We start from the raw sequence: 143,872 nt of genomic DNA, 5'->3' as shown, positions 1-143,872 counted from the left end.
TAAAAAGGCAAACTCTATGCTGAGAGGATAATTAGGAAGGAGTTGATGATAATAAAACTTGCAAAGGATTGTCATGCCCTTATATATATCAAAGCAATTAGTGGGCAGCACTTAGTACTGTGTCAGTTCTGTTAGCGCATCTCAAAAAAAAAGGATGATTGAGGAGATAGAAAAAGTGCAAGAGAAGAGAACCTTGAGGATGATTGAGAGACTGGAGCCTGCCTTTCCCTATGAGGAGAGGCTGCAGCGTTTGGGATTCTTTAGTTTGGAGGAGGAGGCTGAGGGGATATGAGAGTTGAAGTCTACTGGAATTATGCATGGGAATTTAGAAAATGTTGACAGAGAGAAATTTTTCTCTGTTTCTCACAATACTAGAACCAGGGGGCATTCATTGAAAATGCTGGGGGGAAGAATTAGGACTAATCAAAGGAAACACTTCTTCATAGCGTGTGATTGGTCAATTGTTGGAATAATACTGCCACAGGAGGTGGTGAGTGGCCACTAACCTGGATAGCTTTAAAAGGGGCTTGGACAGATTTATGGAGGAGAAGTGGAGTTGCCTGGCTACCAATCTTGATCCTCCTTGATCTGAGATTGCAAAATGCCTTAACAGACCAGGATTGATCCGGGGTAGAAGCACAGCAGAAGGCCATTGCGTTCACATCCTACATGTGAGCTCCCAAAGGCACCTGGTGGGCCACTGCGAGTAGCAGAGAGCTGGACTAGATGGACTTTGGTCTGATCCAGCTGGCTTTTTCTTATGTTCTTATGTTCTTAACTGCGCCTCTGCTGCGGCACCGTTGGCCCACACCCTGCCCCGGAACACTCTGGAATGCCCCCGAATTGCCCTGACCACGTCCCCATCAAGGTGCATGCCCAGGACATTGCCCTCCCCCCGCATCCCATTGGCGCTACGCCACTGTGGTGGAGTCTTCTTCTTGATTTTAAACAGAAGCTGGATGGCCACCTGTCAGGGTGCTTCGATTGTGTATTTTTGCATGACAGAGGGCAGGACTGGATGACCCTTGTGGTCTCTTCCAACTCTATAATTCTATTATTCTATTCTAAGCCAACACTCTTTATGATTAAGATATGAGGCTTGCAAAAAATAATTACAGTTAGGGTTATGCAGCTAACCAAACACTTATTATCCCTTCTCAGTGTCCATGTATTCTCCCACTGAACAGATCATTGGTGCAACTCGATTTTAGGGGAAAGTCTCATGAACAGTTAGTGGAAGGAGATGAAGTTTGAACGCTAAGACACATTGGACAGCCCACCACAGAGATCTGGGGACAGTACAGATGCCTGAAAAAGTCAGATGATAACAAGAGAATTGTTAACTTTTCCAAGTGCCAGAAATTCTCTTCTAGAAGTAGAATACCCTCCACTGCAGGCCACTGTTCTCTGTTTATCTCACTAAACTCTGTGGGATTGAACTCTGATTAAAAAGCCATAGCCCTGGACTGACACTCCCCCCCCCCCCCCGCCAAGTATTTCCCTCCAAGGTATGTTTTTTTAAAAAAAAATATTGATAATACATTACATTCTCTCAGTTGCTACATAGTTTTATTCAGGATTCCATGTTTTATGAATCATGAGAACACTACAAAGGTCTGGGTGGGATTACTTCATTATCTGAGGGGGTGGGGGGTAGGGAAAAAGAAAAAGGAAACCTGTTGCAGTATGTATCAGTTTCCTTGCCTAAGAATATCTTGTAGATGTTACCAGCTGCAACTACAACTGCTGGAGACACCACAGACGATCATCTTCTTATGGACTATTCAGCTGCTCCTCTGAAGGCATCATCGAATCATTTAGCTCAGTGTAACATTACCCACTTCCTAGGCTGAAAGTGCTTGTATTAAAAATTTCCATTGCTACTGCTATTGCTGTTATCAGGGTGAAACTAGACTGGAGGGAAATTATGAATCTGCCTCTGAAAATGGCAACTCCATGTTAAGTTTCCCTTATCATGTCATTCATGATGTGATATCATGTTTCTCCACCCCACTATTGGTCATTATTGGTGTTAGAAGAGAAGAGAGTTTGGATTTATATCCCCCCTTTCTCTCCTGCAGGAGACTCAAAGGTTACAATCTCCTTGCCCTTCCCCCCTCACGACAAACACCCTGTGAGGTAGGTGGGGCTGAGAGAGCTCCGAGGAGCTGTAACTAGCCCAAGGTCACCCAGCTGGCGTGTGTGGGAGTGTACAGGCTAATCTGAATTCCCCAGATAAGCCTCCACAGCTCAGGCGGCAGAGCTGGGAATCAAACCCGGTTCCTCCAGATTAGATACACGAGCTCTTAACCTCCTACCTTACTGCTGCTCCTGCTGTTAGCCAATAATGTGAAATAGGCAAGGAAACACTTTGTATAATGACATCACAACCTTCATTTTCATGTGTGTGTTACAATATCTGGTCTAGCCTTCACACCAGTATTTTGTGATGCCTTTTTAAAAGCAAACATTTTAATATTTTCAATTTTTTATTTATTTCCTGTTCCTTCAAAGAGCTCAGGGCAGTATCTTCCATTTTTTTCTTTTTCTGAACGAATATGAGAATTAGCATTAATTTTTATGTGCTGCCTTTGTCAAAACCATTATTTTGTGTATTATTGAATATGGTACTTTAATACAAGAGCATTTATGCCAAAAATGTATTTTTACTTTTTCAAACTTTCAAACGAATGGGGAGAGCAGGGCTCGATAGGCTCTAGGACCCACGTGGAACATTCTACAACAAAGAAGGTCCAGCATGCCTTGTTCTGTGGTGGAGGAATATACAGTCTACTGTCATCTTCACATGGAACACAGTATAAAATGTCTTGATTACACATGTCACTAAGTCAGTTCACTATCGTTATACTGTCATATTGCTATTATCATATTGGTTTTTTTTTACTGCATCTCCCATTTAGGGTCTCTGTTCGAAATATTTTGGGTATCTCTTTTTGTGCCATTGGGCATAAAAGGTTAGAAGTTTACAGGAAAGGAATGAGAGGGATTTAAATATATCCTTACGACAAACAGCTTTAAAGACATAACAAATTTATTGTGGCATAAGCTTTCATAATCCAGAGCTGGGCTCATTAGTCTTCAAGGTGCCAGAAGTCTCTGTTGATTTGGCGACAGCAGCCTCACACGTCTCTCCCTCAAGAATGTATCCTTATGATTTCTTGTCTACAGCCTCTGCGCTTCCTCTTGCCTTTCCCTATCCAGCTTTGTTCCATTTGCTTGATTTATTTGATTTATTGTGGGATGACTGAGGAATCTCCTAGCACAGCTTTGAAGTCAGCAGTGATTTCAGGTCCAGTGGCATGCATGAACTTTCCTTGCATAAGCCACAGCAAGTCTTGCTCCCCTTCAAGCAAGGGGCCCTGCCACAGTTTCTATGAAGAATCCTGTGACAACCTCAGCGAATATGAGTCAGACAGAAAAGCACTGCTCATTTTCACCTAAGTTGTTCCTTCTGTTCTCAGCAACTGCTGAATTCAAGGCCTATCCACATCTAGACATACAAGCAGAACATCTTCTGGTGCTCTCACATTACACACAATTGATCAACAAATAATTTTACATCCATCTTTGTTTGTTAGGCCTGTGTGAGCTGCAACCTGCTCTACTACATGTCTAGCTGGAAATAAGTCCTACTAAGTTCAGTGGGTCTTGCTTCAAGGTACATGGATATTCTTGCTTGTGAGTGTACCCCCCCCCCACCAGCTGGAGAGGCGGCTCCCCCTCAGCCGGAGAGGTGGCCTCTCGGTCAGCCCCCTCCACTGACCTTCATGTCCAGCATCACCCTGGAGGGCTGCAGGGACACGCCCACACTGCCCTCCGACCTCGAAGGGTAGCGTAGGCGGGTCCCTGCAGCCCTCCAGAGCGACGCTGGACATGAAGGTCAGTGGAGGTGACAGGGAAATCGGCGTCTTCCCAGCGGTGTGGTTCATACCATGCTGACGGGAAGACGCCACTTTGCAACAACCTCGCTCAATGGGTGAGGTTTAAAGCAGTGCCTTCACGCTGCTCCTGGGCAGCCAGGATGGCTCGCAGAAGCCTCCTGTGCAAACAGCAGTCCAGGGATGGCGTTTTTGCTGTCCCTGGGCCGCTGTATTTCGCCTGTGCGGAAAGGGCCAAAGGTGACAAGCCATAACATTTCAGCTGATACACCAGTGTTCACCAATTCCAGAATCATTTTTGTATTATTTGACATTTTTGACATTTTCTTATATAATACTTACCACCTCACATGATTAGACTGCCCCACCCCGGAACACCCCAACCATGTCCCTGCCGAGGTGCACGCCCCTGGCGTCATGCCCCCTTATCCCGTTGGTGCTATGCCACTGCCCTAAGTAATAAATTCTCACTCAGAAATGTTAAACTAAATGTCCCCATTTTATTATGTGCCTTTTCAAAAGGCAACAGACAGATGGCAGCAGTGGTGGCAAGAAAGTCTAATCATGTATGAAAACAGTCATATTTATGCAAACACACCCCTCCAATTTCATTTAGACACAACTGAACAGCTTGGGTCTCTGTTCATGACTGTCAACCAGAACATGAGCTGAACCAGCACAGCTATACAAAGTCATGGTTTAACTAAGCTAATCATTAGTACATTTATCTAAATGCAGGCCACTTTGATAACTGTGGTGGATTCCACACAGGGCAAATATAACGGGTGTAGGGCACAATACAAACTATTGGGGCAGGGGTTCGTACAGGCCCCACCCCCAAAATGAGTCTGCCCTGTTCTAATTCCCTCAACCCGGGATTTTTGAAAATTGCTCAAGCAGCAATTCTTTTGCAAAATCCCTGATTGCATGAACGGTCAGGCAGGTGACGCTTTATTTCCCTCTCTTCCACCCGTCCACTGAAAGTTCCACACCGCCCACTGTCAGGGAGAATCCACTTGACTGCCATTCTGCGCAGGTCACCCAGCGGGTTGTGAGAAAATTCTTTGAGGGATTCTCTGAGGGTCCCCCATGCATGTTTTCTTCCTGTGGCAGCGAGAGTATGACTGATCTACAACAAAAGTTTATTATTGCCCTGCCATTGCAGGGAGGTCCCTTTTTCTTTTTATTCTCTGTGTTGCACATGCACAGCTATGCAGGTGAAGCTGATCAGATTGTGGGATAATCGGCATGGCTGCGGGGCTTCATTTCTGTATCCCTATGCAGTTATGCATGTATTGCAGGAAATTTATAAAAAGAGAGAGAAGCATCTCTATGCAAAGATGTGAAAGCAACCCGGATTGTTTCCATGGGCTCCAATTGCTGCCTGCATGACATGAAAGTGAATGGGAAAAGGGAAAATAGATTCCTTTACAACTGCAACCTGTTATACATTTGCTGTGAGGAATCCTTGTATAACTAGTTAGGGGATATCAAATGAGGATCTGGAGTTGGTTCAGTAACCATTTCCCTATGTCTAGGCCTTAACACAAAGCAAAATATATTTCAACCCCCTCCCTCCCCCCACCCCCCCACACAGAGGCATATAAAAGGAGTGGGTGTTAATTGATATAGCTCGACTGACTTGAGTGGCATTCTCTACAGATAAACACACAACCAAGGATTTTGTCCGTAGGACGATGTGGAGCAATAATGCCAGCTGACCCTGTCTTAGCCTTGCACCCCACAGCCCTTCTGCTGCATAAAGCCAGTACTTTAGATCATTTTCAAACAAGTATCAAATATACTTATGTGTCAGTTTCTGAGCCAAGAGAGGTTAATCAGTGGCTTTTCTTAATCGCTTAAACACAGGCCAGCTGTGTGCCTACAAAAGCAGCTCCTACATTACTTCACAGAAATCTGTATGGAAACTTTTGGCTCCTTCAGGAACAGATGTCAAAATGAGCCTATTTTATTTATTTATGGTGCTACCCTTCTCAGCTTTTCTTCTCTCATGGCTCTCCCCATTGTGCCTCATTATTGTTTCCTGATGGATCCACTTTGGAACATCTAGTGGGCACCATTTTGGTCTCCTCTCCACAAAGAATCTTCAAAGACAGCTACCTGACCAATATCTAAATATACGAATGATGCTGATGATTATAGTGATAATGTGGGGGGTGAGGTGGAGACTAGGGCAAAGATAAAAAAAAGAACACTTCAAGAATTGCTTTCCATTTGAAAGGAAATTAGTTAGACATTAGTCTGAGCACAAAGGCCTGCCCGGCCTTATATAAGCTCTGGCTGGCCTCCCCTGGTGACGTTGCCCTGCCTGAATGGGGCTGAGAAGGCCTCCATCTGCCCTTACTAGGGCCTCCTCCTGCCCTTCCTGGGCAGCAACTGCAGCTGTGGTGATTCACCGCTGCTCTTTTAGGCCCAGCTTGGATGCTCAGTGACTTTCACATTATCAGGACTGCCAAAGGGATAGCAACCCTATTGGGCTCATGTAAACAATTAAGCTCCTATCATTTGCCACTTTAGCTGTCTGCTAGTATTATTCCTTGATCTGACTTTTCCATTATTATTTTTCCACTGTTACATATCACCTCTTGCCCTAGATCTGTCTGTTGGGTTGTGCTGCTAATCACATTTTAAAATGTGGATTCAACTTTTTCTGTGTTGGATTTTATTTTGTTTTGTTTATAATGATCTTTATTATTGTTGAAGCCTTCTAGAGAGATTTTGGTGGGATAAGGGACATAAATAAACGTTTTGTAGAAATAAACACATCCTATGTCTCCGGCTCCAGATGGCTGGGCTACCAGTTATGGTACAACATCCACCTGCCTACATGTGTCAAACAGTGTGATGGTCACAATGGAGCCAGCAAGGCAGACAGAAGTCTGTTTCTTTGCAGCTGGCTGGGGGACTCCTTGTATATGCTTGTTTTGAGGGGAAATATTGCTGCAAGGACTATGTGTCTGGGTGCCTGGCTGCTGCCTTAGCTTCTATATCTGTAAATTAGAGGCTTTCAGGGGGAAAACACACCATAAATCCTAGATATTCTTTCCTTTCAAAGAAACTGACCCTACTTCAACAGTAACCGCCTCCGGCACTTCCTACTTCTTGCAAGTAATGGGAAGTGAATATTTCTTTTTTTTATTTTTTAACCCAATAATTGAATGATGCCAAACTGCAGTCATCTAAAGGGCAAATGTCTAGAGGGGAGGCGGTGTTCTGTGAAAGCTGAGCAGCCCAAGGGCACTTAGCAAAAATTATTTATGGTCTGTTTGAGCTCTTCAGAATCAGGTAATCTACAGGCCATCAGGTCATACAACTGAAAACAGAAGCCAAAAGAAAGATAACTCGGCTTTTGAACCAACTAATGTCCCATGATTGTATAGAAGTGTGACTATCGGTTAGATCCGCCATAAGGTGTCTGGAATCTACCAGGACAGTGCAAAATAAGCCCCCAAAGTAGACATTTCATTGATCATTTTCATGACAAATATTGCTGGAGAATGTAAGCGGGGAAACCCCAAGGAAAGACTTCATACAGAGCAAGAAGGATCAGGATACCTGTTCACAAACAAAGCTGGCAAAGGCAACACCTGAAAAACGAAGAGCAAAGAATCTGATACTGATTATCTTGATGACCTGCTTTCAGCTTGCTCAAATACCATTTTACGCCAGGTGCAGAACCGAGGAGTAGAATCACCACAGCCTCTCTAACTGAAACTCAAGAAGAAAGGGAAGACGTGGCAGGAATGAACAGGAGAAGAGCCTGCTATACTCTGTCCTACTGAAAGATCTCAGGAGATTTGTGACTTGATCACCCATTTTGTTCTAAAATGCTCTGCATGGGTCCTAGTGCCTTGGGGACAGAATTAGGAAAACACTAGGATCCAAGCAGAGCATTCTAGAACAAAGATGGTACAGGAAATGGCAGATCAATTCACAAAGCTCCTGAGATCTTTTCAGTAGGACAGTATAGCTGGCTAGCAGCTGCTGAATAAGGTCCCACTGACTTTGCATCTTCTGATCACAGGTACTTAAGGATTTCAGTTTACTTCACAGAACTGCATCTCATGTTTGGTTGTTGCTGACTTGTTTTTTGTTTGTTGGTTTTTCTGTAATACTACTGAGCATCATTGTAAGTATGTGATAACTTTAAGAATGGCATCAGCTATGGGGAGAGATCAGTAACACTTACTGATTGGTTCCCCACCTGGGGACATGACAATTTATACCCCACTAAAACATTCCCTTCTTACTGGACACAGTGTGTAACAGACTTCCCGATGTGATACACCTCTAAAGATGCCAGCCACAGATGCAGGTGAAATGTTAGGAACAGAATCCACCAGACCATGGCCACACAGCCCGGAAAATCCACCACAAGCAGTTTTCTCTGGTTTGTTTCTGTAGCCTGACCTCTTCTTGTGGAAGTGGAACTCTCCTACAGTTTGAAGTGGTACAGTCTATCTCACCCCCTCAGAATTGTAACAGTTCATTATCACCTTGTTCCTGCTGCATATGTAGAACAAGTCTGAGATACCCTTTTGTAGAAAAAAGCTCTGAAAATAAAAAGGATGTGTGGGGTGGGGGGTGGGGGGTGGGGGAGAGAGATTGAAGGTTACTAAAAAAAACTGCAGAAAGGTATTGCTGATGTTGCTAAAACACTGTCTTGAATTAACAGACTGTGACCTGCTACAGATACCACTGACTTCAATACCTTACAGATGGATGTACCAATGGAATCCACCAGCAGCTGCTGGGATCCCCGCTATTCCAAGACTTTAGAGGCTTAAGACATTTGTCTCTGTGGTAGATGCATTCACATCAAAGCTATGCAACCCTAGGAGACAGAGCAAGAGAGAGAATCCTTTCATGAAGCAGGAAAAGTTAGCGATGAGTGCAAAGGAACAGAGGGGGGAGGAACGGTCGGAGAACAAAGCCAGCTAAACAAATGTGAGGCAGTTTTTGAAACAGTTCTGCCAAGCCAAGGAGAAGGCTTGTGCTTGAGACAAGTAAAGAAAACAACCCATTTCAGCAGAGTTAGTGGCACAAGATGGAGAGGTTGTTGTTTTTAAAACACCCCCAAAAGAGCTATGCTAAAAAGAAACAAATATGTAAACAGAAAAAGGAAACAACTGCTATGGTAAAAGAAAGGGAGACCAGAAAAAGAAAATTCAGGACACGTTTAAAGAAAAACCACCTACAGACTTCTGGAAGTTTGGAATATACTCTATAATTATGTACTCATCGACCAATTTAACAACAATCTGAGGAGCATTTTATTTTAAGCTTTGTTTCTTGGTGCAAATTGCTAAAGTTGATGTTGCAAAGTTGAGTATATTTCTGTCTTTGGGACTGAAATATTCTTGGCTGCCTTTTGTTCGGATGGAAATTTTAGGAGTACAAAAACAAGTTCAGTGGCTTCTGATGTCAACAAACCAGGCCTACCATTTGATCATCTTTTGGTGCTTAATCCATACCACAGAGTGCTTGCCATTACTTGCTCATGCTGAGGTTTAGTATTGTTTAGATGTTGATGTTCATTTAAACTGAAATGACTCGCTGCTATTTGCTGGTGTTTATTGGAGCACGCTCAGCAGTCAACAAATAAGTGATACAAACAGAAGAATCAGGGCCAAACTAGACATTATGAGGACGGCTGCTGCTCTATATCTCTTTGTTCTCTCGTAACATTTAATACAAACAGCGTGTGACAAGATGAGGTCACTGCCCTGTGTCTCGCCTGCCCCAGCCTCCCATCTCTGGCTGCTCCACGTCTCTTCTAATGTCTAGTTTGGCACTAAGAGCACTGGGTAAACATCTGCAAATAAACCTGTGAGGGAGCTCTATTTGCCAGAGACTCCCCACTGTAAATGTTGATGTATGCCACAGAAGATGAGCACATGCATGCCTTGCTCGTTATGGCACTCCACAGTCATCAGTCTCCAAACAGCCTCAGCAATTAAAGCTGTTCAGGGGTCACACTGACTAAAAACATGTGCTCAGTCCAGTATAGAGCTTGTCGTGAGAAAGGCCTTGTAGTAGTAGTAGTAGTAGTAGTAGTAGTAGTAGTAGTAGTAGTAGTAGTAGTAGTAATAGTAGTAGTAGTAGTAAAAATTTATTGTCTTGGCCATAGGCATTCACAATCTCTTCATTCACAGTATCATAAAATGAAAATATACACAAAAGCACCCCAAAGCACTTAGCTAAAATGGACTAAATTAACTCTATATAAATATCCCCATCGAATAATACAACATCATTACACCATACTTAGCCTGATTCTTCTTGCAGCATGAGCAAAAAGTGCTACTTGATTGGTAATATATGGATCACCATCAGATAATAGACAGATCAATTTCCCAGTTTTATCGCTGTCCCCCGCAATTGGAAGAATTCCTTTAATATATTTGGATCTTATGTTATCATAGAGGGGACACTCCAGAACATAGTGCAGAATGTCCTCATCTGCATCACTACCACAGATACATCTGTAGTTAGGTACTGGTAAATTACTACATCGTACACTATACACTGCCGTTGGTATGGCCTGGAATCTCAAGTTGGTAAATGCCATTCTAAAAATATAAGTTGGCAAATTCTTTAAGTATGGTGATCTAATATGGTCCTTCTTAAAAAAATTAAAGAAGGGGGCAACTTTGGATTGATTGGTTCGATCTCCTTGTAGGAGCCTGTTTCTGTACCTTGGGAACAAGGAAGCTACTCAAGTAGGGTAGCTAACTCCACATGGGGAAAAGTTCTGGAGATTTTGGGGGTGGAGTCTGGAGAGGCTGAGGTTTATGGATGGGAGAAAGCTTGATGGAGTATAACATCAAAGCTGCAGCTGTCTCCAAGGAAACGGATCTCTGCAGTCTCAAGATCAGTTGCAATTCTGGGAAATCTCCAAGCCCTATCTGGAGGTTGGCAACCCTAGACCTAGTGCTCTAGCATCTTGCACACTCTTCTTCTGCCACTCCCCCAACTTCTCTTGTAGGGGGTCACCCCCACCAGCAACCCAATCTTAAAAGGTTTTGGCTCAGTCAAAGGTTTGTGTTCAGGCTCTTTTGGTTACTTAAAGATCATAGGACCTCTGTTGGATATTGCCCGCCTTTTCTGCTCTTGGTAAGCAGGCGCCCAATGGAGTCTTTCTTTCTTTCTTTCTTTCTTTCTTTCTTTCTTTCTTTCTTTCTTTCTTTCTTTCTTTCTTTATTTATTTATTTATTTATTTATTTATTTATTATTCTACTTTTGTACTGCCCTCCCCCGAGGGGCTCAGGGCGGTTTACAACAGTGATAAAACAATAAATATTAAAACAATTTAAAAGCAGCATCCAGTTTCTGTATCAATTAAAATAAAGATGGCGTCCCGCTATTAAAACTCCTAGAAAGGGAACAGCGGGTTGTAGCTGTTTCCGGGCACCCCTATCAGCGGCTGGGCTCTCCAAAAGCCCGGCGGAATAACTCAGTCTTACAGGCCCTGCGGAATTCATTAAGGTCCCGCAGGGCCCGGACAGTTGGTGGGAGAGCATTCCACCAGGCAGGGGCCAGGGCCGTAAATGCCCTGGCCCTAGTGGAGGCCAGCCGCATCATAGAGGGGGCGGGGATCGCAAGCAGATTGGCCTCTGCCGAATGCAGAGACCGACGTGGGACATATGGGGCCAGACGGTCTCTTAGGTACGAAGGTCCCAGACCGCGTAGGGCCTTAAAGGTTAACACCAACACCTTGAAGACAATCTGGAACTCAACTGGGAGCCAGTGCAAGCGATGCAACACGAGCATGATGTGATCTCTAAAGGCACCTCCCGTGAGCAGACGTGCCGCTGCATGCTGGACCAGTTTCAATTTCCGGATCAGCCGCAAGGGAAGGCCCGCGTAGAGCGAGTTGCAATAGTCCAGCCTGGAGGTGACTGTTGCATGGATTACAGTGGCCAGGTCCGTCTGGGAGAGGAAGGGGGCCAGCCGCCGGGCCTGTCGAAGATGGAAGAAGGCAACCCGGGTTACATGGGCCACCTGGGTCTCCATTGAAAGAGATGAATCCAGGTGGACCCCCAGGCTGCGGATGGAGGGGGTCGGTGCCAATGAGACTCCCTCCCACACCGGCGGCTGGAAATCCCCCACTCCCCCCCCACGGCCTAGCCAGAGAATCTCCGTCTTCGTTGGATTCAGCTTTAACTTGCTCTGCTTCAACCAACCAGCTACCGCCTCCAAACAATGCTGTAGAGCTGCAGGGGCGGTGACCACTCCCCCCTCCATCGACAGAATGAGCTGGGTGTCATCAGCATATTGGTGGCACACCAGCCCAAAGCTCCGTACCAGCTGAGCAAGGGGTCGCATGTAGATATTAAACAACAGCGGGGACAGCAGCGCTCCCTGAGGCACCCCACAATGAAGTGGGCACCGCCGGGAGGCCCAGTCCCCACACCACACTTGCTGACCCTGGTCCCGGAGGAACGAGGCAATCCATTGAAGGACAGTGCCCCGCACTCCGGAAGCGGTCAGGCGGTAGGTCAAAAGGTCATGGTTGACCACATCAAACGCTGCGGTAAGATCCAATAATACCAGCAGCGCCGATCCGCCTCGGTCAAGCTGCATACGGAGCGTATCTGTGACCGCGACGAGAACCGTCTCTGTCCCATGCCCAGCACGGAAGCCGGACTGGAAGGGATCGAAGGCCGATGCGTCCTCCAGAAAACCTTGAAGCTGCTCCAACACCACTCTCTCAATTACCTTCCCCAGAAACGAAAGATTCGAAACGGGGCGGTAATTGGCCGGATCACTAGGATCTAACAGCGGTCTTTTTAAGAGTGGGTGGACCACTGCCTCCTTCAACCCACTCGGAAAAACTCCTTGCTCAAGGGAGCTGTTGATGATATTCAACAGGTGGGGTCGTAACTCCTCTTGGCATGTTTTAATAAGCCAAGAGGGGCACGGATCCAGAGGACAGGTAGTAGGTCTAACAGCAGCCAGGATTCTGTCAACAGTGGCTTCAGAGAGCAGGGAAAACTGGGCCAAGCAAGGGCCAGAAGACGGCAAGGGAGCCTCCAGTTCGCCAATTGTCTCTAAGGTGGCAGGGAGGTCCTGGCGGAGTGACGCGACTTTATCTGCAAAATAGCTCATAAAAGCCTCACAGCTAATAGCAGATATTGAGGTGAGAGACCGAATAATGCGAAACAGTTGTGCTGGGCGAGAGCTAGCAGATGCGAGAGAGGAGGAGAAGAATGCTCTCTTCGCCTCCTTCATCGCCATCTCATAGGCCTTCATAAACGTCCTATAAGATGTTCGCGCGGCCTCGTCACGAGACTTCCTCCACACTCGCTCTAGCCGTCTAAGCTCCCGTTTCAAACAGCGTAGCTCCTCGGTATACCATGGAGCTAGCCGAGAATGGGGTCGTAGAGGGCGTCGGGGAGCAACAGCCTCGATGGCATTGGAAAGGCGGGTATTCCAATCCACCACCAGTCCATCAAGGGTGCCGGTGGGTTCAGGATCCCGCAGAGCAGTCAGGAATCCGGCAGGATCCATAAGTCTCCACGGGCGAGCATAAATCCGCTCGTCTCCTAGACGGGGGTATTGTGGCATGTGCATCCGAACCTTCAGGGCATGGTGGTCAGACCATGGCACTCTATCATTGGAGGATATGACCACGTCAACACCTGACCCGAAGATCAGGTCCAGTGTGTGACCAGCTTCATGAGTGGGGCCAGAATTTACCAGGGAGAGACCCAGCGTTGCCATGGATGACACCAGGTCCGCGGCCACCGTACATGAGGTGGTGTCGACATGGACGTTGAAGTCCCCCAAAACAATAAGCTTGGGGAACCGCAGCGCCCAGTCTGCCACCACCTCCAGCAGCCGCGGCAGGCTATCCCCTGGGGCGCTAGGCGTCCGGTACACCAGGAGGATAGCCAATCTCTCCAAAGCCAACCACTCCAAGCCAACACACTCCATGCCAGTGATCTCCGGGACAGGGATCGCCCTAAAAGGGATGGAATCACGGATTAACATTGCCACGCCACCCCCCCGGCCCCGTGTTCGTGATCGGTGGAGACACGCGAAACCTGGTGGTGCGACCTCGCCCAAGGCGACGGTCTCACCCTCTCGCACCCAGGTTTCGGTGATACAAGCCAGGTCCATCTGCTGAACTCTGAGAAAATCTCGGAGAACTGAGGTCTTATTATTTATGGACCTGGCATTGATCAACACCAAGGATGAAGCAGGGTACTTCTGAACCCAACCACCTTCGTCCCGCGGGATAGGTCGGAGGTCAGAAGGTGTGCAAGCATAGCCATATCTCACCCACCTCCTCTCATGCGGCCTCTGCCTACCGTCATATAAGCCCCGTCCCATCAAAACTGGGATCCCCAACCCCAAAAGGGGTGCCCCCCATTCCCGCCGTTCCCTCTAAAACAACCCCGGCGAAAACTCTCCACTTTGGGTGGACTCGGCTCGCCACTAACTAACCTTCACCTAATCACTAATTCTTACAACAAGCAGGCCTCAATTTTACAGTCTACCCATTAACTAATCCTAGCTATACTGCTAATACCCTCCCATTAGATCTATCTAATTATTAAATCATTAGATCTATTAAAATTATTAAATTATTTAAATATGTGCATATGTATATACATACATATGCATACACCACAACAGGCGGGAAAGAGTAGCAAACTCCACAGTGCGATACAATACAGACCCCCAAAATGTCCAGTAATGTTTTTGTTATGCTCTAGAATATTATTAAAAAGTCTGGCTCTCAAAGGAGACAGATGCATCCAGACGCCCCCTAATGGCCTTAGACTGTCACTCAGCTGGAGTTCATCGAGAGCATCTGTGCTCAAAGATTCTTCAGCCAATGATGGTGTGTGCAGTTGCATAGGCTTCTTCTGCCGTTCAAAAAGCCCAAGCAGTTCAGTGTCCGTTCATATTGCCAGAAGGTCCCAATCAGGGCTATCCGGTCTGGGCAGCTCCGGCCTGGACGACTCCGTCCCAACCTCCACCGCCGCCGCGGGGTCGATTTCCCAGAGGCCGCCTACCGCATTGCTCGCCGCCGCCTCCGCTAGATGTAATTTGGCCGATTCCTCCCCAACACAGAACTCCTGGTCTGGTTCTCCACGCCACCTCAGCTCTTCAACTAAAAATGCCCAGGTCCGTGTCTGCGCCCAGTACAGGGAGATTTCTGCCACCAAGCTCCCTAAGGGGGTTTCTGCCACCAACCCCCTACTGTGAGTCTTACTAGTAAGGAGACTGGGCGCAGCCGTTGATGTCCAGGAGGGCCGTTGAAGCAGAGGCGCCGGCGTCGGCTGGGAGAGAGGCCGGGGCCGCAGCAGGCAAGAGGCAGGAGGCCCGAAGGAGGGCCGCCGAAGCAGAAGCGCCAGCGTCAGCTGGAGGAGAGGCGCCGGCGTCGGCCAGGAGAGAGGCCGGGGCCGCAGCAGGCGAGGTTCTCCACGCCACCTCAGCTCTTCAACTAAAAATGCCCAGGTCCGTGTCTGCGCCCAGTACAGGGAGATTTCTGCCACCAAGCTCCCTAAGGGGGTTTCTGCCACCAACCCCCTACTGAGAGTCTTACTAGTAAGGAGACTGGGCGCAGCCGTTGATGTCCAGGAGGGCCGTTGAAGTAGAGGCGCCGGCGTCGGCTGGAAGAGAGGTGCCGGCGTCGGCCGGGAGAGAGGCCGGGGCCGCAGCAAGCGAGAGGCAGGAGGCTCGAAGGAGGGCCGCCGAAGCAGAAGCGCCGGCGCCAGCCGGGAAAGAGGCCGGGGCCGCAGCAGGCAAGAGGCAGGAGGCTCGAAGGAGGGCCGCCGAATGTGGGTTGCAGAGATCTTTTTGGCAGATTTTAAAATGAAAAGAGATTTAATTGAGTTTGGTGGGCTGCAGTATGTTTAATTTACATGCAAGATTGTAGCATGAAGTCATATTTTTCCCCTGGCCCATCATGGTGTCTGGTTTGAATTTTATTATTATTATCTCCCTTAATGGGTCATGCAAGCTGCTATTCTGAACAACACTTTTTATATTGTGGAGCTTATGGACCCAAGAAGGCACCAGCTCAAAAGGGCTTGGGAACCATTGGTTTAAAAGGTTACCTTAAATTCTACATTTGGTGAAAAGTTTACCCTCTGCACTACCCGTTTCTTCCAAGTGCGAAAGGGAAATTGTCAAATGTAATTTCCCTATTAAATCTCTTCCCAACAAATCATACCCCATCTGTGGCACAAATAGGAAGTCATGCCACATTTCAAGTATTCCCTCACTTTTTACTTTTAATGGTTCCACAATGGGCTCCCCTTAAACTCCCTGTACCCATATTGTGTTTTTTGTACATGAAATTCCCTGGGGCAATTCTACTAATGTACTTCTCCCTGTTCCTGTATCGACCAATGAGGTGATATTGTTGAATCCTGGGGGGAACAGATAGACCAGTATTTGAAGAATATACCTCCCAAAATAGAATTAAGAGTTAGTTTAGACTTCCCCTGTTCAGAGCAAAACATGAAATTAGGATTTTAAAATCCATTATTATTGTGACACCTCCTGAGGTAATGGAATTTTAGAATCAAATTAGAAGTGACTGTTGTGGGTTTTCTGGGCTATATGGCTGTGGTCTGGTAGTTTTTGCTCCCAATGTTCCACCCACAAAAATTACCACATCACAGCCACACAGCCTAGAAAATCCACTACAGCCAGCTGATTCCGGCCATGAAAGCCTTCAACAGTACAAATTAAAAGTGCTAGAATAATTATTAGTGCTATAATAATTGAGCTAAAAGGCATCGTTGCAGCAGCTATTCAGAGATGCATTCTACATGTCTCAAGGGTTGTTTGAGAGCTACATGATGGCAATATTATCTCCAGCTTTCCTTCTTTCGGTCAGTGTTTAGACAGATCATCTACGTGTTTATTCATGACTTCATAAATACTGTTATCTTTTGTAATTGTGGCATTGTTAGATTTTTATTGGAAAGTTTTATGATCATTGGTTTGGTGTCTTTCCCGCATAGACCATCCACAATCTTATGAAAAAGTTAGGGTATATTTTACTTCAAAAATGAAGTAAAGAAGATAGGAACAATGGGCCACTTTTATGCCATTCCACTCTGTTCTGAGTTCCTATTGCTTATCTCTCTTTCTTAGGAGGAAAGGATTTTATCTCATTTCCTATCTCCTCCTTAAAGTAGCTTGATACATTGAATAATACTACCATTCAAAGGCTGAATGGGCCAGCCTAAGAATAAATTTCATGTATTAGCTGCTACTGCAAGGGCTTGCAGATGCTTTCTGGCTTTTCTCAACATCATCTTCCCTATTTTTAAAGGCTTTTTGTAAGCTCATGAAGGCATAGTGTTGTGACAATTATATGCAAGTTTCAAGTTTCTTCTATAGGGTTTTTTTCCCCACTCTGGACAAAACTGTGATTATCCTTTTTTAAAAAGCTATTAACAGCATTTGATTCATGTACTGCTGGTTAAAATGAATACCTGTTTTTGAATCAACTTCTTTAAAATAACTTACCAATAGTGTAAAAATAGCATACAATGTCATTAAAATGGCACAAAAAAGATGTGAAAATCGGAAATTTGCAAAATGAAACAGGTAAGTCCTCCATAAAAATGGAAACATACACAAAAATACATAGTTATATATGGTTGATTCCCCACAGGAGAAATATCCCGGGATACGCACGGTAGGCATCCTGGTTCAAGGAGGGACTCCCCATGGCTCCCAGGCCAAATTCAGCTCTGTCCTGGCCCGGTCCTGCGATATCCTCCTCATCCTGGGATTTTCAAAAATGGCCAGGAAGGTGGTACTTTTATGACGGTCCTGGGATGAGCCCTGTATCATGGGGAATCATCCTGTGTTATTTTTCCCACCTTGAGTCTCTGTTCAAGCTGTCAGCCAATCACAACACAGTGGCCTGGGGATGCTCAGAACAAGTGACTCAGGACAGGCAGGAATGCACCTTTTTTTAATATGTTCCTCTTGACTACGAAGATACAACTATGCAACTCAATACGCCTCCTTGCGCTCTATGCTTTGTAATGACGTAGCTACGTGGCCATTATGGGGGGTGGGGAGGTGGAATGCTCATTCACGCTCCTGCCCTGAAGCAACAACCAATCATGACCTAGAAACAAAAGAACCGCCGAGCTGATCCTGGACTCGTGGAAAAGAGGTGGACATCTCAATCCCGGTTTCAACTCAAGACCTCTGTGCAGACACGACTGAGGTGGGGAGGGACAGACAGGGATCAAAAGGTACTGGTATTTTATGGTCCTAGTAGTTCAATCCTCATGGGGAATTGACCTATGTTTAACCAAAAGACTGAATACTTTGTACATCCTCTGGAAATTGTTACTGATCATAAGGGTAAAGAACAGCAGGAAATTACCCAAAATGATTATTGCAAGACTGATGAAGCTAACCTCTTGAGATAGATTACAGTGTAACTGACTGAATCATCAGAAGAACTCCATAGGTGTGGGGACCCCCTGGAGCTTATCATGACTCACGTAATTTCCCCAAGCGGAAGAATGCAAACCTCTCCTACCCTGAAACTTATTCATTTCAGTGAGCCCAACGACAGTAATTAACTAACCATATTTCAGGATAAGCTTTCTGACACACGTTCATTTCGTACAGGTATTCAATTGTGAGGGATCATTTACTTTTGCAGTGATTTTGTTATTTTAAGGTAGCCATTACTTTACTGATTACCAAACACTGATCAGAGCATATTCTGCCTTCAACTTTTCACTCTCTGCAGCCTGTTGTTCCATATTTGAGGAAAAGGAGTCTTATATGGTTACAGCCAGGTTGGTGTAGTGGTTAAGAGTGGTGGACTCTAATTTGGAGAATGGGGTTTGATTCCCCACTCCTTCACATGAGGGGCAAACTGTAACCAGGAGGATGAGGTTTGTTTCCCCATTGCTCAATATGAAGTCTGCTAGATGATGACCTTGGGCAAGTCACAGTTCTCTTAGAACTCTCTCAGGCTTACCTATCTAATAGGTGCCTTTTGTGGAGAAGGGAAAGAAAGGAGTTTATAAACTGCTTTGAGACTCCTTACCAGAGGTGTAGCATTAAGGGGATGGTGGGGTGCGCTGCGTACCTGGTGCATGCCGGTGGGGGTGGAAAATTGCCCCGCCCCCTTCTCCCCTTGCCTCGCTTCACCATGCCTGCCCCCATCCCACCAGCCTGGCACATTTTCAGCCAGCAGAAAGCTGTTTTCAGCCAGCAGAAAAAGGTAAGGGGGGCGGGGAAGCGGGGTTGTGGGGGGGCGATGATGCCAGGGCACCATTTTGCCCTGAGAGCCATTTTCTCCCCCTACGCCCCTGCTCCTTACAGTTGAGAAAAGCAGGGTAAAAACTGCAAGCTCTTCTTCTACAAACTGACAATAGCTTGTTTCAAATGATTTGCAAGCATACTGACAACACCAGTAACAACAAAGCACAACAAATAGAAAGCAAATTAGCCGTGTTTTTGGAATAATGCACAAAGGGGGCAAGAATTCACACATATTCCTGAAGGGGAGGTGCTCAAGCTACAGAGGCAAGGAAAGCTCACACATCTTTCTTTATGGCGAGGAACATGAGTTCCTTCTTTGTATAATAAACCAAAAGTATTTTAAAAAGCACAAATCAGATTTCCTTTTTCAGCCCTTCTAATGTGTGAAATCACCTTGAAAATATCTTCGCTAAGGGCATGCCAACATACACATACCCAAGGAATTTCACTAGTCTGTTCAAAATGATTTTGGCTTTGATCTAAATTCCTATATTATTTCTAAGGCTGAGTCAAAATAGGACCCCAGCTTTGCAGTCTCATTTGCAGGCTGTTAATTTGCATCATTGATGTTTGGGAGGGTCTGCATAACTGGGTGAAGTTTACCCACTTCCTGTACAATGCTGGGACACTTGCTTCCCACCCGCACTGTTCTGCAGCCTGCCAGTACAAGGGAAGTTAAGAGGAAATCCCAACTGTGTTACCTCACCAACCACACAATGGGAAGTACTCCCTGGCAACCTGTGCAACACAGCACCAGAAACTAGGCAAGTATACCTTGTGTTGCCTATGCACCCTTGCAACTTAATCACTTCATAGTGTCTCAAGTTTCTCCATACTGGACAAAATGGTGTGAAGAAGTATAGAGGTGGATCCAAATAAAGATATACAGGGGTGGCTTCAAAGGTTAAAATAAATACACGATAACTCCCCCATTTTGCCTCAAATGTTTTTGGTGATCACTCAGCCCAGCCCTACAGTCACCACCAATCTAGGATCAACTTGGCACGTCTTAATAAAATGTCTTTTGGCTTTCTCAAAATTTATATTTTGCGTGAGAAAGAACTGAGAGATTTTCTGTGAATGTAGTAGAAACCGTGCTAGGAACGTGATTATGCAATATCAAGGGTTTTCACAGCCTCGTTTTAAAATTCCATGCATGGCTTTTGAATTTTATGTGGCATCACCGTAACTGAAAAGAGAGGACAGGAAAATACTGTATGTTAATGAGTACCAGCTGTTTGCATGAAAAAGACAATGGAATGGAGCTCTCCCAACTGGGCGTTTTCACAGATGTGCAACTGAGCAAGAGGCACACCCGCATCTCCTCAGCACAATGTTGATTACCACCACAGTCATTTGATTTCCCTGCTTGTTAGAGAATAACCAATACATATCTTCTGTAATAATACCAGTGGATAGGAGGGCTGATTTCACAAATTCAAGCAGGGAATGCTGGCATTTTAGGAAAGGCTGCTGGCCCACCTAGATCAGAACTGTCTTCTCAGACTGTTAGAGTTTCCTCATAGCTCTTCACCATCCCTGCTTTCCACTCTCCTTTTTACTCAAGATTCCATTGCTTCAGGCACGATCTGTATCTATGCAAGCCTGTGGTCACCTTGCCACAGAGTAGATGGGACACATAAAAAACCTCTTCTTCTATTTTTGCATATATTCCTGCACAGTTGCAAAAGTGAATTTGTGTATTCTGAGTATTTGTTTGTCAAAGCAGGTAAACAATCTTTGCAAGGGTAAGATTTTAGTCATTTCACTTGTTAACTGAAATAAGCATCTGTAACCTAGCATGGAGGGGATTGTTCCACATTCATTAAAGGCATGTATTCTCCCCTTTTAACAACTGTACATACCTCTAATCTGGAGAACTGAGTTTGCTTCACCACTCCTCCACATGAAGCCTGCTGGGTGACCTTGGGCTAATCACAGTTCTCTCAAAATTCTCTGAGCTGCACCTCGGTGCCGGTTGTGGGGAAGGGAAGGTGATTGTAAGCCGCTTTGAGATTCCTTTTGGTACAAAACCAACTTTTCTTCTTTTTCTTCTTCAAATATCCAGCACTTTGTTGGCTCACCTATAGAAACATCACAGTAATAGTCTGGACACAGTGAAGAAGCAATGCTGGACAAGTGATATAAGAAAAGGCTGCTTATTATGTATGCTTTGTGGGGCCAGGAAAGAGTTCCTACACTGGTTCATAGGCTTAAGACCCCAGAGAGAGATATCTTTATGATAACAGATCTCCCTTTCTGAGGCTCTTTGCCGCAAAGCTTCTGTGATTCTCTAGCCAAGGAATTTCTTGGACAAGCATCGTAATGAGTTTCTTGATTTATAAGAGGTATTTATAGTTCTCCTTTCTGCTGTTAAAAGTTGCATTACCTCCAGCGTGTGAAACTCTGATCCCTAACTCCCTAAAACTTCCCTAATCATGATAATGACGGCCTTTCCTTTTATGAATCTTCTGTTCGTTTTAATTTAGCAATTTTTGGAGCGTATGCACAGATGCTTCTGCTCCAGCATGGAAAATATTTTACAAGATGAGAAAGATGAAAAGTCTGCTGACAGCTGGGATGTTGTATATAAATGTTGTGAGTTGTTCTAGGGGTGAGATGGAAAAGCTTCAAAAATCTTTGCTCTAAATCACTTTAAATCTGTTGTTTCCTCCTTTAATTGGCTGAGGGTTTAGTATGAGATGGCCTGTTTGAGTCCCACACAAGTTGTTCCATGGAAGTGATCAGACAAGGAGCTCACTGCTATGGTGGTGATGTGGGGGATCTCTTCCCTTTGCTCTCCTCCATTCTCCTCTTCTTGGTATTCCCTTTACGGGACATGGATAAGATCAAATTGTGAAAGAAATACGTTTTGTTGTTACGATTCATGTGCTGCAATAAGTAAACCTCAGTAGATGAGAACTTACATATGTCACTCAGAGAAGCATCAATTTTTCCATCACAGCGGGACTCTAAAGAGCACCCCTAAACAGCTCATTTTCCTGACTGGCCAACATTTCTGGGGCCTGGCCAAAATGTCCTCTTGATTGGTTGTCACATTTGGAGGACACAGATTTCCCCCATCCCACAAAATTTAACAGATTTGTTTTTACTGTTCATTATGTCTGTAACAGTCGAAACCAACAATTGATATAAGATTGCTGTGGTTAATTAAAAACCTCTGTACTGATTTTTTTTTAGCCCGAGTGAGGTGTAACATTTAACTACTCCTTTCCCACTGTGCAGGGCATTTAGACAGAGGTGCCTTTAGTGCCACCCTTATTTAATTTGTATCTCTGATTTGCCAGCTTTTTAAAATTGATCCTTCTTTTCATTCATTTAAATTACTGGATATATCAGTTCTTCTTTTACTTTATGCAGATAACTCAGTTTTACTTTTCTAAACTTGGGTTGGTCTTCTTTGGACTCTTAAAAGGTTCCATACTTATTGCTTGCATGAGGAATTACCTATATTTTTAACTAAAATTAAAAGTTTGATCATTCTTTGACAAAAATAAGACATGGATAATGGATGGGTGGAAGATTTCTCAGGTTTCCTCATTTAGGTGGGGTGATTTATTTCATTTTCCCTTTTCTTGGAGATGTCACAAGCAAGTGGTTACTCAGAAGGTTACTGCTACTGTGAAGGCACTTTTGCAGGGTTTTTTTTTTAAATGGGGTGCATTATATTTCAGCAGCTATAAGCATTTTTAATTCAATTGTGGTTTCACAACTTTTGTACAGTATCACTATAGGGATTTCTGCTGTAGACAATTCTATAAATACATTGCCACCCTCATTCGTTCAGGCAATTGGAAGGCTCTCCAGGTGCAGTTCATCATTGTTCTTTCATTTTGAGTTTGGTCCTAGACAATAGAAAGTTGTGCTGGAGTATTTGCCTTTAATTTCTGGTTTCATCTTTTTTTTAAAATGCCTCTGAGGAGGGCTTGGTAAATTTAAAGCGTTCTCACAAATAGACACCTTCAGCAGAAATAAGGTGTCCTGAGGTCGTCTTGGGGAAAAAGCTGTGCGGAATGCTTTCTCAAGATGGCTTTTTTAAGGTCCTCAGGATGTCTCATTTGTGCTGTACAAAATGGACCATGGTTACTTACTCTGAGGATGCAAGTTCAGTTTAGTCATCGTATCTAATCTGCAATTAAACGACATTATGTGCAAGTGAATTCCACAAGTTAGTTACTCTCTGAGCACAGCACTTCAGTGTGGTTCCTCTACCACCACTACACAGGCCAGATCTAAGTAGATTCTAGGTTTCTTCCTCTGCTAACCATTTTAACCAGTGGAATAACCCCGGCAACTTAGGCAAGGAGACTAAAGGCAAGTCCAGGGATATCAGCCTTCATAGTGCCTTCCAAACTAAGAGACAAGCAAATTGTTAACAACATTATGGAAACAATCTATGTCTTCTAAGCAGTGTACTTATTTTATAGTGAATGACTTCCTGTCTGCCTGGCAATCTATGCTACCATCCTTCCAAATGTTTCCTTGTAAACATAAAATGCTATCTGTGAGAGAGTGTGGGGAATTAGTCCAGCAGCTGCCAATATAATTGCTGAAGCTGATGAACCAGTCATAAGAGCCAGATCATGGGATCTTATTGGCTCCTTCTGTCACCTGATCCCTATTGAGCAGGTACTATAGAACCAACTTCTGGCTATTTGTAGTATTTGACACTACAATGAAACAGAACACAGTCACCAGTCAGTCACCACCCCTAAATGATGTCATGGTGGTGTTACAGTTACAGTACCATGCCTTCTTACACATCCTTTTACTGTGCCAACTTTTCCCCTGGAATGTTTCATAGCTGCATCTCATGTCAGAATTTAATTGATGGGGCTTCTCTTAGGCCATGTCCGCATGGACAGAAGAAGAAGCTGGCCACCGGCATAATTTATGCCAATGGAGCCTCGTGTGGGCGATCCCACCGCAGGCTGCTGGGGCCTCCGGTTTGTTTTGTTTACCTGCCTTTTCTCCATGCGAAGCTCTGGATGGAGGAAGGGACATGCCCACACTGCTTCCCGACCCCTTGGGGTTGGAGGGCAGCATGGGTGTATCCCTCCCACTCTCTGGAGCTTCGCAAGGAGAAAAGGTAGGTAAACAAAACAAACCGGCAGCACCTAAACGCAGCGCCCTCACACCAGTGTGCTTCGCACGGCACCAGCAGGAAGATGCTGCTTTCCAAAAGACTCACTCATTGAGCGAGTCAAGAAAGTAGTGTTTTCCCGCCATTTGTGGGGGGAAGCACAGCAGCTGTGTGAACAGTGCTGCTGGGACATTTTTTTAACCATCCCTGAGGTGCTGTTGTTGGCCCATGTGGAAATGGCCTTAGTTTGCAGATATGGAAATTAAGCTTCAACCACTGAATTTCTGAGCTTGACATAGCTATTAAAAATGCAAGAGTTCTGCCAGCAGAAATGGCAACTGTACTCTCCTCACCTCCAGCCCTTCCAGCAGATCCAATTTTTCACTTATTATCGTTTAATGTTTGCTCAATGCTGTGCAATTTCACCAGCAGAAAAAGAACATTCCAGAGCCTCTGAGCAGGAAGGCACGTCCCTCTGTATCTCTTTCTTTCTTCATCCTGTGCTATTAATTCCTCATTGCCACAGCAGATGAATTTGTTTTTATAAATATTTGTATTGAAAGGGGAGTGGAGGTGATGAAAAAATGTAATTAATGGGTAGAGAACTCCAAAACCTTGATAAAAGAAAGAACAGGTCCAAGTTAGTTTTGCTGTTAATTTATTACAGCATAAGATTGGAAGTTCTCAGCCTTCCAGAAAGGGCAAGTGACTAATGATTCTACTAGACAATACTGTAACCTGAAATGGTGGGAGTCTGTCCCTTTTAGAGTGGGGAATTAGCGAGAGCAGACTCTTGGTTGGCAAAATGGTGGCCAAGCTTGAAATCTTTGTTGTCTATACCAAGCTCAGCGTTTTCAAGAAATCCACAGAAATGAATTCATCTACTCCCTTTGAAGGAAGGGGAAAGCGCCATGATATAGTCTGATCTCACTTGTCCTCAATAGCTAAACAGGGTCAGTATTTGGATAGGAGCCACCAGGGAGAAGTCTGCAGAGGAAGACAATTACAACTTACCTCTGCTTCTCACTTGCCTTGAAAGCCACTTGCTGGGCTTGACATAAGTTGATTGTGACTTGACAGCATTTACATACATACATATGCTGCTGCCCTTGCCTCCTATAACTATTATTCAGAGGTTTGCTGTAGGATGAGGTTTGCTGGAGGATGAGGTTTGCTGGAGGATGAAATGCATGACCCACCTATGGAAATTCAGGAAACTAAAACCCGACAAATGTTAGCAGCGGGTGAGACAGCTGAGCTGTCCCAGAGTGTCAGCTTCACCCTATAGGTGTGGAATGCTTTTCTACACAAACATTTCCCTGCACACAGAAAATGTGAAACAGAAGAGTTTCAGCCTAGCCTTCTCCCTGTTATGCTAGATTTCCACATGCAAGAAATATTTTTCCACAGGCAGCAGTTTAACTATGTGATCCTTCAACTGCATTCTAAAAAGTACTTGGAACAGGTTTAATAACATCACCTGGTATTTCTACCAACAAGAACTTTTAGTATTCTGTCAAAACTAACAGCCATAATGATGGGACTCATCATTATTCACCTAAAATGATAATAACTTGCCAACAAGATAGATTAGAACTGGGATAATCAACTAACCTTGAAAAATGCCTGGTTTGGTTTAGTATCTTTAATAGCAGTTGGATGTGCAGCAATAATTAGGTGAATCTGATCACTGCATGATAAACCTCTGCAATTGCTAATATCTGCACCCCTGTTAAAGGTAGAGTTGCAACGATGACTTGAAAAACTGGCAACCCCACTTAGACTAAATTGTACACACTAACTGTTGACAATCACTTATCTGACAATAGACAAAAGCTTCTTTGAAAACAAAGGAGCAGGGCTTTCATGGGATAGCAGTGTGAGTGGCGTGATCTGTTCATAATGTCTTCATTCCTCCTCCTGGCAGGGCTTACCTCCTCTGACACTTTCTCATGGCCATTGAGATCCTACTGAAGTAACGTTGACATAAGAGCAGAGAATCACTGTGACACCAGCCTTCAAGGACGCCAGAGGACAAAGATGCCATTTGTTCAGCTTCACACATTGTAGCTCTTTATTCCCGAGCTCCATGGTGGCCTGTAAAAACCGCTAGTAATTGCACAGCCAGAGCATGAACGATGTGGGGAATGAAAGCAACTTTTGTTTTCTTGTGTTGGTAAACTGATGGTATGGATGGCAATTTGTTGGCTCAGAGACCAAAATGATCTAAATTAGCTTAGAAAATCAGTGCAGCCCGCTGGCTGTTAAGGTCATGAAAAAGAAGCAAATTGGATGATATAATGTATCACCATACCCTCTCTGGCAGCTAAACCAGACAGAAGGTTTATGTCTGTATACATCTGTTTCTCAAGTGTGGGCAGAGCTGCAAATATCTAAACCTGCATATTGAGCCCCCCAGGTTGAAAGAAAAATCTGTAATTGACAAAAGAAAATGGTCAAGGTTTAGATCCTTTAAAAACAATACAGATGTCTGCACATGCATGGACAATGGACTTATCTCCTCTGTTCTGGAGACTTGGCAATGCTCTGGGCTCAGAACCATGCCAGAACCCGAGAGCTGCTCCAGGCCCAGCTGTGGGGGAAGCTTCCAGGAGCTGCCCAAGGCCTAACCACAGTGGTTCCACCATTGTTAAACCTATATGGGGTAGGTGCACCAGTGGATAACAGTGCAAACCACACTACACCAAAGGCTATAAGTACTCATGTTCTGATCAAGTCACTATGTCTGTGGGACAGGATAATTAGCGCCACCTGTTTTAAGGAAGCATGTATGATTGCAATGGTGGTTTTTAAAAAGAAAACTAAATGCAGGAGAATCTATGATGGAAATCTGCTCTGGTAATGTTTTTGGATATATAGGTTCAATTTAGTATGGGTTGGATTATCCTGGGTAATTCATATTAATCACTCTTGCAGGAAAGCTGGTTGTTATATTAAAAAGCACGTCAAGAATCTCACAAATTGGGAGAGATTATATAGCTATTTATCGGCATTTGTGTGAGTGATATCTTGTCTTCTCAAGATTTAAATTTGATTGGTTTAAATTAAAAATACTATAGCTTCTACTCCTGCGTTTCCACGAGATGTTTTGTGATTTATAGGTTATTGGGTCAATAAGAAGAAAATATGAAGTCAAAAGTTACCAGTGCTTGATTGCTCAAAAGATTTCTTTATTTATATAATTGTTGTTATCTTCTAAAAACTGAACACATGTATGAAACAAACAAACCATGAGTGCTTTATGACTGTATTATGGTCACTGACAAGGATGAAAGTCATACGATGTGGTTGATTTTTTTGTTTATAGTTGTATTAGACATAAATAGGATTAGTTCTAACAGACATGGTGACTTTATCCGTACATGAGTACTTATAGCTGTTGGTACTGTGTGGTTTGTATTGCAAACCACAGTGGTGGCAAAGCCCAAGAGGCTCTGAAGCCAGTGTGTATAGAAGTTAAGAGCAGGTGGATTCCAATCTGGAAAACCAGGATTGATTCCCCACTGCTCCACCTGAGTGGCAGATGCTTATCTGGTGAACCAGATGTGTTTCCGCACTCCTACATTCCTGCTGGGTGACCTTGGGCTAGTCACAGTTCTTTGGAATTCTCTCAGACCTACCCACCTCACAAGGGAGAGGAAGGGAAAGGAGCTTGTAAGCCACCTTGAGTCTCCTTACAGGAGAGAAAAGAGGGATCTAAATCCAAACTCCTCCTCCTCCTCCTCCTCCTCCTCCTCCTCCTCGGAGGCAAATGAGCTGCTGCCAATACCACCACCAAGGCAGCAAAATTACCCTGGGGGGGGAGTGGCAGTAAAGATTCAGGCAATTGGGTGAGCTGTCAGATGAGCTGCTGAGATGGTGATGAGGCAAACTGCCGACCAAGGCAGAGAGGCTGGGGGGCTTGGTGAGGGACTGCTAAGGTGGTGAAGCTGCTGAGGGGAGGCAGGGGAGCTGCTGCCACCGGGGCAGCAGAGACCAAGCTGCAGAGGCAGAGAAGAGGCTGAGCTAGCAGAAACCCCCACCTCATTTGCAGGTGGGCCCCTTTTGTCTTCTTGACAGGCACTCAGACACCATTTTTGCTGTTGGAAAGAATAAGATGGCGAGGGGGAAGGGCGTTTTGCAAGTTCTCACAAGAATAAGGGCCAAAATACATGACAGGTGTGACACAAATTGGGTCACAATGAGTACACGACCTGAATTGTAGTCACATGTATGATTAGGGGATCTCGACATCAGAAAGTTTCACTGCTCAGTTGGGCTCAGGAATGCTGCAACTTTGGAGGATGATCTTCAGTTTTTCTTCTTGTGCAGGGTGTGTGTGTGTGTGTGTGTGTGTGTGTGTGTGTGTGTGTGTGTGTGTGTGTGTGTGTGTGTGTGTGGACAGACATCTCTTGCTCCCTCCTCAGCAGTTGAAAAATTACATCCCCTTTGCTGAATAGCCTAAGGCAAATTGAGGTTGCATTGGTTTGCAGCTTGGATTTTATGGCCAAATGAAGATTTTTGATCTTTATCATGTCTGTATGAGCTCTAAGTAGAGCTGTTGAAGGTGAGTTTTCCCAGGTATATTCTGACACTCTAACTCTATGCTGAATATCATAGCCATACCCCCCTCACAGCAAGCCCTTTATCCTAGTAACTGCCTAACTGCCTAAATGAAAATGCTAATTGAATTTGAATTTTCCTCTACAGTCAAAATATTTGCAGAACTCAGAGGCAAATTAAAAAAAAATTCCAGAAAAAGAGTAGCGAAATCCCAGCAGGATTTTTCAGATCCACCACCATCATCACCATATGTCACTCAGAGCAAAATTTAAAACAACTTAGGTTTCTCCTCAGGTAAACCATCTGCGGATTTCTGAGGGAGGCTAAAAGAGTTTTCAGTAAGACAAGGAAAATGTCAGGGAGTGCTCCACAGAAACTTTTGTCCTATTGATTGAGTAGCCTTAGGCCGTTTCTGCACGGCAAAATTATACTGGGTTACAATTGGCATCTTACAATCCAGGTCTATTTTATCCTGGTTTCTCCCTTCACGTGGCTGCCCGTTTCTATGGAGGAATTGAGTGAAGACAGAGAGGGAATACTCTAGTTTGTTTCGCATGAGCCTGGGTCTTCTGTATTTACACCGCAAGCATATTCGTGCATCCGCAAACATCCCTGATGTTGCGCATTATAATTGGCTGTTGTTTTGGGGTGGCAGCTTGAATGAATTGCCCTGCCTTTTGAATTGCTGGCCCACAAAAAAGGTGCACTTCTGAGTAGCTGACCCACAGCGAACATGGGAAAATGAAGCCCCCCTTTTACCAGTTCTGGATAGGGCCTGGTGCAGGACTCAACATGGCAAGTGGCAGCAAAATAAAAATAAAAATGGGGCACTGCCTCACTCACTGATGTTCTCATATTTTTGTGGAAAACGAGAGACCCCCGTGATATGCCCACTAGCATTCGGCCCAAAGTGCACATCTCCTTAGCTGTGCTCTCCAAGCAACCAACACATGTACAGAAAAGAAAACAGGGACGTTTTGGAACTCCACTCCTGATTAACCCAGGTGAAATGGCACCCGGTCGATACCATGAGCAGAAAACGTGCTTGGGGGAACATTTTGGGAAGGGGAGGGCTGCAATGGTCAGCGGCTCAGCCTGGCATAATGTCAGGCATGGAGATCAGGGGGACAAGTGGTGGGGCAGGTAGGTCAGGCAGCTGGGTGGAAAAAATAAACTGGTACTACTCCAGTGGTGTTTGCACAGTAGTGGGTTCAGTGTAGGATTTTTGAAAAGAATCACCAGTTTGGCAATTTTTGAAAATTCTGGGATGAGGGAAATATCACGGGGCAAACTCGCTTGAGGACTGGGAACCGTGCAGACTTCTTGGCTGGACTAGGATATTTCTCTTGCTCAACCCGGGATATTTGGACCATGCAGAAACGGTCTTAGACAATCAAAGAATAATTTCAGACACTGGTACAAGGCTCCATATTACACATAAATGCACACACATGTTACTAAAAATTAACTGACTGAACATTTTATGCACTGGAAGCTAGTTGCTGGAATCTCAGTGAAATGCTAAGATTATGATATTGGCTTGGAATTTTTCAGGCATAAAAATGGGAAGGAAGATGAGGAATCTGAAATGCCACCACCACTTCCTTCACCTTATTTGTACTCTCCACAAAGCTATCAAGTATTTTGTTTATCTTGAAACTAACTCACCACAGTCAAAGATATCTGATCCATGCTTCACATGGCCCTCTGTGCTATGTCCACACCTCTCTGCCCTACGGCTGCTTTTTGCTCCTCACAGTACAGAACTGCTTCCTTAAGCAAATTTATTTTTGTATTAAAGCTACTGGAAACATCAACAAAGAGGGCAAATGTCAAGCTAGTTTAAACGCTCGCAGCGCCATAATATTTGACAAGACAAAAAGCAGAGTTGGAGCACCTTTCTAAATCTCACACCAAGAAGCCCCAGGGAAACTGGGGAAAAGAGAAAGGCTCAAATTTCAGGGTGTATGATAAGAAAGGTACATTCAGACTGTCTTGCCAGTTGTCTTGTATGAGGTGAAATGGAAAATGTAGACGTTGAATTGATTTCAGCTTTGCATGACTTGCAGTGTTGATTTTAGGGATCCATCCATCTATCACTGTGTGCAACGTGTGCAATGTGTTTGTTTGCCTTGATCTAACAGAAAAGTGAGATTGAGTGGCCAGGTGCAGAGATGGAATGGGAGCCTAAATATTTTCAACAGTTGTGTAAAGGGAGTCAGTCTTAGCAGGTGAAGCACCTGCTAAAATTCTTAGGCTGCAAATCTACACACACTTCCCTATTTCTACACACACACACACACACACACACACACACACACACACACACACACACACACACACACACACACCCTCTGTTTCCATTATGGGATACATTCCAGCTTCCAAGAGAGAAAATACTGCATGAAGTTAATGTGAAATTTGCCTGAGTAAGTTCATTGGGAGTAGGGGAGTTTGAGAAATCAGAAATTTAACAACACAAGCCTTTATTGAGAAATCAGAAATAGTTAAACTCCTCTGGTCATTTCTATGAAACATGCCACTCTTTTCCTTTGGTTTCTTGGTTTCATTTTAATTAGGTTTGAAATATCTTGAAAGCATGATCCAGTTCTTTTTGCCAAGGGAAAAAATAACTCATCCATAACAACAAATATTTCTCCATTGTAAAGAATAAAAAATAGCAGATGGGGTAAAAATTGGGTATTTAATTGTCTCATAGTATACAAATGGCAGTTCTATAGAATGGACTTAATCTCTTTTAACAGTCATCACCGTCCCTCAGGAAATTATGTTGACTGTAGTTCCATAACCAGGGTTGTCTAAGACAGAATTCTTGGTACTCTTATCCATTCCTAGAACTCAGTGGAGGAAACCATGGCCAAGATTAATTTATTATGTAAATATGCCCTTTCTCTGCTGGATATAACTTGAAATCTTTTCTCCACAAAGCACAACATGTAACCTTCTCTGTTCCACCTTAAAACTCTTAAAGATTTGTATCATATCCATTAACATTTTTATTCCTCTTCCCTTCCCACATAACATCCTGCCTGAAGAGTTATAATGAATCCAAAAGCTTCCTGTTGGTTGAGGCCATTCTGTGAATCTAGAATATTCCAGCTGAAATAGCCGGCCTCACAAACCATGAACCATAAATGATATCTTGCACTTCCATGTAGTGCATTGCCCTTCCCCTCCCTTTTATTTTCCTCCCCCCCCCCCTTTGATAAATGAAGACACAGAAATAGGGAATGAGTTATTTTAGGCTCAGTTTTTATTGTTTGTTCATCCTCTTGATAGGAACTGTATTTTAGAATTGGTCTAGGAAACTGTTTTAGAATCAATTTATGTAAATTGTTGATGGATTTTTTTAACCACACTTGTAAGCCACCTAAAGCCTGACTTTAGCTGGGAATTGAGCAGAGTATAAATTTAATAAAATAAAATAAATTACTTTGTGATGTTACAGCTGTCCCCAAGAAAGATTATTGCTGTTTTTGGATGTTTCTGAAATGGACCAACAAGGTTATAACTACAGCCATTAACAGGCATGTACGACAGTAATATATCTCATTTATCTTCAACAAAACGTTGTAAGTCAAATTTAACAGATGGGATGTGAGATTGAGTCTATAGCAGATGGAATGTGTATCTAGGTCTCCTGACACCAAGATCAACATCTCTATTAACTGTATTCTGTCTTCCAGTCCTATGCACCTTCATTCAAAACAATGATATGAGTTATGTATTGCATGTCGGTTTCTGTATTAAAAAGTGCGATTTACTTCCCATTTAATCCAGTAGGATTAGGTTGTAAAATCCCTTGCTCCAAAGATTTCTAATAAAAAGCCTGATTAATGGAAAATCCTACACAGGCTGCAGTCTTAGACCCAACTTCTGGAAAGTCCCATTGAGTCCTGTGTAACCTACTTTTGAGTAAAGGTTAAGACCAAGTCTCAGAATGTTCAGTTTTAGAATATATTAATTTACCAGCTCTGTAATCATAGACTGAATACTCCCAATATCTTACTTAACAATATCTTACTTACCTAACTTAAAACATTGACGTTTTCTTTCAAAAGTCCCGGTTTGCTTCTTGTGCTTTCTTTTCTTGAATAGGTTTAACATTATCCATACAAATAAAAATAGTAACTACTGTCAGGCAACAGGTCTACATTGTGCTTAATGGATTTTCAGAGGCTTCAACACAGAAAGACAGACCAGAAGGAAGGAAATGGGTCAAAGTCTAGTTTTGGTATCAGTTCCTCACAAGCGGAAATCACTGGCTTATGTCCATGACGAAAACTCAGAGATATGAGCGATAGGATAAATGACCCTCTTTTTTACTAGACCAAAGTGAAAGTCACATCAGAGGTCAAAAAGTGACCCAAAAAGGTCAGCAAAAACCAACTCCAAATAAATAAGACAAAACCGATACAGGAGAAAGGCTCTTCCAAGGGATTTTAACTGCTGGGAAATTTGGAAACTGTTAGCAAGAGGAGGGGTTTTTTCCCCCTCATGCCCAGATAATCCATTTATCAGGATTTTTTAAATTGCAGTTTATGTAGAATAAAAAAGATCCAACTTCAACAGAAAAAAAATCACAAAATGAACCTATGGTGGTAATAATTATGAAACAACAACTGATGATATCTCCTATACACTGCAGTATGGTTCACAGTTCCTTTCCCTTTATACAACATCTTCCTGAACTATTCTGTCAGGCCATTACACTCAGTTCAGTTTATGCACAATAGCTGGAATCAAAGCAGCAGTCTCGCCAGGATTAATGCAGATAATTCCCAACAGAAGCCAGCTGAGCGAGTCACGCACAGTTAGCCGGCTGCCCCTGTGGGACCCTCTCATTTTATGTAGGCAGGAACTCCAGCTATGTTGGACCAACTGTACAAACTGTGTGTGTGGCAGCTGACTCGAGCCAGTGCTGCTTGGGTTACCATTGGTTTGGCCAGTGAAACCATATTCTGTCACATAGCCCAAATTAGGATTTATAAAGCCAATACATTCTGGATTCTGTCAAGTTTCTCTGAACAAATTATGTGATGGTTCTGCCCAGGTTTCTTTCGCCCTGATTCCATCCTTTGACTTGCCAAATTCATTCTGCCCATTATAATTCTGACCACTAGCCCTCCCTCCCGCCTAGGGGAATGGTATTCTGGGGAAGGTAGATTCATGAATACTTAGTGTTAAGAAGTATTTGAAGGAAGAAACTCTCCTTAACTGACACTGTTTTCACTTTTGATAATTGCATTTGTCACTTAATGGATACATTTTTTATAATTTACTTTTCAAATATCAGGCTGTAATATCAAAATTCAACAGGTAGTATCAACTGGCTTAATTTCTAAAGTATAAAACTATAGAGAAGTCGAAAGGTAAGAACTGTAACAAATTACAGTTCTGTGAATACTTTTCCTGCTACTTTATGACTTGATATTTTCCATGTAAGAAACAAAGGTGCTATGCTACAATATAAATTCAATAAGTTTTGTGTGACTGACAGCTTTATACATAACTACTGGGGGCAATTAGTACTTGCAGGTTCATAACTGATTTCAAATATATTGAATCAACTATCAAACGTTTGGGGGTATTTAGTCAAACTCATCTAATCACTCAAGCGTCCAAGAAGAAAACAGCAATTTTAACATCCACTTTCCCACCATTTCAACAAATGTACTCTCCCTTCTTTCAGTTTATCCCACAGATCACGAATGAAAGATTGCCACCTCTCTCTCTCTACCTCAGAAACCATATTTTCTGTGAATTTTGGGAAAGCTTAACCCTTGTTTCTTATTCTTCCTTTATTTAACAATCCACAGACCCAGCAGTCTCAGACAGAAAAAACAAACTTACAAATACCTTGTTCCTCGGGTGCTGTGTGGTTTCTGGGCTGTATGGCCGTGTTCTAGCAGCATTCTCTCCTGACGTTTTGCCTGCATCTGTGGATCTCCTCTGAAGATCGCCAGCCACAGATGCAGGCGAAATGTCAGGAGAGAATGCTGCTAGAACACGGCCATACAGCCTGGAAACAGCACAGCACCCCCAGTGATTCCAGCCGTGAAAGCCTTTGACAATACCTTGTTCCTCATTACCAACAACAAGATTAAAAAAGCAAAACAGAACAAGCACTGCTGAAAACATTCTTATTGTCAAAGTGTTAAGATAAAACAGTTGTCTCAAGAGTTTCTTCTTTAATAGTTATTTTTAAAAAGCCCTTAAAACGGTCCACTCTCGTAATGCAGATTGGCTCTTGGCTTTCAGATCTCATGCTTAGCCAATAGCCAATAGCCACAATGCAGAATCAATTTGCAGAACAATGAACCACACAACTGGTACCTCAGCAGCAGTGGTGGGATCCAAAAATTGTAGTAACAGGTTCCCACGGTGGTGGGATTCAAACTGTGGCGTAGCACCACTGGGACTGGGTGGGGCACGATGGGGGCATGGCCGGGCATTCCGGGGTCGGGGCATTCCTGGGCGGGGCTGTGGCAAGGATGCAGCCACTGCGCCGGTCCTTGGGCAGGAAACGAATGCACGCAGGAACAGGCTTCCACGCACGCCGGTGCAGCTCCTGCTAGACTGCTTCAAGTTCTGCGCGCTACTGCTGAGAGGAGGGGCATAACTAAGGCAAAAATCACGTGGCAAAATCACCAATTAGTAACCCCCTCTCGGCACACACAAATAATTAGTAACCTACTCTCGGGAACCTGCGAGAACCTGCTGGATCCCACCTCTGCTCAGCAGGACTGTATTAATCCATGGCCAGGCCCTTATGCTTTCAGGTACTTTGGGCCCACTTTGGCACTTTAATCTTTCACCAGAAGACAGTCTGACCCTGGTATGGTAGGTACTAGACCACAGTACATAGCCCTGTATCCATTTTGAGGGTCTCCTGAAGAGTTTTACTCCCAATTTTACTCACTCACATGCAGTCAAGGTCACGACTAGACTTTATTGCTCATGGAGGTGTGATAAGAGAGGTAGCGGCAGACGACACAACCCTGATGCTGATACTATTGGCCTGCTGTCTCCCCACTTCAATGAGTGTGCCTCGCACCTTCCTCTCAACCACCTCACACGTTTGCTTAGTCAACACCTGCCAGAGAGGCCTAAGTCCTAGGGTGGTGGTGACAGTGCCTCAGCAAAAGAAAAAAAAGATGGGCCTGTAGTCCCTGTGGGGCCCCTACGCTTCAGCCTAGCCAGCCTTATGGATAATACAGTTTGTACCTCAGAATACCACAGCAAGTAACTGTCAGGAGCTGAAGAGTCATTGGACCTCTGGAAATCTGGAAACCTCTGGATGGAAATGCTCCATCCAGCAACGCTGGAACAACATCAAGAACAACATCATCAGAGAAGACAAGACATTGTCAATGACTGTGTAGGGACATCCCACTACACAGCCAGACCCTATCGATTTCATTTCCACAGAGACAGTGGAGGGCGAGTTAAAGTGTTCCAGAAGTCCAGTGAACTTGGTAAGACAGAAGAAAGTGGTGGAGGAAAACAGAGCCCAGCCAGCCCAGTCCTATGGGCTGCGGAATAGTCTTCTAGAGTGCACTCCAATTTACCTATTGAGTACTTGAGGAATCTCAGACCATAGCTTCCAAGACAATGCTGAGCAAAACAGTGCAACTTGCAATTGCAGCGAAGCCAGAGGTTTATATTCCTTTCTCCTGGATGGCTTCATTCTGTTATAGTCTCCAGAATTCTGGTAGCTCTTCCTTACAAGCTCTGCATTAGGCTTAGCGGTCTTAGGTGAAATGTTAGTTCATCTCATAAATGAACTCCTCAAGCATCCAAAACACATCCTCTCTGCCAATAATAATAAGCAGCAATCCATATGTCCACCCATGTGTGTTTCCCACCCTGACCTTTAGAGAACTCTACTAGAAACAGCTGCCAAACTTGACACTCCATAATGTAAGAAACTCTGAGAACCCCACTTTGGCCAGAAATCAAACAGCTGCAAATTATGAATGACAATCACCTCCCGTGCTGCTGAATCATCATCTTGACAGGATATAAATATAGAAGGAAAGTTAGAAGCAAGGGCTTACTATTGGGAACTCGGGATTCATGGAACTGCTGATTTTAAATGCTTTCCTCGGCCGTTTCCGCACGGAGGCGGAAGCGGCTGGGTCGGCGCATTTAGCGCCGACCCGACGTCGCTGGGACCGGCAGCATGGATGGTCCCAGAAAGAGCTGGGACGACGGCACACAGAGCGCCATCGCCCGGCCGACCCGGCATGTCCCCGGGCCTCCAGCACGTCGCCGAGGCCTGAGGACACGCCCCCGGCCCTGCTCGCCTGCTCCAGCGTCGCAGGGCAGGGGGGCGTGTCCCCAGGCCTCGGCGACGCGCCGGAGGCCCGGGGACAAGGTAAGTGCAGGGAGGGAGTGGGGGGGAGGCGCCTTGAAGCCGCTGCCGTTCGCACGGCAGCGGCTTCAAGCCGGCGTTCCCGGGAAAGTGCGCTTCCCAGCGCACTCCGGAAACGCCGGCTTGGCGCCGGTCGGGCGGCGCGAGGGCGGCGCGGCTGCGATGCAGCTGCGCCCCCTGTGCGAATGGCGGCCTGGGGACGGCGTTTTTGCCGTCCCCAGGCTGCCATATTCCACCCGTGCGGAAACGGCTCTCCACATCCATTTGGAAGAGGAGAAGAAAGAATGTTTCAGTTGAACTCAAATGCTGTAAAAAAGTAAAACCAATGGAAGATCAGAAATCCAAAATAAATTATTTTGGAAAAAAGTACCATCTAGTCTTGATATAAAAGGACCTGTTCCTTCTGGAGGTCCAAAAGCTCTTATGTTTGAGGAGTTTTATAACACCTGCACTTTTCTGTGATGTTTTCTACTACTGGTGTATATGGTGTATATTCATGGTTCTCTTTTTTGTAATTTCATAATCTGGTCTGAAATAATACAAATCAGAACCACCAGAATTTAAGTGAACTAGGGCCTGTTGTATAAAATTTAAATGTCAATATATATTGATTGTGCCACTTTGTCGATATTATCTGACATCATGGCATAGACCCTTCTAACTTTGGTGGACTTTGGTGACGGGTAGGATATACATTTTACAGAAATAAATAAATAAACTTCAAAGCAGAAAACAGTTGCCATCCAGCTCCTGTGAAGTTTGGAAAGTTGGTAGTTTGCCTGATTTAAAGAATCTGTGGACAGAAGAAGCATTGTGAGCAAACTAAACATTGTGGACGGGGTCAGAGAGCTGTGAGAGTTCCAGGATGCCTTAAGAAAAGATAGCTGAAGGAAAGAGACAGAATAGGCCATGGATGAAGAAAAAGTTCATACTGGATTTAACACTATTGCTGGACAGGCAAGGTAATCCAACTGCAAAAAGTGCTTTCTTCCAGCACAGTCTAGCCTGGAAGATGGGTCCCTACCCTGACTAACCTGATCTGACCACCTGATGAACACTGAGACTAGACTGCAATACACTTTACAAAGGTCTCCCCTTAAAGTCAATTCTGAGAAAATGGGGGATAGGGTTGCCACAACCAGGTTAGAAAACCTCTGGAGATTTGGGGATGGAACTTGGGGAGGGTAGAGACCTCAGTGGGGTACAATGCCATAGAGCAGTGATGGCGAACCTTTTCAAGACCAAGTGCCCAAATTGCAACCCAAAACCCACTTATTTATCGCAAAGTGCCAACATGGCAATTTAACCTGAATACTGACTAGGGTTGGTAGAGGGGGAAAAAATTCGGCCCCAGTTCGGGTTCGGGCTTAGTTCGGGTGTATGGGGTCGGATCCGTCAAATTCGGAGCCTGTCAGGCTCGGATACACCCGAACTTGCATTGTCATCCGAGATTCTCGGATGCGTTTTTATTTTTTTGGCTGTTTTGTGCGTTTTGGCCTGCAGGGGGTGCCACCCCCCCCCCCCCCCACCCCCCCCCCCCCCCACCCCCCCCCCCCCCCACCCCCCCCCCCCCCCACCCCCCCCCCCCCCCACCCCCCCCCCCCCCCACCCCCCCCACCCCCCACCCCCCCCCCCCCCCACCCCCCCCCCCCCCCACCCCCCCCCCCCCCCACCCCCCCCCCCCCCCACCCCCCCCCCCCCCCACCCCCCCCCCCCCCCACCCCCCCCCCCCCCCACCCCCCCCCCCCCCCACCCCCCCCCCCCCCCACCCCCCCCCCCCCCCACCCCCCCCCCCCCCCACCCCCCCCCCCCCCCACCCCCCCCCCCCCCCACCCCCCCCCCCCCCCACCCCCCCCCCCCCCCACCCCCCCCCCCCCCCACCCCCCCCCCCCCCCACCCCCCCCCCCCCCCACCCCCCCCCCCCCCCACCCCCCCCCCCCCCCACCCCCCCCCCCCCCCACCCCCCCCCCCCCCCACCCCCCCCCCCCCCCACCCCCCCCCCCCCCCACCCCCCCCCCCCCCCACCCCCCCCCCCCCCCACCCCCCCCCCCCCCCACCCCCCCCCCCCCCCACCCCCCCCCCCCCCCACCCCCCCCCCCCCCCACCCCCCCCCCCCCCCACCCCCCCCCCCCCCCACCCCCCCCCCCCCCCACCCCCCCCCCCCCCCACCCCCCCCCCCCCCCACCCCCCCCCCCCCCCACCCCCCCCCCCCCCCACCCCCCCCCCCCCCCACCCCCCCCCCCCCCCACCCCCCCCCCCCCCCACCCCCCCCCCCCCCCACCCCCCCCCCCCCCCACCCCCCCCCCCCCCCACCCCCCCCCCCCCCCACCCCCCCCCCCCCCCACCCCCCCCCCCCCCCACCCCCCCCCCCCCCCACCCCCCCCCCCCCCCACCCCCCCCCCCCCCCACCCCCCCCCCCCCCCACCCCCCCCCCCCCCCACCCCCCCCCCCCCCCACCCCCCCCCCCCCCCACCCCCCCCCCCCCCCACCCCCCCCCCCCCCCACCCCCCCCCCCCCCCACCCCCCCCCCCCCCCACCCCCCCCCCCCCCCACCCCCCCCCCCCCCCACCCCCCCCCCCCCCCACCCCCCCCCCCCCCCACCCCCCCCCCCCCCCACCCCCCCCCCCCCCCACCCCCCCCCCCCCCCACCCCCCCCCCCCCCCACCCCCCCCCCCCCCCACCCCCCCCCCCCCCCACCCCCCCCCCCCCCCACCCCCCCCCCCCCCCACCCCCCCCCCCCCCCACCCCCCCCCCCCCCCACCCCCCCCCCCCCCCACCCCCCCCCCCCCCCACCCCCCCCCCCCCCCACCCCCCCCCCCCCCCACCCCCCCCCCCCCCCACCCCCCCCCCCCCCCACCCCCCCCCCCCCCCACCCCCCCCCCCCCCCACCCCCCCCCCCCCCCACCCCCCCCCCCCCCCACCCCCCCCCCCCCCCACCCCCCCCCCCCCCCACCCCCCCCCCCCCCCACCCCCCCCCCCCCCCACCCCCCCCCCCCCCCACCCCCCCCCCCCCCCACCCCCCCCCCCCCCCACCCCCCCCCCCCCCCACCCCCCCCCCCCCCCACCCCCCCCCCCCCCCACCCCCCCCCCCCCCCACCCCCCCCCCCCCCCACCCCCCCCCCCCCCCACCCCCCCCCCCCCCCACCCCCCCCCCCCCCCACCCCCCCCCCCCCCCACCCCCCCCCCCCCCCACCCCCCCCCCCCCCCACCCCCCCCCCCCCCCACCCCCCCCCCCCCCCACCCCCCCCCCCCCCCACCCCCCCCCCCCCCCACCCCCCCCCCCCCCCACCCCCCCCCCCCCCCACCCCCCCCCCCCCCCACCCCCCCCCCCCCCCACCCCCCCCCCCCCCCACCCCCCCCCCCCCCCACCCCCCCCCCCCCCCACCCCCCCCCCCCCCCACCCCCCCCCCCCCCCACCCCCCCCCCCCCCCACCCCCCCCCCCCCCCACCCCCCCCCCCCCCCACCCCCCCCCCCCCCCACCCCCCCCCCCCCCCACCCCCCCCCCCCCCCACCCCCCCCCCCCCCCACCCCCCCCCCCCCCCACCCCCCCCCCCCCCCACCCCCCCCCCCCCCCACCCCCCCCCCCCCCCACCCCCCCCCCCCCCCACCCCCCCCCCCCCCCACCCCCCCCCCCCCCCACCCCCCCCCCCCCCCACCCCCCCCCCCCCCCACCCCCCCCCCCCCCCACCCCCCCCCCCCCCCACCCCCCCCCCCCCCCACCCCCCCCCCCCCCCACCCCCCCCCCCCCCCACCCCCCCCCCCCCCCACCCCCCCCCCCCCCCACCCCCCCCCCCCCCCACCCCCCCCCCCCCCCACCCCCCCCCCCCCCCACCCCCCCCCCCCCCCACCCCCCCCCCCCCCCACCCCCCCCCCCCCCCACCCCCCCCCCCCCCCACCCCCCCCCCCCCCCACCCCCCCCCCCCCCCACCCCCCCCCCCCCCCACCCCCCCCCCCCCCCACCCCCCCCCCCCCCCACCCCCCCCCCCCCCCACCCCCCCCCCCCCCCACCCCCCCCCCCCCCCACCCCCCCCCCCCCCCACCCCCCCCCCCCCCCACCCCCCCCCCCCCCCACCCCCCCCCCCCCCCACCCCCCCCCCCCCCCACCCCCCCCCCCCCCCACCCCCCCCCCCCCCCACCCCCCCCCCCCCCCACCCCCCCCCCCCCCCACCCCCCCCCCCCCCCACCCCCCCCCCCCCCCACCCCCCCCCCCCCCCACCCCCCCCCCCCCCCACCCCCCCCCCCCCCCACCCCCCCCCCCCCCCACCCCCCCCCCCCCCCACCCCCCCCCCCCCCCACCCCCCCCCCCCCCCACCCCCCCCCCCCCCCACCCCCCCCCCCCCCCACCCCCCCCCCCCCCCACCCCCCCCCCCCCCCACCCCCCCCCCCCCCCACCCCCCCCCCCCCCCACCCCCCCCCCCCCCCACCCCCCCCCCCCCCCACCCCCCCCCCCCCCCACCCCCCCCCCCCCCCACCCCCCCCCCCCCCCACCCCCCCCCCCCCCCACCCCCCCCCCCCCCCACCCCCCCCCCCCCCCACCCCCCCCCCCCCCCACCCCCCCCCCCCCCCACCCCCCCCCCCCCCCACCCCCCCCCCCCCCCACCCCCCCCCCCCCCCACCCCCCCCCCCCCCCACCCCCCCCCCCCCCCACCCCCCCCCCCCCCCACCCCCCCCCCCCCCCACCCCCCCCCCCCCCCACCCCCCCCCCCCCCCACCCCCCCCCCCCCCCACCCCCCCCCCCCCCCACCCCCCCCCCCCCCCACCCCCCCCCCCCCCCACCCCCCCCCCCCCCCACCCCCCCCCCCCCCCACCCCCCCCCCCCCCCACCCCCCCCCCCCCCCACCCCCCCCCCCCCCCACCCCCCCCCCCCCCCACCCCCCCCCCCCCCCACCCCCCCCCCCCCCCACCCCCCCCCCCCCCCACCCCCCCCCCCCCCCACCCCCCCCCCCCCCCACCCCCCCCCCCCCCCACCCCCCCCCCCCCCCACCCCCCCCCCCCCCCACCCCCCCCCCCCCCCACCCCCCCCCCCCCCCACCCCCCCCCCCCCCCACCCCCCCCCCCCCCCACCCCCCCCCCCCCCCACCCCCCCCCCCCCCCACCCCCCCCCCCCCCCACCCCCCCCCCCCCCCACCCCCCCCCCCCCCCACCCCCCCCCCCCCCCACCCCCCCCCCCCCCCACCCCCCCCCCCCCCCACCCCCCCCCCCCCCCACCCCCCCCCCCCCCCACCCCCCCCCCCCCCCACCCCCCCCCCCCCCCACCCCCCCCCCCCCCCACCCCCCCCCCCCCCCACCCCCCCCCCCCCCCACCCCCCCCCCCCCCCACCCCCCCCCCCCCCCACCCCCCCCCCCCCCCACCCCCCCCCCCCCCCACCCCCCCCCCCCCCCACCCCCCCCCCCCCCCACCCCCCCCCCCCCCCACCCCCCCCCCCCCCCACCCCCCCCCCCCCCCACCCCCCCCCCCCCCCACCCCCCCCCCCCCCCACCCCCCCCCCCCCCCACCCCCCCCCCCCCCCACCCCCCCCCCCCCCCACCCCCCCCCCCCCCCACCCCCCCCCCCCCCCACCCCCCCCCCCCCCCACCCCCCCCCCCCCCCACCCCCCCCCCCCCCCACCCCCCCCCCCCCCCACCCCCCCCCCCCCCCACCCCCCCCCCCCCCCACCCCCCCCCCCCCCCACCCCCCCCCCCCCCCACCCCCCCCCCCCCCCACCCCCCCCCCCCCCCACCCCCCCCCCCCCCCACCCCCCCCCCCCCCCACCCCCCCCCCCCCCCACCCCCCCCCCCCCCCACCCCCCCCCCCCCCCACCCCCCCCCCCCCCCACCCCCCCCCCCCCCCACCCCCCCCCCCCCCCACCCCCCCCCCCCCCCACCCCCCCCCCCCCCCACCCCCCCCCCCCCCCACCCCCCCCCCCCCCCACCCCCCCCCCCCCCCACCCCCCCCCCCCCCCACCCCCCCCCCCCCCCACCCCCCCCCCCCCCCACCCCCCCCCCCCCCCACCCCCCCCCCCCCCCACCCCCCCCCCCCCCCACCCCCCCCCCCCCCCACCCCCCCCCCCCCCCACCCCCCCCCCCCCCCACCCCCCCCCCCCCCCACCCCCCCCCCCCCCCACCCCCCCCCCCCCCCACCCCCCCCCCCCCCCACCCCCCCCCCCCCCCACCCCCCCCCCCCCCCACCCCCCCCCCCCCCCACCCCCCCCCCCCCCCACCCCCCCCCCCCCCCACCCCCCCCCCCCCCCACCCCCCCCCCCCCCCACCCCCCCCCCCCCCCACCCCCCCCCCCCCCCACCCCCCCCCCCCCCCACCCCCCCCCCCCCCCACCCCCCCCCCCCCCCACCCCCCCCCCCCCCCACCCCCCCCCCCCCCCACCCCCCCCCCCCCCCACCCCCCCCCCCCCCCACCCCCCCCCCCCCCCACCCCCCCCCCCCCCCACCCCCCCCCCCCCCCACCCCCCCCCCCCCCCACCCCCCCCCCCCCCCACCCCCCCCCCCCCCCACCCCCCCCCCCCCCCACCCCCCCCCCCCCCCACCCCCCCCCCCCCCCACCCCCCCCCCCCCCCACCCCCCCCCCCCCCCACCCCCCCCCCCCCCCACCCCCCCCCCCCCCCACCCCCCCCCCCCCCCACCCCCCCCCCCCCCCACCCCCCCCCCCCCCCACCCCCCCCCCCCCCCACCCCCCCCCCCCCCCACCCCCCCCCCCCCCCACCCCCCCCCCCCCCCACCCCCCCCCCCCCCCACCCCCCCCCCCCCCCACCCCCCCCCCCCCCCACCCCCCCCCCCCCCCACCCCCCCCCCCCCCCACCCCCCCCCCCCCCCACCCCCCCCCCCCCCCACCCCCCCCCCCCCCCACCCCCCCCCCCCCCCACCCCCCCCCCCCCCCACCCCCCCCCCCCCCCACCCCCCCCCCCCCCCACCCCCCCCCCCCCCCACCCCCCCCCCCCCCCACCCCCCCCCCCCCCCACCCCCCCCCCCCCCCACCCCCCCCCCCCCCCACCCCCCCCCCCCCCCACCCCCCCCCCCCCCCACCCCCCCCCCCCCCCACCCCCCCCCCCCCCCACCCCCCCCCCCCCCCACCCCCCCCCCCCCCCACCCCCCCCCCCCCCCACCCCCCCCCCCCCCCACCCCCCCCCCCCCCCACCCCCCCCCCCCCCCACCCCCCCCCCCCCCCACCCCCCCCCCCCCCCACCCCCCCCCCCCCCCACCCCCCCCCCCCCCCACCCCCCCCCCCCCCCACCCCCCCCCCCCCCCACCCCCCCCCCCCCCCACCCCCCCCCCCCCCCACCCCCCCCCCCCCCCACCCCCCCCCCCCCCCACCCCCCCCCCCCCCCACCCCCCCCCCCCCCCACCCCCCCCCCCCCCCACCCCCCCCCCCCCCCACCCCCCCCCCCCCCCACCCCCCCCCCCCCCCACCCCCCCCCCCCCCCACCCCCCCCCCCCCCCACCCCCCCCCCCCCCCACCCCCCCCCCCCCCCACCCCCCCCCCCCCCCACCCCCCCCCCCCCCCACCCCCCCCCCCCCCCACCCCCCCCCCCCCCCACCCCCCCCCCCCCCCACCCCCCCCCCCCCCCACCCCCCCCCCCCCCCACCCCCCCCCCCCCCCACCCCCCCCCCCCCCCACCCCCCCCCCCCCCCACCCCCCCCCCCCCCCACCCCCCCCCCCCCCCACCCCCCCCCCCCCCCACCCCCCCCCCCCCCCACCCCCCCCCCCCCCCACCCCCCCCCCCCCCCACCCCCCCCCCCCCCCACCCCCCCCCCCCCCCACCCCCCCCCCCCCCCACCCCCCCCCCCCCCCACCCCCCCCCCCCCCCACCCCCCCCCCCCCCCACCCCCCCCCCCCCCCACCCCCCCCCCCCCCCACCCCCCCCCCCCCCCACCCCCCCCCCCCCCCACCCCCCCCCCCCCCCACCCCCCCCCCCCCCCACCCCCCCCCCCCCCCACCCCCCCCCCCCCCCACCCCCCCCCCCCCCCACCCCCCCCCCCCCCCACCCCCCCCCCCCCCCACCCCCCCCCCCCCCCACCCCCCCCCCCCCCCACCCCCCCCCCCCCCCACCCCCCCCCCCCCCCACCCCCCCCCCCCCCCACCCCCCCCCCCCCCCACCCCCCCCCCCCCCCACCCCCCCCCCCCCCCACCCCCCCCCCCCCCCACCCCCCCCCCCCCCCACCCCCCCCCCCCCCCACCCCCCCCCCCCCCCACCCCCCCCCCCCCCCACCCCCCCCCCCCCCCACCCCCCCCCCCCCCCACCCCCCCCCCCCCCCACCCCCCCCCCCCCCCACCCCCCCCCCCCCCCACCCCCCCCCCCCCCCACCCCCCCCCCCCCCCACCCCCCCCCCCCCCCACCCCCCCCCCCCCCCACCCCCCCCCCCCCCCACCCCCCCCCCCCCCCACCCCCCCCCCCCCCCACCCCCCCCCCCCCCCACCCCCCCCCCCCCCCACCCCCCCCCCCCCCCACCCCCCCCCCCCCCCACCCCCCCCCCCCCCCACCCCCCCCCCCCCCCACCCCCCCCCCCCCCCACCCCCCCCCCCCCCCACCCCCCCCCCCCCCCACCCCCCCCCCCCCCCACCCCCCCCCCCCCCCACCCCCCCCCCCCCCCACCCCCCCCCCCCCCCACCCCCCCCCCCCCCCACCCCCCCCCCCCCCCACCCCCCCCCCCCCCCACCCCCCCCCCCCCCCACCCCCCCCCCCCCCCACCCCCCCCCCCCCCCACCCCCCCCCCCCCCCACCCCCCCCCCCCCCCACCCCCCCCCCCCCCCACCCCCCCCCCCCCCCACCCCCCCCCCCCCCCACCCCCCCCCCCCCCCACCCCCCCCCCCCCCCACCCCCCCCCCCCCCCACCCCCCCCCCCCCCCACCCCCCCCCCCCCCCACCCCCCCCCCCCCCCACCCCCCCCCCCCCCCACCCCCCCCCCCCCCCACCCCCCCCCCCCCCCACCCCCCCCCCCCCCCACCCCCCCCCCCCCCCACCCCCCCCCCCCCCCACCCCCCCCCCCCCCCACCCCCCCCCCCCCCCACCCCCCCCCCCCCCCACCCCCCCCCCCCCCCACCCCCCCCCCCCCCCACCCCCCCCCCCCCCCACCCCCCCCCCCCCCCACCCCCCCCCCCCCCCACCCCCCCCCCCCCCCACCCCCCCCCCCCCCCACCCCCCCCCCCCCCCACCCCCCCCCCCCCCCACCCCCCCCCCCCCCCACCCCCCCCCCCCCCCACCCCCCCCCCCCCCCACCCCCCCCCCCCCCCACCCCCCCCCCCCCCCACCCCCCCCCCCCCCCACCCCCCCCCCCCCCCACCCCCCCCCCCCCCCACCCCCCCCCCCCCCCACCCCCCCCCCCCCCCACCCCCCCCCCCCCCCACCCCCCCCCCCCCCCACCCCCCCCCCCCCCCACCCCCCCCCCCCCCCACCCCCCCCCCCCCCCACCCCCCCCCCCCCCCACCCCCCCCCCCCCCCACCCCCCCCCCCCCCCACCCCCCCCCCCCCCCACCCCCCCCCCCCCCCACCCCCCCCCCCCCCCACCCCCCCCCCCCCCCACCCCCCCCCCCCCCCACCCCCCCCCCCCCCCACCCCCCCCCCCCCCCACCCCCCCCCCCCCCCACCCCCCCCCCCCCCCACCCCCCCCCCCCCCCACCCCCCCCCCCCCCCACCCCCCCCCCCCCCCACCCCCCCCCCCCCCCACCCCCCCCCCCCCCCACCCCCCCCCCCCCCCACCCCCCCCCCCCCCCACCCCCCCCCCCCCCCACCCCCCCCCCCCCCCACCCCCCCCCCCCCCCACCCCCCCCCCCCCCCACCCCCCCCCCCCCCCACCCCCCCCCCCCCCCACCCCCCCCCCCCCCCACCCCCCCCCCCCCCCACCCCCCCCCCCCCCCACCCCCCCCCCCCCCCACCCCCCCCCCCCCCCACCCCCCCCCCCCCCCACCCCCCCCCCCCCCCACCCCCCCCCCCCCCCACCCCCCCCCCCCCCCACCCCCCCCCCCCCCCACCCCCCCCCCCCCCCACCCCCCCCCCCCCCCACCCCCCCCCCCCCCCACCCCCCCCCCCCCCCACCCCCCCCCCCCCCCACCCCCCCCCCCCCCCACCCCCCCCCCCCCCCACCCCCCCCCCCCCCCACCCCCCCCCCCCCCCACCCCCCCCCCCCCCCACCCCCCCCCCCCCCCACCCCCCCCCCCCCCCACCCCCCCCCCCCCCCACCCCCCCCCCCCCCCACCCCCCCCCCCCCCCACCCCCCCCCCCCCCCACCCCCCCCCCCCCCCACCCCCCCCCCCCCCCACCCCCCCCCCCCCCCACCCCCCCCCCCCCCCACCCCCCCCCCCCCCCACCCCCCCCCCCCCCCACCCCCCCCCCCCCCCACCCCCCCCCCCCCCCACCCCCCCCCCCCCCCACCCCCCCCCCCCCCCACCCCCCCCCCCCCCCACCCCCCCCCCCCCCCACCCCCCCCCCCCCCCACCCCCCCCCCCCCCCACCCCCCCCCCCCCCCACCCCCCCCCCCCCCCACCCCCCCCCCCCCCCACCCCCCCCCCCCCCCACCCCCCCCCCCCCCCACCCCCCCCCCCCCCCACCCCCCCCCCCCCCCACCCCCCCCCCCCCCCACCCCCCCCCCCCCCCACCCCCCCCCCCCCCCACCCCCCCCCCCCCCCACCCCCCCCCCCCCCCACCCCCCCCCCCCCCCACCCCCCCCCCCCCCCACCCCCCCCCCCCCCCACCCCCCCCCCCCCCCACCCCCCCCCCCCCCCACCCCCCCCCCCCCCCACCCCCCCCCCCCCCCACCCCCCCCCCCCCCCACCCCCCCCCCCCCCCACCCCCCCCCCCCCCCACCCCCCCCCCCCCCCACCCCCCCCCCCCCCCACCCCCCCCCCCCCCCACCCCCCCCCCCCCCCACCCCCCCCCCCCCCCACCCCCCCCCCCCCCCACCCCCCCCCCCCCCCACCCCCCCCCCCCCCCACCCCCCCCCCCCCCCACCCCCCCCCCCCCCCACCCCCCCCCCCCCCCACCCCCCCCCCCCCCCACCCCCCCCCCCCCCCACCCCCCCCCCCCCCCACCCCCCCCCCCCCCCACCCCCCCCCCCCCCCACCCCCCCCCCCCCCCACCCCCCCCCCCCCCCACCCCCCCCCCCCCCCACCCCCCCCCCCCCCCACCCCCCCCCCCCCCCACCCCCCCCCCCCCCCACCCCCCCCCCCCCCCACCCCCCCCCCCCCCCACCCCCCCCCCCCCCCACCCCCCCCCCCCCCCACCCCCCCCCCCCCCCACCCCCCCCCCCCCCCACCCCCCCCCCCCCCCACCCCCCCCCCCCCCCACCCCCCCCCCCCCCCACCCCCCCCCCCCCCCACCCCCCCCCCCCCCCACCCCCCCCCCCCCCCACCCCCCCCCCCCCCCACCCCCCCCCCCCCCCACCCCCCCCCCCCCCCACCCCCCCCCCCCCCCACCCCCCCCCCCCCCCACCCCCCCCCCCCCCCACCCCCCCCCCCCCCCACCCCCCCCCCCCCCCACCCCCCCCCCCCCCCACCCCCCCCCCCCCCCACCCCCCCCCCCCCCCACCCCCCCCCCCCCCCACCCCCCCCCCCCCCCACCCCCCCCCCCCCCCACCCCCCCCCCCCCCCACCCCCCCCCCCCCCCACCCCCCCCCCCCCCCACCCCCCCCCCCCCCCACCCCCCCCCCCCCCCACCCCCCCCCCCCCCCACCCCCCCCCCCCCCCACCCCCCCCCCCCCCCACCCCCCCCCCCCCCCACCCCCCCCCCCCCCCACCCCCCCCCCCCCCCACCCCCCCCCCCCCCCACCCCCCCCCCCCCCCACCCCCCCCCCCCCCCACCCCCCCCCCCCCCCACCCCCCCCCCCCCCCACCCCCCCCCCCCCCCACCCCCCCCCCCCCCCACCCCCCCCCCCCCCCACCCCCCCCCCCCCCCACCCCCCCCCCCCCCCACCCCCCCCCCCCCCCACCCCCCCCCCCCCCCACCCCCCCCCCCCCCCACCCCCCCCCCCCCCCACCCCCCCCCCCCCCCACCCCCCCCCCCCCCCACCCCCCCCCCCCCCCACCCCCCCCCCCCCCCACCCCCCCCCCCCCCCACCCCCCCCCCCCCCCACCCCCCCCCCCCCCCACCCCCCCCCCCCCCCACCCCCCCCCCCCCCCACCCCCCCCCCCCCCCACCCCCCCCCCCCCCCACCCCCCCCCCCCCCCACCCCCCCCCCCCCCCACCCCCCCCCCCCCCCACCCCCCCCCCCCCCCACCCCCCCCCCCCCCCACCCCCCCCCCCCCCCACCCCCCCCCCCCCCCACCCCCCCCCCCCCCCACCCCCCCCCCCCCCCACCCCCCCCCCCCCCCACCCCCCCCCCCCCCCACCCCCCCCCCCCCCCACCCCCCCCCCCCCCCACCCCCCCCCCCCCCCACCCCCCCCCCCCCCCACCCCCCCCCCCCCCCACCCCCCCCCCCCCCCACCCCCCCCCCCCCCCACCCCCCCCCCCCCCCACCCCCCCCCCCCCCCACCCCCCCCCCCCCCCACCCCCCCCCCCCCCCACCCCCCCCCCCCCCCACCCCCCCCCCCCCCCACCCCCCCCCCCCCCCACCCCCCCCCCCCCCCACCCCCCCCCCCCCCCACCCCCCCCCCCCCCCACCCCCCCCCCCCCCCACCCCCCCCCCCCCCCACCCCCCCCCCCCCCCACCCCCCCCCCCCCCCACCCCCCCCCCCCCCCACCCCCCCCCCCCCCCACCCCCCCCCCCCCCCACCCCCCCCCCCCCCCACCCCCCCCCCCCCCCACCCCCCCCCCCCCCCACCCCCCCCCCCCCCCACCCCCCCCCCCCCCCACCCCCCCCCCCCCCCACCCCCCCCCCCCCCCACCCCCCCCCCCCCCCACCCCCCCCCCCCCCCACCCCCCCCCCCCCCCACCCCCCCCCCCCCCCACCCCCCCCCCCCCCCACCCCCCCCCCCCCCCACCCCCCCCCCCCCCCACCCCCCCCCCCCCCCACCCCCCCCCCCCCCCACCCCCCCCCCCCCCCACCCCCCCCCCCCCCCACCCCCCCCCCCCCCCACCCCCCCCCCCCCCCACCCCCCCCCCCCCCCACCCCCCCCCCCCCCCACCCCCCCCCCCCCCCACCCCCCCCCCCCCCCACCCCCCCCCCCCCCCACCCCCCCCCCCCCCCACCCCCCCCCCCCCCCACCCCCCCCCCCCCCCACCCCCCCCCCCCCCCACCCCCCCCCCCCCCCACCCCCCCCCCCCCCCACCCCCCCCCCCCCCCACCCCCCCCCCCCCCCACCCCCCCCCCCCCCCACCCCCCCCCCCCCCCACCCCCCCCCCCCCCCACCCCCCCCCCCCCCCACCCCCCCCCCCCCCCACCCCCCCCCCCCCCCACCCCCCCCCCCCCCCACCCCCCCCCCCCCCCACCCCCCCCCCCCCCCACCCCCCCCCCCCCCCACCCCCCCCCCCCCCCACCCCCCCCCCCCCCCACCCCCCCCCCCCCCCACCCCCCCCCCCCCCCACCCCCCCCCCCCCCCACCCCCCCCCCCCCCCACCCCCCCCCCCCCCCACCCCCCCCCCCCCCCACCCCCCCCCCCCCCCACCCCCCCCCCCCCCCACCCCCCCCCCCCCCCACCCCCCCCCCCCCCCACCCCCCCCCCCCCCCACCCCCCCCCCCCCCCACCCCCCCCCCCCCCCACCCCCCCCCCCCCCCACCCCCCCCCCCCCCCACCCCCCCCCCCCCCCACCCCCCCCCCCCCCCACCCCCCCCCCCCCCCACCCCCCCCCCCCCCCACCCCCCCCCCCCCCCACCCCCCCCCCCCCCCACCCCCCCCCCCCCCCACCCCCCCCCCCCCCCACCCCCCCCCCCCCCCACCCCCCCCCCCCCCCACCCCCCCCCCCCCCCACCCCCCCCCCCCCCCACCCCCCCCCCCCCCCACCCCCCCCCCCCCCCACCCCCCCCCCCCCCCACCCCCCCCCCCCCCCACCCCCCCCCCCCCCCACCCCCCCCCCCCCCCACCCCCCCCCCCCCCCACCCCCCCCCCCCCCCACCCCCCCCCCCCCCCACCCCCCCCCCCCCCCACCCCCCCCCCCCCCCACCCCCCCCCCCCCCCACCCCCCCCCCCCCCCACCCCCCCCCCCCCCCACCCCCCCCCCCCCCCACCCCCCCCCCCCCCCACCCCCCCCCCCCCCCACCCCCCCCCCCCCCCACCCCCCCCCCCCCCCACCCCCCCCCCCCCCCACCCCCCCCCCCCCCCACCCCCCCCCCCCCCCACCCCCCCCCCCCCCCACCCCCCCCCCCCCCCACCCCCCCCCCCCCCCACCCCCCCCCCCCCCCACCCCCCCCCCCCCCCACCCCCCCCCCCCCCCACCCCCCCCCCCCCCCACCCCCCCCCCCCCCCACCCCCCCCCCCCCCCACCCCCCCCCCCCCCCACCCCCCCCCCCCCCCACCCCCCCCCCCCCCCACCCCCCCCCCCCCCCACCCCCCCCCCCCCCCACCCCCCCCCCCCCCCACCCCCCCCCCCCCCCACCCCCCCCCCCCCCCACCCCCCCCCCCCCCCACCCCCCCCCCCCCCCACCCCCCCCCCCCCCCACCCCCCCCCCCCCCCACCCCCCCCCCCCCCCACCCCCCCCCCCCCCCACCCCCCCCCCCCCCCACCCCCCCCCCCCCCCACCCCCCCCCCCCCCCACCCCCCCCCCCCCCCACCCCCCCCCCCCCCCACCCCCCCCCCCCCCCACCCCCCCCCCCCCCCACCCCCCCCCCCCCCCACCCCCCCCCCCCCCCACCCCCCCCCCCCCCCACCCCCCCCCCCCCCCACCCCCCCCCCCCCCCACCCCCCCCCCCCCCCACCCCCCCCCCCCCCCACCCCCCCCCCCCCCCACCCCCCCCCCCCCCCACCCCCCCCCCCCCCCACCCCCCCCCCCCCCCACCCCCCCCCCCCCCCACCCCCCCCCCCCCCCACCCCCCCCCCCCCCCACCCCCCCCCCCCCCCACCCCCCCCCCCCCCCACCCCCCCCCCCCCCCACCCCCCCCCCCCCCCACCCCCCCCCCCCCCCACCCCCCCCCCCCCCCACCCCCCCCCCCCCCCACCCCCCCCCCCCCCCACCCCCCCCCCCCCCCACCCCCCCCCCCCCCCACCCCCCCCCCCCCCCACCCCCCCCCCCCCCCACCCCCCCCCCCCCCCACCCCCCCCCCCCCCCACCCCCCCCCCCCCCCACCCCCCCCCCCCCCCACCCCCCCCCCCCCCCACCCCCCCCCCCCCCCACCCCCCCCCCCCCCCACCCCCCCCCCCCCCCACCCCCCCCCCCCCCCACCCCCCCCCCCCCCCACCCCCCCCCCCCCCCACCCCCCCCCCCCCCCACCCCCCCCCCCCCCCACCCCCCCCCCCCCCCACCCCCCCCCCCCCCCACCCCCCCCCCCCCCCACCCCCCCCCCCCCCCACCCCCCCCCCCCCCCACCCCCCCCCCCCCCCACCCCCCCCCCCCCCCACCCCCCCCCCCCCCCACCCCCCCCCCCCCCCACCCCCCCCCCCCCCCACCCCCCCCCCCCCCCACCCCCCCCCCCCCCCACCCCCCCCCCCCCCCACCCCCCCCCCCCCCCACCCCCCCCCCCCCCCACCCCCCCCCCCCCCCACCCCCCCCCCCCCCCACCCCCCCCCCCCCCCACCCCCCCCCCCCCCCACCCCCCCCCCCCCCCACCCCCCCCCCCCCCCACCCCCCCCCCCCCCCACCCCCCCCCCCCCCCACCCCCCCCCCCCCCCACCCCCCCCCCCCCCCACCCCCCCCCCCCCCCACCCCCCCCCCCCCCCACCCCCCCCCCCCCCCACCCCCCCCCCCCCCCACCCCCCCCCCCCCCCACCCCCCCCCCCCCCCACCCCCCCCCCCCCCCACCCCCCCCCCCCCCCACCCCCCCCCCCCCCCACCCCCCCCCCCCCCCACCCCCCCCCCCCCCCACCCCCCCCCCCCCCCACCCCCCCCCCCCCCCACCCCCCCCCCCCCCCACCCCCCCCCCCCCCCACCCCCCCCCCCCCCCACCCCCCCCCCCCCCCACCCCCCCCCCCCCCCACCCCCCCCCCCCCCCACCCCCCCCCCCCCCCACCCCCCCCCCCCCCCACCCCCCCCCCCCCCCACCCCCCCCCCCCCCCACCCCCCCCCCCCCCCACCCCCCCCCCCCCCCACCCCCCCCCCCCCCCACCCCCCCCCCCCCCCACCCCCCCCCCCCCCCACCCCCCCCCCCCCCCACCCCCCCCCCCCCCCACCCCCCCCCCCCCCCACCCCCCCCCCCCCCCACCCCCCCCCCCCCCCACCCCCCCCCCCCCCCACCCCCCCCCCCCCCCACCCCCCCCCCCCCCCACCCCCCCCCCCCCCCACCCCCCCCCCCCCCCACCCCCCCCCCCCCCCACCCCCCCCCCCCCCCACCCCCCCCCCCCCCCACCCCCCCCCCCCCCCACCCCCCCCCCCCCCCACCCCCCCCCCCCCCCACCCCCCCCCCCCCCCACCCCCCCCCCCCCCCACCCCCCCCCCCCCCCACCCCCCCCCCCCCCCACCCCCCCCCCCCCCCACCCCCCCCCCCCCCCACCCCCCCCCCCCCCCACCCCCCCCCCCCCCCACCCCCCCCCCCCCCCACCCCCCCCCCCCCCCACCCCCCCCCCCCCCCACCCCCCCCCCCCCCCACCCCCCCCCCCCCCCACCCCCCCCCCCCCCCACCCCCCCCCCCCCCCACCCCCCCCCCCCCCCACCCCCCCCCCCCCCCACCCCCCCCCCCCCCCACCCCCCCCCCCCCCCACCCCCCCCCCCCCCCACCCCCCCCCCCCCCCACCCCCCCCCCCCCCCACCCCCCCCCCCCCCCACCCCCCCCCCCCCCCACCCCCCCCCCCCCCCACCCCCCCCCCCCCCCACCCCCCCCCCCCCCCACCCCCCCCCCCCCCCACCCCCCCCCCCCCCCACCCCCCCCCCCCCCCACCCCCCCCCCCCCCCACCCCCCCCCCCCCCCACCCCCCCCCCCCCCCACCCCCCCCCCCCCCCACCCCCCCCCCCCCCCACCCCCCCCCCCCCCCACCCCCCCCCCCCCCCACCCCCCCCCCCCCCCACCCCCCCCCCCCCCCACCCCCCCCCCCCCCCACCCCCCCCCCCCCCCACCCCCCCCCCCCCCCACCCCCCCCCCCCCCCACCCCCCCCCCCCCCCACCCCCCCCCCCCCCCACCCCCCCCCCCCCCCACCCCCCCCCCCCCCCACCCCCCCCCCCCCCCACCCCCCCCCCCCCCCACCCCCCCCCCCCCCCACCCCCCCCCCCCCCCACCCCCCCCCCCCCCCACCCCCCCCCCCCCCCACCCCCCCCCCCCCCCACCCCCCCCCCCCCCCACCCCCCCCCCCCCCCACCCCCCCCCCCCCCCACCCCCCCCCCCCCCCACCCCCCCCCCCCCCCACCCCCCCCCCCCCCCACCCCCCCCCCCCCCCACCCCCCCCCCCCCCCACCCCCCCCCCCCCCCACCCCCCCCCCCCCCCACCCCCCCCCCCCCCCACCCCCCCCCCCCCCCACCCCCCCCCCCCCCCACCCCCCCCCCCCCCCACCCCCCCCCCCCCCCACCCCCCCCCCCCCCCACCCCCCCCCCCCCCCACCCCCCCCCCCCCCCACCCCCCCCCCCCCCCACCCCCCCCCCCCCCCACCCCCCCCCCCCCCCACCCCCCCCCCCCCCCACCCCCCCCCCCCCCCACCCCCCCCCCCCCCCACCCCCCCCCCCCCCCACCCCCCCCCCCCCCCACCCCCCCCCCCCCCCACCCCCCCCCCCCCCCACCCCCCCCCCCCCCCACCCCCCCCCCCCCCCACCCCCCCCCCCCCCCACCCCCCCCCCCCCCCACCCCCCCCCCCCCCCACCCCCCCCCCCCCCCACCCCCCCCCCCCCCCACCCCCCCCCCCCCCCACCCCCCCCCCCCCCCACCCCCCCCCCCCCCCACCCCCCCCCCCCCCCACCCCCCCCCCCCCCCACCCCCCCCCCCCCCCACCCCCCCCCCCCCCCACCCCCCCCCCCCCCCACCCCCCCCCCCCCCCACCCCCCCCCCCCCCCACCCCCCCCCCCCCCCACCCCCCCCCCCCCCCACCCCCCCCCCCCCCCACCCCCCCCCCCCCCCACCCCCCCCCCCCCCCACCCCCCCCCCCCCCCACCCCCCCCCCCCCCCACCCCCCCCCCCCCCCACCCCCCCCCCCCCCCACCCCCCCCCCCCCCCACCCCCCCCCCCCCCCACCCCCCCCCCCCCCCACCCCCCCCCCCCCCCACCCCCCCCCCCCCCCACCCCCCCCCCCCCCCACCCCCCCCCCCCCCCACCCCCCCCCCCCCCCACCCCCCCCCCCCCCCACCCCCCCCCCCCCCCACCCCCCCCCCCCCCCACCCCCCCCCCCCCCCACCCCCCCCCCCCCCCACCCCCCCCCCCCCCCACCCCCCCCCCCCCCCACCCCCCCCCCCCCCCACCCCCCCCCCCCCCCACCCCCCCCCCCCCCCACCCCCCCCCCCCCCCACCCCCCCCCCCCCCCACCCCCCCCCCCCCCCACCCCCCCCCCCCCCCACCCCCCCCCCCCCCCACCCCCCCCCCCCCCCACCCCCCCCCCCCCCCACCCCCCCCCCCCCCCACCCCCCCCCCCCCCCACCCCCCCCCCCCCCCACCCCCCCCCCCCCCCACCCCCCCCCCCCCCCACCCCCCCCCCCCCCCACCCCCCCCCCCCCCCACCCCCCCCCCCCCCCACCCCCCCCCCCCCCCACCCCCCCCCCCCCCCACCCCCCCCCCCCCCCACCCCCCCCCCCCCCCACCCCCCCCCCCCCCCACCCCCCCCCCCCCCCACCCCCCCCCCCCCCCACCCCCCCCCCCCCCCACCCCCCCCCCCCCCCACCCCCCCCCCCCCCCACCCCCCCCCCCCCCCACCCCCCCCCCCCCCCACCCCCCCCCCCCCCCACCCCCCCCCCCCCCCACCCCCCCCCCCCCCCACCCCCCCCCCCCCCCACCCCCCCCCCCCCCCACCCCCCCCCCCCCCCACCCCCCCCCCCCCCCACCCCCCCCCCCCCCCACCCCCCCCCCCCCCCACCCCCCCCCCCCCCCACCCCCCCCCCCCCCCACCCCCCCCCCCCCCCACCCCCCCCCCCCCCCACCCCCCCCCCCCCCCACCCCCCCCCCCCCCCACCCCCCCCCCCCCCCACCCCCCCCCCCCCCCACCCCCCCCCCCCCCCACCCCCCCCCCCCCCCACCCCCCCCCCCCCCCACCCCCCCCCCCCCCCACCCCCCCCCCCCCCCACCCCCCCCCCCCCCCACCCCCCCCCCCCCCCACCCCCCCCCCCCCCCACCCCCCCCCCCCCCCACCCCCCCCCCCCCCCACCCCCCCCCCCCCCCACCCCCCCCCCCCCCCACCCCCCCCCCCCCCCACCCCCCCCCCCCCCCACCCCCCCCCCCCCCCACCCCCCCCCCCCCCCACCCCCCCCCCCCCCCACCCCCCCCCCCCCCCACCCCCCCCCCCCCCCACCCCCCCCCCCCCCCACCCCCCCCCCCCCCCACCCCCCCCCCCCCCCACCCCCCCCCCCCCCCACCCCCCCCCCCCCCCACCCCCCCCCCCCCCCACCCCCCCCCCCCCCCACCCCCCCCCCCCCCCACCCCCCCCCCCCCCCACCCCCCCCCCCCCCCACCCCCCCCCCCCCCCACCCCCCCCCCCCCCCACCCCCCCCCCCCCCCACCCCCCCCCCCCCCCACCCCCCCCCCCCCCCACCCCCCCCCCCCCCCACCCCCCCCCCCCCCCACCCCCCCCCCCCCCCACCCCCCCCCCCCCCCACCCCCCCCCCCCCCCACCCCCCCCCCCCCCCACCCCCCCCCCCCCCCACCCCCCCCCCCCCCCACCCCCCCCCCCCCCCACCCCCCCCCCCCCCCACCCCCCCCCCCCCCCACCCCCCCCCCCCCCCACCCCCCCCCCCCCCCACCCCCCCCCCCCCCCACCCCCCCCCCCCCCCACCCCCCCCCCCCCCCACCCCCCCCCCCCCCCACCCCCCCCCCCCCCCACCCCCCCCCCCCCCCACCCCCCCCCCCCCCCACCCCCCCCCCCCCCCACCCCCCCCCCCCCCCACCCCCCCCCCCCCCCACCCCCCCCCCCCCCCACCCCCCCCCCCCCCCACCCCCCCCCCCCCCCACCCCCCCCCCCCCCCACCCCCCCCCCCCCCCACCCCCCCCCCCCCCCACCCCCCCCCCCCCCCACCCCCCCCCCCCCCCACCCCCCCCCCCCCCCACCCCCCCCCCCCCCCACCCCCCCCCCCCCCCACCCCCCCCCCCCCCCACCCCCCCCCCCCCCCACCCCCCCCCCCCCCCACCCCCCCCCCCCCCCACCCCCCCCCCCCCCCACCCCCCCCCCCCCCCACCCCCCCCCCCCCCCACCCCCCCCCCCCCCCACCCCCCCCCCCCCCCACCCCCCCCCCCCCCCACCCCCCCCCCCCCCCACCCCCCCCCCCCCCCACCCCCCCCCCCCCCCACCCCCCCCCCCCCCCACCCCCCCCCCCCCCCACCCCCCCCCCCCCCCACCCCCCCCCCCCCCCACCCCCCCCCCCCCCCACCCCCCCCCCCCCCCACCCCCCCCCCCCCCCACCCCCCCCCCCCCCCACCCCCCCCCCCCCCCACCCCCCCCCCCCCCCACCCCCCCCCCCCCCCACCCCCCCCCCCCCCCACCCCCCCCCCCCCCCACCCCCCCCCCCCCCCACCCCCCCCCCCCCCCACCCCCCCCCCCCCCCACCCCCCCCCCCCCCCACCCCCCCCCCCCCCCACCCCCCCCCCCCCCCACCCCCCCCCCCCCCCACCCCCCCCCCCCCCCACCCCCCCCCCCCCCCACCCCCCCCCCCCCCCACCCCCCCCCCCCCCCACCCCCCCCCCCCCCCACCCCCCCCCCCCCCCACCCCCCCCCCCCCCCACCCCCCCCCCCCCCCACCCCCCCCCCCCCCCACCCCCCCCCCCCCCCACCCCCCCCCCCCCCCACCCCCCCCCCCCCCCACCCCCCCCCCCCCCCACCCCCCCCCCCCCCCACCCCCCCCCCCCCCCACCCCCCCCCCCCCCCACCCCCCCCCCCCCCCACCCCCCCCCCCCCCCACCCCCCCCCCCCCCCACCCCCCCCCCCCCCCACCCCCCCCCCCCCCCACCCCCCCCCCCCCCCACCCCCCCCCCCCCCCACCCCCCCCCCCCCCCACCCCCCCCCCCCCCCACCCCCCCCCCCCCCCACCCCCCCCCCCCCCCACCCCCCCCCCCCCCCACCCCCCCCCCCCCCCACCCCCCCCCCCCCCCACCCCCCCCCCCCCCCACCCCCCCCCCCCCCCACCCCCCCCCCCCCCCACCCCCCCCCCCCCCCACCCCCCCCCCCCCCCACCCCCCCCCCCCCCCACCCCCCCCCCCCCCCACCCCCCCCCCCCCCCACCCCCCCCCCCCCCCACCCCCCCCCCCCCCCACCCCCCCCCCCCCCCACCCCCCCCCCCCCCCACCCCCCCCCCCCCCCACCCCCCCCCCCCCCCACCCCCCCCCCCCCCCACCCCCCCCCCCCCCGAGCCCCCCGCTCCCCCCTCACCCCCCCCCCCCCATGGCCATACTGACAGAGGCTGATGGGAATTGTAGTTCCTGAACATCTGGAGAGCCGCAGGTTCCCTACCCCTGGTCTATAGTCAGGGAAGGGTGGACCTTAGGGTGGGAACTTAGTGGCAATGTGATGCTATAGAGTCTGCCCTCCAAAACTGCTATTACCTCCAGCGGAATTGAACTCTGTTGCCTGGATATCAGCTTTAATTCCATGAGAACTCCAGACATCACCTTGAGAATGTTAACCCTACCCCTAAGATTCTATTCTGGGACAATTCAGGAACAGACCTTAAGCTCATATATGCCACAGTGGAGTTTGGAGATGTTCTCAAAGTCCCCCAAAGAACCAACCTCTTGAGATAAAAACCAAAGTACTTGTCATTAGGAGGGTTACCAGGCATAGGCGACAATCAGCAGGAGACCATTGTTGGTGTGCCGTCACTTCTGAGAAAACCTGTAATTGACGCCTTACCCCTTTAGGATTCACTGGAAACTCTATGGTGAAACCATAGTCTCCAGTGATTCCTAGAAAGGACTGACATTTCTTCCAGGTTTTCCCCAAAAGTGACATTGTTCTGTCAACCCAACAGCCTGTTTTATTTTTCTTTCTAGGCAAGGCCTGATGCTTTGGAATTACAGCTGATTACAGACTTCACAGTTCCCCCGGTGGAAATGGCAGCTTCAGAAGAATTATATTCCTATTAAGATCCTCCCACCAAACTCTGTCCATCCACCCCCCCGCCCATCCCGCCCTGGCACTGCCCCTGAATAATCAGGAATTTGCTAAGCAACTGGGCAACTCTACATGTTATACAGTATGGGACCACAGCAAGTGCAGTAGGCCGTTTTTAAAACCTCCTGCTGGTTCTTCCTCCCAAATTCCAATGGACCCCCAACCATTCACTCTTTATTAACAACATGTTCTATTTTTATTCTACCACAATGTATTCCTTCAAGTTCCTCTGTCTTCCTCTCACAACAGACATAAATTGCTTAACTGCAGACATCTCAGTCTGGTTTAATGTGGATTTCCTGTTTCATTCACACATTCCTTATGGTGTGGAGAGGGAGAAAGTGATCATGAAGCCCACTAGTAATGTCTCCAATGGGTCACATATCACCCCATGACCTTTAGTGTAGCTGGATAATGAGGATAGGTTCTGAGTGACTGACTGGTTTATATTTGCATTTCCCTCATGCTGTCTCAGGCTGTGACTCTCTTCCCTTGAGTTCCTGTAAAAAACACTCATCCTTCCTGAAAGACAGGAAGTGTTTGTAAGAACAGGGATTTACAGTCCCTTGGTTATAGGACTGCTTACCCAAATGGCATGATCCTTGTTTCCGTTCAACAACAAAATTATGGGGCAAGGTTAACAGGCTACATTTGATAGGACATATTTTTCTTATTTAAATTCTACACATAGTTCAGCTATTAAGTATGATTTTCCTGAAGAGCGGGGGCCTTGCTCTTCTCTCAAGTGAAAGAAAATATATGCCTTTTAGAAACAGTGTGTGAAATCACGCTTATGTATTAAATGGAATTATTTTATCTGATGTTTAGCTGTTTGAAGCGATACTTGTAATTAAAAGTATCTCTGGGCATATGAGATTGTTTCAAAGCATAAAACTCAAACACAATACATTCCTAGTGTAAAACAGATTAAATGGAGCTGGATTTTGATAATAGAATTTCTGCCAAAACCACTTGCTGCAGTTTGTTGGTTGCAGAGACTGAAATTTAAGGGACTTTTAATAGTTTGTTGAGAATTTATCAGCGAGAAATAGACAGGAAATGATAGTTTTTATATATTCCAAGTCAGCAAGTTTCCATGCCAATCACCCACATTTTCAATAAAGTGGATTATGAAATATTAAATTAGAACTAAAACTCTGTGACATTTTAGAAGCTATGTGACATTTTGGAACAGTTTTCTAAGAGTCACAAATGCTGCCCTGTGGTTTTAATATAGTCTGCCACCCACACTAGTTAATAAAGCAGTATGGAATATCTCCTGTAATGCATATGTATAAAAGAATAGAAGCATTTGGACCTTTGGAATGCACTGCCTTGGAGAGTTCTGGAGTCTCTTTCGTTGGAGGTTTTTAAGCAGAGGCTGGATGGACATATGTTGGGAGTGCTTTGATTGTGTGTTCTTGGACTGCAGGGGGTTGGACTTGATGGCCCTTGGGGTCTCTTCCAACTTTATGATTCTATGACCTTTACAGGAATGGTGCACTCTAATGGACAAAGAGGAACTGGTTGGGTGGAAAAGGTGTCATCAAACATTTTAAATAATTAAACAAATTGATCCACAAGAGACAACTTAAATATAAAATCACATGAATTTCTCAGATATCTTCAAATAAAGGTGATCTCTATGGCATTATACCCCAATGAAGTCTCTCTCCTCCTGAAGCCCTCCTCAGGATCCGCCCACAACATCTCCTAATATTTTCCAACATGGAGTGGCCACTCTAATGAGGTGCCAGAGGTATGCCTCACAGTGGTGGCTTCTGCGAGTGAGGAAGGGAATCTGGAGGAATCAGCTGAAGGCAGGGGAAGGGTCGCCTCCTCCAACTTCCCTCTCCTCAGCTTTCTTCTCAGTCTGCTGTCTGCACATAGCAATTGATCCTGTGCCTTTGGGAGGAAGCACTGTGGCCATTTATGCCACTTGTGGTCTCTTTCAGAGTTAGAATATATTACCCTCAGGTTGGATTCTCAGTTGTTCACAAATTTTTCCCTATTCCCATGCCTCAGATCTTACTAGGCTTACCAGGCTTAAAATGAGGCTAGGCTTCAACATCTTTTGCATGATGATGTCTCTTCTGAAAGTGACAGCATTACATCAGTGTTGATGCTAGAGATGCTCTAGTCAAAAATCTCTAAAGTCAAGCTGTTAGTTTGTCCATTCAGGGTTATTGTTGTTGTTGTTTTAAAGAATGGTTAGTTCGTCAAAAAATGTCAACAAACTTCAGTAATGCATTACACCAAATAAAACTGCACATGATATACTTGACTGAGTAGAGGAACCTCAAACTATCACAGCCGGGGAACTTAAATTATTCAATTTCTTCTTCTGACAATTTAGAAACGGGCTCTCTGCAATCTCCAGATTTTGGCCTTTTCTGCACACACACCTTACAGGAGATCTTCCCAGTGGTCAACTCTTGCACTTTGGAAATGTTTTATGAGAAATCATCCTGCAAACTTCCACCCCATCCCACGGTCATATTCCCCATTGTTTCTTCAGTTGCTTTTATTCCACAGCTGCTGTTGAAAACGTATTATTCAAAATGGTGGTGGGATATCATCTGTGATGCAGAAGAACTATTTTAAAGATGCAACATAAAAACATCTCTCACATCTTTTAAAATCAGTGATTTCTATACTGCCAGGCTGGGCTTCCCTTTGTAGATAATCTGTTTGGACTGCTGCTTGTATTCCCCACGCTCAGCCCACATAGCTCAGATTGCACACACAAATGTATTCCAGACCCCACTCCCAGCTCGTAGGTCAACCTTCCAGCATTAGCTCATGCAAAGCTGACAATTGGATTTAATTGCATAAGGATGTCAATGGTTGTAATATATTTCTTACTTTCACATTGGCATAGCAAAAGGAGGAGGATTGGGGGAGCTAATTTCCCAGCTAATGATACATATGATATCAGGGTCTCATTATATGATATGTATGTAAAATACATTATGTAAGGAGACCCTCAGAAGAATATCCAGAAGAACCGGATCGCTGCAAACACATGGAAGGTTAAACAGTCCTTCCCCTCAGGTCTTTTTTTTTCTGTTGAAAGTAGTGGAAGGGAGAGAAGGATGAAGCCCCTTTTTCCTCTGCACCATGTTCCAGAATTGGCCCCCCCACACACACATTTTTAATGTAAATTTCACGTCAGATGTAAAATGTAACTTGCATTTCACATACTATGTAGGGAGACTCTCAAAATAAAAACAGAACTTTGGCTTTCCTGCATCCGACTAAGTTCTGGCTTTCCTGCATCCGGCCAGGCAAATGCCTCTGAGCAGGGTGTGAAAAAATGGGTACACCATCTTGTTTTTCCAGACCATTTATTTTTCACTGCTATACTACCTCTGTACTTGGAAGATCCATTTAGATACCTTGTGGCAGATCTACAATGCAGGCCTAGGAATATTTTCCTGGTAGTAAGCCCCATTCAGTTGTCTTCAACAGGATTCTGAGTACACCGAGTACACTTCTAAAAGGGTACTAGATAGAGAATTTTATGTTGCTTGAAGAAAGGGTTCCTTTTGTTATCTCTGAACATACTGTTAATAAGCTTCATTATTTGATTCCATGTTATAAGTGTGTGAGACAGAAACTTCTCCCTGCCCTCTCAGATCATTCATCCTCTCCAACAGTTCAGTCATCTTTCTACAATTAAAATGGCAAGGCCATCTCATTGAGTTTTCACATGTTTGGAGGCCTGCTCATATGTCCATGTCATAGCCATCAAGCCCCTGCCTGAGCACATAACTTCATATTTTCCAAATCACACCAAGATAACATACAGGATATAATTAGTTAGGTTTATTTATTGCTTATAGGTGGGCAGCCCCATCCAAACCCAAAGGGGGTGGGCCACAGCGTCAGTGCAGTGCCATCCCAATGCCTCCAAAAAGGCTTTCCAGTGATGTGGGGAGCTCAGAAAAGTCCTGAACCTCCCCTGCCACTGAAAAGCTTTATAGGGCATACCAGACTTATGCCAGCAAAAAGGTTGCATAAGTCTGAGAACTGGGTGCCACACTCCTGGCCCTCAAACCAGGGTGGGAGCAAACTAATGTCAGCTCTACCCCTGGAAACACTCTGACCAGCCCCCCCCCCCCTTGCGGGTGTCCAAGTGGGATGCCAGCTCAGCCCTGCTGCAGCTCAGACCTCTGGGTTTAGTGGTGGTGAGGCTGCAGGATGGGCAGCCACTGGTGCATCTGCCCCCTCTGCCGGAACAAGTGCCCCGGTGGGGGGCAAAAGCACCAACACAAGGCCACTCCCTGAAGCCCTTTTGCTCCCCCCCCCCTTTGGATGGGGCTGTTAAGCTGTTAAATCTTAACATAATAAAGAATAGCATTAAAATATAAACTATAAAATTATCTGCACAAGGTCACACAGTAGTAAGTGACTAGGGCATTAACAGGACCCAAGGAGTTCAAACTGCCAGATTGAAATGCATGCATGACTTTGCATGCCATGACTTTGGAAAGTGTGGGTTGATTGCAAATCTGATACACATGTGTAACTCCAATGGAAAACAGGATTGTAGAATAAAGGGTAAATTATCAAAGGGTTTTTAAGTTGCAACTGAATCTTAATAGGAGTAAAAATCCCTGCTCTACAAAATCAAATGCAAAACAGTGAAAATATCAGTTTGTTAATGGAACAGTTCCAGCCATCTGGCATTCATATGTTTCTTGTCAGGGTTGTTATTGTGCAGACATAAATGACCCACTCATATCTCCAAGCAAGGCTTTTTGCTAACAAAATATATCAAAACACTTTGTAGTTGGCTAATATTACAGTCCCCCATATGCTACCCCCTTGCCCTGTTTTTATCTATATAAGGTTTAAGGCATCCCTTCACCCTTTTGTACATGTTTAATTCCACTGCAATCAGTGGATAACATTAAGCATCACATCAAAAGGTACCCTGAAGTTTCAGGATCCAATTTCTAAGGGGGAGAAAGAAAGAAATAACAAATCCTGCTCGGAACACATGAAAATACAAATATTATCACATGTCAGAAGCAAGCCTAGCTTCTTATTACAGACATGTCATTCACATACACCTATTTGATCATTCTGTTATGATTTTTCTTTAAAGGCTGAAGTTAGAATGTAGGAATGTAAATGTGTTTGTATGTGTGAATGTGCACATAGATCTGTGTGACTGTCTGTATAGGAGGGTTCTCTGATTTCATAATCTACCTTCTCCCAAATGTGTACAAGTACACAACTCATTTACAGCCAGACATCATGTTTCTATTTGCTTAACTTTAGTTTTATTGTATTTAAATTATAACAGTCACCCAGAGCTCCTTGAAGAAAATGTGGGATAAAAATTTGATAGAGATTACATGGTAATAAAATGCCAAACATAATACAATGTGATTTAGGGGTTATAATCCTGGAATAAGATGGGGGGGGGAATAAATTCACATACTTCCAAGAAGCTTCATGAGCGACCTTGGGCCAATCTCTCAGTCTAACCTGTCATACAGGATTGTTGTGATGAGAAAAATGTGGAAATGAGAGCCTCGAACACTGCCTTGTGATGCTTGGGGAAACAAAATACTTAGCAGATACACTGGCTAAAGCTATAATGACACCCAGAGTTATGGAGCAGAATTTTAAAAATCCACAGCCCAATACAATGCCCTTTTAAATGACTGGCCACATGTTTCTTGTAGCTCTATCTGCCCAGTGAGCAAAAGAAACTGTCCCACCATAACGGGCCAATTCTGACCGTTACAAAGGTTGGCTATCTTTAACTTGACCAGCCAGGAAAAATTCTCGGCAAGCCTCCTAGAGAGCCGTTTTTGCCAACAAGTGTATAGAAAGCAAAATAACAAATGGTGCGGCAGATCTTCAAAACAACCTGCGTGACATATTCATAGCCATTCTTCATAAGGAATCTTGGCAGCTCATACTTCAATAAACATAATTTGTAATGTCTGTGTACAAAGCATAGTAAAGGCATGTCTCAGTTTTACAGGAAACAGATCAAGTAGCTGTCTCTCCCAATCCAAGAAGAGAATATGGAAGCCCAGATTGTACACACACCATTTTGTAACCTTGCTTCCTTATTTGCTCTTTAGTGTGCTGTAAACCTCTTTTTACACCATGCTATAGCCACTCCATCAGCTGCCCATTATTTACCAGGTTCAATTCAAAATGCTGGCTGTCACACACAAAGCATTTCACTGTCTTGGACCCTCATATCTGTAGGGCAGCCCCTTCTCTTATGTCCTGCCACAACAATTCACACATCTGAACAAGCCTTCAGCAGGTACCACCCTATAAATGGGCAAGAACAACGGCTGTCCGTACATGGGCATTCCCTGTAGTGTTCTCCACAGAATGTTCTTATCCAGTTCTCACTGCATTATATTTCTACTTATGTAATACCATTCCTTGTATTGTTTAACATGTCATTTTTAATACTTTTTCCTAGTTTCAAATTCCTGCAATCTGAAGGCAATTACATTATTTATCAGATGTCTCCTCATCCTATTGATTTACTAACATATTACCCATGTTTCCCTGAAAATAAGACAGGTCTTATATTAATTTTTGCTCCAAAAGATGTGTTAGGGCTTATTTTCAGGAGATGTCTTATTTTTTTCCCATGATTTTGCCCCACCCCCCCACCCCAACCTGACCAGATCAACTGCACTGGGGAATCTGTAATGAGGGCTTATTTTTGGAGTAGGGCTTATATTTCAAGCATCTTCCAAAAATCCTGAAAAATCATGCTAGGGCTTATTTTCAGGGTAGGGCTTTTGAGGGGGGGGGGGACCAGGGTATGCAAACATCCGTCCGTCTCAGTGAGAAAGGAGAATGATACAATGAATTAAATAATTCTAATCTAGGAGAAGCAGGTAACAGCCTGGTTTGGGCACCAACTCTTATCTAAATGAAGCAAACAGCTTAGTTTGGTTGCCTTCCTCAGGCCTATATTCATGGCTAGGTTATCTCAGTCTACCTTGTTCCCCATTATGGCCCTACAAGTATCTTCTCTTCTCATATCTGCTCACTTGAAGAGGTACAAACAAAGCCTTAATCCCCTCTGACGACAATGGTTGTAGGTATAGATATAACTGGGGGAAACACTGCGGCAAATAAACAGAAACAAATCATTTTATTACTGAAGAATATTTCAGAGAATGAACATTCCTTAGACAGGAGGCAGACTAATCAAAAGTGATACAGGAAATGACAAATAGCCCCTCCCATTGCTTCCCAAAATCCTCACAGGAACAAAATGTTAAACTTACTGTTCCTTGGTGAAGGAGGATGCCAAGAGCTTCTGATGACTCAAAGCCTCTTTATACAACTGGGCACGTCGCAAAATTCTCAGCCAATGGTGTTCATTGTCCATGCAATTCTAGACCTTTCTGGCATCTCTTTCTTGGATGGAGACAATGTCAATATTTCCATTAGCTGGACGCTATATAATAAAGTCATTTAATTCTATCACTTAAGTGAAATAATCACTGTGTATTGTGACATATTTATGCTATTATCACAAATCACATTACAAAACATGTACCCAGAATTTCCTAGTACTGGACCCACTTGTGTGTATATTAAAGAGGAGCTGGGCTAGGTTAGAGACACATAGATCTCTTTCATATTTGGCATACAGTTAGGCTTGTTAACCTCCAGGTGGTGGCTGGAGATCTCCCACTAGTACAACTGATAGCCAGAAGTACTAAAGATCATGGAAGATACAGAATTTAGCATGATCTAACCACACTGGAAAAGTGGGTGTATGTGATCAAGATGCCATTCTACAAGGATAAGTGCAGAGTTCTACATCTGGGTAACAAAAATGAGAAACACAGATACTGGATAGGGATACACTTCTGAATAATGCGTATACAGAACATCTTGAGGGTACAAGGGGACTGTAAAGTGAATAGGAGCAGTCAATGTGATGCAATCGCGAAAAAAGCTAATGCAGTCTTCAAGAGTCATCAATAGTGGCATAATATCCAAATCACAAGGCATCATAGTCCTGCTGTACGCCTCATTGTCAGGCAGCATCTGGAGTGGTGTGTGCAGTTCTAGAGGCCTCACTTCAAAAAGGATGTGGACAGAATCAGAGGCAGAGTGGGGGGAAACTGCGCCTGGGGCACGGGCGCGCCATGTGCCCCTGCCACAGCATTGCCTGCCTGCGTCTTTCCCTGAAACGCACCAGAATGCTTCGCCACACTCCCTCGACAGACCGGCTACGCCTCTGCTGCTGCTCCACCTGGGGGAGTCGCCCCCCTGTCCCATGGGCGCTACGCCACTGGACAAAATGGAGCAGTTGTAGAGGAGAGTGATGAGGTCTTCAAGCAGTGGCTGGACAAATCCTTGTCAGGGATACTTTAGGCTGATCATGCATTAAACAGGGGGTTGGACTAGATGACCTTTATGGACCCTTCCAACTCTATGGGTGGAAGGATGGGCCAGCAGCAAGAAGAAAGAACGGCAGAATGGAGGGAATGGAGGGCAAGCCCACCTCGCTGACACAAGAGACAAGGCCCTGCAAGGCCACCAGCCCACTGCCTGTTGCTGTGACAAGGTAAATTCAGGTTAGCAGTTCTCCGGGCAGGCTGGCTGTGGGCAGGGGAGGTCAGTGGGGCCAAGACCATTGTGAGACAGTGGCCAATCACTGCGAGGAACTCACTTCCAGCCAAGTGTCACACACACCTTGGCTGGAAGTGAGTCCTGCATAGTGATTGTGTAGGAGTGCATAGGAGCCTGAGGTGGGGGAGGAGTCCGGGGTTGGTTGCAGCTGGCATTGGGGGGCCAGGGAGGGAAGAAAGGCAGGAGGGGTTGCACTTAACTTACCACATTTTCTAGCATCCATTGTATTTGTGTTTAAAAATGTAGTTCTTGCTAGCAATTACTTGCTCAGATCGCCTTACAAGAAAGCATTTTTCTCAGTACTTTGAAGTAATTGCTGATAATAAATATTATACAGCCAATTTCATCCAGAGAAAAACATTTACAGAAATTACAGCATGAATAACCATTGCCAATAATTGACATTTTCGGCAATCTGTGGTTATAACAGTAAACAGAAATCATTAGAATATGTTCAGAGTGGGTTCTTTTTAGAGCCATTTGTATTATTCGAATAAATAATGTTTACTGCACAAATAATTTTGTATCATGTTGGAAAATAACTATTCTCAGATTTTTTTGGGGGGGGTGGTGGTGTCTGGATTTTAGTTTTCTGATGATACACAAAACAGATTGTACCTACCCAGTAGTTAAAAGTTGAAATCTTTCCCTTAATTAAATTTCTTGAGACTAAGAGTCTTACATCTTAACCAAAAATTGCAGTTAAAAGAACAATTGTTTGTAAGTGGATTTTGCTAGTCCGCACAGTAAAACCCAGCTGCAAAGTGGATTGAAAGTGCATTATTCTGCATTGGTGGAAGGGGTCTTAGTTGCACACACATTTTCCTTCTTCTTGAACTCACTGCACCACAGATCAGAGAAGCCCTGTGGCTTCCAATACCTCCAAAAATGCAACTTTTCCTCAGCTTGATTCTGCTTTGCTCACCTGCCCCCGGCCTTCTTAGCCCCTTCCCTCTCCTACCTGATTGCAAACACTTCCTACCACTCTTGGGGCCTGGATCAGAGTAAGGGTGGGTTCATGGGTTTAAACCCCCCATTACTTGTCCGGTGGGGGTGGCGCTCCTGCTCCCCAGCTGCATGCCCCTTCCACCCCAGCTGTGCCTCCCACCGGGCCCGGGCAATCGAGTGGTGGTGGCGGTGCTGCAAAGGCATCAGCCCCACTCCCAATGAGATGCCAGTGTGCGGGTGTGTGTGTGTGTGTGTGGGTGTGCGCGTGTGCGCAGCAGAACTAAGGGAAGCCACCCACTCAGGCAGCCAGCATCGCATGCTTGCAAGCTGCAAGCCAGCCGGCATCGCCCCTCGAACCCACCCCATAAAAAAAGCTATACCTACATCACTGCCATAGGGTTTCTTTCTTTAAAAAAAATCACAGCCCCAAACAAACAAAGATGGCAGCCAACATGGGAAGCAGCAGGAAGCTGCTAGCTTGGCTGGGGATTCCTCACCATGGGAGAATCCTCAGTTTCAACAGACATCCACAGGTAAAACCTGCAACTAGGAAAAGTGCTATGAGATAAGCATGTACAATAGACCATTGTCTTATAAGTTGCCATGAAGCCAATGATGCCTTTTAATGTTGGGGCCTGAGAACAAAGTTATAAAAAGGAATACTTAACAATTATATGACAACTCTGCCTACTTCTGATATTCAAATGCCTACACAATGGAACTAAGAGTACATGATGTCAACAGTGAATATAAGCAGGTTTGGTGAAGTTTGGTTCAGGGGGTCCAAAGTTATGGACCCTCAAAAGGGTAACCCCATCTACTATTAGCTTCCATTGGAAACAATGGGGGATGGGAGCACCCACTTTGGGGATCCATAACTTTGGACCCCCGGAACCAAACATCACCAAACCTGGCTGGTATCAGCAAGAGGTTATCCTGATGATACCACCCAGGTTTAGTGAAGTTTGGTTCAAGGGGTCCAAAGTTATGGACCCTCAAAATGTAGACCCTTCTACTATTAACTCCCATTGGAAACAATTGGGAATGGGGGCACCGCCTTTGGGGGTCCATAACATTGGACCCCCTCAACCAAACTTTACCAAACTTGGCTGGTATCATCAGGAGTGTCACCTGATGATATCCAGAAATTTTGGTGCTGCTATCCTAAAAACTGTGCCCCCTAGCGGCTGACCAAGTAAAAACCATAAAAAATGTTTTAAATACAGCTGACTCGTGTATAAGTCGAGGGGGGCTTTTTCAGCACAAAAAATATATATGTATTATACCATACATATATATGGTAGATGCCTTATTTGTGACATTTCACTGTGAAAAAGCTTTTTGAGTGTTTATCCAGGACAGTTAACGTCCAAACAGGAGATCAAGAGGACTTGTCCCAGGTTTTTTGGGGAAAGAACAGGGAAATGTGGATTGAAAGAGCAACATTAAAAAATTAGCTAGTAGTATGTATAGTTCGCTATTGTATTACATTAACATTCCATCAAATATAAACATCCTGATAACAGTTTATTTTGCAAGCAGTTCAAACCACCTTTTCCATTTGATTAAGCATTTAAGGATTTCTTTTGAAAACTGTTCACAAACAATAGGCATTGAAACTTGTGCTGTAAACATAGTGGTAGATCTGATTTACTTTTAATTTTTTAAGGGAATAAGGTATATTTTAATGCCTGAGTAAGATATAGGAATAGACTAACAATGAAAGAGGATGTAATGAATTGTTCAAATAATTGAGCATGCATGCCACATTATAGAAAATGAGAGGCTGTGGTTATTTTAGGACAATAATACACAGCACTTTTCCAGCATCAGACTAGTGATAACTGAAAAATCCATCAATGAATTTCCACTTAAAGTTATAAATAGCAAGTGCAGGGAATGGCTATGGCACAGGAGAAGGGAGATTTAATGCTTTCTCTGTATAGTTTTCTCAGCTCAGATTGCCCAGCTGTTCTTTGCCCTGTGAGGAATAAGAGGGAATTTGGTTTTGGAAAACAGTATTAAAGGAAAAGCCAGCCCCTTCCTCTGAATTCCCGCCCCCCAATGAACTATTTACACTTCTTTTAAAAATATGGGAAATATTCCCATGGATCTCTCGATGTGACATCTACTTTGACCCTTAGAAAACAGGAGATATAAGGATAGTTCAGTCACAGATTTTGGACTCTAATGAACAAAAAAATAAAATAAAGGCTCATACGCTAGAGCCGCAGCTCCTTGTAATCCAGTCATCTATGATTCCAATAACATCTAAACTAGGAAGCAGTAACTGGATGCCCCAGTACGAAATCAGGCCTCTTGGAAAATACCAGCTAACCCCTCATTTATAAGATAGGTGTGCAGAAGATGGGTGACCAGACCACTCTCCCTTCTCAGAGTGATCCCATGCAATTAGTATCTTGACCACAGATCCAGAGGGAAGAATAACACAAGTGTGATGAATAAGGCTCCCGGCCTCTTTCTCAGAATGGGAAGACATTTACTTGGGGAAAAGCCCACCACTGACCTTGCACATGTGATGCAGCAACATTAGTTCATGAGTTCATACCAGGAGGGACTCCCAATGCACTGAGATTGTTGCCTGATTTAGAATATTGCAGCAGGCTTGGATCCTCATCACTGTGGCTCAGTCTATCCTACATCACAAACTAAACAACGATGTTTCTTAATAACTGTATATATCAATGCCTTAATCAAACAGCCCATCAGGGCTGAGTGACCTCCTCCCTCGGTCAAGGGAAGTGAGCAGGCATGTGTCTGCATGAAATGGAAGAAAAGTTCTGATGATGGAAGAGGCGGAGAAGCAGACAGGCTCTATATGAAATGGCTGAAGCATCCTTCGGGCGCAGGGTCTTGCTGCCTCTGGAAAGCCTGTGGAATTCTTGTTGCTAACCTATGATGTGATGTGTGTATAAATAAAGCACAAAAAACCCCCACTATGAACCACCAATGCTCTGTCCTCTAAAGAGGGTGGCCGACCTCCAGAAGGGATCTGGAGATCTCCCAGAATTATAACTGATATTTCCCAACCCCTACTTGGAAACCTTCTATCCGAAGAAAGCCAATCTGAATATGTAATAACCCCCCCTGAAACTTCTTGCCACTTGGGGAAATGCATCCCACATAACAGCATTTGCAACAGGAAGTTGATTTTTGATATGTAGGTTGCAAAGTATTGGATTCTGTATCCGATTTCTGCTTCTTTTCAAATTTCTGAAATCCGAACGCTATTGCATTGTTCATTGGGAGCCCCAGCCATTGAGTATGGATTTAACCAACACACGAGCAAAGCAGACCACAGATAAAAAAAATAAATAAATGAAGAATTAAATCCAGGAGCTTGTTGTTGCTTAACACATAAAGATATCTAAATTTAGCATCTAAAGAGCGACTTAGGTGTGCCCAAAAGCTTGATCTGCCCAGTACAATGCTATTACTTCTTTCTTTTTTCTTTGAATCCAGGATACATCACAATCTGTTTTGCTACAAGTCATTGTGGGTGGGAAGCAGGGAGATTATTAAAGGAGGGCTAACATATTCAAGGTCCTGCTGGGTTCATGGTATTCAGAAGGCTGTTTCTGGGATTCTGATCAGCCAGAGACTAAAGCTCTGAAGGGACCATCCAGGATTTGATTCTTAAAAGCATCCTGAAGAATAAACTGAATTGCAAAGCAATTGTTGAGGCATGGCCGCACAGATATCTCAAAGTATGTGCTCCACCACATCACTGAAATAAGAGAAAGCATTTTGAGGAGAAAGACAGTAGGATTTTAGGTTTCATTTCAATCCCTTTCTTCCATGAATGCTGGAACAATATTTTAGACACACAGCAATCTAATGTACATAATGTTCAGTTCTGGTCGCCACATTTCAAAAAGGATATTGAAGAGATAGAAAAAGTGCAGAGAAGGGCAACGAGGATGATTGAGGGATTGGAGCACCTTCCTTATGAGGAGAGGCTGCAGCGTTTGGGACTCTTTAGTTTGGAGAGGAGACGTCTGAGGGGTGATATGATTGAAGTCTATAAAATTATGCATGGGATAGAAAATGTTGACAGAGAGAAAATTTTCTCTCTTTCTCACAATACTAGAACCAGGGGATTTTGACTTTTGATTCAACAACAGTAATGTTAAGAAGAACAACTGGGGCTAGGGCAGACAGCAATCTGAAAAGGGGAAACTCTTTTGTCATTTGAGCTATGCTGGGATCTCCAACCCACAGCCCCCCATATGTTCATGGACTATGATTCCCATCAACTCTCCCAGTTGGCCATCCTGAGAGGGGCTGTTGGGAATCATAGTCCATGAACATCTGGAGGTCCGTGGGTTAGAGAACCCTGAACTAGAGCAAAACTGAGATGGCGGAGGAAGACCTACCTTTCTTAATTCCTTCCTTTACTCTGACTACAGTTGTGTGGGAATAAAAGCGATTGTGATAGAAGAGGCACAATTTTTGGAGGAAAGGCAGAAATATTTCAGGAGAGTTGACAAAAGCAGCATCAGTTTCCAAATGGCTGCTCATGAGCTCTGTGTAGACCATAAACCAAGGACAATGGACATGTGATGGGATACCACTTACAGAAAAAAGTCTGTATACATTGGTGTACAATCAGCATATGTAGAGTAGAATTGCACCTGCTAGATCCAACCTTCTTCTTACTTGGATCCAGAACAACTTGTAAAAAAGAGCCTATGAGCATACAAGGGACATGCATTGGTTGTATGTATGCAACTGGAGATCTGTTTTTCACTTATACAAACTGCTGAAGCTGCAAAGGAGTAGCAAGCTGGCTTATACATTCACCTCAAATAAGATAAAGGTTTGAGAACAGTAAACAATGTAAGTCAATGTGAAATTACTTGATTGTGGTTTGCATTTCTCAGTAAACCTTGGATCAACATAAAGGATGTGTGGTAATGTTGCTTTGCTTAGCTTAACTGTGACACTGACACCAAAAGGAGAAGACATGGTCTTCTTTGGACAGCTGAACAGTAGTGTTTTTGTGTACTACTAAGAATTGTACCGAACGAGATCTGTGAATGTATACAGTATTTCCAACAGTGTGGCTTTGAAGAGGTGGACTATTTAGAACTAAAATGTTATTTTAAAAAAATTGAAATTATGCCAAATGTAAAATATAGAGTCACACTACTGTCTCATATCTCCAATGTACTTTATACAGTATCTACTACAAACACAAACTGAAATCTTAGCAGTGTGACAGTTGTATTAGGACCATGAGGTGACATCACATCACGTTTACTAGGCAGACTATATTATGGGATGTTTTGCCATTGCCTTCACAATTGTGAACACTTTACCCACAGCAAATTTGGTATTAATTTTACTGACTTTAGAACAGAGCCATAACGAGGGGGAACTGCGTCCGGGGAGACGATGTTAAGCAGCCAAACGTTCCCTGCCATGCTTACGCACCAGTGTGCGTAGGCAGTGTGGCTCATACATCACATTTCCCCCGCCTGGCACTACACAATTGCTGTAGAACAATTTCAGGCTTAGTCAATCTTAAGCCAGCTGCCTGAAATCAACTTCAATTGGGATCGAACTCAGGACATGAGCATAGCTTTGATCGCAGTACTGCAGTTCACAACTCTGATGTGGAAGACCTGTGTTCAAATCCTCATTCTGCCATGAAACTTGCTCTGTGACTTGGGGTTAGTCACACACTTGCCTCCTAACCTTTGTAGGGTTGTTGAGAGGATAAAATCATGACAGGGAGCATAATGTATGCTGCCTGAGATCCCTGAATGAAAGGCAGGATGAAAGTGTACTAGAAGATAGATCTTACAAGCCATCAAGTGTGAGTTCTGAGATTTCAACATGGCCTCCAGAATGAGTCCTTGAAACAAAAATGGAGACCTGCAGGGGTGAGAATAACTTCACTATTTACCAATACACACTCTCTCAGGAGGGCTCAAAACAGAAGATGGAAGTTACCATTTTGGCTGCTTTCTAACTGGTACTCTATACCAGCTTACTTTCACCCCTGGAACCCTGGCAATCCTATTGCAGTGTGACAAAGTTAGAGAAATGCATAAAAATTAGAGGCAGAGCTGGAAGTCTGAGTCCCACATCACACCCTCCGTTCTTTCACATTTTCATTGAGCAGGGCTCACATACAAGATGAGTTTGCAAAATAAAAACACCGGTAGTGTGTTTTAAAAGCATTTGACCACACAGACACCCTCATCATTTTATTTATTTACATTATCATAACTAGAGACCTAGTTTGGAATAGGGAGAAGAGCTCTACTAAGACTTATGGTGGTCAACTGAGGAGGTTCAGACAGAAAGAATTACAGCATCTCAGATAGCTGGTACAATGGCAGTTGTCCCCGTATTGGACTAGATCTAGGAAACCACAATTCAAGTCCCCACTCAGCCATGGAAGTTCCCTGGGTGACCCTGGACAGACACACTCTCTGCCTGACCTACTTCACAAGGTTGTTGTGAGGAGAGGGTGAAGGGTATTGCAAGCCTCTGTAGGTTCTCATTGGGTTTAAACACAGAATATCTCAGAGACAGGCAAAGAGATAATGCCATGTGGGGAAATTCGAGGCGCTTGTGAGGAAGGGTACGAGAGCAACGCGGCTCCAATTGTGCGCGCTCGCGTGCCTGTTGCGTGTGGCAGCTGCAGGCAGGTGAGAAAAGGCGCCAACTTAACGGGAGAGGAGGAAGCGCCCGGCTGCCGGGACTGCCTGGGAGCGGGAAGAAACACTCTTGGAAGCCGCGGCCATAGGCAGGGAGAGCGGAGGAGGGGAGTGGGAAGCAGGCACCCCACCCACCCACCGACCCACACACGCACACACGCAGAGCCGGCCCAGCGGCGGTGGCAGCGCCCCCCACCTTTCCCCTCCCTCGCTCGCCCCGTGTCCATGAACGCAACTGCAGGCGAGGAGGCTGCTGCAGCCTCACCTCTTTCCCTCCGCAAAGCGACGCTGCCTTCCCCCTCGCTCGCCCTTTCCAAAGCGCCGCCGGGGCAGAGGATGGCGCTTTCGCCCCTTCCCCGCCACGGCTGCCCCCCAGCAAAGTGAACCCACCGGAGAGCCGCGGCTTGGGAAGAAGCACCAGCAGGCGGCTGGCTAAGAGAAGCAGCGGCGAGGGCGGGAAGCCCCGGTGGGTGAAGGCTGCTGGGCGAGAAGCTCCGCGGGGCTGGCAGCGGCAGCAGCCTGGGGGGGGCTTCTCCTGGGCCAGGTAACGAGGTTGGGGGTTGGGAAGGAGGGATTTCTGAAAAGGGGATTTGCTTTCCTTCCCTCTTGTCTTGAATTCTCCTTCAAGCCCTCTTTGGGACGCTTCGTTCCTAAGCAAGCAGGCAAGATTACTTTTCCAGGCATCCATATCTTGGAAAGAAAGAAAAGAAAAAAATCCAACTTTGCTGAATGTCCAACTCTTACCCACATCCTCCACCCCTCCAAAGTTGTTTGCACAGTAATGTTTGCTAGGTCGCTTTCTATTAGTTTTGTATCTGAGAGACGTTTCTCCCTTGAGTTTCTTTCTTTTTCTTTTTTTAACTTGCTGGTTGGGCGTTTCGTTTGAAGGATGAAACGACTGCAGAGAAAGGAACTTTTTTGTTTGTTTGTTTCCCTTCAAGTCTAAGTTGCACACCCGTCTCCGGCTTTTAAATCTGTGCGACTGTGGGATTCCTTTGCTTGCTCCTTGCAACGTTGAAGGAAATTTAAATGCAGACGGCTTCTTGGTGGCGGTGATCCTTTGGCGCAGCAGTTTTCTCGATCAGCTGAAATCTTAGACACGTTGACTTGGGAGCAAGCCCCGTCGAGGCAGATGTGGCTAATAAGAAAGCTTGCACAGGATTGCCCTTTTTCCCCCTTATCGCCTCGTTTGCATTGCAAGTGAAAATTTGTTGCAAAGTAAAAAAGATTCCTCCGCCGACTGCTAAGTCGTCGTGGTAGCTTCTAACAGCTAAGAAAAGTAAATGCGAGGTTTGGTGTGTTGGTTTAAGTTCCTGCCTTGAATATTTAGATATTTCGTCTTTTGCAGTCTGTTTCCTTAAGTCGACTGTGTTTTATTGAAGCCATATGGTCTTTTGATGTTTAAAGAGTGAAGACACGCTGGACTTATTACTTCCATCCTAAACTGAGGTGTTGGATATGTGAAGGACTCCAGCTCAGGGCTTAACCTTTTAACTGTCATTCCCTGAAAGCATTCTTACTATATCTAATATTGCCTAATGTGGGATTTGAAATTGCCGAACACACTTTATGTTTAATTTATACTTGCAAACAGATTAAAGTGTTCCAAAATGGTTGGTGCCCCCTCCTCACCCCTTCTTTCCAGTGCTTGCCATTCACTGTGAATTCTGTTCTGCATTAGGCACTCTCTGGTAACTACCTATTCTTTTTAATCACAAAATGTAAACATATCCTTAAATATTTAGTGTGTGGTAAATTTTAAAGTAACCTCCCCAGTCCTTATCAGCCTTTTAGTTTATTAGACAGTTGAATCTTAAATAATGACTACATCCATTGTTTGTATGTTGACTTGTGATTTGCTGAATTCAGAGGCACTGCCTGCATATCCATAGTTTGCGACTGGATCAACACTTTTGTTTAGTGGAAAAAGCATTGTAGCTGGTGTAATGGTCAAAGTAACAAGGTCTGTGTGGGCTAAATGGGCAAATTTGAAAAATAACAACAAATGCTCCCCTGACTGAAGACCTTTCACGTAAGCTTTTCTCCCTCTTTTCCCCTTTGGTCCTTTCTCTTACCCCCACCCTCCCACCCCCCTTATTAATTTGTGTTAGTTTTCTCAGTGCAGAAGGAACTATATTAACATCATTTAATGAAAGAAAATGTACACAGAAGTGCAAAAGAGATGAGGAACCCAGAACAGCAGTGTATTCTTGTGCTCAAGTTTTTCATGGGCTCATTGTCTTGAAGATGCTAAGCTAGCAAAACCAAGTGTAGGAGTTCAGTTTAGGTCAGATGAAAGTCACGGTGAGACAAATATGGAAGAGACAAGGTGGGACCAGAGCGGACCAGATGACATATCTATCTGAATCTGTTAGTGTCAGACTGGGAATTTCTCTTCAAAGAACATCTTCACATGAGATTGTATTCTCTGCTGGTTCTGACAGTAGCATCTTGTTTTATTTGTCCATCCCCTCCCATCTTATCTCTTTTTCCACAAACCACCACACCCATGTTTTTAATCATTATATTAAATAATCATAGAGCCACACAGAATATCTATTATTTATGATCAGCAGCCTCACACAGTAAGAGGGCAAATAGATTTGTACTTGTTTTATGTCAACATATGAACATTTAAAACAGCTTATATCCTGGTATTGTTAATTTTAGGCCTTTTTGTAACTTTTGACAACAGACAGATTGTTTCCATGCTGTGGACATTCTCTGCAAACCAGTCAATAGCACCATTAGCTGCATGTGGAATAAAGAAGGAAGATTCACCTGTCAGTGGATATTAAGCTGTACAAATAATTCACCTCTATGAAAGAGGCACTTCTCTAATCTCCTCCCATTGTTCAGCAATGTCAGTGGAGGTATATCTCTTTAATTGTTTTAGGTGAGCTGATTTGCATATAGAAACATATAAGTACTGCTAAACCCCATACCACTATTAAGGAGTAGGGGTGTACACCATGTTGTTCAGTATTTTCAGATTTGAGATTATTGGACCCCTTTTTTAAGATGAAAAAAGTTGAATATCTATGCAGGTAAATTAGGTGGAACTTTTTTGGTTATTTCTTTTCAGATAATGTTTGGCTCCATTAAAGTCTATGGGGAATTGAGGGGGGCTCTGAGGAGCTGCTTTTCAAGGTAAAGACATCAAATTTGCAGCAATGTTGCAAGTGTCTCTCCTTTGAATAATGTCAAAGTTTGGTGAAGTTTGGGTCAAGGGGTGAAGGGGTCCAATTTTATGAGCACCCAGTTTTCCTCCATTTGAATGCCCCATAGGATGGAACTCTTCTACTAAAACTTCATCAAAGTTGGAAGTTCTTCTGAGGACAGTCATCAGCAACTATCCTGCACATTTGGTGCCTCTATCTTGAAAAGCAACCCACCAGAGCTCTGCAAAAATCTTCTGTTGTATGCAGTTGCCCTCCATCCTCCCACCCCCCTTGTTTCCAATGAAGGAAAAAAAACACAAGTTTTTTTCCCCTCTGGGGAAAAGCAGTGTGGCATGGCTGTGAGCACCCACAGGCCAATGCAACCTGTTCCAAGACATAAGCCCAACAGAACCATATCAGAGCCCAATCCAGCAAAACTGCAAACGAATGCCTTGTGAAGCCTAACAGAACCAGTATCAAATAAACAGAGAAACACAACAGAAGAAAATCAAAATGGGAGCACTCCAACAAGATGAACAGTTTTGGTGCAGCTGCATTATTCTCAGCATGCAATTTTGGTTTGGGATGGCTGGCCAAGAACCAAGTGAGCCAAGCATCACCTTCAGCATCCCCTGTGCCACACAGCTATTTAAGTTTGGTGGAGCCATTTGGGTGCAGGTGGATTTGGAATGGCATCAGGGATTGTGGAGGTCATCACCAGTCACACTGCTAAATAGCTCTGCCTCTTCATTCTTTTGACTTGTTCATTTTGGGAAGAATGTTTCACCCTGACTGCCCAAGACACATTCTGAGGAGACGCAGGCGAGAGCACGTGCTCACTTTAGCCAACCCCAAAGTCCAGAATTGGGTAGTCGAATGGGGACGTGTTGACCTTCAGGAAGACCAACTGCTGAGCATTCCAAGGAAGCAGTATGAGCGATGTTTTGCCCCAATAAGAAAAAAACACACTGTACACACTCTTTGGAGGGCAACAGAGGAGCCTCTGAGCCACAAGACAGAAGTCCAGCCAGAACAATTCCTTCATAGGCCAGTGGTTTTGTGGAGTGCAACTCATAGAGCTCAGCAAAGTATTTCCTCACCATTACAGATCCTGTCTTGTGTGCCTTGTCTTCCCACAGTGTTCATCCAATTAGTTCCATCTCCATCATCTTGGCAGTTGCCCTGGGGGGATGGCACCTGGCACGGCAGGTGAGCGACAAACAGCAGCAGAGCATTTTAAGAAGCCTTCCCCAAGAAAACAGGTTTTGTTGTGTAGAAAGTCACCTAACCTGACCTTGCTTCAAAATATAGTTTTCCATTTTTTTCCTCAGCTTGTTGAAATAACAACTAAGTAGTGACTTCCAATTCTAGAACATGTCTAAGGTTAACCTGCAACTATCTTGGAGATGGAGTGTCAAAACTTTTTAAAAAGTGAGAAGTAACTGTACTAAAATTTGTCCTGGCTCCTCTGCTGCAAGCTCCCCAATTCCGCACAAAGGAGCTGAAAAGAGCTCATCTGCAAAGTCAAGCTACAGCCTGAACTGGTGAACTAGTTTTTGAAGACATCTTTTAACTGTTATGAAGCTCAAAGCTGACTCTGAAAAGGTTTACTGTATGCTAATTACCTATTTGGCAAACAAGATCATTGACTCTTCTCTTCTTGATACCTACCACAAGCTTAATTAGGAAGAAACCTAATTTTTAAACTAATTCCTGACACATCTAATGAAAACTAGCCTCTGTTTAAATCTCAACTACTGCATCAAAATGGCTCAAATGAAACCTGCCAGAAAGAGTACAGAAATAAAATTCTACCAACTCAACAGAGCAAAAATGAACAGAACCCTTCCCCACAACCTTAAACAAATGAAAGAAGAACCGGGGGCTAGGCAATAGCTCATCACAGCAAAGAAGCAAGTGCCAGAAAATGAAGGCGTGGCAGAGGAGGAATCAGCACAAAAACGGGGGCATTCCGGGGCAGGACGGGGTGGAGGATGCACCAGTGCACCAGGCGCTGTCCCCCCTTGCTACTCCTCTGCTCACGGGCCACGCTGCTTTCAGTGCAGCTTTGCCCCTCCCTTTGGATTGCACAGTTAGTGTCATGTTCTCTAATTTGGTTTACAATCTCTACAATGTAATTGTTGGTTGAAAGAATTATGCTGTTTTTACTGCATTGTTTTTAGTTGTGAACTGCCACGATCTCTGTGCGAAAGCCAGCCCATATATTACATAAATAAGTATATTATCCATTTATGAAGTCAGATTATATATGAAGTAAATAAATATGTTTCCTATGATAAGCATTTGTAGAAGGGGTGGGATAAATAGGAATGGAACTAATTTCTGTAATGTATTAACTCCAACCACTTGTATTAGATTTAGAAAATATTTTGCCAGAACTACCTGCTATCTTACAAGGTTGCTCTTTCTTTAATAGTAATAAAATCAGGCTGTGGCGGAGAAAGTAGTTTGCCTTTTTAAAAAAAAAATGTACTCAGAGCTTGGGTGCTCCTGAATTGGTTTCTGAAAGTTACTTGAAAATATTAGGAAATCATATTGTAAGGATCATTTGTTGTGCTGCATTGTACCTTTGTTTAGAAATGAGTCTTTTTTTCCAGGTTAGAGGTCTAATTTCAGCTTAGCAGTGAAAATTGTAGGCTCTGCAGTCTGCTGGTATTGTTTTAAGCCCAGGTTTTTATATTGCTGTCACAGAGAAATATATACATATAATCACATATACATATAACCATACATGTGTTTTTTGGATCATGGAAACAAGGTGCTTTCTGCTGTTTTTACAGCTGTGTATAATTTTGGCTCAACTTGTTTTTATAGCTCCCGAAGGCTTGCCTGTAACTTGTTGGTACCTTACATTTTGGAAAGTGATAAAGTACATGCAGCTCAGGTTTTTGGGACTGTCCTCTGTGCCAATCAAGGCAACAACAAAATATGACCACCCACACTTTACATACTTCAGAGATTCTTCAAATGCACTTGTAAATTAACAAAAAAAGTTCCCCAACCCCTGCCCCCCCCCCCCCCCCCCCCCCCCCCCGCAAAAAAAGAAAAAAGAAACCAGCTTGGTGAGAACTGGAATGTTAAGAGCACTGGTGAATTATTTAAAGGGGGGGGGGGGAGTGGAAGAAAACCTGGGAAAAGTGTCAATCTCTTTGGACAGCCTTTGTAGTAAGAGCGGTAACAGGACAGCAAATTACAGAGCCCCACAGAGAGGGATAGGGTTTCTTCACCCAAATCAGTGATTAGCTTAGCACCAGAGGGGTGGAAAAGGTCATATGGGTATGATTGTACCAGGATTGATAAAACTGTTAGGAGAGAATTATGCTTGCTTTTTTCAGAAGCAAGCAAAGTTCGAGAATAATTTATTATCCTTGTAGGAAAACTCCATGCAGGCTGACATGGCTCAGGATCTAAACTGGCGCACCAGTTTAGTCTAGTTGTAGTAGCTTACTGTGCCATTTTCATTCTACTTTGCATTCCTGTGTGCACCTGAAGTCTTCCTTGTTCCCTGTTCGCCATGCAGATAGGTATATGCAATGGTGGGATTCAAATAATTTAACAACCGGTCCGGTGGTGGGATTTAAATAATTTTACTACTGTTGGTTTACAAGCACCATTTTAACAACCGGTTCTGCCAAAGTGGTGCGAACCTGCTGAATCCCACCACTGGGTATATGCAACTTTCTTCTGTTATCCAAATAAAATTAATTTTTTTTAATTTAAGAAAGCCTGTGTTGTGCCCAGATCGCTCAGATTGTGTGCAGGCCAGCTTTCAAGTCAGTCAGGTTCCTCCTATTTAGTTGGATGAGTGATGTGTGAATGGGCGGGCGGGCGGGGGGTGGGGGCGCAAAGTGGGCCTATCATATTGTGACTCTGATCTTAGACAGGTGATGGTAGTTACCTGGTGAGTGAATGTGGGCTGTTGTTTCAGGGACAAACAATAGCCAATGACTCCAGAGTGGCTGGGGAAACTGGGTCTTCTACCTTTGCTTCCTTCCTACACATTCAAGAGGAAATTGGATGGGGTTTTGGACACTGTTCTCACTATCATAATTCTTTCAGACTTTCACTTTGTATTTGCTAAGCACTTGCCTAACACCGTAGTAAAAATGCCAGGCCGCTTCTTGGCAGCCCCAGGAGCTTTGGAAGCAGGAAAAGAGGACATGATGTTATGCTACATGCCAGTGTCACATCTGACTGAAAACTCGAGCGTGAGGTCAGCTTGTTGGCTGATGTTCTGGAAACTCCATGGTATTACCATAGAGTGAGTGTTCTCTGCTGTTTTCACCCAGATGTGAGATCAACATGTAGCATGACTTCCTCAGTGTTTTTGTGCTGGCCTCAGAGGTGAGGGTGGGTGGGGGAGCCATCTGTGAGAAAATACGTATCTGGGCACTTGGCATTCCTGCACTATAGTATTTGTCTACATATATTTTTTCTGTAACTGAAAACTCGTTGAAAAATATAGTGGGAATTGCTGTTCAGCATTAACGTTTGTTAAACACTTTACTTTGCACAAACAAGGCCTTCGTAGAGTTGATATCTATATCCCACCTGCAGAATTTGTGTTGCCTTTTCCTATTCCCTCATCTTGTGCAGAGTTTTTTCAGTAGCGTTACTTGTTTTTGTTTTCTATTTTCAACTGTTTTGTTTTTTATTTTCAAGTAACAACATTTTCTGGCCCTCTGTTATAGTTTTAATTATTCCAGTTTTCCGTATAGTTTATTGTTTTGCATATACAGATTAAAAACGAAGAAGTTTTTGTTTAGTCCAGTCATCCAGAATATGGTTTCAATTAATATTGTCTGTAGACTAGCATAATCTTTTTATCCATCATAGGCTTGGCCATCCATACATTATTAGGAATACAGTAAAAGCTTTGCCAACAGGGAGTTGAGATCCAGAGCAATCTGTCAATTAGCACTGTCTGGTAATTTCTTTCCCCTCGGCCACCATATCCCTGTGTGTCCAGGCTTGTGTGCACTCCACTTCCATCTCTCCGTGGCCAGTTTGATCCCTCCAGACTTTATTGAGTTTATGGGAGATGGTGCTGCCAGCTGATATCATCTTAAGATTCTTCCACCCCCCTCAGCTGTCTTCAAGATGGAGGCTGCTTGTCTCTGTGCTGAGTAAGTGAAAAGAGAAAGGATCCTGCCATATGTGGAAGCTGTTGCCATTCATTTATACATTGACTTACAAAATTTACCAAAATTTACCTTGCCTTTTTGCCCTCACCAGGGCCTCCAAGGTGGTTAACATTGGAAACATATATAATAAAAACATGTCTTAAAAACAAAACATAAACACATTAAAATCAAGCTAAATCTCATACGTGTATGCATAAAGTTCTGGCAAGTTGTAGCTGAATTGTGGTAACCCTGTAGGATTTTCAAGGCAAGTGATTAAGCAGAGGTAGTTTGCTGCTGCCTTCCTCTACAGAGCCTTCCTTCCTTGGTAAACTCCCATCCAGGTAAGGTAAATAACATCCCATCAAACCTCTATTTTAAAAAGACAGCATTTTTCTCCAGCCCTGTGGTGACCATACGTAGAAGTCGACTGATTTTGCCTGAGGACCACTGTAATATTTGCCAGGGTCGATCCTTGTTTAGTTCCTGAGATCCAATGAGATCTTTGGGCTATCTAGGTCAGAACTAAAGTTGCTTCAAGCACTGTGATTCAGCAAACCAGCTGTGCCTCAAGGAGATTTGGATGACTTTCGGTATTGACTGTGATTGTGAACGTAGAGTACTTCTTGAAAAATAACTGCTATTCCTGTTTACATTTCTAAGGATTTTAGGTTTCATTTTTCTTGGTTTTCCTTTATGGTATAGCTGTGTCAAAAGAAGATGAAGGATTGCTGATTCATTTGCAGTGTTCCAGGACTATACAACAGCAAAAAATGTGAACACTGGCAACAGGTCATTGTCTTATTTCTTTAAAAAATGAAGCTATGTGAAGTATCAAAAACATCTACCCTGATGTTTTGCATTTTTCTTCCTTCCTTATCTATATGTTAAACTGCTTAAATAATAATAGTTTTGGAGTACAACTTGTTGACTTGTTTGGTTGGAAGAATTATGTTGAATTGCCAAAGATTTTACACAACGTGCTTAATCCTGCTACTTCTCTATCTTTGAACTAGATCATGAAAATGGAAACAGAGTTCATGTAGTGTAGCGATTAAGATGATGAGTCAGGAAATCCCCAGTTCAAATTTCATCTCAGCCACAAATGTATTAGGTGGCCTTAGGCAACCCCTCAGTCCTTTATGCTCAGCCTTGCCTCTGCAACATGGGGATAATAACACTAGGTTATTGTACAGAGATGTTTCATGGATTACTAATGTGTGAAGTACTTCGAACTTTTAATTTAAAAAAAATAGATTGTTCTTCTAAATCTCTCTTCTGAATATGGATTGTTCTTCTAAATCTCTCTTCTGAATATGGATTAGGAATGCTAGCCTCCAGGTGGGACCTGCGGATCCCACAGAATTTTAGTTCATCAGACCACAGAGATGAGTTCTCCTGGAGAAAACTGATTATTTGAAGGGTAGACTGTATGGCATATGGTACCCCACTGAGGTCCCTGTCCTTCCCAGGCTCCATCCCTAAATCTTCAGGAGTTTTCTACCTGGAGTTGGCAGCCCTTCCCCACACCACTGCCAGTAGCCAGGGAGAACTTGGTCACTCTAATATAGATGTTTTTTTTCCAATATGATTTAATGGTGGGACACTGAAAAAGTTTGCTTTCTTGGGATTTTACTTTTCTGTATCCTGGAACAGCCCCCTTCTTATGCGGTCTGATCTCTTAACCATGTGTAGGAGAGTAGGAGTAAACTGTATATTTGAGAACTTCCTTCCATCCCCTTCTTGTGACAGATTCTACTAGGTTTGCCAACCCGCAGGTAGGGGTTGAGTTATTCTAGAATTACAACTCCAGACTATAGAGATAGTCTGAATAGTTTCCCGTCCTCACCCTTTTAACATCTAGCCTGATAAAGAACTCTGGAGAACTCAAAAGCTTGCACACTGTTGTTATCTTAGTTGGTCTTAATGAAAGGTGTTTCCTTTTATTAGCAGACGTTAGGCTCTTTCAACCTAGCCCAGGGGTAGGGAACCTGCGGCTCTCCAGATGTTCAGGAACTACAATTCCCATCAGCCCCTACCAGCATGGCCAATTGGCCATGCTGACAGAGGCTGATGGGAATTGTAGTTCCTGAACATCTGGAGAGCCGCAGGTTCCCTACCCCTGACCTAGCCTAAAGGTCCCTGGCCCAAAGGAAGTTCGGCTAGCCTCAACCAGGCCTAGGGCCTTCTCAGCCGTGGCTCCTGTCTGGTAGACAGTTCTGTCCAATTAGACCGGGGCCTAGCAGGAGCTTATGCAGTTCCGCAGGGCCTGTAAGACAGAGCTGTTCCACTAGACATATGGTTGAGGCAACTATGATATGATTTGGCCTCCCTCTCCCCTCCCTTTTTCTATTGAGTCTGCTGTTAACCCTTCAGTGGATTTGAATACTATTTTATTGCCATCTTGGAAATAATTATGTGCACAAATGGTATATTTAATCTGATTAAATTAAAAATTAAAAAGTGAGGGTGTGAATGAAAAGATAACTTGGCAGCATGACAGACAAAAGCCATCAGACTATTTCTTGGTTTTTGAAATTATGTGATTTTCTCAGATTTCAGAACAGTTGCCATACTAGTCTGTTTCCTACAAGTGCTGGAAGGCAGGTATGTTTTCTGTGAATGAGTGATTGCATGGGTGATGTGGCAGCTTTACAAATATGTATGTAACTGAAGGAATCTGTATTGAATGAAAAGCCATTTCTTTGATGTGGCAATGAAGACACTAATACAGGATGTAAATTCCAATTTGGCTCCGTAGCCTGAGGTAATCTTTTACTGTTTTAACCTTTGCTCATAGATTATTGTCTCATTTAGTTGGTACTAATTACTAGATTTTAGAGGATTTTGGATGACAGGTTGAAAAGAATTTACAGTGGATATAGAATGAGGCTCAATAATAAAACATGGAATCTAAATTCCATTGAGAGTTGGCAGATAAGTTTCCTAATGATGTGTTAATTGAAGGTGTTTCAGTTAAGGACTATCAAAAAGCTACTTTCATCAGATATTGTAATGCTGCATATTCTGCATCGCTCTCCTCTCTTTCAAAATAGGTACAAGCTAGTATTTGAACTTCAGGCTGAGAATTGTGCTGCAGATATTGATACAAGTTTCATAGTGGTATCTCCATCTTAAGTATGGCATGTTGTTTAGTGGCATAATATACATCTAGAGTTGCCAGTCTTCAGGTTGGGTATGGCTATCTCCCAGAATTACAGGTAACCAGATCAGGCTTTCTGAGGTACAGATATAGCTGACATAGCCACGGAAGCTAAAGTACCACAGAGGAGATCTGGTTTTCCAACTATAGTCCAGGATCTAGCAGTACCCCCAAGCAATAGGCCTGTTTCTTCAGTGGGAGTGCAACCCCTTTCAGGACAGGCTGACCCCAGTCCTTGAGCATTTTTGTAATTTTTAAGAATGTTCTAAAAAAATTTCAGCAAAGAATTACATAAATGAGAATATTTTTTATATAGGGATAGAGAAAAAGAGAGAAATCAGAAAATGAAACTAAATCTGGGAGTGAAGAAGTGGAGAGGCTGCTTCTAAAAGCCAAGACTTGCACACACACTGATCCTGAATGTTTTCAAGACTTGAACCCTAACTTGTCCATCTGTCAAACTGAAGGTCGCCAGAACATCTGGAGTAGCTGGAGCCAGATCCTGTCAGCTCCAAATCCAGTAATTGCCCCTTTCAGTGATGTGTGGCAAGGAGCTCCACAGAGCTCAGACCAACTGAAATGCCATTTCCCTGGAAGTCCAAGCACTTTTATCATTGACCAGCAGCACCTCAGCCTTCTGTGGGTTGAACTTCAGTTTATTGGGCCCCATCCATCCCAGAAATAGGTTGGTCCAGAAATAGGTTGGTCCAAGGTATTTTTGATGCATTGTTTTACAAATAAAGGAAACTTCTGTGGATCAACTAGATTCTAAGAAGTGTTATCACTTGCAGTAGAATTTAAAACTTAGTAATTCTGGATTTTCTGCCTAGACATGCATATCATATATTCCCTTTATCTGGAAATAAATAGTCCCTGCTGAATTAAATGGGGCTTACTGCTGTGTAAGTATTGCAAGAACTATTTTTTCAAAAAAGATAATAAGTTTCCTGAGCAGAACCTTATACATTGCTTCAAGAGTAGGAAGTCCCATTGATAACAATGACATTTACTTTGAATAAGCATTTATGGTAACAATTAAGTACCTAAGAGGTCAAGAAATTGTTTAAGGAGCCACTAATTATAAAACTGCCAAATATTAAAAACACACGTGTATTTATTACAAATTAAAATAATCTACACTTGTAAAAGGCACATAATAGCGTGCACATAATATCACAATTACAATACACAGAAGAGTCCAATAGGACACTTTTTGATCCTTAAAAACAAGTGTTTCAGCCAACTGGCCTTCCTCAGTGGTCAGAAGTAATACAATAATGCAGTATTCAACTACCAGACTACAAAATTGCAATTATGACACTTTTTTATAACTGAGATCAATTGTATAAATACAAACAAAAAAGAAAGAAAAAATAATTAGCCAATTTGATATAACACTTTACATATTCATATAAAATATATAAAATATTTTGAGAAAGAAACTTACTGGAGAGTTGTTAATTAAATTGGCACCCAGTCTTCCACGCAAAATCTTGTCCTCTTAAAGAACATAATACAATGTGTCAATCATTCCCAATTGTTAAGGAGAGTCTAAATCAACACTTCCAGAGGGTCCCCCCTCCCCCCGTAATTATCTCCTCTGGCAGAAAAGGTGTAGAAAAGAAAATATTTCCCAGAATCTAAAGAACATCTGTATTGTTTATTTTTCCCAACTAATTGTTGTGAGGAAGGTACATTTGTATTGTTCAGTCAGTCAGTCTGTCTTGCATTTTCAAAAAGAAAGCCTAAAAACAATACAGAGTAAGGTAGAAATTCTGTCAAAATAAAATTTTAAAAATAGTAAAATGATTTTAAAATTAAACGTTTTACAGAGTTTTTTTTAAAAAAATGTGCTTAATTTAAATTGCCTTGTTATTTATCAATTGATTGCCCTTCCCCTCTGCCTCTCTACAAGTTCCTTACCAAATATTTTGCCCTGTCCTATTGCTTTCGCCCCACCCTTCCCCTGCACACTCTGTTAGAAACCAGAATTATCTCATCTGGTTGAAACTAGTTATCCTTGAAAGATTAAACCAGCAGAATTTACAGAGCAATCCTAAGCAGTGATATTCCAATCTAGGCCCATTGGAATCAGTTTGTTTAAACTGGAATTAGGATTGCACTGTTAATGTCCTAGAAAGGTATGAGGAAAAATAGCCTTGCTGTTTTTAGCAAAATCTAGATTTTTATGGATTTTCTTGGAAAGAATTGGCAAAGTGAGCAGGAGACTGAATTTAAAAGGTGCGAATGTTGAGCAGTGGAGGGGGGAAATGAATGGTGGGGGCCAGGTCAGATGAGCTCTGGTGCATGAGAACTCAGCTGTGGAGTACAAGAAAACATATAAGCAGACACCATGACGCCTATGGGCATAACTTTGAAGTTCACTATTATATTAAGTGCTTTCCCCCTGCTACTTCCATACTCCAAATGCTCCTATCTTCAAAGCAAGATTTTTTTGCAGGGAAACAGTCCCCCAGGATCCAGTTAAATGGGTTTGCATATAATATGAATTTATATCCTTATAAAGACTGTAAGCAGAAAAGAAATATGGCTGTATTTGAAGTATTCTATAAACTTTTATTTTGCCTTTCTTTCTGTATTTTGCAAAGTCTGAACTCGTAAACAGACATGAGTAGTTGAAATAGCACTGCTGAGTTGAGACGAATGTAGATTTATCGACAGATATTACTCTATAGCATAAAATGCTGGAAACTGTTTTATAGTGTAGGGCAAAATAAGTCATAGATTTCCATTCATCTGTAAAAAGTAAATTTCATTCACACACAGCCACAATTTGAAAGGGGAGAGAAGATTTACCCCTTTAGTACTTGCTCCATTGCACTATTTGTAATCAGATTCCCTATACTGTTATTAGCATTGCAAGGTGGGGAAAAGATCCTTTAAAAATCCATCACTGGCCATTTCCACACAGCAAAATACCTGTGCACCACCGGCTTTTAAAAAACTGGGTCTGTTTTATCCCAGGGTGTGCATTTGCATAGCTGCCCATTTTTTTGAAAGGATCCAGCGAAAACCAAGAGGAAATGCTCCCGTTTGTTCTGCACGAGCGCAGGGCTCCTATATTAACATTGGAAGCAGATCTGAGCATTCCCGGTGTCTCACGTTCTGATTGGCTGTTGTTTTTTTGAGTGGCAGCTGCAATCAGATCTGAGCATGCCCGGTGTCTTGCGTTCTGATTGGCTTTTGTTTTTGAGTGGCAGCTGCAACCAGATCTGAGTATGCCTGGTGTCTCGTGTACTGATTGGCTGTTGATTTTGAGTGGCAGCTGGAATGAACATCAGGCAGGGAGATCAGGTGGCTGGGCGGGAGAAATAAACTGGGTCTGCTCCCGATTGGTTTTCGCACAGTAGTAGGAACAAGAAGGGTCACACCGGGATTTTTTAAAAAGAACCTTCAAAATGGCAATTTTTGAAAATCCCGGGCTAAGGAAAATATCATGGGGCAACACTGGGGCAGGCCCGCTTTAGCACTGAGAACTGCGGAAATTCTCAGCTGCACAGGGATATTTTTCTTGCTCACCATCTGTAGTTTACCTTTTAAAGACTGAAAAAGATCCATGGTCTGAATCTTGTCTTTTTGTGTCATTTCTTGCACAGTTTCAGTGGCTCCTAAGATCATCACTAATGTTTTGTTAGCAGACATAAAATGAATTTTGGTTTTCTAACTTGCCAATTAAATCAGACAAATTGTAATTCCAGTATTTTTTCTTACTAGCTGTAAGAATGTGTTCAGTATTCACAAATGGATTTCATATTTGAGTCCATCTGTTTCCACTCCCCAGTAACTCAAACCTACAGGCCTAACTAAATATATTTAAAAGTAAGCTCTGTGAAACCAGTCAGTTTTGTACAAATGTGTTCAGGATCTGGTTATCTTCGTTGTTAACTGAATTGGAGAGAAATATGAATGGGTTATGAAATCCAGTCTCAATTCTCCAAACTTTTCCCAATTCTAATGGTCCAAGTGCAGTCACTTATTCTGAAGCTTATTCAGTATCTGTTCTGAAGCCAGAATATCTTCATTTCATTTCAGGTTATCTTCTCATGGCCCCATCCAACAAAGGGGTGTGTGTGTGTGCGTGCGTGCGTGCGTGCGTGCGTGAGAATCTGCCTGTGGGAGCAGTGCATGGCATTTGCCCTGGCCGTGGGGTGAATATGCCGGTGTGCAGGCACCGTGGCCATCTCTGGCGTGAGCATCATTTGTTATAGGAATGTGATGGGATGTCACTTTCAATTGAATTCCAACATGTTTGGAATACTTGTGTTGGTTTTGGAGATTTACTAGTAAGCAGTAATTCATGTAAAAAACCTCATCATAGTTAGAGAAAGTACTGGAATGGGTGAGAACCTTCTTCCACAAAAGCAAGCGGTAAATAATTTCTTATTCAAGGTTGCATCAGAAGGAACATTGGGTTGCATCCTTAGGTTTAAGGATCATAGATATTTTCCCCAACACTCTTCCGTCCCTGCTAAGTTTATTCCAGGGCTTGTGGGATCCATGTAGTCTAACATCTATGTAGGGTGGGAAGCTGCAGTTGGGTGGGGGTGTTATGGCTCAGCCTGGTCTGGCTGGGGACACCTGGAAGGAAGACTCAGATGGAGAAGAGGGGACAGTTTTGGTTCCAGATTTCCAGGCACTGCCTGGAAACAGAGCTTGAACAGTCAGTAGTTCCTGCAGGACCAGGTCCAGAGGCTCAGGCAGAGCATTCAGGCTGGGACCATAGCCAGGTCCAAGATCTGAGATTCCCCAGCCAGGGTATAGCCAGGTCTTCAGCCTCTTGATACTAAGCCAGAGGGGACCCTGCCAGCTCCTTCACCCCACCCCACCCCACCCCACCCATCTCCAGAGCCCCAGGAGCAACACAGGAGGAGACTGCGTACTAGTTTGCAGCCAAGGAGATGCAGCAGCAGGTTAGCAGCTATGAGGGGAGCTGAATTGTATGCAGAGTCTTTGCAGGAGCCAGGCTAAAGTTACCCAGCTACCAGAAGTTACTGCGCTAGTGAATGGGAGACTGGTTATAACAGAGGGTTGTAGCGGAGCTAGCTTATGGTAGCAACGTTGTGGTTCACTTTGCAGGTCACTGTTTCTGTTTCTAGCTTTGTCTTGGTTCCACACTCTTGTGTACTCATTAAACGACTGAACCTGCTAAGAACTGTGCCTGGATTATCTTTGGTTCCTGAGGGCCTGTCTATGATGCGAGGAGAATGGGGAAAATCTCCCTGTGATCTCTTGTCTGTCAATGGAACTTGCTGTCCAAAGAGACAAAGCGATTCCAGACCCTTCCCACTAACTGATCATGTGATCCAGCTCATCACTCCCAGTGCCATGATGTGGTAGAGATGTTTCCAAAAAACACATTGTCACACTTTTTGATTTTTTAATACAGGGACGGAATTTTTATTTTTCAAGTGTGTTTTAAATTATTGTTTGTATGTTCTTTATGATAGTCCAGTGACAAAATACATTGGGAATTACATATCTGAATCAGTAAACTTGTCTCCTGTGTGTCTCTTGTGTCCTTTGGAGCTTCATCTTTTCCTGTTGTGTAGTTCATCCTCTCTGTGATGCTTTGTGATGTTTTCTATTTAGACTGCTCTTTAAGTGGACAGTAGAGAAGGTTTGAAGCATTTTGTGTACTTGGTGTTACTGACTTGGACCATAACAATAGACCTGTCAACAAAGCAGCTATTTAAGATTGGACTGAGGTCATATGTAGAGCACGAGTGGCTTAGTGGAAACAAATGAGAGTAATGTTATTATTTTTAAAAAAAGAAAGAAATTGTGCAGCAACATTTGGGGGGCACCTTGGGCTGCAGCTGGAGGGGGAAGTGAATAAATCACACTCTGCTGATATAAATTCTCCCCATGAAACACTGTGTTGGATTCAAGCCTTGTTTCCACTGGTGAGAGGCACCCTTCTCTTCTGTTTCGTTTCTGGCAGAGGAGTGCATTCTTTTGGTGCATTTTTGTTAGAGCCCCCTAAGGATAGGACTTGCTCTTTTCTCTTTGTGTCTCCTTTTCTTTCCACCCTATATTCCCCTTCATCTTCCATTCAGATATCCATTTCTCCTTTCTAACAGATTTTTTAAAAATCCCTTTTTCCTTCTCTCTGTTCCTTTTTCTTTGAGTACAAGTTCTGTTGTGGGGATAATGGTGGAGCCGTGATCCGAACACAAGGTCTCATGAGAGCCCTTTGGCAGAGAAAGTCATGGCTAATCTGGCCGTAGGAAAAAAAAGAAGGCCTCCTGAACTATACAGCAAGCCAACAAGATTCAAGCAAATGTTGAAGAGGGAATCCTTCCTACTTGGGCATCAACGATCAGTCTGAGATTGCACCCAGAGAGGGCCACATCCTGCCCTCTCTAGTTACTAGTTCAGCATTTTTTAAAAACTGAAACAAAGTTGAGTCTCATCAGTACATTGATGGCACTGTAATCCAGGTCTCCATATGGCCATAAAGATGTTACACAATATGGAACAAGACTGAACCCCATGGCACCTTTAAAACAGTAGCTCAGGGATAAAGCATTGCTCTTACAGGATCGTCTTCTGAGATCTGCTCCCCTGATCCATAGCAAAATATTATTTTTCAGTGACAAAAGTATATCATGATTGATTTTGCTGAAATGGGTTTATGGCCCCATCCGAAGGGGAAGAATCCACCAGTGGGAACAGTACGCGGCCATGCCGGCACATTTTCCTTTGCGGGGCACTTCTCCAGTGGAGGGGCGAATCCGCCAGCATGCAGGTGCTGTGACCGGCCCTGGTACTGGGACCGTGGAAGTTTCGCAATGGCAGGGAGGCTTTTTCGCTTTGCAAGCCTCCATACACCGCCAGGAAGCCTCTATGGGAGTAGGTGGGTGGCCGTGGCCAGTCACCTGGCTGCTTGGATGGGGCTGCCCCCCACCTTGGAGAACCTGCAAGAGTGTATTCCCCCATCAGTGGGTGAGCTTAAGTAAGACAGTTCACAATTGATGTGGTTTCTGTTCTATACCCAAGCCAAAAATCATACTGAATAATCATACTGAATAATCATACAATTATCATGCTGATAATCCAAATAATCCAGAAACACTTGGAGGTGAGAGGAAACCACACTTTTGAGCTACTTGCCCTCTTAAAGGCAAATCGGAGACAAGCTATCATTGTGGCAGACTATTGTAACTGGGCTACCACATCTGTAGAGGTCCACAAGTCTAAATTAAACCAAATAATAATCTATTCATGACAACAAAATGATTTTAAACTCTCGCTTTATCCCCAATCACCTTTCTTCTGTCCTGTACAGAACAGCAAAATGAAGACATGATTGTCTGCATGCATAGCCCTGATATTTTTTGAAACAGCCTCTGTTTAGGCTGAGAGAGTTTGGGTTTCCCAAGGCTTTGAAGGGAAAGGTCTACTTGGGATAGCACTGTAAGAACTGAAAGAAGGAAGTAGATAAAGTGATTCTTGAAGAATGATTGTCAAAAGCACACTCAGCAGTAGCAAGAAGAATAATTCATTTAACTGCTTATCAGAAGATCAGTATAGATTCTATCCTGTTAGCAAGGGGATCTCTGCTTATTATTCATTTCCCACTTTTCATATTTTTTTTTACTTCTGAGGGTGGATATAATGTCTTTTTGTACTAGCTACATTTCCATCCATTCTCCCACTCATTTCCCAGCATATGAGACTTTAATCAAAGAAAAGTAAAAAATTATTTTTGATTCAAAGGGGAAACAACACATAACTTTCAGGAAAATCCTTGTTCAAAAACATTATTCATGATATTTTGCTAGTAGTATTACAAATCCAAGTCTTTTTGCAGAACTCGAATTCTGATATCTTAATCATATTGCCCTTTGTAATGACAAGAAGCATCTGTATAATGTTTATCTTGGGGTTCCACATTTTAGATAAAATATTCAGTTCCAAATCTACTGGTAAATCAAGATGAAAAACATGGTTTTATGTTTAAACAATATTTATTCCAATCTAAGCAATAGAACAGACTGGTTTACTACTGCATCTTGCAATGCAGTTCGAAACCCTTTCTTATGGGCTGTTTCAAATAAACCTTATGCAGGTGTATCTTAAAAATAATTCCATATCTCATATCATAGACTGGAATAATTGTGAGAGATGCTCGTATGTCTGGAGGTACACGAGGGCTAAATGGCACCGATTCCGCATGGTACAAATATAACAGGTTGACGAACGGAAATATCCCAGTTTGGGCAAAAACTTCTCATGGTTCCCTCCCCCAAAGTGGGATTGACCCATGATATTTCCCTCAATCCAGTTTTTTTTAAAAAAATACCAAAATCACAATCTTTTTCAAAAATTCCGCATTGAACCTGCTCCCAAGGGAGCACCACAGGCGCTCAACAGCTTTATTTTTCCTGCCTTGCTGCCCGTTCTCCCTACCTTACATGATGTCAGTTTTGTTTCTGCTGAGCTGCCAAATGGTATGTTAGCCCGCCATTTCAGAAACATTCCCCAAGATGTTTTCTCCCTTTGGCAGCAACGGTGAGCGCCATTACACCCATGCTTAGGGCACAAATAGAATGAAATAGACCCGGATTCAGATATAATGGATGTAACCTGTTATTATTATGCTGTGTAGAATCGACCTGGTCAAACGCTATGGACTGGTATAGAATTAGATCAGGAGTGGATTGTGGTTTAATCAACGTTCAGACCTCTCTAGATGTCATGACCCTTCTTGTTGTAGCTGACAGCTCATCTGAGGAAGAGTTAACAGAGCCTCACAGAGAAATGCCAGCTGAATCAGCAGAGCCAAAACCGACACAGGCTTCTGGCTCAGAGCTAATTAGCAGAGTTAAGGAAGATCTAGCAGCTCTGGGTCTCCAGATGCAAGTCAGCATTGCAGACCGAGATTGAGAGGTGCCGCTCAGCAAGACTGAAGGCAAGGCATTACCCAGAGTCTTTGCAGGAGCAGTCCCAGGCAAGTAGCTCTGAGGAATAAAAACCCTTTGGCAGGAACTGCAGTTGTGTTTGCAATGTGGATTCTACCTGACCTTTTCTGCACACCACTGTTGTCTCTAGACCTTACTGAGAACAGACCGGCTTCTGACCTTGATTCCTGTACTCTCCTGGTTGCTTTTTGTATTCCTGGCAATTGACTCCTGGCCTGATCGATTTTTGTTTGGGCTCTCCCACAAACTTGTTAACCTTGGACTATTCTTTGCTGAACTGCCAGCAACCCAGCCCCTGCTCTGAGCCTCCTGGCAGCACACCAGCCCCACCCAACCTACACATGAGCCCTGGCCGTGCCCCCAGATTCTGACTGCAGACATTTCTAGTAAAACATGTTTTTACCAATGCACATGCTGTTACCTAAGGTGGAGATACAGTCTCTCAATATAGTGGGGAAAATGAGCTTTAGAGCAGACTGCTTATTAAGGAATCTTCAATACCAGTATATACGAAAATCAGCTCTCAGAAAAAAATCTCCAGGGAAGAATATAATGCAGATTTGGCAATCTTTATTGTAGGGATGCTTTGTTCACAAGCACTTGATTCAGTTTAGCAAACATGCACACGTAGAGTTCCTAAGATATAGATAGGTTGGAAAATAGATTTGGAATAGAAAGAGGGTATGGGGTATATGGGTAATACAATCTGATTATGAATTAAAGAAGATCCAGGGTTGAGAGCCAAACAGCCAGCGTTGGGTTTCGGGGGGCATTGCACGCGTGGGTACAGCAACAAAGACAGAAATATGTCAATGGCGCTGGACAAAAGGCATTCTGGGAGAGGGTAGGTCATTTATTGGGTAAAGGACAACCTCTGGGGGGTGTCAGGACAACCTCTAAGAGGTGTCCAGTTGGATTGTTTGAGAGACTATGGAGTGTATGGTAAGGTGGTCAGAAGAAGTTAGTTACAGAAGGGAATATCTGGGTTAAGATAGTCAGGGGAGGCAATGACATCAGGAGTCTCCTTGTGGCTAGAAATGAGTATTCAGCAGGATCATTGTATCCTGTTGAGAACATATTCTTCCTTGACTGGACAGATAAAAATGCGCTGTCATGACAAGCAGGCCGAGAGCATGAGAACTGAAAAACTATTGACAACAGGCTGGCTTCTGACCTTGATTCCTGGACTCTCCTGGTTGATTCCCCGCTCTTCATATAGGGAGATGGAACTATTTATCCGTGCGGAGTGAACCTCCAAAAGATATTATTTACAACTGTAGGAATTAAAATTTATTTGGAGGAAAATATCTGGGCAAAGTGAAATGAACACAGGTGAATTCCAAAACAGAAGCTATGTCTCTCTTCAGTGGTGTGAAGATAAAAATGGTTATGTTAGAGGCAATACTTTATTGCTTCGAGCTTTTGTAGACACAGATTGCATTTGGTGATATGTGGCTGCTATTGATAGCTGGCCAAAAGCTTGGGCACTTCCCTTTGCAGTTTCAAAGGGAAGGTTTCAAAAACTGGTTTACTGAGCTGTTTATTAAGCTGCCGGAATAGCTTGTGGACTGTTTTTTTTTGATTTGTTAGACTTGAAACTGTTTCAGTAAACTTGTGGAGTGAAAAGGGAATGTTCTAGTTATATAAAAATGAACTGGTTTTGAAATACATTGTGAGAATAAACCCAGAAATGAACATGAGTTATTGTACTCAGCATGATGTAGTGGTTAAGAGGAGTGGACTCTAATCTGAATAACTGGGTTTGATTCCCCTTTCCTCCATGTGTATGGCGGACTCTTGCCTGGTCAACTGGATTTGTTTTCCTGCTTCTATACATTAAGCCTGCTGGATGACTTTGGGCTAGTCACAGTTCTCTCAGAACTCCCCCAACCACACTTATTTCACAGGATGTTTTGTTAAGGGGAGAAGAAGGGAAGGAGTTTGTAAGCCACTTTTGAGACTCCCTGCAGTAGAGAAAGGTGAGGTATAACTACAAACTCTTCCTCTTCTTCTTCTGCAATGAGGGTGGGTGTGAGTGGTCCTTAGTTTTGATAAATAAGGGAGAGTCATCCGTGCAGGAGAGTAAAGTGTGAGATAACTAAGAAAAATACAAATGTGAATAGGAATTAAGGTGTGTCCTTTTGGTTCTTTTTTTTTGCCTCCCCTCAAAAGTTGAAGTAGATAGAACATACATATCTTTAGTTCATGTGTCCTAATTGGGAAAAACACTCATACTATCTTTAACGCCTGGAAAATAATATGAAATACACAATGGGCCACTAGGCAATATAGACATTGAAACAATTTTTTTTGGAATGGCTGTGTTTCAGAGTAGCAGTAATAGTTTCCATCTTGACATGCAAATTTGAGGTTGCCTAAGGTTAGCATCACTGACTCAGAAAGGGCTGCTTTCACTTGACATGATGAGTAAAGCTAGCCGTAGAAAAAGATTACTGAAGAACTAGACGACATTTTGGATTATCAGCAGCACCATGACAAATTCCAGTTATTTATTTATTGAGCTAATGTCTGTTATTTGTCTAGTAAGGGATGTTGTCAGCATTTGTATTTCCAGGAAGAAGCATGCCAGCTAACGGGCCAACATTGCCTGGGCGTTAATAACTAAGTGCAAAAAAGTGAATCTTGACACCTGATGTCATTTGCATAAGTATACAATTCTTGTTTTCCACATGCAACACAGCGCATATGTTTGTTAAAGAACATTTTGGTTTTAAAACTGAGTTTAGGTCATGGAAAGATTAGAGAGATGCACACAGTTGCTGTTGCTATTACATAATTAAAACAACTGGTTTCATGTTCTGGGGGCATTCCATTCAGTGCTGTACCATATGTCAGCTGTTACGGGATAAAGTTCCATGTGCTGGTATCTGCAAACATTTTGTAGTCGACAAGTGAATCTCTCTTGCAATTTCTTCTAAAGTGCTGTTGCAGCTAGAGTTATGTAGACTTAATTGGTTTCACTTTATTGATTTGGTGAACTCTGTAATGCCAAGAAGCTCTCTGTAATGTTCTGAAGCTCTTTGTTTGGTGAATGTGAAGCAACCATACAATATAAAATAGCGTAGGTCCTGTAAGACATATATACAATGGAACCTCGGTTTTTGTTGGTAATCCGTCCGAAAAGAATCGATGAAAACCGAAACCGATGAAAACCGAGCACTGGCGTACTGCCCATTGGGCAAGGTGGGCAGCTGCCCAGGGCATCACCTTGTGGGGGGCATCAAAATGCTGGGTTCGTTTTTGCGTATTTTAGTGGTTTTCCATTTTTGGCCTGCAGGGCGCGCAGTTTTTAGGCTAGCGGCACCAAAATCTCAGCGTATCATCAGGAGACTGTCCTTATGCTACCCCCCAAGTTTGGTGAGGTTTGGTCCAGGGAGTCCAAAGTTATGGACTTCCAAAGGGGGTGCCCCATCCCCCATTGTTTCCAATGGGATCTAATAGGAGATGGGGGCTACAGTTTTGAGGGTCCATAACTTTGGCCCCCCCTGAACCAAACTGCACCAAACTTGGGGGGTATCATTAGGGCAGTTTCCTGATGAGACCCTGAAAGTTTTGAGACTGGGCCTTCAGAAATGTGCCCCCCACAGCCTGCAACCCCCATTGACAGCAATGCAGAAAACTCAATGCAGAACAAAGATTCTTGGGCAAATTTCTAGGATGTTCCTGCAGGGGGTGCATTTTTGGATTTATCGGCACCAAAATTTCAGGGTATCATCTGGAGATGATGGCACCCCCCAAGTTTGGTGCAGTTTGGTTCAGGGGGGCCAAAGTTATGGACCCTCAAAACTGTAGCCCCCATCTCCTATTAGCTCCCATTGGAAACAATATAGGGGCACCCCCTTTGGAGTCCATAGCTTTGGACTCCTTGAACCAAACCTCACCAAACTTGGGGAGTAGCATAAGGACAGTCTCCTGATGATATGCTGAAATTTTGGTGCTGATATGTCTAAAAATGCACCTCCTGCAGGCACCAATGTCCTGGTGCAAAAAAATTTTTGGTCATGGTGGAGTGGCCGCCCATGGGGCGGGGGGCATCCAACTCAGGTTTTGCCCAGGGCTACAGTTTGCACAGGGCTGCCTCGTTACGCCCCTGAAACCGAGACAAACTTTTCCATAGGAATCAATATAAATCCAATTAATCCGTTCTAGGCACTCCAAAAAACATACCAAAAACACTTTTTTTGATGAATAAACATAGTGTTTAATGCTGAAAAAAGTAACAGACAATAAAACTAGGACCAGCTTCTGAGCCAGTGGACCAATGTCGCACCAGAAAGCTGTCCAAAGAGGTCTGTTTCTGACGCCTCTTTAAGATTTGTCTGAAATGGGGCAAGACATTGTCATTAAGCAAGTTGCAGATACTGCCTGCAACAGCTTTGTCCGGATGACTTTTCTCCACAAACCCCTGCACCTTACTGCAAATCAATGAAAACCGAGACAAATTTTTCACTGAAAAAATCGATGAAAACTGAAACCGATGGAAACCGAAGGCAATGATAACCGAGGTTCCACTGTATACAGTTTTCAGAACATATAACATGGAACAGCTTCTCAGGCAGATCTTAACAGGCTGCTACAGATACAACTGAGCAACCAGCGGTCATTACTTTCTAATTCTTAGCTTTACTATTTTGTTTCTGTGGAACAGAAAAGTGTAATGTGTTACAAGATAAGATTAAAATAGCTTTTGAAGCTGCTATTATTTTATGCCAAAGTTTCATATTCTGGTGTTTAAAAATGAGCTTGTTTTTTCTTTTTGGTTTAGATTCAGTGATTCTCTATATAAATAGGTTAAATAATGGATTCAGTTCAGTGATGCATCAGAGAAAGATGTAGGTAGTCACAGATCAGCTCTGCTTTCCCTCTTGCGAGTATTGTTGAGCCCTGTTGGGATAGGGCGGTATATCAAATTTAATAATAATAATAATAATAATAATAATAATAATAATAATAATAATAATAATAATAATAATAATAATATTGTGGGACTGTGGTTGGGCAAGACTATAGCTTAATGGCCGAGCATCTGCTTTGGCTGCAGGAGATCCCAGGTTAATTTCTTATCGCCAATTGAAAGGACCAGGTATAAGTAATGTGGAAGACATCTCCTTGAGGTACTGGAGAACCACTGTTAGAGTAGACGATACAGACATTAATAGACCAATAGTAGAAAGTTGATTCCTTGGAACTGTGGGGCATGCATAGAATATTAGCCACATGGGTCAATGGGCCACAGCAAGGGGGGAAAATGTGCCTTTTGCTACTTCAAGGACAGTTTTTCTCCCTTATCTTATTTACCTTCTATCTACCAAATCTCTGCAATCCATCAGCTTTCGAAGGGCTGGAAATCTTTAAGCAGGCTGGAAAGATCCACTATCCTTGTGTAAAAATTTGCAGTCCATGCATGAGCAAGTTGTGGAATCCAATTCCTTTGTTTCTTAGAATTTCATAGAAACTGTCTTTTAGTTTATTCAGGAAATGTTTTTGGTTTTTTTCAAGGTTCTAAAACAGTTCTCTTTTTTCTAGGCCTCAATGTCACCATGATTGGCGAGTGATCCAGAACCCAAGATTAACCAGAACGTTTGAAGTGGGGAAAGCAGAAGATATCTAATACACCACTAACTCTGTTGTGTAACCATGGCAGAGCCTTCAGCAGAGGTACCCTATTCTGTGGTGACTCAAACAGAATTGATTGAGGTAAGTTGAAAAGTTCACATTTTTAATAGCAGATCTCAATTCAACTTTGTATGTCTACACAGCTATCACACTTAGGTTTTTGAGTGTTTATATTTCAATTTCAGAGCCTTTATTGGCATAATAAATTGGTTAAATTAATAAAAAGCAGCAAATAGTATAATAACAACCCCACCAACAGTTGAACACTTAGGGTACTTATTTCCAACGCATTATTTCTTGCAGAAAATTTGCTATTGTTTCATTGAACGAGGCATCTGGATTATTCAGTAATAGTGGGTTTTTGACTAGATCAGCTGTTTTGTCTTTTAATAATGGAATACAGGCAGAATATTTGGCTCTAATCTCTGCAAATTTGGGACAGAATATGAGAGAATTACATACCGTTTCCACCTGAGCTAAAGAGCAGGAACAAAATCTTTTTGATGTTTCGATCCCCTTATATCTGCCACTGAGTAATGCTGAGGGCATAATGTTGAATCTTGCTAAAGCAAGAGCCCTTCTCTGTGTAGGAATAAATACTTGGAGCAAGTATCTAGCCATACGTCCTTGTTCAAAAGGGCTCGCGGGGGGAGGACTCTTTCTTGCCTTCATCATTAAAAATTGAAATTCCCAATTTAGGAGGCTGGATTTTAGGATTTCATAAGCCTCTAGGATAGAGAGTATAACGAATCAATCTGGAGCCTAATGGCGTCTATTTTCTTTTTGATTAGAGTAATCCAAATAGATGATCTGGATTCTTGTTATCATCGGTAAATAAGGCTAGAATGATTTTGATGATGGTGAATTCGAAACAAAAATTTATATGCTCTCAGCCATGCCACGGTCTCAAAGGTGGTCTGTCCCAATTCCAAGCAGAGAGCTGCAAATCTGAGCGTTTATAATTAGGTGTTTATGTGCCATATTAAATGCCAGGTATGTTCCTTTCCACATTTATAGGCAACTTTCAGATAAGTAATTTCTGCTAACATATGTAGAGATAATGGACATCAAAAAACAGTGCCATTGCTGTTTTGCAGTAGTAGAGTATCTCTATTTTTTTCATCAGGTGTACTCCAGTAAGCATGTGTATGTGTTCAGAGTGGAGCACCACATGTGCTAAACCAATAAATTGTTTAGGGCAAATGAGACAGGAGAACAAAGGAGAGCTTATTTGCTCAGGCTGACAAAAAAAGTGATGGGCAGCTTCTGCCCTTCAGAGATTGGATCTGGCAAGTGATGCCTTTTCCTTGAAGGCTTGAGCTGACAAGAAAGGCAACTGTTGTATCATCAGGGGATAAAAGATGTGGATTAGTTTTGCTCAACATACAGAAATTTTTGTGTTGACAGTGAAAGCAAATCTTTCTGCTGGATATTAAGGAATTACACCTTTCATTGTTGACTGAGACACAGAGTGTTTATATGTAGGAAAGGAGGAGGATAAACTGGGAATCAGAGAAGCCTCTACATGTCCTCTACATTTGAAAATGTAAAGGTGCCTCAGACTAATATACTGGGGCATATTTGAAAAGAGTAAACTGTAGAGATGTTGGGACTGGCACAATGATGCTTTGATTGCAATATTCTTTATGCAAAGAACATAACCCAGTTTGGAAAAGACTTATAGGACGTTTGTATTTGGTGGTGTGATAAATGTGGCATGCTGTAGTCATGTTGGTTGATAGTAATTGCAGTTGTGTGTTTCCATAAGCTTTGGAATGAGTACCAGTATCTTAAATCAGTGGCATTGGCATATGTTGCCATGGAGTGTCCACTAACCTCCCTCCCACCTCCCTGTTCAAAGAAAGATCCATTCTACTACTGGGTCAGCATTGTTTATTGGTAAGGTTCTTTGGTTCCTCATGAATTTCTTTGGTTGGATGCCTATTATTGTTTATGGCATCCTTGCAGCATTTCATCCTGAGCAAAGTGAGGTGCATTCATTTCAGCATTAAAAATGCATGTATAGTAATAAAACAATAAGAAGTTAAATCCAGACGCGTAGCAGCAATAAGGGCATTTGGGGTGGCTTGTCCCGAGCACTGCCATTGCCGTCACGTGTCAGGGCGGGAGGGGGCTCGCGGGCAGCTCATGCCCCGGTCACATTCCCCCACCCTTTGTCACTGGTGAAATCTGAGACATGAAATACATATTGCTGAATTTCATGCCTCTGAAATAAGAACCTCTCATAATACAAGTCTAGATGGGTGATTAGTTTTAAAAATTATAGGGTATAACTGAGGCCTGATAGCTGTTTTTAAAAAATAAGATGGCCTATCCACGTACAATTCTAATTGACGTGAAAAACAAATTATTTTGTCTTTTACTTTATTTCCTTCAAGATATCCAGCGTTCATATATATTGAGTATTCTGCAGACCCAGAACAAATTGGAGATTGTGTATATAAATAAAGTTAAACTTCCTTTATGCAGTAAAACAGTATAATTGTAAAACATCTTGAAACATGACACATTTTCTCAGGGGACGTGGCTTTGCCTATTCTGTTTGAAATTAACCTGAGATAGAATAGCTGAGGTACCGTATATACTTGCATATAAGCCGACTTTTTCAGCACAGTTTTTGTGCCGAAAAAGCCCTCCTCGGCTTAAACGCAAGCCACCCACTCCCCGTCACCGCCGCAGCCCGTCATTCCCCTCACTCACCCACTCGTCTTTTCCTTTCCCCTGCCGGCTCTGAAGGCTTGGCTCCAGGGAAACTGCCGCTCGGGCAGGGTGTCTCTATCATTCTCTTAAAAGGGCGATGCTCCAAAGATTGCTTAAGCAATCTTTAGGAGAGCAATCTTTAGGAGAGCAAAGGTTAGGGAGAGCAACCTGGATGGACAGAGGTGACTTCACTGAAACCACGGAGCACACAAAGTGCTTTGAGGGGTATTGATTATTTTTATGCAATTTCTTTGTATCCCACCTGTCTTCCAATGAGGACCCAAAGCAGCTCACATCATTCTCATCTTCTCCATTTTATCATCACGACAACTCTGTCACTTAGGTTAGGCTGAGATAGTGTGGCTGGACCAAAGCATCCTGTATGACACAAGGCAATATTTTAATCTGGGTTTCTGAGATACACCCCCACACTTTTAACCACTAAACTATTCAGGCTCTCCACATGGGTATATTGTCTTCCCCGCAATTATTTTTAAATATTGCCATTGGATTCTGTCTAAACACATCGCCTTAAAAAGTTATACCATGTGATTGATGTGAACTCCAGGGACAACTGAAGGTAATTCTTTGAAAATTTGGCATTTACATTTCCATTATTTATTAGATACTTCATTTGAAATTCTCTTGAAGGCCACTGCATGGTTTGCTTGTCTGTCCCCCATGAAGGCTATTCTTCATTTTGTCATTTTTTAAAAGTAGCTTCACGGTGAATACATAGTAGAGAAGGTCAACACCCTTTTGGGATTTTTTTTTTACCGGCAGTTGGTGGAGGTTTGTAATCATAGCTTCCAACAGGGTATCTGACTGTTTGTAATCATAGCTTCCAACAAGGTCTTTGACCTTTCTAACATACAGTTGTTTCTGCTACCTCCCAGTTGCTGAAGATCCTTTTTTTGGTAACGCGCTTTTCAGAAATTTCCCTTGTCATGTGTGCTGTCTGGCTCAGATCACTTTCTGTAGCAGTTGGGGCATGTAACATTCTTGGGTTTTCAACTGCACAAACTGAGGAAATTGACATTAGGGTTTTCTTTGATCTTTATTTTGGTCCTACAAGGTTTAGATAATTGTCTTCTATTTGTTCAAATTAAAAGTTTACAGGGAATTGCCACACTGACTCAGACAAACACTAAAATGGTCAAACCAGAGTGTAATGGTTTGTTTGCTTTTTCTAAGAAACTGAATATAAAGATAGCATTTGAAAATGGCTTCTGCCCAGAGATCCACCTCACTCAGTGGTGTACTGTAGTCTCAGCTAGATTCCATGAGTCAAGAGCGAAGGAAGCTGGCATGGCTTACGTATTTGTTTTCTTCAAAAACTTTTTTTCATTGCTCTCTGTATTTGTGGTTTGCTTCACAAAACTTAAAACTTGATGAATAAAACTCAAATATTTGGGATTAAAGGCCTTGTTGGCCTTTGTTATCTGAAAATATAACTAGTTGGTTATACCCGAATACACCCGAGTATAAGCTGACCTGAATATAAGCCAAGGCAGCTATTTTTACCACAAAAAACTGGGAAAACCTATTGACTCGAGTATAAGTCGAGGGTGGGAAATGCAGCAGCTACTGGTAAATTTCAAAAATAAAAATAGATACCGATAAAATTACATTAAGGCAACAGTAGGTTAAATGTTTTTGAATTTTTATTTCAAAGAAAAACAGTAAACTAGCTATGTAAGTGGAAAAGAGGGTCAACAAAAACAATATGGTCTCAACAATAACTTTAAAAGTACAAAAACCTAAGCTCAATCAGCAACCAAGCTAAAACACAAGAGTTAAAACCCTTCGAACCGGATTCCTCACCATCATCTGTATGTCCAAATGTAACCCAACTTAGATTTTAAGAGGGATACTATCAGAAATGGAAATGGAGTTCAAGTCTTTGGTATGCTAATTTGATTCATCACTATTTGAACTAGATCAATCATATGGATATCGTGGAAGTGTTAAAAACTGCTATGTTGTAGAAAGGCTGTGTTTTTGTTTTCCAAAGGGTTTCTAATAGCTATAGTTCTAATTCAGTCCTAAGGTGTAGTTACATTATTGGAGACCTCCAGCACTTTTCCTTAGTTGCCTCTCCTAAAAACTTTTTCAGAAATCACAATACTTCCAATTCTATCTTGTAATTCTGCTTTATATTCTTATTTTCCAGGAACCACAGTGTTACTACAATGAAACCATTGCCTTCTTTTATAATAGAAGTGGGAAACCTCTAGCCACTGAATGGAACACTGTGAGCAAGCTTGTGATGGGACTTGGGATTACAGTATGTGTCTTCATCATGCTAGCCAACCTCTTAGTTATGGTGGCTATCTACGTCAACCGGCGTTTTCACTTTCCTATTTATTACCTAATGGCTAACTTAGCTGCTGCAGACTTCTTTGCAGGACTGGCATACTTCTACCTAATGTTTAACACGGGACCCAACACTAGAAGATTGACTGTCAGCACCTGGCTCCTTCGTCAGGGTCTAATTGATACCAGCCTGACAGCCTCTGTTGCCAACTTGTTGGCAATTGCCATAGAGAGGCACATCACAGTATTCCGCATGCAGTTGCATACTCGGATGAGTAACCGGAGAGTCGTGGTGGTAATTGTTGTCATCTGGACTATGGCCATCATCATGGGAGCTATACCAAGTGTGGGCTGGAACTGTATCTGTGATCTCACTCACTGTTCCAACATGGCACCACTCTACAGTGACTCTTACTTGGTCTTCTGGGCTATTTTCAACCTGGTCACCTTTGTAGTCATGGTGGTCTTATATGCTCACATCTTTGGCTATGTCCGCCAGAGGACTATGAGAATGTCTAGACATAGTTCAGGACCACGTAGAAATCGGGACACCATGATGAGTCTTCTGAAGACTGTGGTCATTGTGCTTGGTAAGTCTCTTTAGCAGAATTTTATCGCAACTGTCTCAGTGGAACACCACTGAATTCTATCGAGGAAGACAAATACTTGAGTATCCTCCCATCCCTAGTTCTCCATCAGCATCATATTTCATAGACATAGTGCATTTTAAAACTACTGAACGCTATAAATTACTTTTCTAGGTATAAGCAGGTGACCATTTATCAAGAAATATTTCCCTTTTCTACATCATCTTCTTCAGTGACAGAACAGAGGCTCATTCCGCACATGCAAAATAATGCACTTTCAAACTTCTTTCAGTCCTCTTTGAAGCTGTGCGGAATAGCAAAATCCACTTGCAAACAGCTGTGAAAGTGGTTTGAATGCATTATTTTGCGTGTGCGGAAGGGGCCTAAATTTCCCAGGTGTTGTCATCTGAAAAGAATAACTTGAACAGTTTGCTTTCTTGTATACAGAATGCTACCTCAGTCATAACTCAGCAACTGTGCTCAAAATAGTGTGAGTCATCCCCCACGGATTTGCTCCTGTTGCCTAATCCTGTTCTGTATTCGCTGCATTCTTTCTAACCATTGAGGGGAAGCAATTTTAGTTGCACCTTTTGAGCCTGCCAACATTACACCAGAGGTGTGGAAGCCACTGCAGTATAAAACCAGCAGCCTAAGTTCACAGAAGAGGAACCTAATGTCTCTCTTTCTATTCTAGCATTGCCCCAACATGTAGAAGGGATGATGCTATTGTGGGAAGGAGACATATAAAGTATTTCACATGACTTCAGATTCAACATACTCTTCAGTGGCTTCCTTGTCCCTGTACGTAATAGCTATGTTAAATGTATTATGGGAATTGTTTGTTTTAATAAAGCAAGACACATGGACCACATTTTGCTTGGTGTGTGCAACTTAGCGTGACTGCTATTTGCTATTACTCAGCACCCTTCTCCTTTTTTTCTGAAGGATCCATATATGATATGTATTTATAGTCTGACGATTGAGGAGGAAAAAAAGACTTTTCTCCTGCCCTTTGCTGAAAATGGGACAAAGGGCCATTCATATTGACTAGTGTTAGTCATACCTAAAGTCATTATGAACCTCACTAGATAACAGATATAATGATTTTTTGGACAGCAGCTAGAATGTGCTATGCCTTTCCAAACATTTTAATGTGCTCATACTCTCAGCAGTGTCAGTTCTCATTATACACACACACGCAGGCTCTAATGCATGGAAAATGTATGTGGAGAAAATGTACGAGGAGAAATTTAACTTACTTACATTCATTAGTGATCCCCTCTGGTAACGTTATTTCTTTGCTTCTATACAGAATAAAAGGAAGTATCTTTGCATTGCAGTATGTGGAACTTAAATGACAGTTTATTAAGGTTTGATACTTACATGGAGAAGAGACAGGAGCTAAGCAAGCATACTGGGCAGAATACATTAGTCACCTGTTTATGGATCAGAGTATTCTCCTACATATAGGAAATAACCTTATAATATACTGTGAAGAATTTAACACCCCAACCCAGATTGTGGGGAGCTCCGGGCGGCACATCAAGCAGTTGAGAAAAACTCCATTGAAAAAAATTACTTATGCCATGTGTTTCATGGCATAAGTCACAGGGCTGCACAGGGATGGTCCTGGACTGAAAGCCTGGTGGAAGCGGATTTTGGCCCAACCCCTGGGAATGCCTCTAGCTTGTCTCCAGACATGCCAGCACCCTCCTTTATGCCATTGCAGCTCTAGGGGTGGAATCCTCTTCTGGGTCACCCTGTTAGTCCTTCCTGCTGGCATAGGTGCCACTTACTCCAGTGGTATGGGTAAACGTATCAGTGTGGGTGCATGCTTCTCCCACCGGTGATTCTGGCCCTCCCTATCTGGATTGGCCTGTATATCTGCTTGTAAGTGCATTGTGTGCCCTCTTTTGATATCTAATATCAGGTTCTCTAGGTAGTGGTTTTCAAAATCTTGTTCTTCGCAGATTTTCCAGCATAAAATGGCTTTGGAAACATTGCACACTGTGTGCTGAATCCAATTAGCTTTTCCACTGATGAAAAGGGGAGGAGAGGGCTCATTTGGCCACCTCAAAAAACTATGCCTGTGATCACAGGACTTGTTTGGACAAAAGCCACATAGGAGCAGAACTGTGGTAAGGAGGGGAAAACAAGATATTGAATGAAAAAACTAGCTGGATCCAACTCAGTGATCCTAAGAAAATGTTCCCTCACACAGGAAAGGGTAGCAAACAAGACCAACAAATAAATAAACAAAACTCTACACATTAGAAATTATAAAAAGAATACAAGAAAATGTACAAGAAATCAGGAAAATCAAAGAAAGACAGAAAGGAATTGAACTTCACTTAAATCAGCAAGAACTTTGGATGGAACAGGTGGAACAAAGGATTGAAACTTTGGAAGTGTAGTGAAGAAACAATAATCTTCAGATTAGAGGAATTCCAGAGGCTCTTTGTAGGACAAATCTAGAAGACAATTTTCACAAGGTATTACAAGACTACCCAAAGATCCAAGGAGAATTTCCAGTTATTGATCAGATATTCACTATAAAATCAAGTTTTTCATTTAAGAATAAATTGCCATGGGATATACTGGTCAAGTTTACACACAAGAATACATGAGACACGATGGGGCTTTCCCCACTGACAGAGTTGTACTGGTTTCTACCTAGGTTTGCCTCAGTGAATCCCCACTGCCACCGAGCTCAACATTGTTTTGTCTCAGTTCCCCCCGCCCCCCCAGAACTGCGACATCCTTGTCACAGTTATGAACTACACTTTTCTGCCGGAACAGTTGCTGTGGGGACAGCCTGGAATTGCCCTCCACTGAAGGGAACCGAGTTGACCTTAGCTCCCTTCTGTAGTGGGGAAAGCCCCTATATTTAATAAACAAATAAAATCTCCTCTTAAAGTGGCAGAGAAAGAAATGCAGATTTTCCAAGACTTTCCTACAAGTATTCTGAGGAAAAGGAGGAACTCTGATTTCCTAAGGCAGATTTTACAAAAAGGAAAGATCTAAAATATCATTGGAGAGTTCCATTTGCTATAGAAGTTGCACTCCCCTTGATCAAAAGAATAAACACTGCAGTACAACAAGCTAAGCAACTGGCAGAAGAATTATCAACTGAGAATACGCCTAAAGAATCTGATTTTAAATAAGAAGTTGGGCAAAGTGTACATGATTTCAACCAATAATTTTAAAAAGAAGTTGTGATTGTATTAATAATTTACAAATAAATATCTTAGAAGACATAAGACATTCTGAAGGAAGATATATTATTTTGAAAATCAGGCTCCTGAAAAACAAGATTTATACATTAACAACAACATACGCAACAAACAACACAAGAGAAATGTCATGAAAACTTTTTCCAATCTATATTGGATTTTCAAGGAGAGAGGATGATTTTTGGGGTAATGGATAAAAAAAAAGATAAGTCCAAAAAAACCAAAGGAAGCAAGCGTCCCCAAAATGTGTTTGTATTACATAAAATGTTACAATTAGAAGATGCTTGGAGGATTAAAAAACTAAATACTAGAGACTATACTTTCTTTTATGGTAGACATAAAACATATGCATGAATAGATATGTGCTAGATATTAAAAATCTTAATCATCAATCTAGAGAATTCATGCCAAAGATTTTTGCAGATCATAATCTGCTAGCAGTAACTTGGTTACAAAACAGAGGCAGAAGGGAAAGATGAAGATTAAATGACCATCTTCTGTTACAAGAAGATATAGTAAAAAGGCAGAAAAGATATAGAAGATTTTTTAAAATATTAAACAGCACAGCTCATATCCCTGTTACAATGCTTTGGGAAATCAGTAAGACTTTGAGAAAACTCAGCAATCAAGGAATAATTGAGAAAACTCAGCAATCAAGGAATAAGAGGGGAAGTCCTCCTATGGATTAAAAACTGGTTGAGAAACAGGAAGCAAAGAGTGGGTGTAAATGGGAAATTCTCACAATGGAGAGATGTAGGGAGTGGTGTCCCCCAAGGATCTGTTTTGGGACCAGTGCTCTTTAACCTATTCATAAATGACCTGGAAGTAGGGGTGGCTAGCGTGGTGGCCAAGTTTGCAGATGATACCAAATTATGTAGAGTGGTGAGAACTGCAAAGGATTGCGAAGAGCTCCAAGCGGACCTTGATAAATTAGGTGAGTGGGCTAAGAAATGGCAATTGCAGTTCAATGTAGCAAAATGTAAAGAGATGCACATGGGGGCAAAAAATCCAAACTTCGCTTACACGCTACAGGGATCAGTGCTATCAGTCACAGACCAGGAAAGGGATTTGGGCATCTTAGTTGATAGTTCCATGGGAATGTCCTCAGTGCATGGCAGCTTCCTCAATGCATGGCAGCTGTGAAAAAGACAAACTCTATGCTGGGGATAATTAGGAAAGGAATTGATAATAAAACTGCAAGAATTGTCATGTCCTTATATAAAGCCGTGGTGCGACCGCACTTGAAGTACAGTGTTCAGTTCTGGTCACCATATCTCAAAAAGGATATTGAAGAGATAGAAAAAGTGCAGAGAAGGGCAACGAGGATGATTGAGGGACTGGAGCACCTTCCTTATGAGGAGAGGCTGCAGCGTTTGGGACTCTTTAGTTTGGAGAGGAGACGTCTGAGGGGGGATATGATTGAAGTCTATAAAATTATGCATGGGATAGAAAATGTTGAGAGAGAGAAATTTTTCTCTCTTTCTCACAATACTAGAACCAGGGGGCATCCATTGAAAATGCTGGGGGGAAGAATTAGGACTGGGGGGAAGAATTAGGAAACACTTCTTCACGCAACGTGTGATTGGTGTTTGGAATATGCTGCCACAGGAGGTGGTGATGACCACTAACCTGGATAGCTTTAAAAGGGCCTTGGATAGATTTATGGAGGAGAAGTCGATCTCTGGCTACCAATCTTAATCCTTCTTGATCTGAGGTTGCAAATGCCTTAGCAGACTAGGTGCTCAGGAACAGCAGCAGCAGAAGGCCATTGCTTTCACCTTCTCCATGTGAGCTCCCACGGGCACCTGGTGGGCCACTGCGAGTAGCAGAGTGCTGGACTATATGGACTCTGGTCTGATCCAGCAGGCTCTTTCTTATGTTCTTACCTTATTGAGAGGAAATTAATTAATATTATTTTTTCGTTATCTCAACACTATTTATTGTTCAGAGTGACTAAGTGATTGCCCTTCAAATATTTTAAGAGAGCAATCATGCACTCCTTCAATCATACTCAAGTTCATACTCACACGCACACAACTTTCATAGAACATTTAGTCTAAAACCCTATTCCCTTATAAGCAGTGATTCTGCGTTATTACTTATTTATTCCCTTTATTAATGTCTAAACTGCTCTTTGGACTTATTCCATTGCAGTCACATTTCTTATATTTATTTTGCCCCTGGTATCTACAAAATTCTTATTTCGTTTCAGGAGTCTGACTGTATGATTCTCAGAAAACTTAACAAACTTAAGTTTGTTGGCAAACTGGATACAGTCTTGTCTGAACTTTCAAATTTAGACCTTCAGTAGCTCAAGTCTACTACAATTTGTAGTTTTTATGCATGGGGTAGAAAATGTTGACAGAGAGACATTTTTCTCTCTTTCTCACAATACTAGAACCAGGGGACATTCATTGAAAATGCTGGGGGGAAGAATTAGGACTAATAAAAGGAAACACTTCTTCATGCAACGTGTGATTGGTGTTTGGAATATGCTGCCACAGGAGGTGGTGATGGCCACTAACCTTTATAGCTTTAAAAGGGGCTTGGACAGATTTATGGAGGAGAAGTCGATTTATGGCTACCAATCTTGATCCTCTTTGATCTGAGATTGCAAATGCCTTAACAGACCAGGTGATCCGGAGCAACAGCCGCAGAAGGCCATTGCGTTCACATCCTACATGTGAGCTCCCAAAGGCACCTGGTGGGCCACTGCGAGTAGCAGAGAGCTGGACTAGATGGACTTTGGTCTGATCCAGCTGGCTTGTTCTTATGTTCTTATGTTCTTTTTCAAATCTAGTTGTTAATAGGGTTCCCCAAATAGAAGCTTAACCTCCAATTATCCTTCAAATTTAGAGGGCTGCCATAAAACCTTGTTTTAAAAGAGCAAATGAATGGAAAATTCAACATTCTACCTCAGGCATTTATGTCTGTACAGCATGAACAGCAATGCTAGCAATCTGTCTCTGCCAAGGCTGTATTTCCTGATCTTGGAAAAGCTAATATATGTTCTCAGACATGTGTGTGGAAAAGATTACTGAATGTTTATCCACATGTTTCATGGATTTTTCAACTAAACTTTTGCCTTTATGCATCAGTAGTATACAATGTTGTGTGGAAAAGGAGCACACAGGTTTCTCCCGTGGTCTAGCACCAGGTTATTGCATCAGCATTTGAGATAAAATGAAGTCTCACAGGAGAGGGAAGGAAAGGAAGGAAAAATCTGCATTCACATTGAAAGAAAAGTTTCTCCAGATAGCTCAGAAGCTAAGTTTGAGGTGCTCTAATTCTTTCACCTCAGAGAACTAAGTTACAGGGACACAAGACATATGAGGAATCTGAGGAAGTTGAAATCCTATGTTTAAGGCGCCTAGACATCACAGACTCAGTGACTTTATGGGTGATAGAAGAACTAACAGAGCAATCCTACGGAGTTCCACTCAGAACTAAGCCACATTTTATTCAATAAAGTAATCTTAAGATGGCACAGTAAAATGCTTTTGTAATAGAAAGCTGAAATAGCCATTGGTATTCTGAATGTTGGAAAAGACTAAGCGGGACATTTTTTATTAACTTACGATCATTTCTGTTTCATGAACCTGTGCCAAAATCTGCCTCAGAATAGAGACTAGCATTTCCTCAAATCGCCCTATAAAGATGACAAAATTCTGACTTCATGCTGCCAAGCTATACTTCTGACTAATGTGTTTAAAGTCATAAGAGCCATCATTTTCAAAAGTCTTGTAAATCCATATAAACCCACAGCATAATTCAAACTGTCTGTCTTGCCCTCCCTCTCCCTTTCTGAAGTTGTAACTTTCCTAGTGTAGGTGGGGGGGGGGGGGAAATCTTTTCAATGAACAGAAAAGTATTTTCATCCATTCCCTTTGCACTTGTACCAGGCCAAAACAAAACAGAATCTTGTTTGTCTGCCCAAATAAATGGCTAACATTGTGTCTGCAATCTCCTTATAGCTTTGATTTGCTCCAATGGGATAGCTACCCTTTCTCCAGAGAGGAAAAAAAAATCTCCTTCTGATGGCATGAGTGATGTGGGATCCAGTTGAGTTTCACAAGAGGGTTCATTGTTTTTATATGACTAAGGTGGCTTGAACCTCTGACTGGAGCAGTCAGGAACTGGCACCCTGCATCATCCCACAGAATCTCTGAAATGTTGAATCTCAGGGCAGAGCCAAAACAGAAACGATATTCTCCCCCCCCCCCCATGCTCTTTTGTTTTTTACTCTGTCTGAATAAAATATTTTAAACAGAAGGAAGTGATTTCATAGATGGAGCCTTTTTTCTTTTTAACAAGGCTGCTTTTGACATTCTAAAAACTCTTACTCCATAGCATGACTTTTTGCTCTGGGGCTTACAGAGAATTGATTTATAAAGCGTACATAAGCATGCAAATGGATTTTGGTCAGGCAGTGGTTCATATTATAAAAGAGAATTTTATATTTAAAGTATGCTGTAGAAACGAGACTGTAGTTGGTGTAGAATACTTGGGCTGTGAATTTTGGGGAGTGAAATCTCTCTGAAATCCTACTAAGTAAATATATGTAATATTTTAATGTCAAATTTTGCCAGCAACTATAATGGAATTTCCCAAATCAATTAAGCCAAATTCATACACTGCTTACGCAGCATAGAGGCCACTTACAGACGACCCTGTCCCATATTACCATAATGTATGAAAAATCATGTCATCATTCCTGTACCAAGTGTTGTTTCATATTTTGGTTGGTATGGGATTGACCATAAAGAAATAACTTCCCTATCACCAAGGCAGAATTGTCTTGGTGAATTTATGTCTTGTGGAAGAGAGATCTTGAGGTTGGGTCACAGCTGGACTGTCCTTGATAATACACTCACCTTATGCGTGGTGGGGAATATGCCTATCCACTTAGCCAGTGTGGCAGCCCCACCTGCTATGCCAGTGGATATTCATTTATTGCCATATTGGCTGATATAAATCTAGTATGCATGGGTTGAATGTATGCAGTATTATGTGGCCATCAAATTGCAGCCAACTTTTGGCAACCCTGAGGTGTTTTCAAGTTGTTTGGAGTTGTTTGGAGATGGTTTGCTATTGCGTGCCTCCATGTGGGCTGTCAGAGTTCTGAAAGAACTGTGACTGGCCCAAGGTCACCTAGCAGGCTTCACATGGAAAAGCAGGGAATCGATCCCAGTTCTCCAGTTGGGAGTCCCACCACTCTTAACCAGTATGCCACGCCAGCCCTCATTATGTGGCTACTCCAATCTAAGTCAATTAAACTGCAAAGGTTTGCACTTAGTATTCAGCTTTGTGCACCAAGCCAAATTCTGCAACTGAGAAAGAATTTAGCACATGAGATTTAAAAATGCTTCATTTGGGCTGGTTGGTGGCCATTGTCCTGAATAGATCCACCCTGTGACAGTATTGCTAAGCAACTGCATAGTCTTCTTATGTGAACTTATGAGATCTTGGTCAACATTCTCTGTTGAGAAATTTACCACCACCCCTCAGCTTCTTGTAGTAATTCCAGGTGTTTCTTCATACCTAGGAATCCCCCTCCAAGTTTGCAGAAACATCTCCCCTATCTGTTCCTGTCCCTACTATGAAGACTTTTTAAATCTGCCTTCTGGAACCAAGTTCAGAATTAGATATATAGATTCCTAATGAGATACAACATAATTTTATATAAATCCTAATCCTAATTTTCTCTCTGTTTAGTAACCAGAAAGGAAAGAGTCAGTGGGATAGCATCAGTTCTAATGCTGTCCCCTTGTGTGTTGTGGCGTGATTTTATGTTTGGTTTATGAAAGCCCAAATTCTTGCCCTCTGTGGCATAATAAAATCACCAGTGGGATCAGTGGTTGCACTATTTTCAGGACCAAGACAAGGGATGAAGCTGGGAAGTTGCTGAGACCCCATTAAATTAGTACTGAGGACCCTCAGAAAACCTCTGGCCCCCAAAGTTGATGTACCTTGAGGTGTGTGTGTTTTTTTAAGAGTTGGATTTTAATGGGGTTTTCATGGCTAGTGGAGCAGACCTCTGTTTGCACAGCTGCTGCTAAAATGGCCTCTTGGAATAGATATGTCCATGTACTTTGGTCTGTCTGTCTGGCTCATTCCGCACATGCAGAATAATGCACTTTCAAACTGCTTTCAGTGCTTTTTGAAGCTGTGTGGAATGGCAAAATCCACTTGCAAACAGTTATGAAAGTGGTTTGAAAACACATTATTTTGCATGTGCAGGGGCCTCTGTCTGTCTGTCTGTCTGTCTGTCTGTCTGTCTGTCTGTCTGTCTGTCTGTCTGTCTGTCTGTCTGTCTGTGAGATGGTTCTTTGTACAAAACCTTTATTTTAACCTGTGTGGATTTTCTGCTTTTATTTGGTTGGTTTAATTTTTCGTTGTCATTTCAGTGCAAAGTTCCACCAACCAAGCCTTTATTGGCATATAGGACGATATAGGTAGGTTACAAAATTTTTTAAAACAATCTCCAGATAAAATAATAACAGAGAATCTCTTAATAACAGAGTGACATGACAAAATTAAAAAGAACAGAGCCATCCTTTAGGGTACATAATTTCTAGTAAAAACTTGGCCTCAGTGCAAAGTTGTCAAATCTTAATGTGGCGCAATAATGTTTGCATTTCCAATAGTTACGTTTTCAACACAGTTGATGAAATGACTGGCATGTGGCATGGACACAGCTTGTTTGTAGCTTTCCTAAACTTTGGCAGACCTCCTCGGCTAATAGCTTCATTTTTAATGATCCAGTGACACATCTACTAAAAGATGTTGCAGAACAGGAGAAAAAAATGTGTATCCTGCAGTTTGGAGCCCCAAGGATTCTGTTTTTCATCCTGGCCCTATAGACTAACACTTGACGTAAAGAACCATGGATTCTACTATCTGTTTCATTTTGGTCTCAGAGAGGAGTATGATAACTTCCTAGCTCTAGTAGTGATTGAAGACACAAGTGGAAGGTAGTAACTTGGTTTTATTTTTTGATAGAACAGGGATGAGTTCATGGAAATCAGTGGAGTGACTCAAGTCTGAAAAGACAGTGAGAGGGTTCATGATGTGATACTTCAGTGACTGGAAAGCCCCATGACATCTTCAGGTGCGGGGCCTTCTGACATTTTGCCAAGCCTGCCTGACCCCCGAATGACGTAATGATGCTTGTATATTGATTCAATGCTGACACGGAAAAAATAAGGCTGTAAACTGAGGAATTGGCATCTGCAGTGTAATCCTCTCCATCAAAGACTTTCTGTTCGCAAACAAGAAGTGCAGTATTTTAGTCTTCTGGTGTTTTTTTAAAGATAGCTGTATTTTTAAAATGCATTGACTGTCACCTCTCAGCAGCACTTAAGTAAAAGTGGGTTACTGGTCTACACCCTGCTAAATTGATAATCTTTTATTATTGATTTGGTCATCTTTTTAAATTTATACAGCACTTTTCCATAGAAAGCAGATTTGCACCATAGTACTTTTAAAAGTCATTTTTATGCTTTCATTCATATTCAAGGGACCGCTTCTACAAAGAAAGCACTGATTGGCTTATAGCCATTGCACAGTGCTGTTTCTCTCCCTATATTTTCCCACTTTTTAGAACTGATTTTTTTAAGGGACGGGCATTTAATTGGATAAGCTTGCGAGGCACTTGCGGGGGGTACCCTGTCTGAAGTTGATAATGTGGGGGTAGGTAGCTATAACCTACGTTACCTGGTACTCACCCAGTTAATTAATATGTTCTGTAAGAAGGAATATGTTGAAGCAAAATAATTGAGAATGCGTAGAATGAATGAAGAACCTGGACTAATTTTCTTTGCATTAAATTCTTTTTTTTCCAGGCTTTATTTTGAAAAGAAACATGAAAGCATAACTTTCAGGTTAAAACAAGAGGGGGTTTTGTGGGAGGGGTTGCTTTTTGTATTTAAAGGTGATATTTAAAGGAGGCAAACCACATACTTTGGAATTCACTACTCCCAAAGGGAGCAAATCCTGGGAGTTAGTATGAATGTTTTCTACCAACGAGAAAGGAATTCAAGCATGCAAGTAGAAGTGCATATGGAAAAGCAATAGAAGCCCTTAATGCTGGGTTGAGTTGAAATAACAAGCACTGATGATGAAAAACCCAGCTCAAAGGAAATTGAATAGTTTTGAGCAAGCTGTTCTTGTCATTCAGCTACCACCCATCCCAAAATATATTTTATCCAGCTGAAAAATCTTCAGGCTTCCTTACAGACAAAATTGTATTCCCCTCAACCCAAGTCTTTTACTTATAGTACAAAAATTGATGCTACAAAAATTGCAATTGTTTTTTAAAAATGGTGAGCAAAAAACTGCCCCCAAAACTGATGTCTCCAAAGTTTATCTAAAGGCAGGTCAGAAAGATTGGAGGAGTGGCATGTAAGCAGCCACCCCACAAGTTTTGTACAGTGTAGAATTGCTGGTATCTTGGCCTTTTGGCTAAGATCAGGTGTAGTGTAGAATCCCAGCGATCATTTTAAAATGGAAAAATTCTAGTCCTTGTGACTGGATTGGGACATCCAATGACAAACCAGAACCATAAACACTGAAACAAGCAGAATTCAGAAACCTGATGTTCAAGAGCGAATCCATTTTTCTAACAGTTAATATTGTCAAAAGATCAAGATATCATAATAGTAACTTGACATGTTCGTGTAAATTTTCTCTATGGAAACTGATCTCTGTAATCTGGGGATCAGTCGTAATTCTTGGAGAGCTCCAGGGCCCACCTATGGGTTGGCAGCTCTACTGCTTTGCTGAATGCATTTTATTTTAAACCTAGAAAAATGAAGTTTTCCCCCATGTAGTGCATTTTTAGGTATTGCAAATCCTTTTTCATTCGGTGCTTATTGGCAAGATCACAGGCCTACCGATGCATTTGTACTTCTTTCCAGATCCGGGAGTTCAAAATTACGTTGCCTTAACTTAAATTAAAGCAGTAGGAATGCTGTTGCGTTTTTTTTAAATTCCCACTTTTTGTACAGAGCATTGCGAATACATGACTCGCAAAGCTTTCACCTCTGCTTCTTCCTATCTTTGCTTCTTCCCCAAAGTGCATGTTCTTATCAATCAAATGAAAGAAAGCCATTTATATGATAGCATATGCAGCTATATCGAGATTCTTTTTTGTGTGATGTTTTCCCCTCACAATGCACAAGAACCCATGATTATACATTTGATCAGACCATGGCAAGGAGGCCTGCACGGAAAATCACGTCTGTGTGAAAGAGCCTCTGGCGACTGTGTTTTGTGGCTATATAATGCTGGGTTTTTTAAAAAAAAAGTTTGAAAGGCATCAGACGTACTCTACACACCCCTGTGCTTGATCATGTCAATAATCATTGTATTATAAACCAGGTTTTTTTTCAGGATGGGTTGTATATTCTACTGAATTGTAGAGGATTAACTAAAGAGTAAGCATGCAGTCAGTCTCCTAGGAGAGTAGTGTATTTAAAAATGATCTCATAAACGCGTTTCCAACCCTTGCCAAATTGACACTATGAATTAAAAGTTAAAACACAAATAGTCTGGAGGATTTCATAAAAAGGACTTAACGTTTTAGAATTCCTGGTGAGGATATAATGCTGGAAATAATGCTGGAGTCCATCCTTCAAAGCAGGCATTTTGTCCTGTGAAACTGATCTCTGTGGTCTGGTTGTAATTATAGGAATCTCCATGTCCCTCTGCAGGTTGGCAGTCTTTCTTACTGTGCAATCCTAAATGTTTCTAATCCCAGTTAAATCAATCGATTCCAAAGGTTCTGTGTTTAGGATTTCACTGCTAGTTTTTCTTTCCTTGCATCTATTCTCTTTTGATTCCCAGCTAATTACAAATTATCTATACGTTTGTAAAGGCTTGGTAACTAAATGAACATTGTGTAACATGGGCTGTGGCTTTTGTTTTCCCTCCAGTGACAGCTCTGTAAATAACACAACTGGATTTTAAAATCTGAATTGGTCATTTAATTGGGCAAGAAAAATAGGATAGTACTGTTTCTAGTGCAGGGCTGGGATCTAAATTGTTTTATCAAATATGGAATTATGAGCGTAGAATAGGGTAGCCAGATTTTTTAAAATACTGGAAGAAGATGGGAAAGTTTTCTCCGCCCTAAGGAATCTCAGAGTGGCTTACGATCAACTTCCCTTGTGAGGGAAGTGAGACAGAGAGAGTTCTGAGAGAACTGTGACTGGCCCAAGGTCACCCAGCAGGCTTCATGTGCAGGAGTGGGGAATCAAATCTAGTTCTCCAGATTAGAGTCCACTGCTCTTAACCACTACACCATGCTGGCTCTCAGATAAATGAGACTCGATCTTGCCTCTTCCCAGATCAAACTGCATGAAGTATACTGTTTGTGCAGGAGGAGCACCCAAGGAGGAGCGCCCTGTACTCTGTGCCTCCTCTCCCCAGTAAAAAGATTGCTGTTGCAAAAGAGTCAGTTACATGTTTTTCAGTCTTAGCTGTCCTACGCTAGTGTTCAAGTGCATATGGATCTCTGAAAATCAGTCTACTTTTGAGAAGTTTTGTTTCTCAGCAGTGATTATCTTATGGCTCTTGCACATATTTGCAGACTGTTCTGTTCCTTGTTATCTTGCCAATAGATTTGTCGTACATTCCTAAACCGAGTTACACCCTTCAAAACCCATTGACCTCAACAGGCTTGGAAGGGTGAAACTCTGTTTAGCATTGCTCGGTAAGCCCCTCATCTTCTTTTGATTTGTGAAGAAATTCACCCCTGCCTTCTGAAATAAGTCCATTCTATTTCATCACGGTGTGCATCCATGATCATAATTTTCCCACAGTACCCAGTATCTTCTGCCAGCATTGACCTCCTAGTAGCTCAGGTCTTCGTTAATTAAAGCCAGCTTGTACATGCCTCACAATGGTATTTACAAATTTACTTGCACTGCTGAATTTATAATAGCACTCTAGGACAGCTCAAGGACAACTAGCTAATCCAGCAGCGATGTATTCAGTAAGAAATGCTGCATGGTGGGTGAGGACACTGGCACTGACCAACCTGTCTTTTAACTGTTAGGAAGGTAGCTTGTAAATGTTGTGAACTGTTTGTATTTATCTGCATTTTAAAAAAACTAATTGATTCTTAGCATAACATTCATCCATATCCAGGGGCAAGCTACAAATCTTAGGTGGCCATTCAAAACATTGGGAGGCTAAGGTGGGCATTTGGGATTTGAGGATTTTAGCTAGACCCTTCAGTGGAGTGAGTTTTTGTGTGCTGCTCACCTCATGCCAAGGTGGGATTGCCAGACTGTGCCCGCTGTGATGGCATGTGTACCAATATGTCACTTCCATAAGAAACGTAGGGTAGTTCTTGAAATTGCTGGAAACTCTTTCCATTGATTCCTAGAGCTATTCTAAATCATTTTCAGACTACACTGGCATTGAATTTGTTTGTTTTCCCCATCTGTTACTCTTGAATGGGGGCAAATTGGGGGATAAAGAGGACTTCCAGCTTAGAGACCTCCCACCATTGCTGGAGGCCTAGCAGAATAGAATCTCAGATCCTAGATTCCTCCCTCCAGGATCTTTAAAAAGTAGCATAGAGGAAATAAGGAACTGTATAGTTCACTTCGAAAAATGTGGAAAGAGCTTGCATATTGGGTCGCTAAGGGTCGAGGAAGACTGAATGGATAACATCATCATCATCCTTCACTGAAGAACGTCAAACACAATGTGCTCATTAAATATATGCCTGAGATACATGTATATGTGTTGCCTTTCCTAGTGTGTGACTTGAGGTGGCATTCCTTGAATGTGGCTTCAGTTATAATGTTGCAGATTAGTGGAACACTAGTGGTTTATTTATTAACAAGTGCTGTTTTACTTTTTAAAAGAATTGTTTTGTCATTCACCAATGTAGATGTTTTTTGGGGGAAAATATCTCATTTCTATAAATGTTTACAGTGGCATAGGAGGTTAAGAGCTCATGTATCTAATCTGGAGGAACCGGGTTTGATTCCCAGCTCTGCCGCCTGAGCTATGGAGGCTTATCTGGGGAATTCAGATTAGCCTGTACACTCCCACACATGCCAGCTGGGTGACCTTGGGCTAGGCACAGCTTCTCGGAGCTCTCTCAGCCCCACCCACCTCACAGGGTGTTTGTTGTGAGGGGGGAAGGGCAAGGAGATTGTAAGCCCCTTTGAGTCTCCTGCAGGAGAGAAAGGGGGGATATAAATCCAAACTCTTCTTCTTCTTCTTCTTCTTACAGACTCTTAGAACCACAGTGTAGAAATAGAATATCTTGTCTGAAGAATTTGCTTGTGGACAGTGGTGTGTGTGTGGGGGGGACTGGCGCCCATGCCCCCCTGTGCCCCTGCCCCCCAACACGCTTCACCTTTAAAATTTAAAAGAGCAGCCTCCTTCAGTCTGCGGAGGCTGCTCTGGGCTGCGGGGGTGGCCTGAGGGGAGGGGTGGGGAGCGATTCTCCCCCCCAATGCCTGCACCCGGGGTGTTTGTCCCCCCCCATCCTGTGGTAGCTCTGCCTATACTTGTGGACTTGTTTAATCTATAGCTAGTAATACAGCATCAGGTACATCTGTTTAGCATAGTGTAATACAGATTCAACTTGTTCTGAAATTGGTATTAATTTCAATCGACACATGTGTACGGTAGAGAAATGGGAGCCTCTCTAATATATAATGTGATGCCAAATCAACAGACCAGCTAGCCTGCATATTCAGTTGTGTAGGTCTGCATGTTGAATTTCCCTAAAATTGTAGGGGAGGGGAGGGGAGGTTAGCAAATGCTGAGGGTATAAAACATTTGTATAGACAAACACTGTTTAATTCTTAACACTATATATTGTGCCTTAAATAGCTAGGTGTTCTGGTTTTCTTCTTGGGTGCTGGTGGGGGAGATATTTCTTGCTGTCCCAAACCAGCTTATGTTTGCAAAAAAAAATATTAAAAATCATAGTTTGGATCTGCTTTGCTGCTTGTGCAAGTGGAAGTCACCTCGAGCAGAAAGAACTAGTAATTTCCATGAGTTTTCTCCTTAAGCCGCAGCCCCCTGCACGACATTCCTGAGAAACAGAAAGAACTGTGAAGGGGTCACAGAGGGATAGAACAGGAAAGAGAAGGCCAGAAAGCCCTGCCTCATGAATGGCACTATGCTGTAGTTTAGATTCTGTTCCATTTATTTAGATTTACGATTCATTTCCTCCGTTCAAAAAATATGCATTTATTTGCACTTGTCACCCACTTGCTCTGTTCACTGCCTTTACAGTTCAGTCCTAACTCACTGTCCTAGTAGTAAGCCACATTGAGTAGACCTGAGTAGAAGGCATAGTTAATTATATGTACCCAAAGTAGGAAAAAAAGTTACGTTAAATTCACCTGCTCTACCCTTCTCTGTATGCTTATATCCCAATTCATCTTTTAACATTGAATGTGCTAGGTTTGATATGAAGTTACATACCGTGTTTCCCCGAAAATAAGACATAAGACAGGGTCTTACATTAATTTTTGCTCCAAAAGATGCATTAGGGTTTATTTTAAGGGGATGTCTTATATTTTGCGCCCCCCCCCCCCCCCCGTGATCAGATCAGCTGCCCTAGGGAATCTGTAACTAGGGCTTATTTTTGGAGTAGGGCTTATATTTCAAGCATCCTCCAAAAATCCCAAAAAATTATGCTAGGGCTTATTTTTGGGGTAGTCTTATTTTCGGAAAAACAGGGTATTGTCTATTTCAATGCCCCCCGCCCCCCCTCCCCCCCCCCGGCCAATTTCTTTAAAAAACAAACAAAAACCCTGCCTTCTCCCTATGTGTGCTGCATTTCCAGAAATTTTCCTTCTTTGTTTTTTGTTTGTCTTTTCTTCCCCTCAGCAATTTATTGCTGATCATTTTAACTTCCCAGAAAGATTGTCAAAGTGCTTGTTAAACTGGGAATTAGGTCGTAAGCATGATGTGCTATCTGACAGTCTGGTGTTTGGTCAGCTTTAAAAACAGTGATAACACTGAGTGCTAATCTCAGCCGCAGAAAGGCAAGTATCCTGCTGCGGTGGTAAAGGACTGTGCAGGGTCAACCTTTTTAGAGGGAAATAGGATGTGGCGACAAGCCCTGAAACAAAATAAAGCCAAAAGGCCAATGGAGTGATCCAATATTCATGCTTGCACTAGTTCATTTTCACATGATTGGTCATGGAAAGTAATTCAAGAAACTAGTGCCGTCAACACCTCGCCCTGTGATCTGTCACTGTTCTTATTTCATTTAGAAGGGGGGGGGGGTGGGCTCTTCCTGCCATCAATCTGGAAGATTCAAGATCTCTCTTCATCCTTTGTTATTCCCTTGCGTATTCAACCCCAGGTTAGGTTTACCAGCTCAGTTTTGGAAACTCGAGAGATATGAAGCTGGGCCCAGGATAGACATAATTTGGGGAGGGAAGGGAACTCAGCAAGGAAGTGATGCCACAAATTCTATCTTCTGAAGCTGCCATTTTCTCCTGGGCAACTCATTCCTGTAGTCTGGATATCAGTTGTGATTTTGGGAGAACCAAGGCAATGGTGGGATTCAAATAATTTAACAATTGGTTGTTTACAAACATCATCTTAACAACCGGTTCTGCAGAAGTGGTGTGAACCTGCTGAATCCCACCATTGAACCTCCCTCCCTCCCCCCCTCTCTCTCTGCCTCTCTCTGCCTTTCCATACTTTGTGGGGCTAAGATTGGGGAAAAAAGCTCTGGCTCTAATTTAATACCTGGTGAGCTGTTTGAGGCTGACACACATGGTGAGCTACAGTTCTGGTTTTTACCACTTTTTACCATAACTGATTCATCTAGTCATATCCCTGATTCATGGAGCCACTCAATTTATAGCTGTAACATTCAGAAATTAGTCTAGATTGGATCTGAGTTGTTATCAACCAATCAGCCTTCTTTCTTCATTAGGAAAGCAATACCTCTCTTCCCTACTTAAGAAGCTTCTGGGATGGATGGAATTGGGAATTGTTTCGGGTCATGGGCAGATTGGTTTCAAGCAGGGCTCTTCAGTCTTTGACCATGGTTTTAGTCCTCTATCACTCGGCTCACAAATATCCATTAAAGGGGGAGCATATGCATGGGCTAAAAGGAAACTTTGATCTTATGAGTTACTCTGAATAGTACAGTAAATGTAACCACACTACTAATAACGCAAGGCTTTTTGTGTTCATACAACAGTGCTGTTTGGATTTGATTGCCCAAACCTGTTGATGGTATAAAGCAGTGGTTCTCAACCTGTGGGTCGCGACCCCTTTGGGGGTCAAATGACCCTTTCTTTAATCCAAATAGCTAAGGGTCGCCTAAGACTCTCTGCATCAGTGTTCTCCATTTGTAAAATGGATAAATGTTAGGGTTGGGGGTCACCACAACATGAGGAACTGTATTAAAGGGTCACGGCATTAGGAAGGTTGAGAACCACTGGTTTTAAGGATATTTAACAAACTCATTCAACTTGGAAAAGGGAGTAAGGCAGGGATGTTTACTAACTCCTTTTTAATTTAATTTATGTTTAAATGGCTCAGCATCAACTTTATGACTGCTGCCATGTACTGGAATTAGCTGAGCTGGCATTCCAGTTTTGCTCTACATGGATGATACCACCATTTTGTCTACATGGATGATTGTCTATATTTTGTCCTTCACTAGAGTTGATCTTCAATGAGCCTTATGAATCTTTTCTGGCTAATGCCTGTAAGGAACATAAGAACATAAGAAAGAGCCTGCTGCATCAGACCAGAGTCCATCTAGTCCAGCACTCTGCTACTCGCAGTGGCCCAGGTGTCTTTGGGAGCTCACATGCAGGATGTGAAAGCAATGGCCTGCTGCTGCTGCTCCCGAGCACCTGGTCTGTTAAGGCATTTGCAATCTCAGATCAAGGAGGATCACGATTGGTAGCCATAGATCGACTTCTCCTCCATAAATCTGTCCAAGCCCCTTTTAAAGCTATCCAGGTTAGTGGCCATCACCACCTCCTGTGGCAGCATATACTAATCACGCGTTGCGTGAAGAAATGTTTCATTAGTCCTAATTCTTCCCCCCAGCATTTTCAATGTATGCCCTCTGGTTTTAGTATTGTGAGAGAGAGAATTTTTCTCTGTGTCAACATTTTCTACCCCATGCATAATTTTATAGACTTCAGTTATATCCTCCCTTAGACATCTCCTCTCCAAACTAATGAGTCCCAAACGCTGCAGCCTCTCCTCATAAGGAAGGTGCTCCAATCTCTCAATCAAAGAAGCTTGGATATTAACTATCAGACATCTAAGATTTTAGCCTTTACCCAAAACAGGAGATTGAGGTTGTTATAATGGTCAGTGGGCTCAATATTGAAGCAAGTTAAGACCTTATATTTGGGGTTTTTATTTTCATCAGACTTAACCTGGAATCCCCAGCTTAGAGTGGTGGTTAGTAAAACAAAACCCTGAACTAATGCTATAATCCAGTTCTTTTTTAATGGGGGGAGGTCCAGACTTACAGTTGTGCAAGCCTTTAAATTGACAGTGGTTTCCCTTATTATTAAGGGATCTTGTTCCTAATGTTTCGCCTGCATCTGTGGCTGGCATCTTCAGAGGTGTATCACAGACTGTAACAAATAAGCATGCTGTGTATCTCAGTATGTGCTTTCAGAGTCAATGCAAGTATAATATCAAACAGTATAATGTGATACGTTAATAACATGTGACAATGGGAAAAAGGGTTGTTTGTTCTAGAGCATGGATGGCTGACGTTTTTGATCTGTTGCTTGGTGCAAAGTCCACGATTCAATCCAGTGGTTCGAAACCCCAGTGAAATGAACATAACCCATGCTAGTGCACTCCCTGTTATTGACCCAGGGCTTTCACAGAAAGATTTCCTGGTGGATTGTGTTCTTGGTTATCTGTGTGGTAAATATAAAGGTTTTGTAATTAAAAAGTAGTAGTAACTTCTAGTTACATTTAATTAATGAGTAATAAAACCAAGAATATATTATTGCAGTATTTTTGCAGTATTTCACTATCATGGTCAAAAAAAAAAAAAAAACAATCCGGAAGCTATTACCAGTAAGTAAGCAGCATCCCCTGGGAAACTGGTCATAAAGACACTCTTTGTGTTGATCACTTGCTTTCGATGTGTGCCTTCTGTCCACTTCATGCATCAGGTGACCTCTAGTGGTGAATCCAATAGTTTACATAAACCTTGAGCTGATATTTCATAGTTTAAAGGAAAAACTGTATGAGCTTTATTGCCAAATGAGTTCTTTCAGCTCTGCCCTTGCTTTCAAAATCCCTTTAGGTATTAACAGATATTCAGTGAATTAACTTTGCTTTAAAAGCCAATTTGGCAAGCATTTTTTTTTTCAGTTTTAACATATTTGGGCAAGACCTTAAAATGTGACTAGCAATTTGGCATCACTTGAGTTTTTCAGCGTAGGCAATTTGCCTACGTTGGCATTTTCCCATCTGTGTACTTCTTAAAGAGGGCATGTCCTCAAAGGATGGTTGCTAAGTATTTTCGAAAATAACAAGCCTCTTCAGGCAGCCATTGTTTGCTGTGGGAAAATCTCATTTCTGTCCATGTGTTAAGGAATCACTTTAGATGGCAATTTTTTAGATATTGTACTCTTTTGCACAGACATGGTGCTTCCTAAAACAACAGAGTATGGGAGCCAATGAAAGCCAACCTGCTTAATTCAGCTATTAGTAACTAATGAGTTCAATTCACCCATGAATCTTAAGCTAGGAGGGAATGAATAGCCCCTAAATTCATTATCCTGCTCCCTGTTCTTCTTTAAGCCTAATCCTTTAATTAACTGGTCTTTATTCTGTCTGTGGCAGTATGCTGTTTAGTTTATGCCAATTTCACAAAGTGCAGTGCGGATCTTCTTATGTTCGTCTTTCAATCAACTACATTTTTCAAATAGTGGCATCTAAGACTGGTAGAGTATGAAGATCATACTAGGCATCTCTTGCGCTTATGCAAACAAGCCAAGACCATCTATTTGCCACAAGTCCAGGACAAGAGATCGTTTTGAAAGTCTCAGAATGGTGTTACTAAAATGCATACACATCTATCTTATCTTCTGTGGCAAATAAAAACTGTAGACTAGCCAGCTACCCTGATCTGCAACATCTTTTTCATTGCTTAAAAAAAGCAAAGGATAGAGTAAGGTTGGGCCGACAAAGTAATCTCCCCCTTCCAGAAGGCCAAAACTGAGTCAATTTCAGTTATTGTCCACTCTTAAACATGTTTACCCAGAAGAAAACACTACTGAGTTCAGTGAGACCAACTTCTTAAAAATCTCAAAATGTAATCCTTTTCACGGCTGCTTGCAGTCACTGTGTTATCTCTCTCCATCCTTCCCAACCCTACCAGTTCTTTGCAAAACTATCTTAGCCAGTCAGGGATCACATTGTGAATATTGTGACATCATGGTACCATATAGCAAATCAGGTATGGCTGTGTAGCAGTGTCACTGAGGATAAAGGAAGCACTCTGAACTGAGGAGAAAGAAGGGATGTCTCAGTAACCAACAGTTTCATTTCCTTTTCTACTGCCTTTGCATTCAGAATGAAGGTTTCATCTGCCCACTCTTTGAATCAAAGACTCCTTCCGCACATGCAGAGTAATGCACTTTAATCCAGTTTCACAATTGTTTGCAAGTGGATTTTGCTATTCTGTACAGCTGCAAACTGCATTGAAAGTAGATTGAAAGTGCATTATTCTGCATGTGCGGAAGGGGCCAAAGTCAGAAAAGGTTATGTACTAGGACCATTGCCTCAGCACGCTCACTGACACAGTCTTTCCATGCTGCACTTGCCAGCAAACCCCTGATGAAACACAGAAGGTGAGGGACAGTGGCCCACTTGTCTTGGTAACAACCCAGAATATTTCCTCCCCATTTGGGGGGATATTTTCTAAGCAGCACTGTTGGGGATGGGAAGACATGGTGACATTCACTTTTCTTCCTTCTCTTAAACTGAACTCTTTTAAAATGCTTTGAAAAGGTCAGTACAGTAAATGCTGTCATTAAAGCAGAATATCAGGACAGCTCTGCGTTTACTGTTATCTTCCCTTTTTTAGGCATTTAAAGAACATAGTAGTACCCCAATCAGAAGGGGAAAGAAAACAACAACCAACAGATAATAGTTCCTAAGTAACCTCAGCAGAGCTCAGTATAATTTCCAGTTCATTTTTAAGGCACAGCACTGGGCAAATTACTCTTATGGCCCAGGGCCATATCCCTTTCATTTTTAGTAGCCTCTTTACTGAACCCAACAAAGTTGTTTTATAATTGTTACAATATGATAAAGACACTAACACTTCCTGTTTGTGTCAGGCCTTTGCCAAGGGTAAGATTCCATAGGGACTGTGTTATATCTTTTGTTAGGGAATAAATATTTCAAATTGCCTTGGCAACAGTAGGAATTCATTCATAACATTAATTTCACATTTCTCTCTTGTTTTAGGTACCACTGAAAATCCTAACATTTCTAATTTACTGTTACTGTTAAACATTTCTCATTTACTGTTAAAGCTCTGTGTTTACGCAATTTAGTTTGTTTACGTAAGAAAAGAAATTGAATTCAGTTGGCTAATGTAAGAAAAGAAGCTTAATTTTCATTTAAGTCACAGAGAAAGGCAGCCCTTCAAGTTGAGGCAAATTATTTCTCTCCCTCCAGTGAAATTAAATTAAAATTTCCGTGCTCTGCTTGAGGTATTATTTCTTTGTGCTTTTGTAATGGTATGTATGCCATCTCATCCATCGGAACCAACAAAGGGAGGTACTAGTGATGGTTAATTGTTGAAGGCAAGTGCAAGACATGTTACAATAATCAATGCCATCTGTCAGGAGAGCTTTGATTATGTGTTCCTGTATTGCAGAGGGTTGGACTTGATGGCCTGTGGAGTTTCTTCCAACTCTATGATTCAATATAGACTTACTTAGTGTTTATTAAGACATAATGAGGACCTTAACGAGAAATGCGGTGTGGTCTGTGCCGAACACAGTGGTATCATGAGAGGCATTTTTGGAATTCTCTATGCGATACATACTTTGCGCTCTGACCTTCCTCCTCGCTTGCTAGGTTCTTGGCCTATCCTTATCTCTTCTTCTGTTCAGCATGCTAAGAGGCTTCATTCACCAGTAGCAAAGGATGTAAAATAAATAAATAAACGATGGTTTGCAACATGCAGAAACTCCAAATGAGATTCCTGGAAGAACTTCTGGCAGTTTTTCTCCCCCGTGACTAAAAATTAGGGGTCAGTTCACATTCCTTTCTGTTGAGCTAGGGTCCAGCCCAGTATAAATTGCATTTGTTGGAAGAAGAAGGACATTTCTGATTTCTTCACTGTATACTCAGATCACCAGTTAGCTCACAATGAGGCATACCCAGTCGACAGGCAATCTGAATCACTTGGTGAAGGAACCACATGACATACTTCATTTTTGTCACTTACACTTAATAATTCCCACCCTTTCTCTGAGGAATGCAGTGTGGCTTTCTCTCGTTTTATCTTTACAACATGGCTGAAAGAAAGTGATGAGATGAAGACCAAATGTTTACCATCATGGCTAAATGGAGATTTGAACCTGTCTATCCTCCATTCTAGTTCAGTGTAATCCCAGTATACCACACTGCTTCAGCATGCGCCAACTGCGGTACTACAGCAGTTCAGTAGACAATCAGGCCTTGACCTTTATTCCACCCACAAATAGACAGGGGGCTCACTTGCCCATTCCCTGTCTCCCTCTTGCTTTATTCCCCTCTGAAGAATTTGGAAATGAGAGGTGAGGAATGAATGAGACTTTCCTTTGAATTTCAAGGAGAGTGGAGACTTAGACTCCAGGATTTACAAAATTCACTTCAGCAATAAATGAAGCTTTCTGAATGCTTCATTTCTTATCAAAGCCTTGAAATAACTTCCCTTCTGCCATGCGCACCTTTCGACTTTTATTAGCTTGGCATGCTCTCTTCATTCCTTTCAGATTTGCCTCGTTGATTGCTTGTCCAAGTGAAACAAACATTTCCCCTCTTTATTCATGAAAAGTGCAGATCCTCTTTTCATGTCCAGAAAGACGGGCGGAAGTATTTTGGAAAGTAAAAAGCTTAGAATGGTAGACTCCCAGAGTGGTCTGATTTGGAAAAAGCAGACACCTTCCTATTTCTCCAAAAAGAAATTTATTTCTTTTGTTTATTTTATTTATCTTATGTATATCTTGCAAGAGGGAAGGTGACATGGTATAGCCCAATCTCATCAGATCTCAGAAGTTAAGCAGATTTGGCACTTGGGAAGGGAGACTTCCAAGGAAGACTCTGCATAGGAAGGCAATGGCAAACCACCTCTGCTTCTCACTTGCTTTGAAAGCCCCTTGACTGGGGCTTGACAGCACTTCTCTCTCTCTCTTTCTCTCTCTCTCTCTCTCTCTCTCTCTCTCTCTCTCTCACTCTCACTCACACACACACACACACACACACACACACACACACACACACACACACACACAACAAATAGAATTGCAGTTTGTCAGCCTGCGGTCAGACTCTGTATTCTAGGAGTCCCCAGACTGTGCAGATGCCACCACAGCACAAAGATTGACACTGTGTTAGTAAAGTTAAGCTATGACAATCATTTGGTCTCTGGCTGTGCCTCCACTGGCAGCCATTTTGTTACTGAACCCATGTCAGACTTCCAGATGTGCCCACAGGCTCGAAAAGTTTGGGAATCCCCGTTTTATTCAGATTCTTGAAATATCAGCTGTCAGAAAATTCAGTAAAACATTCATGTTTGTACAATCCTAATGTGTTGTTGTGTTACTTCTAATCAAATGCTCGCTTATTCCAAATTATGTTATTCTCACATGTCTAGTCCAGAGCAAACAAATCCATAGAGAAGACATTGCCCAAAAAAGGACCAGAAGTGTGTTGAAGTAAACAGGGAAGGAGTTTGGGACAGGAAGGAAGAAGCCCCTAACCAAGCTAGGGATATAGTAGGGAAGTTTTGACTGATGGTAGGAAATATGATGTATCAAGCAGTAAAATAAGTGTGCTTTCCCTTTCCAGGTGCTTTTATAATCTGCTGGACTCCGGGCTTAGTTCTGCTTCTTCTTGATGTTTGCTGCCCACAGTGTAATGTCCTGGCCTATGAAAAATTCTTCTTGTTACTTGCGGAATTCAACTCTGCCATGAACCCCATCATCTACTCCTACCGGGACAAGGAAATGAGTGCCACCTTCAAGCAGATCCTTTGCTGTCAGCGCAGCGAGAATGCCAACGGCCCAACGGAAGGCTCCGACCGCTCTGCCTCTTCACTCAATCACACCATCTTGGCTGGAGTTCACAGTAATGATCATTCTGTGGTTTGAAGAAGAATTGAATGATGGTTGTTGTTTTTTTTAAAAAAAGAAAATACACACACAAGAATTTACTGCTGGGCAAACTATAATTAGTTATGAAACTATTGATGGGGGGAGGTTTTCGAAACAGAAAATAACCGACTGACGAACACTTTCTTAATCACTAATGGATGATAGTACTTAAACCAGTTCCGCCTCTCCACGACTGTCCAGGCTAGAATCCTCGTTTTGTTTCTTCTTCTGATGAAAGTAGAGAATGTGCTGCTCACATTGGAAAGATGAAATACTTCCGGGGGAGCCATTTTAAAGCTATCTTAACCAGCCTTTATCAGATGGTCCCTTCGTGATGGTCCTAACTGAAATCATCTCCAATTAATTAAGCTTCATAACCGCTTCACTGCCTTTTAATTTAGATACTTAGGCTTATTCCTCAATTTTTTTTAAACAATGCATTTAATTTAATAATTACCTTCATCAGCATGCTTTGTGATGGACATTTTCCGGACACAGGGGAAAACTGTGTTGAGCCTTCATTTTTATTTACCCTGCCAGTAACAATGAAGAGAAATTAGTAGTACAGGTGTCAAAATGTAGGTAAGAAATGACTGTCCTTGTCTTGGTTTACCAGTGTCTAGATACATGCATGTTGTATGTATGCAGATGTGCTTACCTGTTTCTTTTGGACTCAGCAGGATTTCAAAGTGCCTAACTTCTGGCTGATTACCAGGGAAATCTATTTTCAAGGCTCTGAAAGAGCAACTTTCAAACTGGTTATGGTGAAGCACAATAATGTGTGTGATTAGAAATGTGTTTGTGGTGTTGAGTCGTGCTTGATTGTGGAATGCCAAAGGGATGTTGCTTTTTGAGAAAGTGTGCTTTTTTTAAAAGGAAAAACAAACACACTTTAAAAATAGAATCTTGTCCACTATTTTGCACTGGGTCGGGGGGGGGGGAGAGATTTTTTTTGCAAAATGCTTCCCCTTCATTTCAACACAGTTTAGCTATTTCCTTGTCCCAAGTACTCTTTTTTTTTGTACAGGCAATCCCAAGAAAAATTTCTAGTTAAAAATGTCATTCCTACACACTGAATATTTAGAAAAAGTGGCTACTGTGAAGTGAAGCCTTTTCTCTTTGTAACTCTATAAAGACCTCTTTACTAAAGACAGAGGGTAATTTTTTTTCCAGATCTTGGGACCATTTAGTAAGTGTATAATGGGCCACATCAACAGCGAATTTGCAACCGTCCTATGCTGGGAATCTGCCTGCAGTGAAAAGATACTTGTTTGAAATTGTCCTGTCACTCTACCACTCAGATCTGAGACAGTATCATGTTTGTGTGGATAGTATATGTAAATTTCTAAGAACCGTGTATAGCAGTGCCAAAAAGATAAAGGGTATGTATTAAGGTAGGGTACTTAGTGATATGCAAAGTGATAAATGAACAGGGTTGCCAACCTGAAGGTGATACCTGGAGATTTCCCGCTGTTACAACTGACCTCCAGATGAGAGAGATCAGTTCATCTGGAGAAAATGGCCGCTTAGGAAGGTGGACTCTATGGCATTATACCCTATTGAAGTCACTCCCGTTCTCAAACCACAACCTCCTGAGGCTCCGCCCCCAAAATCCTCAGGTATTTTCCAACCCAGAGCTGGTAACCCTATAAATGAAAGTAAAGAGTAATGTGGCTGATCCTAGAAGAACATATCCAGGGGACCACCTGCCAGTTAACCCACAGTTGATGTTTCTGTTCACTTTTCTTGGTAACAAATGTTGTAAGATTTCATTGCTGAACCTGAAAGCAGTGAACCCATTATTTTTTAAACTTGTGTAACTTGTCTAATGAAACTGAATTCAGGCTTTTAGAACTTTTTAAAAAGTACCCTATGTGCTAAGCCACTAATAAAGTTTTCTCAATGAGTATTCAATATTTGGTGTATCTGTCCCTGCCAGCTTTTAGCATCTTCTAAGTACCATTCGAAGTGTCCTAACAGCAGTGGATAGTGCTGGACATTTTCTATTTTGAGCTTCACACCCTCTTTCCTGATCTATTCTACAGTTTCTAGTGCTAGCTTGATCAATGGAAGTGTCTCTTTTACCAGGCAAGCTAGGATTTGCCCAATTCAGGCTAAACAGGAGCCTTATACATTTACTGCAAATAGTTGCTCATTTTGGCACATGTGTATGCATCTCCTCTCGACTGAAGAAACCTAAAATATTAAAGACAGTGTTAGATTTCCTGTGCTTCCAACTGCCTATAACATTTTCCCTCTTTCTTCCCTTCTTTGTGATGAATGCAAAAGGGCAGTAATGTTAGTCTGTTATAACAAAATAAAACAAAAGTCCAGCAGCACCATAAAGATTGACAACATTAACTTCATTGTGAGCTTTCATGAGTCCCAGCTCCAGTGAGCTATGGTTCACGAACGTGTACGATGAAATAAATGTTGGTAGTCTTTAAGGTGCCACTGGATTTTCATATTATTTTCTTTCTTCACCCTACCCCAAAACAACTGCTTCACCAAATACTGCAAAAATTCAAGCAATATGTTTGGGATTCTTTTGTGTGAGTTTACAGAATCTACCTATCACGAAACCAGGCAGGCTAGTGTGACTTTTCTAACACTGTAATGGAGTAACTTCATCACACTACCCCTACACAGTGCATACATAAGTTTACTGGACAAACATAACAGACTACTGTTTTAGAAAAGAAAAATATTTTGGGGTAGAATGTGAGTGAAAAGTGCAAACAAATAGCTGATGACATCTTGTGTGTGAAGAGCCACTGATTACTCTTTTGAAATGGGTAGACATCAAAAAGAGGTGCATACAAACAATCATTGCATGTTTAATAGTACACATAAGGCACAAAAGTATGTCATGGGCCAGGATTGGGATTGTCTGCTGTCACAGATGCACATTTTGATAAAGAATCGTATCATTTAATGTGTAAAAAAAGCTTTGAAATGTAGGTCCCCAATACAGCAAGAAATTAGTGGGGCATTTAATGTAATATGTAGGAATACCACCAGGGAATTCAAAACAATCCCAATTATACACTAATTATGGTATGCTGAAATTATCTTCCTTCACACACACACACACACACAGAGAGAGAGAGAGAGAGAGAGAAAAGAAAGGCTGTTGAAAATAGAGAGGGGCAGTTTTGAAGCTTGTCAGTATGTATAAAGTTGGGACAAGTAAGAAATTACTTTTCTAACTTTATTTAGATAACTACGGAATGTCTCTCAGCAAAAAGAGAATACAATTATTTCCAGTTTTTTGTGGATATTCCATTTAAAACAAAGAATCAATGGCATACTTTTTCTAAGTCAACATTCAAGATGTATTCATAGACCAAAACACACCAGATTTGGTATAAAAATGGCACCATCAAGCTATTCTGCCTTGACATGAAGAAGAGGGAGCCAAAACATACAGTTCCTATATAAATCACACCTCATAAAAAGGTATTGTGTTACTTGTGAGGTTTCCTTAAAACCTGAACCACCATTCGCTGTGGAAGTTCAATTGCATATTCTGTACTCTGTTAATCCTAAACAAACAATGCCTCCAGCTATGCAGTGCACATGCTTGTGAATACTAGGCTGCAAATGCAAATATGAATTTCAAGAAAGCAGATGATCAGTTTAATCAAGTTCTAAAACTTTGGCCATTTTAGACCAGGGCTTGTTTTTTCCCCTTCAGCAGATTGAAAGAATGCGCTGAATTGGTAGAATGAACCTGACAGGGTGTGTAGGTTTGGACATTTTTGAACCCCCCCCCCATTTTAAAAAAAAATGTACTGTAGCACATACTGAAGCATGCACACACATTCAGTGACTGTATCCAAGGTGTATGTTGTATACTGCAAGAGGTTTCAGCCGGTGACAAAAGGCAAAGTGTTTTCATACCTTTAATAGTCATGTAGAAAAGGAAAATACATTATTCCTTTGTCCTTGCTGACTATAATTGTCAGCATGCCACACTCATAACCCTTAAGGTGCAGGCAACTTATCTTCCATTTCATGTGCTCATATGAAGTTTTCTTACCCTGAGTCTGACCATCGTTCCCTTCAGCCCCACCCAAAATCCTTATTCTGACTAGCAAAGACTCTTCATAGTCTTGACCTCAAATGAGTCCTACCTATCTCCTGACCATTTAACTGAAACTGCCTTGAGGCAGTCCTCTCTATAGCCATGACATTGCAAGTCTCAGACCAAACATTACTCCTCAAGTCTGGCGAATGTGCCCTAGAAGCACTTCATGCAGCAGCAGTTCTAAAACTTAACCAATGTGCATTGGAGGTGCACCAACCTATAAATGCTGAGTTCTTCCAGGATTGGTTTATGTTCAAGAAGGCCAAATTCATCCTGCCTTTAAAAAAGAGCAACAGAACTTTTGCTGCTTCGATTAATTTTAATTGACTAAAATGTACGTACCTAGTTTGTCCCCCTTTACTGTCTGTTTTATGCTTGCCATTTTTAGCATTTAACACCTCTCCAATTGATAGTAATGTCTCCTGATGTATAGATTGAATTAGCAATAATTTAGTAGGTCAAAAAATCCAGGTTGACTGCAACATTCTTTCCTTTAAACTCAATATTTCCAAACTGTTGGATAATTTTTAAAAAATTGATTTGTTTAGAAAGTTATTTGCTACTTTTTCAGAGACCTGCTCCAGAAACCTACACCCTAATGCTCTTAACTTCTACTTTACAACCATTCTAGAAATATAGCTAACGATTCTTGGGTCATCAGCACAACAAAGGAGCCATCAGCCAGCAGAGATCATGTTGGAAGAAAAACTGCTTAATCCACAAACCTTAAACACAGAGGGGTAACTCCAAGGGGATGGGGGGGGACACACGATGCACTGGGCATGGGCCACTGTGGTGGTGTGGCAAGGGTGTTCCGGGGCGGGGCGGGGCGGGGTGTGTGTTCCGGGACAGGACGGAGGATGCACCAGTGCACCAGGTGCTTTCCCCCTTGCTATGCCTCTGCTTAAACATCAGTATTGCTGTCTGCTTTTTTTGGTGAAAACTTGCTTGTAAGATGAACACATTCGATGTCTGTAAAGCATTAAAGTCTAAATCATACCAGCAAAATTTCAGAAATTCTTTGATTCCCGTATAGTTATGACCAGTCCCTGGAATAGGAGGCCATGGAAAACAACCACATATAAAATCAGCTTCTTCCATGGCATCCCCTCAAAAAAAAAAGTATGTCTACCTGAAAGGACCTAGATTATACAGTTGTATCAGCTCTTCTGGCCTATCAGCAGGTGCAGAGTTAATTGCTGACAATATTTGGGTAATGCAGACCTGGCAGCCTGGATTGCATGGTGTAGTTAAGATCGTGGAGGGTGTCATTCTATCTTTCCTAGCCATCCCCACAGTAAGATTGGATAAGGTGTTGACACTGCAAAGGTTAATTGATTACATTCTTCTGTTCAGGCCAGCCTACACCCAGCTGACATAGATTGACACTGTTGCAGCTTTTGTAGGTTAGGGGGTGATGGTGCACCTGCTGATACAACTCAGCCAGGGCCGAGAAAGATCTGCAGACCTTAGTCTGCCTAAATGCTAAAGAAGATTAGGGTAACTAACTAGGCAGGCAACCTCACCCTGTTTTCAGAAAGCCTCCAGCATCTTCTCCTGGGCCTGGCTGGTGGCTAAATGTGTGTTGTTATTTTGTTCTTTCCATGAACTGTGCTTGCAAGCTGTGGTCTGACTACAGGCCCTGTTGACTACAGGCACTGTGATGGGCATTGGGGTATTCTCTAGCACCCGTTGCCGTTAAAGGAGTGCATCCCTGACCTCCTTGTCTCTTTCAATATCCATTTATTTACTTAATCCTCACTTTTCTCCCCAGTAGAGACCAAAAGCAGCTTACATTATCATTCTTTCCTTCTCCATTTTATCATTGTGACCAAGAACTCCATGAAGTAGATTAGTCTGAGAGAGTGACCTGTCCAAAGTCACCCAGCAAGATTCTATGGCAAAGTCAAGACATGAATGCAAGTCTCCCAGATTCTAGCCTAACACATTAGATATCATGCCACACTGACTGCTATTTAATCCAAAGGATCCTTAAAAGTCAAGTGAATATCATACTGTGGCCTTTCTTTCTCTCTTTTTCATCCATGCCCTTTACTGTTCACAGGGATAAGATGTTACGATTAAATTTTCCCAAGTGCAAGACAACTGTTCTAGGATCTGGGGGCATGCCACATGTGTTAGTCTGCTTTCTTCTTATGCCCTTTTATGAGCTGCTGGGTTTTCATTAGAGTTTGTTCAGCTGTCAGGAGCCACATTTGCTTATCTTCTCATTTGCTCATACCCCAAACATCTTTTACCATGTTACACTACAGAGGAGTTAAAAGCACAGGTTGAGCAACCATAAAGAATGTTCTTCTAGTCATTTGTTTACCAGAGTGAATGAGTGTGGAAGAATGTTTGGGGATTATGTTTTGTTGGGCAAGCATGAATGACTTGGGAATTTTCTAAATTTCATTCCCAGAAGCTGACCTCCCTGTGGAAAGCAGGTCAGGTTGTTGAGCAAGGATGGGCATCGCAGGAGAAGGCCCAGCCCAGGGACCTCTTCCTTCTTGGATGGAGAAGCATCGACTGCACTAGCAAAGTGCAAATTCCAAAGCTGCTCTTTGATCTTTCACCCAGCAAGCCCTTGAAAGAAGTAAACAATCTCACAGGCTGGATGAAAATAGAATAGTCAAGTGTAGCAGGGCCTTCAGTAAAATGGTTTCTCAAATGTCAAGATTAAAAACCAGTTGACTGCAATCATCATATAGAAGTATCCATTCCCTTTCATCTCTTTTACCCTCCATATGAGAACTGAGGGACACATTGGTAAGCATGGTTGTATCAAGTGCATGGGACAGTAAATCTCTAGCTGACTCTGCTCCCATGCACACCTCATCTCCACAGGATATGCATACAACAAAAAGAGCATTGTTCCAACATTCACAGACCAACACATGCAGTCTGCTGCCTAACCATATGTTTGATATTTGCACATTAATGAATGAGTTGTTTTGACACAGTGAATTCTTAACTCATCATGCCTGTATGATCCATATATATTTTTAGAGAAGACAGGTGAACTGTTTGGGCCAGCCATAATTCATGCATACACATTTTCACATGACTCATGGGTGTCTTAGTTAATATTTTTTTAAATTAATCCTTCCTTATCTGGGCAAAGGCCATATTAGCAATTTTCTGGTCCCTGGTGCAATGTAGTTGTCCATAGTTTTCTGACATAGATCTGTGCCTTTAACAAATCAGATGCCTGACAGACAGGCAAAGAGTTGGGAGGGAAAGCTGTCACTGTTGAATTCTTGCCTGTCATTCAGCAGTTAAAGATGCAGAGCCTCTGCGAGAGAAAAAAAAGTGTTGATATCACTGGGCTCTTTCTCTTATTTTCAAAACTTGCTTTGAAGAACTTGCAGCACTTAGCTAGAGACTGGGTGAAAATGGAGAGACAGGAATGCATGGTTAAAATTAGACGGAGCAGAAAGTGATCCTTTTCCAAATCCTGGTAGAAACCCCATCTTAGTCCCCTTGATTTTCCTGTTTCTAATTAAGCTCCAAAACTAGGCTATGCCTTCGGGCCAGTGTCTCTAGTTAGAGTGGAAACAGGACAGTGAATCATAAAGCGGCGCCCCAGAGAGAAGGCTAGGGTTTCTCCTCCAAAAAAAATCAACTGATTGGCCGAGCACTAGCCAGAGAGAGAACAGAGCACCTATGCATGCAAAGGGAGTGACTATAAGACAGTGGTGGCGAACCTATGACACGGGTGCCAGAGGTGGCACTCAGAGCCCTCCCTGTGGGCACGTGCAAACAGAGTTGTCCCCCCCCCCCCGCCACACACATCTAGGCTGACCTGAGCCACTGGGCTCGATTATTAGCATTAAACCAAAGACCTAGTTTGGGGGAAGCAGTGTAGGTAACCCTGTTAAGCGCTGTTAAGCCCCACTGATTTTCATGCGAAGAACTAAAGCACGATCCTTTACCTGGGAGTAAGCTCATTTGCTGGCAATGGGGCTTGCTTCTGGGTAAACCCTTCTAGGGTCATGATTCACCCGTTCGAAGAGTTGCATGGTTGCTTCAAAGCAAAGCCAATTACTACCACCAAACTTACTCCTGAGTAACACACATCTCAGAGTCAACTGTTTTTTCTAAACTAAAACCTCAGTATTCAGGTTAAATTGCCATGTTGGCACTTTGCGATAAATGTGAGTTGTGGATTGCAATTTGGGCACTCGGTCTCGAAAAGGTTCGCCATCACTGCTATTAGAGAACTGATAAAAGCCTGAAAGGCATGTTACGCATGTGTTAAGTGTTTTGTAGTCAAGTCGCTTCTCACTTATGGCGACCCTATGAATCTATGTCCTCCAAAACATCTAATTGTTAACAGCCTGACTCTGGTCTTCCAAACTGGCTTTCTTTATAGAGCCAATCCATCTTTTAATTTTTTTAAAAAAATTACTAATTTTTTAATCTATATTTTTTTTCCAACACTACATTTTAAAGGAATCTACTTTCTTCCTACCAGAATATACTTTCTTCCTATCAGTTTCTTCATTGTCCAGCTTTCACACCAAGACATAGTAATATTCCCATATCATGGCATGAATTAACCTGATCTTGGTCATCAGTGATACATCTTTACACTTAAGAATCTTTTCTAGTTCCTTCATGGCTGCTCTTTCCAGTCTCTACTTCCTTCTGATTGGCTGCAGTCTCCCTTTGGGCTGATGATGAAGCCAAATAATAGATGACCTTTAACTGTTTCCATTTCTTCCTTGTCAGCCTCAAAAATGTGTAATTCCCCTGTAGTCATTACTTTAGTCTTCTAAAGTCCAGCTGCAGTCCTGCTTTGGCACTTTCTGCTTTAACAGTCAGCCATAGTTGTTTCAAGTGTTCACCAATTCAAGTTTTCATTACTTTATGTTAGTAACATGGTATCATCGGCATATCTCAAATGTTCCTTACACCAGTTTTCACCCCACCTTCATCTAAATCTAATCCAACTTCCTGATGATATGTTATGAATGTAGATCAGTGGTTCTCAACCTGGGGGTCGTGACCCTTTCACAGGGGTCGCCTAAGACTCTCTGCATCAGTGTTATCCATCTGTAAAATGGATAAATTTTAGGGTTGGGGGCCACCACAACATGAGGAACTGTATTAAAGGGTTGCAGCATTAGGAAGGTTGAGAACCACTGATGTAGATGGAAGTGACAGGAAGATAAAATACAACCATGTCTGATACCTTTGCCAATGGGAAACCATCCTATTTTTCTGTATTCTGTCCTAACAGTAGCTTCTTGTCCAGAGTACAGGTTGCACATCAAAACAATCAAATGCTGTGGCACACTCATTTCCTATTAAAACCATACATAGCTTTTCACATCCAGTCAAAAGCTTTGCTGTAGTCTTTGAAATTAAAGATGATTTTCTCATCAAATTCCCTTATCTACTCCAGTAAACAATGTATATTTTACAGTATGATCTCGAGTGCTTCTTCCTTTTCTGAATCCAGCCCCTTTGGCATTGCATTTTCCAGGAGGAAGCAAGGAAAGAGAAGACTCTTGTCAGATTGCCCCAGGTCAGAATAAACACAGACCATTCCAAATTACCACAGTGCTTAAATTCACCTCCAGAACATAACATTGCACACTTACACTTCTCAGAGAATTTTTTTCTATCTTATTTCAGGTCTGATTCGAATATATCAGGGAGCTTCTCAAAACACATATGGGGCAAGTCATACGTGTGAATGCCCATGTTTTATTTTCAGGTCAGGCTGATGTTGCTTAGGATCTGTGAAGAACTGTATGTTATTAAGCTAGGTTTAATCAGATTGTGTACGTTTACTATGTTATCTCTCTTTTGCATTCTCCTAAATGCCTGAAATTTTACCCAACTCCCCCTTTCATGCAAATAGTTATATACAGCTTTTCAATTCCTCTGTTTTCCAGCAAAGTTAATCTGTTTGTTTAACAAAGCCCGTGTCATCCCCAGATTACTTGTTTATGTAAGGATTGGTTATACTGGTATGTATGTCAGCAAAAAATGAAAATCATGTGACAATTGGGCTCAACCTTAATTAAAATAAAACATGGGCATTCACACGTATGACTTGCCCCATATGTGTTTTGAGAAGCTCCCTGATATATTCGAATCAGACCTGAAATAAGATAGAAAAAAATTCTCTGAGAAGTGTAAGTGTGCAATGTTATGTTCTGGAGGTGAATTTAAGCACTGTGGTAATTTGGAATGGTCTGTGTTTATTCTTTCTCCCGTTAGTTTTAAAACAGATATCTCTTAAGCCCTTTAAACATTCCAGAGTGAATTCCTCAGTCTCTCTGCTTTGCTATTTTACATGATCCATTTTACACATAAGCTCAGGGTTTATAAATAAGGATCAGAGATGTTATGATAAAAAGTATACCTTGGAAGTTCAAATTGAAACCATGAAGTGATGGTATCTTGGGAATTTCTTCTATTTTAATGTTCCCAGGCAGGGCCAGATTAAGCTAGTGTTGGGCCGGTAGCATATATTATAAAAAGATCCTAATTTTTTAAAGAACACACAAATATGAAAATATAAATTATTTACTTGTACAGTAAAGTAATTCTTTGCCCAAATTCTTTAAAGGTCTTAGACATGTGGTAGAAATTAGTATGCACAAGCCTCCTTTAGCTCTACCATGAATGGAGGCTTGGGCTGGGAGGAAAAATAACCTGTATCCATCTAGTGGGGACATATCAGTCCTCCATGTTTCTTGTGCT

At 49.4% G+C, this 143,872-nt stretch overlaps 1 protein-coding gene across 2 annotated transcripts; it reads left to right on the top strand.

Moving 5' to 3' along the window:
• The first annotated feature begins 76,119 nt into the window (after positions 1 to 76,119).
• LPAR1 (lysophosphatidic acid receptor 1) lies at positions 76,120 to 134,976 on the top strand. 2 transcript variants are annotated; one of them, XM_048503457.1, is made up of 4 exons: positions 76,120 to 76,251; positions 101,746 to 101,916; positions 106,730 to 107,462; positions 132,758 to 134,976. In XM_048503457.1, exons 2-4 carry the CDS (start codon positions 101,857 to 101,859, stop codon positions 133,057 to 133,059), a joined length of 1,095 nt encoding a protein of 364 aa, XP_048359414.1. In that variant the 5' UTR covers positions 76,120 to 76,251; positions 101,746 to 101,856; the 3' UTR covers positions 133,060 to 134,976. The 2 variants fall into 2 exon arrangements, with proteins under 2 accessions (XP_048359414.1, XP_048359413.1); XM_048503456.1 differs by having other exon boundaries at positions 76,196 to 76,329.
• Positions 134,977 to 143,872: the final 8,896 nt, after the last annotated feature.

The sequence above is a fragment of the Sphaerodactylus townsendi genome, linkage group LG07 (genome assembly GCF_021028975.2).
Source record: "Sphaerodactylus townsendi isolate TG3544 linkage group LG07, MPM_Stown_v2.3, whole genome shotgun sequence".
NCBI classification, from domain to species: Eukaryota; Metazoa; Chordata; class Lepidosauria; order Squamata; family Sphaerodactylidae; genus Sphaerodactylus; species Sphaerodactylus townsendi.
This window is presented reverse-complemented; position numbering and strand designations above follow the sequence as displayed.

Bases quoted from the DNA above. Each gene is read 5' to 3' on its own strand.
- LPAR1 (XM_048503457.1), top strand. From the start codon at position 101,857: ATGGCAGAGCCTTCAGCAGAGGTACCCTATTCTGTGGTGACTCAAACA. The intron at 101,917-106,729 runs GTAAGTTGAAAA...CTTATTTTCCAG, and splicing joins CTCAAACAGAATTGATTGAG to GAACCACAGTGTTACTACAA. The intron at 107,463-132,757 runs GTAAGTCTCTTT...TTCCCTTTCCAG, and splicing joins GACTGTGGTCATTGTGCTTG to GTGCTTTTATAATCTGCTGG.